General features: G+C 45.7%; 4 protein-coding genes across 5 annotated transcripts; all 4 read left to right on the top strand.

Moving 5' to 3' along the window:
- Positions 1 to 7,313: 7,313 nt before the first annotated feature.
- PPP1R16B (protein phosphatase 1 regulatory subunit 16B) lies at positions 7,314 to 71,944 on the top strand. Its single transcript, XM_058036396.1, has 11 exons — positions 7,314 to 7,391; positions 26,026 to 26,428; positions 57,863 to 57,933; positions 59,832 to 59,977; positions 61,475 to 61,578; positions 61,832 to 61,956; positions 63,683 to 63,808; positions 64,153 to 64,228; positions 64,598 to 64,727; positions 65,463 to 65,631; positions 66,190 to 71,944. The coding sequence occupies exons 2-11, from the start codon at positions 26,182 to 26,184 to the stop codon at positions 66,703 to 66,705; spliced, it is 1,710 nt and encodes a 569-aa protein (XP_057892379.1). The 5' UTR covers positions 7,314 to 7,391; positions 26,026 to 26,181; the 3' UTR covers positions 66,706 to 71,944.
- Positions 71,945 to 72,985: 1,041 nt separating this feature from the next.
- LOC131090816 (protein FAM83D-B-like) lies at positions 72,986 to 78,512 on the top strand. Its single transcript, XM_058036419.1, has 4 exons — positions 72,986 to 73,438; positions 76,068 to 76,235; positions 76,695 to 76,819; positions 77,558 to 78,512. The coding sequence occupies exons 1-4, from the start codon at positions 72,989 to 72,991 to the stop codon at positions 78,510 to 78,512; spliced, it is 1,698 nt and encodes a 565-aa protein (XP_057892402.1). The 5' UTR covers positions 72,986 to 72,988.
- A 1,989-nt stretch (positions 78,513 to 80,501) lies between these two features.
- On the top strand, positions 80,502 to 84,901 carry LOC131090769 (protein FAM83D-B-like). The gene is made up of 4 exons (XM_058036347.1): positions 80,502 to 80,951; positions 81,882 to 82,049; positions 82,616 to 82,740; positions 82,963 to 84,901. The coding sequence occupies exons 1-4, from the start codon at positions 80,502 to 80,504 to the stop codon at positions 83,351 to 83,353; spliced, it is 1,134 nt and encodes a 377-aa protein (XP_057892330.1). The 3' UTR covers positions 83,354 to 84,901.
- A 1,730-nt stretch (positions 84,902 to 86,631) lies between these two features.
- DHX35 (DEAH-box helicase 35) lies at positions 86,632 to 117,607 on the top strand. Of its 2 annotated transcripts, none has more exons than XM_058036346.1 (22): positions 86,632 to 86,690; positions 88,066 to 88,199; positions 88,610 to 88,702; positions 88,848 to 88,925; positions 90,484 to 90,588; positions 91,498 to 91,559; positions 92,194 to 92,263; positions 92,851 to 92,910; positions 94,782 to 94,894; positions 95,061 to 95,157; positions 96,231 to 96,389; positions 98,216 to 98,426; positions 101,757 to 101,881; positions 102,352 to 102,406; positions 107,637 to 107,732; positions 108,079 to 108,173; positions 108,735 to 108,812; positions 109,924 to 110,053; positions 110,726 to 110,807; positions 111,366 to 111,437; positions 113,383 to 113,494; positions 115,864 to 117,607. In XM_058036346.1, exons 1-22 carry the CDS (start codon positions 86,651 to 86,653, stop codon positions 115,906 to 115,908), a joined length of 2,112 nt encoding a protein of 703 aa, XP_057892329.1. In that variant the 5' UTR covers positions 86,632 to 86,650; the 3' UTR covers positions 115,909 to 117,607. The 2 variants fall into 2 exon arrangements, with proteins under 2 accessions (XP_057892329.1, XP_057892328.1); XM_058036345.1 differs by having other exon boundaries at positions 113,383 to 113,521.
- The last annotated feature ends 6,833 nt before the right edge of the window (positions 117,608 to 124,440 follow it).

Genomic DNA, 124,440 nt, shown 5'->3' with positions numbered 1-124,440 from the left:
GCTGTGTGCTGGGCTTGCTCACAGTCAGGGTGGCACTGCCAAACTCCACAGCAGCTCTGGGTGACAAAGGGTGTGCTCACTCCTGGGAGAGGAGCAGGACCTGGGTGAGGGCACCAGAGCCATGGGAATGGCTGAAAAGCAGTTCCTGTATTTGTTTCTCTGGGTCTGGATTGAAGGCACTTGAGATGGTAGTTTCATGTTCAGACTCAGGTGTTTATTATTTCTTACATTTATATTTTCTCACAACCATGAGTTCTGCAGCTTTTCATTAGCAAAGCACAAAATGGCCAACAATCTCCTGTTACAAGGTCTTTTAAGACTAAACTATCTAATTAAGAAAGGACACTTAGATTATTTCCTGTGGCATTCACATTCTCTGGAAAATCCCTTCACCCAGGACTTTTCTCCTGGGAAACTGAGGAGCCTCAGAGAAAAGGAAAACAATTCTTCTCTTATTTGCTTCTCCTGTGTTGTGCTCACATGTGCAATGTGTTTGGAGATTGTTTACCCACAGGTGATTGTTCCATTGCATTCTGCTGGGAGTTGTTTTCACTCTTTGGCCAATCAGGGCCAAGCTGTGTCAGGACTCTGGAGAGAGTCACCAGTTTTCATTATTATCTTTTTAGCCTTCTGTAAGAATCCTTTCTGTATTCTTTAGTATAGTATAGTTTAGTGTCCTTTAATATAATATAGTATCATAAAGTAATAAATTAACCTTCTGAGAACATGGAGTCAGATTCATCATTCCTGCCTTTGTCAGGACATTTCCCAGCAAATAAAATAATTTTCCCTTTTAACCCAATATCTGATCCCACAGAGTCCCCAGTGGGACTTTTCTGCCCAATTACAAAATGCCACCCAAACCCATGAAGAAGAAGGAAGAAGAAGCATGAATAAGAAACTGGGGATGACACCCTGTGCCCTCCACCTTGCTTCCATCCACAACATACTAAAAATCCCAAAACCTCAATTTCTCACCAAGTGATACACCTACACTGCTCTCTATGATCTATTTCACACTTTTGTAGATTCCAGTCTATCTTGAAGTCCAGGAAACTTTCTCCATGGATGAGGGTCAAAGTCAGTGCTGCCCTGGGGGTCAGGGCACCCCAGAGCAGACAGAGCAATATTCTCAGTACACTGGGTTTCCACATTCCTGAGAATAAACCCACCTGGAAACAGGAAAGTGAAGCTCCTCAGCCAGCAGAAGCAGGTGAATGAGCAGGCTGCAAGGACAGCAAGGCTGGTCCATCTCAAGGGTTAAGTGCCAGAACAAGCCAAGGGCCTGAGGTTATGGCTCCAGAAACGTGTTTGCTGTTTTTCTGTTCCAAAGGGTTCTGAGGCCAAGTTTCTGTGTGAGCTTGGATTAAAAAATACATTGCACAGTTGTATATCTAAACAGAAATGCCAGGCACACCCTTAAACCCTCCAGCTTGTCAAATACCTGAATGCCACAGGGTATTTTGTGGCAAAATGTTCTGTACACTTACTGCAAACCAGATTATTGGACAATATTTGCTTTAACTGGGGAGAAAGCTCACAGATAATGACAAAGCACTGATGAGTTTCAAGTCCAGTGCACAGGAGATATTTTAATTAATTCCAATCAATGGTTGCCTAATAGTAGGTGGAAGGGCCTTTAATGGGACCAGTGTGTGAGGGTTGTGTAGAAAATGTCATGGTTTTCCTCTGGTGGTGCCCTGACTTTCCCTCTAAACCACAGCCCTCTGCAAAAGTGACATTTGCTTTCAAAACCAGTATTGCTGTTGTTTACTTTTGCCATTACACTTAGCACTGTTGTGTTCCTGTGGTCAAGGGCTTTATTCTCAGACTTTTTTAACAGATTAAAGAAACCAGAATTTAGAGAAATGAGTGGTGCTGCAGGTCTTTGGGGATGGTGCAGACCCCATTTTGCAGGGGTACCAAACCTGGTGGCACAGCTCTGCTCTGGGTTTTGTGTAAGGCTCTGCTTTCTCTGGGTATGGTTCCCAGGCTGGAGAACAGGAGCATGGCCATTGTTATCCAAATTTCCATCAGCTTTGTGAACTACAGGTGAAGGCCCACCCTGTTCCACAAGTGAATTATGGGCTGGGTGATTTCCTCAAGGCCAGAAACTGAGAGATTTAAGGATGCTATCAGGAGGGAGAGTTGCAAATAAAATAGCATTTTCTCATCTAAATGCTAAAACATCTTTCAGTAGCCCTTTGCTGAGATGTTTTAGAAGCATCCTGCTATGTCTGGTGTGATATTTTCTTCCTAAAACCCTTCATTACTAACACCAGAACTGTCCAGCATGGCCTGGTTTCAGGTAGCCAGAGGGTCTTGTTCTGATTCAGTTTTTTTGGAGACTGTATTTTGAGGTTCCCCTCCTCATGAGCAGCTGTGACCTTTAAAATCCCTGATATCAGTCTATTGCCAGTGTGTCAGTGCACCAGCAGCCTTGTGCTTTCATGTTCTGGTCTGTAATAAACATAAACCAGCTTACTGCTGAACTTCAAAGTTTCCATCCAGGTACAAAGTTTGCACCTTGAGATGACCTTTGTGAATAATTTCCCCAAAATGCAGTGAAGAAGGTAAATAACAGGTATTAAAGTGCCCTGTGAGGGTGAGAGGAAGGAAACAAGCTGTAGCAGTATAAAAGGTTTTCATCTACCAAACTATGGACAGAGAGAAATGCTTGGAGCTGTCTGGGCGGTCTCTCCAGAAAGTTCTGGATGAGATGGCACTCACCCCACATGCTGCAGCAGGAGGGAGGCCCCAGCAGGGCTTGGAGGCACTGGGGAAGAGGTAGGGGTTAAATGTGGGATAAAATCAGGGCTGCTGCAGGGCTGTGCTGTGCTGCAGTGCAATCCCTGCTTTCACTGCAGCTCCTGTGCACAGTGCGGGGAGGAAACCACCTCCAGAGCAAATCCCCTCAAAGCCAACCCCAGAGGGTTCCATGCCAGGCACTCAGGTGACCCCACAGGTGAGCTCACCTGGCACCAGGGCGCTGCTCTGGCTGCAGGCATCCCTGGCAAGGTGGGGCAGGCAGTGCCCATTGCTTCAGCCCGAGGATGAGGAGGAGTAAATAACAAATTACTGCTGATAACTGGGACAGAGCTTCACCCTGTGTGAGCTCAGGCAGCTCCTGAGCACAGGGATTTTGGCTTGTGACCTTGCAAGCTGTGGATCTTTGCCCACTAGCCTGTAACATTTCCTTCCTGCCAAGGCTTCACAGGCTCTTTGTGGGTTTAGAGAGGTTTTTCTCTCCAGACCTGCTCCTGGCTCTTATGCCAGCAGGTGACCATGCTGGGAAGGTCCTGGTGTGACAGTGCAGCTTTCAGTGCCTTGCTGAGTGCTGGGGCTGGCACTGAATGCTCTGCCTGCTGCGAGTTGGCCTTTGTGCCTGCAGAAGAGGAGGAGTGAGTGGCAGCCTCTGATAAGGGTGTGCTGTACAAATATTGGGGATTGATCAATTAATCCTTTTTTCTTCTTTTGGTCTATTTACAAGGTACAAACTGCCACTGGCACCATCCCATGTCTCAGTTTTCCTGCAGTGGTGAGGATACCCTTGGAGAGTTTCCTGGTGTGCTGGGAATTCCTGGTGCCAGTCACTGCCCAGTTTGGTGTGGACTTTCCTGGTGCAGATGTGGACTTTCCTGGTGCCGGTGTGGACTTTCCTGGTGCAGGTGATGTCCCCAAGGTCACAGCCCCTCCCACCAACCTTTGCAATGTTTTTTACTAATCTGAAGCTGGAGCATGAAATATCAGTTACCTTTGACTTTTCTTGCTGCAGCACTTTTTAATTCAGCTGTACCAGTTGAATGCACCTTGGTTTTGCATCCTGGTTTATTCTCAGCTAATCTCTTATATCCTCTCCTGACCTTCTACTGAAATCAGCGTGAATATCCCAGATCTACCCCTCTGTCTCTTTTAGTCCCTCAATTCTGCTGCTACTTTCACCTTCCCCTTGGTGCCCTCCTGTGTCCTCTCTTCTCTTACTGATTTCCTTCATCTAATTTCCCTTTTTAAGCCAGACTCTGGTTTTTATTCCACGTGTGAGACATTTGAGAGATTTCCCATGACATCAGCACTTTTCAGGCCCTTGAATTCATTGTTTGTTTGTTTGTTTAACAGAGAATAATCAATTTCAGTGTTCTTACTCATGAATCTTTCCTTATTATATTTTTTCACCACTGGCAACAGTCTGGCCTGAACATCATTTCCTTTTCTTGCTGTTGCCTCCTGGAGAACCCACACCCCACAGCTGGATCGCTCCTCCCCTCCCACCACCCCGCAGTTCCCCTTGTGCTGCACCACTGATTTCCTCCCACTCTCTGTGCTCAAAACCTGCCCTCATCTGCAAGTTTGCCCATTTCCTTTTGTTTCCCCATCCCTGTTTTACCCACCTTTATTCCCAGCACCCTCCCAGTGCTTTCTGTGCCTCCCTTGGCTTCACCTCCTGCCCTGGGTGAGCCCCAGTGCTCGGAGCAGCCGTGGCCAACTTCTGCCTTCATTTGTTGTCTCACGCCTTGTTCCTCCTCCCCAGCCCTCAGGGTGCTGCCAGGGTGCCCATGGGCATTCCCAGGGGTGTTTGGATGAGCAGGCAGGGAGAGGACACGTTCCTCTGCTCTGCAGAGCCTCTTCACAGCAGGTTTAAGTGAGGACACGGGCTGCTCGCTCTCCATCTGACAGCAGCTCTGAGCTGGAGTCAAACAAACACACCAGGAGACCTTGAAAGACCACGAAAGGAGAACTTTGCCAGGGCACAAAAACTGCAGAGATTGGGAGCACAAGTTGAGGAGGAGAAAGGAAAACACAGCAGCACCCTGAGCCCTGTGTGGGGCTGCAGCCCAGCTGTGCCCAGCTGTGTGTTTGACAGGCTGACAGCAGCCCTGCATGCTGGAGCAGAGAGCACAGCCACACGTGTCCTGCATGCCTGCAGTTCTGCTGTCACCTCATTTCTTCACTTTAAACTCCCAGCACAGCCCCTGGCAGCTCCTTCTGCGCATCCAAGGCACTGGGACTGCTCAGTGTCCTTCAGCCTCTGCAGCTTTCCACCTGCTTGTTTAATCCAGGAGGCTCCTCTGGCCACTGAGCAACTTATGAGCTATGAAAGCACAAGAGAAAAATCCCCTTCTTAGGCCTGGGTGAAATCTTTCCAGCAAATAGGGAGCTCCCTGAAGAAAGGAGTTTGAGCGACCAAAGCTACCTGTGAAATTGGATTGAATGCTGCATGAGGAAACTAGGAACTGAGTCTTTGAAATTGCTGGTTGCTTTAGTGGTGCTTTTTGTGCAAGTTCACCTTTGAAATGTCTTTTTTTTTCTTAACTTAGGTCTCTGCAAAATTTTATTTGTACTGGAAAAAAAAAAAAAGAAAACTTAATGCCATGAATTTTGACTATATTAGTAAACAAACATTGTATTTCTCTTCTAGCTCCAAATCTTTGCATTGGCAACTGAAGCAAAGGCTTTGATTTGCCAGAAGGAATGAGGATGATGCAGATGCCTGCAGGCTCTCAGATGAGATCAGCCCTCCCTCTGCCCTGAAGGTCTCCACCTTCTCCCATCCCAGGCCCTGGGCACTGCAAGATCCTGCTGAGGCTGTAGCTGTCCTTATCCTCCCAATAACAACGCTGATACCCAAATTTGAACAGAAAGGGGGGGGGGGGTGGGGGATGTGAGAGCAATTTTGAGGATATTTTAGGGGTTTTTTAATCTTGTAGCTGTTAAGCTGCGTTTCAGCTCTCTGCGCTGACTCACCGGTCTGGCGCAGGGCCAGGGCGTTTATGAGACTCCCCCTTCATTTCCATACGTGCCTCAGAAAGCAGCTGTGCTTACAACACAATTTCAATAAACAGACAACTGAATTATGGACTTCAGAGGCTGATGCAAAGTTGCTGAGCTCTCCAGCGCCCTGGGCTAAGGCTCCTGCTGCCAGGCTCAGCTTTGGAGAGCCGCCTCCACCCTGCGCAGCCCAGGGCTGCCAAGGTCCTGGCTGCTGAGCTAAGTCTGTAATTAACCTCTAACGTGGCCAAAGCTCTTCCCATTCCATCCATCCTGCACCTATAGCTCTGTGGATACAGAGAGGAGGGGAACACAGATGCACTTTCTTCTCATCACCTTTGTTTTTGGATTTTTGCACACACAGAGGCAGCAATAAGACAAGTTTTGCAGTTAAGCCATGTCTCTGTGGGTCGCTTGCTGACTCCTAAACTGGGGTTCTGCCATGCTGCAGTAGTAATAAGTGAATTCTGGACAGAGCTCTCAATCTCATGTCAGAAAAAGCTCCCACCTTAGCCAGACCTTCACCATGTGGTGTCTCACACTCCTGTACTATTGCAAAGATTCAGGTTTGTTACCCGTGACCACTTACCTACACCTAGTCCTGTTTCAGGGAGTGACTCACATTTCGAACCTAAAGGCCTCTCTTGGGCTAGTAGGGTTTCAGTGAAACCCCACAGCTCAGTGTCAGAGCTGCTCCCCAAGGATCTGCTCATCCTGGGAGGAGACTCTTTCCCAAGGAGAAATGGAGTCCATGGTGAGTAATCCTCCAAACCTTCTGAAACCCACTTCACCCTGGAAAACGCAACTGGTCCCAGACACAATATCTGACAGCAGCATGAGGAATCTGCTCTGCTCCCAGTGGGTGAGTGTGGGCTCCCCAGTGCCACTCCCTGCCCCAGGAGGCTTCTTGGCTTCTCTCCCAGCTCCAGTGACTGGTTTGACTCCTGGCAATGGCTCTTATCTGCCTATAAAATTGGCATAAGGCACACTTCAGGAACAGCCTTTGATTTTGGTATCAGTCACTCTGTTTAAAGCAATGTTACCCTGCATTGGGGGGAGGTTGTTCCTCCTAAAAAATTCTCTGTGACCCCATCATATAGGAACATATCCCAGCAAATATGAACCTGCTGCCAGGCTCAGATATTAATGCCAAAAACCGTGGCAAAACAGTTTCTAAACCACATATACATTTTCCAGCCTCAGTGGGGGCAGCAGCATCCTTGTGCTAAGCCAAAAGTCAGGGTAAACCTTATCCATATGCAGCTGGAGGGCAGGCAGGCAGGGGCGCGACCTTCCAACGAAATTCAAAGAGGTTTTTTAAAAAATATATTTATTTATCTATCATCATTACCCCTCCCGGCGACAGAAGCCGCCCCACGCGGCCTTTCCCCGTGCGCCCGGAGCCCGCAGCAGCCGCTCCCGCAGCATCCCCGGGGATGCTCCGCGCCTCCACCTGCGGGGCGGGCGCCGCTCCCCGCCCGCCTCCGGCCCCGGCCCCTCCTCGGGGCGGAGCTGCGGCCGCAACCGGGGCCGGAGGCGGGCGGGGAGCGGCTCTGCGCGGCGCCGCTGCCTCCCTGCGCTCCCCTCCGCGCTGCGGGGCCGGGCTGGCTGCGCGCAGCTCCGCGGTGAGTGCGGGGCCGGGGCCGGGCGGGGAGCGGGGCTGGCTCGGTTCGCTCCGGCCGGGGATGCTGCGGGGGTGCTGCGAGCACGGGCGGGCGCGGTCCCTGCTGCAGGCACGGCGGAGTTTGGGGAACTCCAGCCCGGAGCGGGCTCAGCCGGGCACGGCTCAGCCCGGCACGGCTCATCCCAGCTGGGCTTACCCCAGCACGGCTCAGCCCGGCACGGCTCAGTCCTGCCCGGCTCGGCTCACCCCGGCACGGCTCAGTCCTGCCCGGCACGGCTCAGTCCTGCCCGGCACGGCTCACCCCGGCTGGGCTCACCCCGGCTGGGCTCATCCCGGCACGGCTCAGCCCGGCACGGCTCAGCCCGGCACGGCTCAGCCTGGCACGGCTCAGCCCGGCACGGCTCATCCCGGCCCGGCTCATCCCGGCCCGGCTCATCCCGGCCCGGCTCACCCTGACTCGGCTCATCCCGGCCCGGCTCATCCCGGCCCGGCTCATCCCGGCCCGGCTCATCCCGGCCCGGCTCATCCCGGCCCGGCTCATCCCGGCCCGGCTCATCCCGGCCCGGCTCAGCCCGGCACGGCTCAGCCCGGCCCCTGCCCTGGCACACGGATGATGAGGATGTTCCTTCCCCCCGCTCTCTCCGCGCAGCTCTGTGTTTCGGGTTGTAGCGGTGTTTGCAGCGCGGCTCGCTGGGGATGTTCTGGGCTGTTCGTGGGTGGGTTTTGCTCGCTGCGTGTGGAATTCCGAGCCCTCCTGGCACGAAAGGGGTGTGGAAGAAACGGACTCGAGGTAGTGTAAATACAAGCGACCGGAATTGCTGAAATTGGCGTTGCAAGTGCTAATTTCAGGTGGGGTGAAGGGCTTTTGGGGACAGTCTCCTTCAGGCTCTGGCAGACCCGGGGAACTTCAGTCTGAACTTCAGCCCCTTCTCCAGCTCCAGGGCCTGAGGTGGCACTGCTGGCAGAGATGCTTTTGGTGGACTGACAAGCCGCCAAATTCTGGTTTATCTCTATTTGCTTATTGTGAAAAGATCTGTTCTGCACGGTGAAAAGCGCTCGGGGAGGAGGAGGAAGATGCTTCAAGCTGCAGTAGGGTAATAGCTGGAAAAGTGGCTTTTCACAAATTGTCAGAGAAAGGACCGGGTTCACAAACCTGGAAAAAAAACCCCCAAAACCCCAAACCCGTCTCTGAGCCCTCCTGTTCCCTAGCAAACCCTCGGGGAAGCTCGGGAGCAGCGGCTGCCCGGGCTGCCCTCGCTGTCACCTTGACCCAGCCTCCCCTGACCTGCTGTCCTGAGCCCTGCCATTACTGCTAAGTGGTTTTTCACAGATGGAAGCGCCAAGTGCTGCTATGGCAGAAAGCAGAAGGGTTTTTTCTGGCTGGAACAGAACTTAGTCTGGAGGTGGGTTGTGTTTGTTGTGAGAGATGTAATTTATTAAACCCTGATAGCGAATACTTTTTTCATTCATGTTTTTTCCTTCCTTTCCTTCTCAATGCTATGGGTTGGATAAAAACTGTGGATGATATTATAATACTCTTGTTACAGTATTTTCATGGGTTTTGCTTTATGTCCTGAGATCTCTCATGAGGCTGGAATTAAAAAAAAATAGCTAATTTTTCCTCTGACTGAAAAACATAAGTGACTATTTAATAAGAAAAATAAGGTTTAAAGTGTTGAACTCCAGATATGTGTGATGGATGTGATGAAATGCTGAGATATCACATCTTCTTTTTGCCATCAAGACCACGTGTCCAGGATGTGCATTTCTAACAATGTCTTGTTGTTGAGTCAGTTGTTGCAGGAAAAATGACTCTGTGTAAGTGTTCTGGTACCAATTGTACCAACTCCTCAGTGCTTCTGCAGTCACTTTGTTGGAACCCTATTTTCACTTGGTTTAATAATTTATAAAATGCCTGTTGCCTCTAGGCACATTTCATCCAGCAAGAAGAAAAACATCAACCAGTGTTTACTGGTTACGAAGCCTGAGGTTGACAAATAATGAAGCTTTTGTGGATGAGGGGGTGTCTCATTTTTATCTTATATAAACTCACAAAAATGCAGGATTTGTGCTGAAAGTCTTGTTGGTTATTACTTGGTTCTTTTCCCCATCCTTTAAAAGGTCTCTTGCCTGCTGGTGACAAAGTGGGTTTTAACTGTGATCTTCCTTACCCTGATTTTGGGTCTTCTTCTCCTTTTTCTTTTTGTGTCTGACTTCAGTTTAGCAGCTCTTGAGTATTTAACAAACGTCAAGCAAGGTGGCAAAATCACATCCTACAAAATCACATCCTACATCTTCACCAGCTGAGCTGCTTTGGCTGAAAGAGATCAAGCTCTTTTTGGGCAATAAATTGCTCTCTCAAATCCTCTGCCAGATACTTATGAGCCACTATCATTAACTGCATTTTGAATCACTCATTGAGCTGGAGGGGGGAAATTGGCCTGCAGTTCATCTCACCTCTTTTGAAACTGCTAAATGATGATTCAGTGACCTCGGTGGGCAAATTATATCAGCAGCTAATTGGCCTAAGAAGAAAAACTTGCCTGATACCAAATAAACTGGCTGCTGCTGTTCATTATCCTGAGGAGGATGCTCCAGGTGAGAGCTCCAGTTTCAGGCAGTGACAGGGTTTTGTTGTGGCACTGGCAAGGGGACAGAGTGAGCTCCTTCTTTTGGCCATACCTGGGTGTGGTGTCCACTGCACCTCCAGCAGGTTTGGAAGGTATTGTCCTTTGAAGGGTAAAAATCTTAGCTCTTCAAGCTTACCTTCGCCTGTGGTTGCCCTCTCCTCTTCCTCCTCAGAGGTTAAACCTGTTCACTGGGGTGTAGTGTTTTTGGAGGTCTTGGCTCTGGGGGGATCCCAGCAGAGCTGAATTTAGGAAGGAAAGCAAAGCATAACGCAGGGGTCCTGCTCATCACCTTGTCATTCCCATCCCTGCTTTGGCAAAGCCCTTTCCAGGAGCCGTGTGCCACTTGCCAGAGATCCCTGGCAGCTTCCTGGCCCTACACTGGGGACAGGGGTTGGGGTTAACCCCTTGTGGGCAGTGAAATGTGCTGGGTGCCAGCAGAGCAGGGCAGTGAGCTGTGCCGTGCTGCGGTCAGCCCGACCTCGCTGCTTGTTCTGAGCAGTTCAGGGCCAGTGGCTTCTCTGCAAGGAACTGCAGGTGGGTGCCAGGGTAGAACATCCAGGTGTGGCCTGCTCAGCTTTCTGTGCTTAAGCAGCTGCAGGAGCGAGCAGGGATGTGTGAAAGGGGTCAGCTGGTGGCTTTTGCAGGGCTGTTAGTCGACTTACACCACCTCCGAGGATGGGCTTGCCAGCTAGCTCATCCTTTAGGGAAGTTTCAAGAGGCTTATCACAATCTTACTAGAAATCTGTCGTCTTCTATTAATCTGCTTGTCTCTCCTTGTCTCCTTCCCGAGCGCTCCCCTGCACATTCCCCTCCACTGCCCCTCACCAGCTCTGCTGCTTGCCAGAGCCTTGTTTAGGGCTTGCACAGTTTTGAACTGCCACTTTTTACCATCCAGCATGTTTTTTCTTTATATATCAAAAGATTTATATTTTTAAAGGATTTCTCTGCAGGTGCTGCTCCTGAAAGGACGGTGGAGCCCAGGTGCTTTGCTGGCTGGGTGGAGGTGCAGGGTGGTACCAGCAGCAAGCTGGGTCCAGCTCTGATTAAAGCCCACTCCTAGGTCAGGTCCTGCTCAGCTGCAGGCTCAGAATAGAGCATGGGGTGCTTGGCCACAGCAGCAGCACTAGGGGCAGCTGATGGTGGGTGGGAATCGCCTGCACCTCACCCCTGAAATCAGGATGGCTCCCAGGGATGAAATCAGGACAGTGTGCTGGGCTTGGCTCGAGCTAAGAGCAGCAGCAAAGCTGTCAGACTTGGGGAGGGGAGAGGAATGAATGCAGCACCGTGGGTCTCACAGCAGTGGGCAAGGGTTTGTCAGTGGGGCTCTGACGGGACTGAGTCAGGACTCCGTGCTGCTGTCTGGGACAAACGACACCTGCAGGGTGATGTGGCTCCTCCTGGCAGAGCTGTTCCTGGCAGCTCTCAGAAGCATGTCAGCATTGGGGTTAACAGCCACGTAGGCACTGAGGAAAAGGAATGAATAGCTTGAGGAAGGCTAAGCCTTAATACCCAAACAAAGCAAAAAAAAAAATAAAAATGGTGTATCGTTTGACGGGGATTAAGTGAGCTGTGAGATCCCTGGCTCTAGAGGCCCAGCTAGGAAATAAATGCACAGCCTGTGACAAAGGTGGCTTGGCTGTCCCTGCTCCCAGAGACAGCATCCATGTGCTGCTGCAGGTGCTGAGCTGCTGGAGCCGCCCGTCTGCCTCTCCCCTTGACTTTCACAGGGATGCTCTTTCTCCTGCACAACACATTGTTTGCTCTCCTTGAATGTTGCTAGCTGGCAGGGAAAGAGATCAGTCTGTTTTTTTTCCAGAATAGTCAGCTGATTTCATCCCATGGGAAGTGGTTGAAAAGCATGAGACAGGTGGGTTGGCATTCCTGCTTTGTAGCCCTCCATAATTCCAGCAGGAGAAGGATAAACGGGAGAAGTGCAGTTGCTGGGTACATTTCCATGTTTGCATTTGAAAGAGCTTGATAGGCTGTGATTAACGGGGCTAAATGGAAGCTTGATAAATGGTGAATTCAAAGGAACCTCAAACGAAAATGGCATTACCAGGAGGCCTTGGGGTGCTATAAAGGGCAGGTGTGGGTCTGCTGTGGTGCTGTTTGGTTATGGTGGGCAGAGAGCACTGCAGGAAGGTGTGGTGGTGTTCACAGGGGTCCCAGGATGAGGGAAGAGACGAGGATCTGACTCCACGTTTCAGAAGGCTGATTTATTACTTTATGATAAATATTATATTAAAACTATACTAAAAGAATAGAAGAAAGGATTTCATCAGAAGGCTAGCAAGGAAAGGAAAAGAATGCAATGATAACTGCCTTGTGTGTCCTGTGCACCTGCTGAGGGACAGCCCTGTGGCTGTGCAGACACTCCTGCAGGTGGTTGTTTTTCTCCTGGTTTGAGTGAATGTGATGTTCCCAAATTGAGAGTGCCACACCTGCACCCAGAGCCCCCGTGTCCCCATAGCCAGGCTCCAATTAAGGATGCTCTAAAAGCAGCAGGCCAGCTACCATGGCCTTGCACATGAGAACCATTGGCCTAATCTATTTTTACAGTGAGTTAAACTAGAAAAAGGTACTGCCACTCTAGAATAAGAAGCCACCTGGGGAGTTAACCCAGAATAGTTGTTCTGCTTTGAATTCGCGCCCTATCTCACTTCAAGATAACTTTCCTTCCATCTTTGCAGGCCCTGTAAATGCAAAATACAGGGCATGGCTTAAGCAGGATCCCTACCAGAGCCAGGAAAACACCTTCTTTTTCCTGAATTCTTCTCTGCATCCACACACACTCCTTAATTCAAGCATCCTTCTCTGTCATGAATCTGCCCTGTTTCATTCTCAATCCCTGACAGAGATCTGTGCTCCTTTCCCACCCCAGCTCTGTGCTTTGCTCCAGCACCCTGACTGCAGCTCCCACAGCCACCTCTGCTGTCCTCCCCGTCCCCATCCAGCTCCTGAGCAGGTGACACTCAGTGAAATGAGCATCCTGAGTGCTCAGGATTGTGCAAAGAGCTTTTCTCAGGCTCGCCACCTTTCTCAGCGAGTCAGTGTGAGCAGCAGCTGAGAGGCAGCATCAGGTGGGTTTTCAGAGCTGGGGCTGATAATTTGGGCTGGCCAGGGGTGGCAGGTGTCAATTATTTGCAGTGGCCAAAGGCTTTGCTCTGGTGCTGCTGTGGTCTGGTATCCATCAGGAGGAGCAGTGAGGATGTTGGCGTGATGGTTTGAGTTGTACTGCTGGGACAGTGCTCCTCTGGATTTGTCAAGCTCAAGTTAAATGTATGTAATTTTAACATCTCCTGATTCTTGGGGAGCTGACTCATGCTTTCTTGGCCTGAATGATTCATTGCTCTTGAACTCCATTGCTAAATTCATTATGCAACAATTACAGGGTTGGGAATGCCACCCTAAGTGCACACAAACAAGCTGGCAGCAACTCCCCCCTCCTTTTCTCTCACCCCGAGCTGCCAAGAGATCTTCCTTGGGAGTTTGCTCTTGTCCTGCTTTGTAGGTGTGAGGGTCTGCCATGTCTTGCTGCTCTGCCCTTGAGCTGGGAGGGGCAGGAGTTGCAGGTTGGGTATTTCTGGAAGAGGGGACAGCTCAGGAGGGAAGGATGGGGATGCACAGCTTCATTCATGTGGACCGGTTGCCTTAATTTTATCCCAGCTGCTCCATATGATGATATGGCATCCTTAATGATCCATAAGGGAAAATCCCAAGTGTCAGACCTTGCTCTGAGGTGCTCCATGTGGTGATGTTGGAGTTTGGCAGCATTTCATGGGCACAGATTCTGCTTGGTAACTGGCACAGCAACTCAAAGGTCAGATACTCCAAGGGGAAAGGTGAAGGAAGGCAGGAGGAGAACCCTGTGCTGGCTGTGAGGCGTCCAGTAACACCTTCCTTTTCTCTCCTTGGTGGGGCTAAGCTGAGATTTAGGGACTTGGCTTTTTACTAGTGAGGTCTCGAGCAAGAGTTCATCTGCCATGTGAAGTTAAGTGGGTTTTGTACAGGGTGGGTTTTGCTGCCCCCAAAGCAGTGGAGATGAGCAGTGCTGTCAGTGGGATGCAGAAGGGTCATCCCCACCATCTGCTGGAGCAGGTCAGATTTCAGGCTTTAAGGTGCCCCTCTTACCTGAATTTGACTCCTGCACTGGTTTTTCTGCCGTCCAAAGAACATTTCTTCTCAGAACAAACATTCAAGTCAGGTACCTGCTGAATGGCAGGGTTGGCACCTCTGACCAGAAAGCCCTGCAGAAAGTCTTCCCTAAGTGTCACAGCCGCCTTTTATGAAAAATCCTTTCCTTAGGATTTTTTCTCCCAAGAAGCTGAGAGGCCTCAGGAACAAAATGTAAACATTGATTATCTGCTGCTGTGGAATGCAACAGGGGCATCTGTGATTGGTCTCATGGGGTTCTTTCTAATTAATGACCAATCACAGTCAGGTGTCTTGGACTCTCTGAGAGTCTCAAGCTTTTGTTATCATTGCATTCTTTTTCTTTCCTTGCAAGCCTTCTTGATGAAATCCTTTCTTCTATTCTTTTAGTATGGTTTTGATATAATACATATAATAAAATAATAAATCAAGCCTTCTGAAACATGGAGTCAGATCCTCGTCTCTTCACTCTTCCCGGGACCCCTGTGAACACCACCACACCTAAGAGCAGCCATTCTTCCCAGCTGAGGCCCTTAAATCTTGGTATCTTTGGGAAGAGTCTCTCCTGGGCAGCTCTGACTGTTTGAACATTGGGACAGCAGAGAATGGCTGAATGTTGGGCTCATCAATGGCTGAGGTTCTCAAAGGTTTTCCGAGGTTTCCCTTGGTCCTCCTTGGCCTGTGGCAGCGGAGTCCTTGTGCTGGTAATCTCAGAAATGGCAGAAGCAAAGTGAGGACTGGACTGGTGAATTGCTGTACCAGTAATTCTGGTTCCATGCTCGCAAGTCAAGTTAATCTAAAGTATCAGAAATCCTATTTTCAAACGAGTAAGTGGTAAATATTTGATTAAGCTAGATGTCAGAGCAATTGTATTGTCAGAGCAGCGAGTCAAGCCAACAACCACCCTGACTGTGGCCAAGAGGAGATGCAGAAAGCACAGAAAGTAGGGCACGTATGGTGACGCGCGGGTTGATAAAAATAAAGGTTCTTCAGCAACAGAAAATCTGCCTCTCAAGCAAGGCAGTGGCAAGCTGCTCCCAGAGTCTGATTTCAGAGTGAAACTGGCGATGTTGGCGCCGCAGAGAGCCGTGCTAAGGTTTTGTTAGCATTCTGCTAGCTAAACATTCGTTTCCATCTCCTGGCTCGCATGTGAGATAAGGCGAGTTCCTCCGGAGAGGCGGTGCTGCTTTCCCGTGCAGCTTTCTGCTCATCTGCATCTTAAGGAGCCTTTGTCCTCTTCAAGTATTGTGCTTCCACTTTCTAGAAGATGCCCTTGTAATATTCCTGCAGGCTCCCAGGGAAAGCATCCTGGGTTGTGCTGGTGCTGGTGGTGGGCGCTGCTGTGAGTGGGCTGGCCCTGGTACCCTGTAGCAGCTGTAGGGTGCTGCAGGGGGGTCTGTAAGTGTTGGATCAGCAGCCTTAGGTCCCCTTCTTGCATGCTGGGGGCCAAACTTGACCTGCAGAATCGGGATGAACTGGAGGATGAATTATTTGGTGAACCATGCGTGGCTTTGGTCAATAAGTCACCGTGGAGTTCACCAAGGTATAAGGGCTAAACCCTAGACAGCAAATCCAGATGTTTGAGCTGTCTGGAACAAAGCATCCCACGCTGTCACATGGATAATTAATTTTGCCCACAGTCTCACCTCTTTACTCTCCTGTGGACACCCTGCTGTCCCTGCTCAGCGGAGGCAGGAGGATAACACCATCCTGAGCAGCTGTACAGGCTCCCTGATGGATGCAGGATGGGTCACAGGGTGTCTTTGTATCTTATTTTGTTCAGGCCTTTTGAGGATTATTGGAATTGTTATAATGTCAATAATGCCCATAAGCTTTAGGGTTGAGTGCATTTTGTTAGTGGTAATTAAATGCAACCGCTGGTTAAAATGGATGGATCAGATGGTTGGGAAGAGAATCCTCCCATAAATCTCCCACAAAATCAATATTCCCGCTGTCAGGTGTGTAGCAAATGCTTTTAAATTCTGCCGATCACCGGCTTTGTCACCGTGGTGCTATAAAGGTGACAGAATCTCACCTTTCCTTGGAAAGGGACCAGCAAGGCAGGGCTTTCTTCTGGTGGCAAAACCCCCCAAAAATCAATAAAAATTGTGGAATGCAGTCCTGCTGGATGGTAACTCTCTGTAAGCAGGCCCAGCCCTGGGGCTGCACATCTGCACGGGGGATGTCTGCAGTGGGAATTCCCAGGGAAAGGCACATCCCTGTGCACAGCTGGGACCCTGCAGGAGCCCTCCCTGCTGCTGGCACATCCCCCTGGCACGGCCTGAGGTGCCCAGGAGCTGCAAATGGAAAATCCAGGCACTTATCTAGCTTGTTGCTGTGCCACAATAGGGCTGTTCCTAGGATTATTTTTTTTATTCCGTGGGCCAAAATATGTGTAAATGGCTTTAAACAATGGAAGGATTTCTGTTAAAAAGAGTGGGGTGAGGGTGTGAATAGGGTTGTAATTTATATCTTGAGGGAAGGGTGTGGGCTTTTCCAGTGGTGTTTTTGAGATTCTGTTGGAAATTAGCTCGGAGCTTGCTTTTTTTTTTTTTTTTTTTTTTTTTTTTAATTTTCCCTATGTCTTATTTTCAAGCCTGTTTTGAGGGAAAATTGTTGTTTTGCAAATTACAGATCTCTCAATGTGTAGCTGAAAATGTCAGGAAGAGGGATGCAGTTTTGGAAGCCTCCACACATCTGTCTGTGGCAGGGTTGATAAAAAATGGAAGCTCTAACCAGAAAAACAAATAAAAAGAGGTAATATCACTGTCACAGATGGGGTCGGGCTGCTTTCCCTGCAGGTGTCTGCACTGCAATCCCCACTCCCATATAATGTGCTGTGGAAAAAAAATAAATTGAGAGCCCAATCGGAGACTTATGCCCTCAATTAATTTTTGTTCCACATAATTGGAGCTGCTGCATGCCTTTCCTTCAATATTTAACTGCCTGGCTCAGAGGATGGGGCTGCTCTCGTGCGAGGGAAGTTGGGATTCTCTTCGTGTTTGCACAGAAATCCCATTCTGATCCTCTTCTCTTTGCCTGAGGGCAGGGATCCTGCTGCTCCTCTGATGCTGCAGATAAATTTTGTTAGCAGAGGGGAGCAAAGGGGAGAGGGGAGTGGTGTGTGCTGGATTCTTGGAGGAATAAAATTTCCTTGTCTTCAAGCATCTTCTTCCCTGGAGCTGTCTGGGGCACGGTCAGAGGGGAGAGCTCTGCTCTGGTTCCATGTGCTGAGACCCAGCTCAGGGAGAAAAGCAATCAGGACAATTAGTGAGTGCTGCTGAGTGGGGTTTCTCTGTGCACTGGCTGAAAGGGGAGTGCCTTGTTTGCACATTGGGACAGCAGAGAAGAATGGCTGAATATCGGTCTCATCAGTGGCTGAGGTTTTCCAAGGTTTTCCTTGGTCCTTCTTGGCCTGTGGCGGCAGAGCCCTTGTGCTGGTGATCCCAGAAATGGCAGAAGCAAAGAACTGGACTGGTGAATTGTTGTTCTGCTGTAGTTAGAAATTGAGCCCTGAACTTTCTGATTTTTAACTCAACTCGAAATCTCTGTTAAGATTTTCAAGTTCAAGCTGGCAGAAATGCCCCCCTGCCTTCTCCTTGTGGAATTTCATGGCCAAGAGCCCAGGGTGTCTGTTTTTACTGATCCACTGATAGACCTGAGAGCAGAGGGGAGCCCAAGGTGTCCCCCTTGGGGAGTACAAGGGGGCTGAGCAGTTCTTACAGCTCCAGAGCATCCTTCAAGTTGCTCCCAGTGCCTGGAGTAGAGCTAGACCTCAGTGGGGCTGGAAAAACCCATTCTGCCCATGGATGTGGAGGAAGAGCCAGTGAGAGTGGAGCTTGGCTGGTAAGGAAGATGATAGGGAATAAAAATAGAGAGGGGAGAAGAACCCCCAACTATTAGTGAGTGGGAAAACCACATGGAACTTCTAGATTTGAAAATATCTCCAGGCAAGGGCAGCTTAATGTAGAAAGGTGTGTGAGAGATGGCACTCGCTTTCAAAAAAATTTAGAATGTATTAAAACCTTATCAAAAATACAACAGAAAACTGAGCAGAGGAAATATTACAGCGCTGGGAGCCAAGGATGATGTTCCACCTTTTAACCCTTTAGTCCCTCCCAAAGTTCTGCCCATCAACTCCTTCTTGACTGTCCAGTGGTGGACATCTCCTACACCTTGATTGGAGGTCAAGTGTTGCCATAATAATGATCCAACCCTCCCAAATGTCCCAGGCCAGCCCTGATAACAATGCAAGGGAGGGTGAAACATAAATATAAATCTATAAAACTTCCTTTAACATATTAAAAAATATTTATATTATATATATTAAAACATATAATATATAATATATGATATATAATATGATATATGATATATATTATATTATATTATATTATATATAATATATTATATATAGCATATAATATTTGCCCTTTAATTGTGAGAGTCGGCCATTGCTCATCTGTCACAGGTGGCAGCTCTGAAGGGCTGTGTTGGAGCAGGAACAGAAAGGTGCATTTGCTCTGCAGAGCTTTTATAGGAAGGTTTTTTAAACACCTCCAGGTGCTGCTGCCTTGTGCTGGGCTGCTCTGCACAGGAGCCACGTGGAGGGAAGTGAGATCTGAGCTGGTTTAGCTTTAATGCTCTGGTGTGCTCCTAAATCCTGGGTGAGAGCTGTGCTCAGAGCCTGCCCTGCTGTGCCTGCTGAGCCCCCAGATGGAATTCTTCTCCTCCATCCCCTCTGTGTCTGGGCACCACCACCAGGTTTGGGTCACTCCTCACTGCACACTGGTCTGGGGCAGGACTACCTGGCACAGAAGAGGTTTTTAAATTTTTAAAATTTCTTTAAGGAAGCGCGCGTTGACGTATTGATAGGAAAAAGAATGTATATTGTGCTGTGTTGGGTGTTTACAGGAAATATATAGTGAAAATACTGAGGGGCTTTCCTCAAACAACTGCCAGTATTGTTAGGAGTGGAACAGATGGGAGGAGAAGAGAAAGAGGCACTTAAAATTTTGTATTACCAGTGTTGGCTCCAAAGAGATATTTTTGACTTTCTTCTCCACTTTTTTTCTTCGTGCTTGTATTTTATTCCCTCTGCTGGGAAGGAGCTCATTGAAGACAGAGAGATTATCTGGAATTAGAAATAAAGCAGCCAAACCAAAATCTTTTTAATTCTCTGGAGCAGAATTTAGCTTGAAATTTCGAGCTTTCCATGAAGCTAGAAAAATATTTTACAATGATGCACCCGTGCAGCAGGCAGCAATGAAAGTTCCTTTGCTGCAGATGGTAAAACAGTATCTTCCCTTTAAGGAGGTAATTGGGGCACAGATTAAGTTACTTATTTGCATACAAGAAACCTGTGGGAAAGCCAAGAATCTCTCCCAATTTCTGATGAGATCTGAGATCTCTCACCCAGAATATTTCTGTACCTGCTCTTCCCCACCAACACTCCAGGGCAGATGTAGGAGTTGTGTTCCCTAAGGGGTCCTGGCTGAAATTCATATATATTTATATATATATATATATATATATGTATTTTTATATATCTCTCTATATATTTTAATATATATTTATATGTAAAATATATAAATATCTATTTATGTATGGTTATATATTTATATATTTACATATTTTATTTATTTATATGAATATATAATTATTTATATGTGTATATTTATATATATATTTTAAATTATGTTTCCTGTCACTTTGCCTGTCATTCCCTCAGGAGGAACCATTCTTCTGGTAGTGCTGAGCATCTGCTGCTTAAAGTGCAGCTGAAGCCCTGAGTGAGGAAAGGAGCTGTTTACTTCTAGGACACCAGTGAAATTAAATCAGGCAGCAACAATTTTCATCGTTTTCACTCCTCCATGTGGTTAACCTGTGGCTGCTGTGGGGCTCACAGAGAATCACACGGTGTGCGAGAAGAATTTGCCACCAGAAGCAACAGGCAGAGCTCTCAGAGTGGCATTGAGGGGCTTGTAGGTTCCACCAGCACCTTGTGGCAGGAGCTCAGGACTGGAAATAACAATCCTGAGGTGGTGATGGACTAGAAATGACAGTCCTGAGGTGGTGATGGACTAGAAATGACAGTCCTGAGGTGGTGATGTGGCTCTTGCAGTGGCTTTGATCTGTGTTCATCTGCTCCCCTGTGGATGCTCTGCAGAAGGGTTTGGTGCAGGTGACTGTGAGGTGCTGGCTGAGGCGTGTGTCCAGCTGTGGTTTGATGTGCCCATGGGCTGTGGGCAGGTTTCTGCCTTGCCACAGCCCTGATGGTCAGAGGAGAGGGTGTCAGTGCCCGTCTGTGTCACACTCCATGCACAGAGACCCAGACAAGGGGGATGGTGCAACCTTCCTGGCAGGGTGGTACTCGAGAAATAAACATTTAGGCTTCAGGAGGCTGGAAACATGGCTCTGTAGGAAATGGGGCTGTGTCCTGTGGCATTGCAGGTGAAAATGAGTGGTTTGGGGCTGTGATGCTGTGGAGGAATTGCTCTTGTGATTTGAAACCCTTCCCAGTTTGCCATGTGGTCGCTGTTGGTGTCACTCCTCTGTGTGTCTGTGTGAAAACCCAGTGGCCAAGTCCCCATTTGTGGATATGTGAGGCTGTGCCAGGTGGGGTTCAGGACAGTGTCCTTATTGATGGTGCTCTAATGAAATGTTTTCCCAAAAGGCAGGAAGTGACAGAGGCAGTTTTATAAAAAAACCCCACAAAAACAGTTTTAGGCTGTGGTGGTCTAAGCATGAAGGACCCCCTTGATTTGATGCTCTCTCTCTGAATTAAACAAATAAACCACCCAGACCCCAAGAGCTCCTGTCCAGCACAGGGCTCCTGCTCCCATCACCCTTGGGCTGTCTCCTCATCCTCTCTGTGCCTTTCTGGCTGGCTCTGTTTGGCTCTTTCTTGTGCCTCATTGGGGACCAAGGGGTGAAGAGCTGCTCTGCTGCTTCCTCCAGACCGGGGGAGATGCTGGCCAGCAGTTCTGCACCCATGCAGAACACACATCTCTGGCTGGCCTGTGTCCCTCAGCAGGGACAGTGCCACAGGAAAATCCTGTGAATTCTTCATTGGTGCCTGCTCCAGAGGATGGGCTGCAGTGGGCTGGACACCTTGCATTTTGAACACACAGATTGGCCTTGGTCCTCACAGGGAGCAGAAAAGGTGAGTTTGGCAGCTGCTCACCTTCCATGGTGCAGGAATTGATGTCAATGAAATAAATAAATCAGGCACCACCTCCTCTGCTGGCTGCTCATGCGCTCAGATCCCTGCTGGAGGCTTTGGTGCTGGGTTTCCAGTTCCAGAGGAGAGATTAGCCTGGTGTGGGGAGGAGAGGGCTATTTCTGTCTGCTCATGCCCCTGGCTGGACTTTGTGCTGCAGACACCTCACCTGATCGTCCAGCCCAGTCCTGCAGGTGCCTTACCACGAGCAATCCAGTGGCTGGAAACAATCTCCTTAGGCCCAGAGCAGCCACTTCTGAAGTTTTCTGCTCTCCCTTTCTTTGAAAACTTTAAAAAATCTGCAGTCTTTCACTTCAAAGTGTACCATTCAAAGGTTGCTCTTCCATGGTTTGTGGGTGTTTTTTGTGTTTTTAAAGTGGAATAAAACTGAAATCAGTTGATGACACTTAAGTGAAGGGCTTCTGTGAGTGTTTGTGTTCTGCATCAGTGTCATGCTGTGCTCTAAGTGCTGCCTTGGGAAGATGTGACAGAGCATTTGCAGGTCTCAGCTCCAGCTCCATCAGCAGATGGGGAGTTGAGGAGCCTCTCCAGCCTCGTGGCTGCTTTACCAGACCCAGCTCCAGCCTCAGCAGTGTTGGGGCAAACTGTCTTGCAAATTGAATGCTTAATGGGAAGGTCAGGGGGCAGCTCTGAGTGTGTGCTGGTGAAGAAAATGAGTACCTTTGGTTCTGACCTTTGAGGGAGGCAGGTTCCAGCCTCAAAGAGTGAAATGGGAAGGAGTTTGTGTGTTGGTGGCACAGTCTGCAGCCCTGACTCAGTGAACCCCCACTTCACAGAACTGCTGTCTCTTCCTGCACTGGCGGTGAGTAACCTTGCCTTGAGAATCCTTTTGGGCTGAGTCAGGTGATACAAAGAGCACAGGAAATGCAAATTTACCAAAAAACCCCCACGGTGGTGTTGGCCAACACTTGTTTTGGAGCCAAGCTTTGGTCAGAGGAGCCTTTCCCTGGTGCAGTGCTGGCAGGAGGGGGATGGCAGCAGTGCCTTGCCTTCCTTTGGGCCCCTGCCATAGCCCCATTGTCCCACAGGGCCAGGGGCTCTGTGTGTGTGTGTGTGTGGGGCAGGATGTGCTCACAGTGGTGGCACCACTTGTGCTGAGCTCATGGAAACTGCTCAGCTCGGTCCCACACGAGGAAAGTGCTTTTCTTCCTGCCCCCTCTGCTTCTTTAAATAAAACGGAGCCCAAAGTGTGATGCCTTGCAAGCCACAGACACCCACACAGCCACTTCTGTGTCACTTTGCAGGTAAACAAGTGCTGGGGCCTCAACCTGAGCTATAGTTAGCCTGACCTGTTTGTGCCACAAGCCAATGTGCCATTTCTTTAGGAGCAGGGAAGGAACCAGGGCACTGGAAAACAGGCAGATATGGGGACAGAGTCTTTTTTTTGGGGCTCTGGGGTCTGTGAGAGTGATAGGGAATTATGTCTGGGAGAAATTGAGCTGTGTCCACTTCAGGAAGAGCTCTCAGGGTGACCTTTTAGCTCCTTTAGAGGTTCATTTTCTGGTTGCATTGAGGACATGCTGGGATTCTAGACATGTCTTGCTGTCCATGGATCTCTCCTCTCCATTCCACTCCCCTTTGCAGACCCCCTGAATCTCCCATTTCTGCTGTTGTGAGAGCTGCTGGAGGATGCTGCATGCAGGAAAGCTGAAGCATGGCACACTTGTCCTTTACTTATAAATTGCGCTTTCCAAGGTGCAGTCCTAAACCCACAGGAAGACTTCTAGCCTCTCTTGTGAAACGCTGAAATAAAGTTTCCTGCTTTAGCAATCCTGCAGCACGAGGTCCCCATTTCTACTCCAGGTATGTTTTGGAAAATATTTGTTCATCTCTGAGCAAACAATGGCAGAAGTGGCCTGGAAAAGGCGCGAGGTGGGAGTGCCTGTGCAGTATCCTGAGAGGCATTTCCTGCCCTTATCTCCCCTCCTTCGAGGTATTGTGGCTGGGCCTTCAGATCTGCAGGCTGTGCTGCTGCTGCGGCAGAGGCTGAGATTGCCAGCAGAGATACTGCCCCGGAATGCTTGCCAGGGGCAGCAGCTGAGTTCACCAGAGGTGCTGAAGAGCTTTCCAGCTGAGTGCCTGCGTGGGGAAATGTCTGTCCCAAAGGAAAAGCTGCTTGGCAAGTGCAGTCATGCATTTTCTGCGGGGTTTTTGGGGGCTGTGGTGAGTCCCAGCCCGTGGGGGCTGTGGGCAGGGGTCAGGGAGAGCTGTGAGTGCTTTTCCCATGGCTCCGTGGCACCCCTCCCTTGCTTTCCAGTGCCATGCTAAAGCCACAAGTTGGTATTTTACGTCTCAAACAAGTGAATTGAATTTGAATTTTGAGTTAGTAGCTCCCTTATGAAACACTTTGCAAAGATTTGTGTTTGTTCCTGTGTGGAACTAAAGCATTTTTTTTTTGCATTCTTAAATTCTTGTGGGATTAAGCAGTGTTGTTTTTTTTTTTTTTCTGTTCAAGTCTATCCTGAAGTTTTCAGAATAAGGTTTGCAGGTGCTGCTGAAGCTGTCCTTGACCGTTTTGCTGGGTAAAGCAGCTGCCTGGACCCGCCTGTGTGCTCTGGCTGAGTTTGTTTGTTTTCAGTTCCCAAACCAATTATCTGTCGGAGGAAACGGCCTGTCTCGCTCTCAGTCTGCCCAGATATTTATAGGGAAGGTCAAAGCCCTGTGGAAGGTCTGGAGCAGTGTTTAGTAGGTGTGGATGCCTCAGCCAGGCTTCCCTGGGATGTGGTGGGTGTGCTGTGTGCTGGGGACACTGCCCTGCAGCCCCTGAGTCTGCTTGATGGGCTGCTTCACCCTCTGGCAGGGATGAGCTGGGGCTTTTCCTGCCTCGCCTGCATGGGTGAGGTTTGGTGTCCTCACCATGGCTTTTGGGTAAGGTTTGGTGTCCTCACCATGGCAGCTGGGTGAGGTTTGGTGTCCTCACCGTGGCTCTCAGCTGGGTGAGGTTTGGTGTCCTCACCATGGCAGCTGGGTGAGGTTTGGTGGCCTCACCATGGCAGCTGGGTGAGGTTTGGTGGCCTCACCTGGATGGGTGAGGTTTGGTGTCCTCACTGTGGCTCTCAGCTGGGTGAGGTTTGGTGTCCTCACCGTGGCTCTCAGCTGCCTCTCCTCTGCTCCTTTTCCCACAGAATCTCTGCATCGAGTGCTTACAAAGCTGTTGCTTCCTCTTTTGAGCTTCAGCTGTCTTATTGAGGCTTTCTCAGGTGCTTGTCAGTACTTCAGTCCTTCAGTCACTCTTTCCCATCAACACTTTATATTTCTTTTTTCTTTGTCCTCTCCAAGCTGGTTGAACCACACAAGCTCTCATCTCATACCTGGTTATTTGCTGCTTATCTGGATTTTGCATGAGCCATTCAATGGGCTTTGCACAGGTCTGATTGGAAAGGATAAATTCAATTTGCTTGTGATTTCAGCTTTATTTCAAATGCACATCTCCTGAAATGAGGGCTGTGTTTCCTCCTCCTGTGCAGCAGGTGGCTGCTTGGTCACTGCGGGTGGCCCTGCTCAGAGGTTTCTGTTGTGGTCACACTGAGGGTCAGGAGCTGTGAACTTGTCTGCTCTCATTGCTTGTGGACCCTGAACAGCAAAACCAGAGTGATTTAGTGTGTGGTGAGGAGAAAACCTGAGGGAAGAGAGAAATGAACACCATCCCCATGTTTTTAAGATCTGAGGTGTGGTTTAAGTGTTAGTAACACCTGAGAGCCAGGTCTGTCCATCTGTCCTCAGCTGGGGCTGGGTGGATGAGGCAGAGCAGCACAGATGATGCTCCTGGTGGGGAGAGTTCCTCTGGGCAAACCTGTCTGGCCTCATGGCATCTGTCGTGTTCCTCTGGGGGCTCACCAACTGTGGAGGTGTTCACAGGGGTCCCAGGATGAGGGAAGAGATGAGAATCTTGACTCCATGTTTCAGAAGGCTGATTTATTATTTTATGATATATATTATAGTAAAAGAAAATTATATATTAAAACTATACTAAAATAATAGAAGAAAGGATTTCATCAGAAGGTTAGCAAGGAAAAAGAAGGAATGATAATAAAATCTTGTGACTGACCAGAGAGTCCAAGACAGCTGGGCTGTGATTGGCCATTAATTAAAAGCAACTGCATGAGACCAATCCCAGATGCACCTGTTGCATTCCACAGCAGCAGACAATCATTGTTTACATTTCGTTTCTGAGGCCTCTCAGCTTCTCAGGAGGAAAAATCCTAAGGAAAGGATTTTCCATAAAATATGTCCATGACAGAGGACCAGCCCAGGGAAGGATGGGAGTCTCCGTGCTCAAACTGCTCCCAAGTCTCTGACAAATGGTATCCAACATGTGGAAGGTCTTTGCTCATTAAGACTTTATTCTGGTCATAGGAGAGGGTTAATGTGAGCAATAGACATGACCGACCTGCACAGTGGAACCTCTGCTTAATCAAGAGGGTTTTGCTGGGATGTTTGGAGTGAGGGAAGAGGGAAATCACCAATGCTGGTAAGAACAATTAAGGCAATTAGAGCAATTAAAGCCCAATTAGCTGCATTTTGAGGTGGTAGGTGTTTTGCCTGTTGTGTTTTCCAGCAGTGTGCTTGCTGACACCTGATCTCTCTGCTTTTCTCCTCATTCATTTCAGGTTCCCACCACCTTCCCACCGGACCCTGCCATGGGCCCTCCCCATCTCAGCCTCAGCATGCTGGCATAGCAGCAGGAGGCTGCCATCCAGAGGAGCTGTGCTGGGACATCCCTTCCCGCTGGGCCATCCTCCCCGTCCCCTGCCTGGGCAGGAGCCATGGATGCCCACGTGGACCTGCTGACCGAGCTGCAGCTGCTGGACAAGGTGCCCACGCTGGAGAGGCTGAGGGCAGCCCAGAAACGCAGGGCCCAGCAGCTGAAAAAATGGGCCCAGTACGAGAAGGAGATGCAGCACAAGAAGAGGAAGCACGAGAAGAAGAGAAATGCTGTGAACAGAAAGAAAGTGTCTTTTGAGGCCAGCGTTGCTCTGCTGGAGGCTTCCCTGAGGAATGACGTGGAGGAAGGTATGGCACTGGTGGGTTCTGTCTGGCTGCCCGTGAGCTCCAGGTGGTGTGAAGGCATCTGTGCTGTCATCCATGGTCTGCCCTTGCTGTGGTGTTGGGCTCTAAAGCATTGCCATCCCCGACACAGCTCTGAGGTGCCCAAAGCCCTGTGTGACACCAGTGTTACCTTGGATGGCATCAGGAGTGGGTGTGTAGGTGCCAGGATAGAAGTTGTGCCTGAGGTTTGGGTGAAGGAAGGCAGTTTTCCTCTCTTTCCTTCTCACACTTCCTACTTGCAGGAGGTGTGAAACACTTCCTTGCCTTCTGGGTGTGGTGGATTTAGAGGAGTCTGTCACAGGGATTTTCATGTCCGTGTGAATCTCTTCACTTTCCCTGCTTGAGGGCATGCATTCAGAGCTACAGGAGTGTATGAATCTTTTCCCAAAATGCTGGGAAGCACAGCTTTGCTTAGTGCTTCCTGCAGAACAGACCTGCAAATCGTTCCCAAATTGGTTTAATTGCACCATTTCCAAGTGGATGAAAGTGCTGCTGCTACAAAATCTGAAGGGAGGAGGAAAAAATATGTCTAAAAGTCAATAACCATTAGCCTCAGCACAGCATGGGCGAGAACCTGTGAGCTCTGGGGAGCCAGAGAGTGCTTCTCTGCAGAGGAGTGAAAATATCTCTTGCAGGAGAGCTGGAGCTGCCTCTGGGGTTGGTGCTTTGCGAGTTGCACAACTGGTGTGATCTCCCTGATCCCTTGGTGTGGCAGAGGAGGGTGTTTAGGAATCCTGGCCAGCTGAGCATCTCTGCCACAGAATGCTGCTCCGGTTTCCAGCACCCTCTACAAGAGACAATGAATCCTTGCCTGGTTTGTGGGTGGAAGGCAAGGACTTCGTCTTGTCTGGTGGAGAATCTCCCCAAAGTCACGTCCCTGTTTCTGAGCAAGCCCTTTCTGTCCTTGTGTGGGTGTTTTGCTCCTGTTTGCAAACAGAGCATGGACAGTGGTGGCCCTGCCTGGGCATTGTCACTGCATTTGCCCAGCCCTGCTGTGGCTTTGGTTCTTTGTGCCTTTGTGACCTCCCTGGGACAGCACACCTGTGATAATGCCCTGGAAATGCTGGCTTTTATTTGTTCTTTCCTTGCTGTAGAGGTTTCATAGCTCTCTCCAGCTCTCTGCCTCAGTGGCCCCATGTTATGTTTTGTGGAGGGATAGAATGTAAGAAAATAAAGATAGTGCAAAAGGTAGTCTCACACCTGAGGAGCTGCAGCTGTACTGATCCCCAAAGATTAGGAACAGGCCACAGCTGTGTCCAGTAAGAAGACAAGTGCTACAAAAGAGTGGGTTAGCTGGGTCAGGAGAGAGCTGGAGTTTTTGGCTGAGAAGAGAGATGGAGTTTGTTGGCTGTGCTGTGAAGAAGGAGTCAGTGCTGTGAGGAGCTGCCCATGAGACATCACTGAGAAGGTATGGAAGCTTTGCAATATGGTGACAACAATGTTCCTCGCTCTGAGCTGCTGTGGTTTTCTAGGAGGGCTCCAGCAGTGAAGCCAGCTGGCCTTGCCTGAGGGACAGGTCTGGGTCTTGCATCACCTCTGCCTGTGCTGGCAGGCTGTAGTTTGGGTTTCATACCCAGCTGTTCAGCTGCCAGTGACAGGTCACAGTACTGGGACAGATGATGAGAGTTTCATTTTATTCCTTTTGGTGCTGTGCCTCTGCTCAGCACTATGGCTGGGGGTGTGATGGCTCTGCAAGAGGCCCAGCCCTGCAGTTTTGCTTTCACTGTCCCTGGTTTTGGATCTGGGCTGTTTGGAAGGAGGAAAGCTCCTCGCTGTCTGATGCTTTGTCAGTTTGTGAGGGAGACAGGAATGGTGGAGGTGTTTGTGGTCAGGGCCTGGGGAAGGATGGATTTGCTCTCTGAGGGTCACGAGCAGGCAGTGCTGGCCTGTGTCCAGGCTGTAACACCAGTGTTCTGCTGGCAGGGCCCCATGGAAGTGCTCTTACACCACACGTGGACATGGATCCTTCACTGCCGAAGCTGCAGAGTTGATCTTTCAGCTCCCAGCTTTACTCTTTTCCTCCTGTGAGGGAAAATCCATCACTGCAGGTCTCTTTTGGCACCATAATCCTCCTGTGCACCTCTTCCTGTGGGCAAGCCCAGGTTGTGGGCTTGAACCAGCAGCTGCTCTTTCCAAGGTGATGCTGGTGATAAAACCCAAATGTTACACAGCCACTTCCCTCTGACAGAAAATCAATTTCCTCACCCTATGAGAGGACAAGGGACAGTATTGCCAGGGCACAGGTGCTTCCCAAGTAGCTGCATTTTTCAGATGCCTCAAGTTTTTACAGTGAATTAGTTTTGTTCTCAATTAATTTATATCCTAAAGGTAGTGTGTGGGCAGGTTCTGTGCCCCCTCTGTGGTGTGGGACCAGTATAAAGGGAGGAGGGGACAGAGTCAAACCCAGGTGCCAAACTGGCAAAATTCTTTGTCAAGAAAGTGTGGAAACTCGTGGGCTTTTGGAGGTCCCAGGTGATTATTTTGATATATGAATCATCTTTTGTTTCCATGTGGGATGTGGAGGGGGAGGTGAAATGTAAATGATGAGGGAGTTGATCAGTCAGAGTGAGGAGGGTTGGAGCTGGGGGCGCAGCTGGCACGTGGCACCTCTGGATTGCTGTGCCATTCCCATCCCTTGTGACTTCTCTGCTCATTTTTGTCATTCTCACCCCCAAAGTGGGAGAGGGGATGGTGGGGGGTGCTGTGCGATGGAATCAGGGAGCAGAAAGTGGAGTTGGGTGCTGGGTTGGCTCTTTGTCCACATGGTGTCTGAGGCTGTGGTGTGTATGACACCTCCTGGGGTGGCAGCTGAGTGCTGCAGGATGGAGCTGGTGGGTGCAGAACCCAGCCCTGCCCTTCAGGGGTCCCAAGGTCCTGGACCTGCTGCTTTCACTGTCCTTTGCCTGCCTCTGGCCCAGGGGTAATTGAGAGAGCTACTGTATGCCAGGTGTCATGGGAAAGACAGGAGGAAATGGCCTCAAGCTGCACCCCAGGGTAGGTTTAGATTGATTATTAGGAAAGATTTCTTCACCCAAAGGGCTGTCCAGCCCTGGCACAGGCTGCCCAGTGCAGTAACCATCCCTGGAGGGATGTCAAAGATGCATCCACGTGGCCATGGTTTAGTGGTGGTCTTGGCAGTGCTGGGAGAATGGCTGGACTCTGGTCCTGGAGGGCTTTTCCAGCCTCAGCTGGAATGTGGCTCCATGCTCTCAGTGTGGTGGCCAGGCAGGACTGAAGGCAGGGGCTCCTGCAGACCATCAGCGTGGGCAGGAGCTGGGAAAGGGTGGTGGCTCCTGCCTGCCTGCTCCTCTGATCCTCCGCAACAGATCTGTCAAAACATCCCAGCTTTACAAACAAGCTGCTGTTAAAAGCTCCCTTGGATGTCTGCTGGCAGAAGAGGGGCAGGGAGCACGCTGCAGACACGCTGGTGGCAGATGTGAGCAGGCAGCCAGGCTGGGGACAGCGGGGTGACAGTGGGTGACCCCTGGGGGCTGCCTGGACCTTCAGTTTGGGATAGCTCCAGACACCTCCTGGGTGAGCCTGAGGTGGGAGCCCAGAGCACTCCCAGCTGCCAGGCCAGGCCTGGTCTGTGCCCCTCTGTGTCCCACACCATCTCCAGTTCACAGGGAATATAATATGCTCCATCCTCACCAGCTCTGGGCTCAATCCCAGCTGGTTTCAAAGGCATGGTGCAAAGGGAGGACCCCCAGCCCACACAGAGCTTCCAGGGGGTGTGGTGCTGGATGCAGCCTCTGGGCTGTTCCAGTGGCTGCAGAGTTGCTTTATAATGCAATAAAGGAATGCTTTATGAGTGATGGCAAAAGGATTTGAGAAGATAAGGAATTGCTGAGGGCTGTGGCCCTTTGAGGCTGCTGTGTGAGGTGATGGACTGAAACCATGGAGAGGAGGCTGGTCCTGCCATTCCCAGGGCAGCACCTCGGCCCCAAAAGCAGCCGGGGCTGTCACGTCCGGGTCTTTCTACATCACTGAGCTTTTCTAAAATAGCCCCAGAGCATGGGGAGATGAGCTGGTGTTCTATAAACTGAAAAAACCCACAGATCCCAGAGGTGGGTAAAGTGGCTGGTTGTACAAACATGAGGCATTTGCTGTCTGGAGCTCTCTTTGCACACCTGGGCTGTTGGTGGTGGGAGCTCCTGCTTCAGTGACACAAACTGCAGGTGTTGGCATTGGCTTCAGGGTGAGCTGGGCTCCTTCAAGGAGCCATCAACCCAAGGATTGATTCACCTTCCAGCAGCACCAGAGATGCCCTGGTTTCTCCTGCTCTTGGGTAAGAGCTGCCTCCCACGGGCACCCGCTGCAGAGTCCTTCAGCTCCCACCTCCTGGCACTCCATCCTGCAAGCAGAACCTTATCAGAGCCAGAGTGTTGCATAAAGCAGCAGATCCATGAGGATCTGCACAGTTAACCTCCTTCTGCAGGAGTTTAACTGTGCAGATCCTCATGGCTGGTGAGCCTGAAGGTGAAGGAAAGCTCAGCTTTGGTGACCTTGGACTTGGCATTTAGCAAAACAGTGACAGAGCAGAGGGCATGAGCTTGGAGCTCATGTGTGGGGAAGATTTCCCCGAGGAGAAAACAACTTATTCCTATCAACAAATCCCTTCTCCTTCCCTTTGTGCCATCCCAAACCTCCTGTTCCTGTGCCATGGTGCCCAGCATGGTTCATGCACCTTCTGGGAGCATCCCCAATGCTCCCTTTGCACCTCTGGAATAAACCCAACCTTGTCATTTGCAAAGGCACTTTTAAAAGAGGCCCTAATTAGTGTCTATAAATTGCTTTCTTTAACCTTTCCAAGCTGATGTGATCTGTTCCCTTGTTACTTCAAACCCTTTATGAGGTGCCTTAATTTTCCACCCACGTTATTAATCTCCTGAAGCTTTTTTTCTTGGGGTTCCTGTGTCCAGGTCTGTGAGTAAGTGCATTTATCTGTCTGAGAAGGTTTTCCCCCTGGGTTTTGTGCTCTTTGAAGGGCTCTGAAAAGAAAAGATCTCTTATCACCATCAGTCTGAGTGTCTATCTGGGTATTTGGGAATGGTTTGAGTCAGAAATGAAAACATTTCTTTTTAATAACAAAGGCATTTCTTGAGTTTTAATCTCACTGGGTGTGGAAATGGGAGCTGTCCTCTTTAGGAAGCTGCATGTGGGAGCCCTTGGCAATGATGAATTTTGTTAATTTTGTTAATGGGGGTTGGTATGTCTTCCAAAAGCAGATTCACGTATTTGGCCACATTTTAACTTGGCTTTTTCATGCAGTTTGGATGTGATGCCAATGTGGGGTGATTTGCATATGGCAGCTAACGAGAGGCATCTGGGAGTGTAAGCAATATTGAATCAGCAACTTTCTCTGTTGGCATAACAAGTAAATATTTTTAATTTTTTTCCCTCTACTCTCTGAAATTCAATCAAGTGGAGAAATTATATCTATAAGAGATTCAAATGCCAACTTTCCTCTCTACAGATTAACACTGAAAAGTCCACCTAAGGTTTTCCTGGGATGAGACCCTCTCCCTCCCCAAATCTGGAGTCAACTTCACCAATTCTTTTAACAATTTTTCTTTAAACAAAAAAGTTTGATCAGAAATACTTCTTTTATTTCCCAAAAGTTGATCACTTCCACATAATTTTTTTTTTCTGGCTTTTACACGTGTGCTCCCTTCCACCATTTCTGATACCACTGAAAATATTTCTGGTGTACTTTGTAATAGGATTACAGGGTAATGAATAAACGTTGGATTCAAGCTGCAGTAAGAATTCTGTTTGGTTTTTAATCAAAGAGGAATTGGCCAATTGCTGTTGTCAAGATTTTGTTTCTTTTAAGAGGTAGTTTAAACCACATAATCAACTTCCAGCATTTGGTGCAGTGTGTTTTGGAGGAGAAACTCAGTGTCTCCTTGGTTGCATGTGCACCCAAATACAGCCTGGACATTTCCTTGGTTTATTGGTGTTGTTAGTGGTGTTAATGTGGCTGTGTGTGAGGAGTGTTCTTCCTCCCAAGGAGACCTGGGCAATAGGGAGGTGTTTTTTCAATTTTTTACGTTTTTTTTAAGTCTTTTGATGTTTATATTTCTGTAACAAGCTTTCTCACACAGTTTATGTAAATAACTTAATGTTTTGCATTCTTTTATAAAAAAAGAAAAAAATTAATAAACTCTTATTAGAGTTTGTCCAGTGCCGTTGGAGAGGTGACACTATCACCCTCCAATCCACTGTCACTTTTAAAAATCTATAAATATTAAAGTCAAAATTAAACTTCCCCCTTTTTTACCTTAAAAAATCCAATATCCACATCTTTCTGTTTCACATCCTAAAATAACAGGGAGGAGAGGCTGGACCTGCTCAGGTGGTGCTGCAAGGTGCAGCAGGTAGGATATGTCAGGTCACCATCTGCTCTCCAACCCTGCCTGGCCAAACCACAGCAGGGAGGGTGTCACATTCACGTTTTCTGAAAAATCCCCTTGCCCAGGATTCTTCTCCTTGGAAGCTGTGAAGCCTCAGAGAAAAAGGAAACAATATTATCTCATTTGCTTCTCTTGTGTTTTGCTGCTTTGGAATGTGGTTTGGAGATTGTTTATCCAACAAGTGGTGGTTTGATTGGATTGTTTATCCAACAGGTGGTTGTTTGATTGGTTTCATGTGAATTGTTTTAACTTAATGACCAGTCAGGGTCAGGCTGTGTCGGACTCTGGAGAGAGAGTCACAAGTTTTCATTATCATTGTTTGTAGCCTTTTGTAAGTATTCTTTCTGTATTCTTTAGTATAGTTCAGTATAGCATTCTATATCATATCATATCCTCTCATGTCTCATCTCATATATAATATATGTCATATCAGCCTTCTAAGAACATGGAGTCAGATTCTCAATCATTTCCTTCCTGCCATGGGGGACCCCAAAAATACCACAGGAGGGCTCCGAACAGGAATATCAGACTTTAAGTAAGCCCAAGGCAGATTATCAATGGGACCTTAATTCAACCAGGTGCATGGAGATGTCCCTGCCCACAGGTGCTAAATCAGTGCCATTTAACCCTTCCCTTCCCTGTCCTGGCTGCTCCGCTTCCTGTGACATGGAGGCAGCCCTGCAGGCCTGCTTGATTCCTGGTGTTTACAGAGCTGCCAAATATCCAAGCCAGGATTTCCAAGTCTGCTACCACTTGCTGATGTGTCAGTGTCGGGGGTAGGATGGTTGGGACAGATGGACACGAGAGATCTCTGCAGCCAGGGCTGGAACTTGGGGTTTATTGCAAAGGGCCTGGGGGCAGGGCCCTGCTGGGAGCTGCCACACACAGCTCAGAGCAGGCCCCAAAGAGGGAGAGGTAAATAAAGTGGTAAAGAGAGAGAAGGCAAGAGCGTGGTAAAGAGAAAATGAGAGCGCGAGGAAGAGTAAAAGAGGATACGAGCGTAAGAGCGCGAGGTTCCGACTACAATACCATAAATCTTCTTCTGTGTTGAATATTCTGATTCTCACTAACCAATCTAGTACAAGATACCAGTCCTATAGCATTTACATACAGCCTATAAGAATCATTACATTACCATACTGTGCTACATTTTGAACCCTAAAAACTCCTCTTTGGAGTTCTGCATTCTGCCTTCTGCCAAGCTGGCAGGGTCTGCTCTGACCCAGCTGAGTGTTGTTTCCCGTGCTCTGATTTATGGTGTGTTTTGTTGTTGCAGTCAGGTAGAAAAATTATCAAAGAAAGGCTTCATAAAATCAGGCCTGCTCTGTTGGATTGATGGCTGGCCTGTCATTTCTTCTAAGCAGCTAGTACTTTGCAAGTTCCCATGTGAAAACAATCTTGGTGTGAAGAGTTTGTTAACAGTCTATTCCTAGCTGAAAAACAGCTAGCACCTACATAAACATTAAATCTGTCTCCCGAAAATCAGTGAAGGGAATATGTAAACAATTTAAGAATAGAGAGATTTGATGGACAAGTAAAATACCTTTTACTAACTAATAGAGTAACTGGCAAAACTATTAACCAATTACAGTTGAACACCAGTTCTGTAAAAAGAGCATAAAAGGAGTTGTGTGAATAAAGAATAGGCTTTTCCACATGAAGACAATGGAGTCTCACATGATTTATCCTGATAGTTTGTCCCACCCCAGTAGTGAGGAACCAGAGAGTGTATTTTGTACAGCAGCCCACAACCAAAACCACAGGTCTGCAGCCACCTATCTGATTGTTCTTTGCAAATGAGTGTTGGTGGGGAAATGAATACTTTTGGGGGTGAATCTTTCTAGCAAGGTGAAAACTGATGTTGCTGCTGTACCCCTGCTACAGCTGAAAATGCATTTCCTTGCCTCTAAACTGTGGTTGCAGGCTCTGCTCTCTGCCCCTTTCTCCTGGTCAAGGAGAACTTGAAAAGTGGATTAAATCTATTTTTTTTCCAGATTTAAATTCCTGCCTTTCTGGAGCAGGGCCAGCTCAGCTCAGCTGGTGTAGATTTCTCCCTCCTAGAATCATGGAAAATAGAGGTTGAGAGGGCCTCAGGAGGTCATGTAATCCACCTCCTGCCTCCAGGCAGGATCAACTGTATCTAAAATGCTTGCTAATGAGGGTGGAGTTAGGTATCTTAGTGTATTTATAGGCATCTCCACATCACCAGAGCACATCTACCTGTGCAAGGAGCCCTGCTCCTCATTCAGTTGTGCATATTTTTCCTACTTGCTTATATTTATCCTCCTTTTTTTCTTTTTTTTCTTTTTTTTTTTTTTTTGCTTTGCATCTCATCCTTACCCTTACTGACTGGGAGTTTTCCTACTTCCGTGAAGAATGCTCTAATTCTTTCTTTAATAGCAGTTGCTATGGCAGCTGGTTCAGGCAGTGCCTTATAGCCTAGTGCAGAGCTGCTTCTACAGACACTTCCACTGCTTGTTTTTTCCTCTGGAGCTTGGCCAGATCTTTGGGAAACGTTACCATTCACTGAGAGTGTCTTGAGAAAAAAAAAAAATTAAAAAAAATCAGATGCTGGTGTATAAAAACACCCCCTAAGCCTTGCCCACCCTCTAACCCAGCACTAAAGGATGCTAAATAGGCCAGGAAGCCAACTGTTTAATTCTGGCTGCTGGTGCATTTGTAATCAAGAGCCAAGATGCAATCAAGCACCTTGCACTCCCTTTTAATTCGGGGAACAAGAGCCCATGTGCAGCTCTGAGCCAGTGGATGCAGTTTCCACTGAGCTCCCTGCAATTTGCAACTGTTTTATTTGCTGGATTTGGATTCCCTGGATAGCGTGAGGCACGCTGGCTGCAAGTGCCACTCATGGGGGAAATGGGCTTCAGTTGCTCTGGGGTGTTTCTCCTGCTCTGAATTCCTTTTTATAGCAGTTCACAGCATTTCTCAGTTTGGCCAAGGTTTTCAAGCCAGGCCTTAATTCACATTTCCCTGGTGGTTTGGGCTGCTGTGCTGGGCTTTGCTTTCCAAGCAGCAGAAAGGTCCCTGCCTTGAGTGTAAGAGCATCAAGCTCTGAATTGTAGCAGGAAACGTCCAAAGCCTCATTTATCTTTGTCTGCCTTTACCTGGGCTGACAAGAGAAATTCCATTAGTAAAAATAAATGTTACCCACAATCCTCCTCCATAATAAAACCCCAAGCAACCCACCCACCAAACTAAACAATACTCACATTTTTCTGTCCTAAGGGCTACTGCTGTGGAGTTCAGCTCTAAAAAAGGGTGAGATTAGAGCAGGAATTAACCTCTAAGGCACTGTCACACCTTCTCCTTGCTTGCACCAGCCCTGTTCTGGCCTGGCTGGCAGCTGATGGTGTCCATGGCACAGTTACCTGCACACAGCTGCTGTTCTGTCCTTTGTGGCACCTCCAAAGCATTTCCATGTGAGCAGCAAGGGTTGGAGGTGAGCTGCTGCCACTGCCATGGTTCTGGTTGCAGTGATGAGGGCTGAGACACCATGGCTTGGTCTATTCATGGTCTTATGAATTATCTGAGCTGAAGGATTCTCTGTGTCAAACCCATTCTTATCAATAGCAGCAAAGTTTTACCCTCTTCAATAATGTTGAATGAAAAGTAAAGTCCTTGCACAGGAAGGTGCACCAAGGTTTCATTGCTGCAGGGTGTTTGTGCTTTGCTCAATCACTTGGGTCAAGGAATTCAGCTGGAACTCCATCCCAGCTCAGCCTTTTGGGGCTGGAGAGGAGCAGGGACCCTGCAGTAAAGAACATTCCACTGGTGTTAGGGACATGGAGAGAACTTCCCCCATCTGTCTGAAGCCACCATTGGCTCCAGATCCTGTGTGCTGTCAGGGAAGACAGGTGAGGTCTGACCTGGGGTGCTGTGATTCACCCTCTGCAGAGCCCATCAGCTCCTCAGAGACCAGGAGTTCCCTCAGGAGCCTGGGGCTGGGCAGCACACAGCGCTCCCACAGAGAGCCAGCTTCAACCTACTTAGAGCTCACGCTCGTCCTGTGCCCCTCAAACTTTTCAGACCTGGTTTATTTTATCATTTCAGACCCTGTCAGTTTGTCTTTAATTAGCAAGGCTAGAGCAGGGCTCCATGGAACTTAAATGGGCCTCTTGTTTTAATTAAAATGTTGGTGTAACAGCCTGAAATAGCAGGAGTTAGAAAGAGCCAGAGCTCCAGAGAAGGAGGACAGTCCCTGTGGATCTGCAGTGACATCCTGCTGCCTGTCAGGGCTGTTAGCACAGGGGTTCCTTTCCTCCTAAAGCTGATGCTGTCACAACACTGATGCCTGAGTGTGATGTGGAGTTCCAGTCTAGGCTGTAACCAGCCAGCTACCAACCTGTGCCAAAACCACAGCACCTCTGCTTTGGGAGGTGGCAGTGGGTCATGGAGAGGTGCCGGAAGTCCATTTTGCTTTTGTTAGGAGGGCAAATGGGTTTAAAATTTCATCTGAAAAGGCATCTAAGGAGGATTCCTTGTGCTTTCATAGGAAATTTATTTCTTGTAACTCCAATCATGCAGTTGTGAAATAGCTATGAAAAAGCTGCTGCTCTGTCCCCTGACCCAAATTACTCTCATTTGTGGCAATTTTCTAGCACTCTTCACAGCCAGGAAAGGTTCATCTGAGCACAGGTCAGCACTGGATCTGTAGCATTAATTCAAGGCTTGGCTCATCACTGCACTGCCTCAATCAGTGCTGCAGGATTTGCCATGTGCTCAGTAATGGGAATGTTTGCAGCGCTGATCTCTCAGTTACCCTGTGGGGAACAAGTGAACAGGAAATATTCCTTGCTTTGCTTACATCCAGAGACTTGTCTTGTAGCTCAAGGGCAATATCTGTTGGCTGATTTGTCTCCTGTGGGGTGGGATTGACAGCCTGGATTGCAGGTGGAGGTGGAAGGAGCTGTGCCCAGAGGTTGGCCACCTTGTGTCATTCTGGTGGGGTTCAAAGCTCCCACAAACACCTTCCTCAGCTGTCCTGGGTGCTCTCATAGGAGCACCTGCAGCTGCCTCTGACTGAGAGCTTCCTGGGGATCCCTGAGCATTTTGGCACAGACCTCTGAAGATGTTTGGATATTATGCCTTTATTGCAGTCAGCTTGGTTGGGTCAGTTGACACAGGATCCTTCAGTTCAGACAGTTTAATAGACCATGAATAGACCAAGCCATGGTGTCTCAGCCCTCATCATTGCAACCAGAACCATGGCAGTGGCAGCACCTCACCTCCAACCCTTGCTGCTCATGTGGAAATGCTTTGGAGGTGCCACAATCTTCCCCAGCCACTCCAAACGTGGATGTGTCCAGAGAGATGGAGGTGAATCACAGCACCCCAGGTAAGATCTCACCTGTCTTCCCTGACAGCACACAGGATCTGAAGCCAATGGTGGCTTCAGACAGATGGGGGAAGTTCTCTCCATGTCCCTAACACCAGTGGAATGTTCTTTACTGCAGGGTCCCTGCTCCTCTCCAGCCCCAAAAGGCTGAGCTGGGATGGAGTTCCAGCTGAATTCCTTGACCCAAGTGATTGGGCAGAGCACAAACACCCTGCAGCAATGAAACCTTGGTGCACCTTCCTGTGCAAGGACTTTACTTTTCATTCAACATTATTGAATAGGGTAAAACTTTGCTGCTATTGCTAAGGATGAGTTTGACACAGAGAACCCTTCAGATCAGATAATTCAAAAGACCATGAATAGACCAAGCCATGGTGTCTCAGCCCTCATCATTGCAACCAGAACCATGGCAGTGGCAGCAGCTCACCTCCAACCCTTGCTGCTCTACATGGAAATGCTTTGGAGGTGCCTCAAAGGACAGAAGAGCAGCTGTGTGCAGGTAACTGTGCCATGGACAGCATCAGCTGCCAGCCAGGCCAGAACAGGGCTGGCATGCATCCTAAAGCTCCTTAGGATCCAGAGTCCACTCAGCTCCTTCTGCTGGATGCTGCTCTACACACCACCCCATTAATCACTGCCCCGTGGTATTAAAATATATTGACATGGCATTTTGAGCCCTCAGGGATCACCCTGACCAGAGCCAGGAGCTCCCAGCAGCAGTGGAAGCATCCTGTGTGTACCATGGGCAGGGGAGGTTCCCTGGGGCAGCCAGTTCCCAGTTTTGGAAGCTGACCCCAGTGCTGTGGGCTCCCCACCCTCCTCCTTCCCTTCCTGCAGGAAGGGCCCGTGGGTTTTCCAGCTGTGGAACAGGAAGGAAGTGGGGATCCTGTTTGCCTGCCCCCTGAGCTGCTCACATCTGTTTGAAGCTGCTCCTTGTCCCATGGCTGTGGCCTCCTGTTTGTCACCTGTCCTGGAGCTCTGCATGGAGCATCATCCTGAGGTGCCACAGCCAGAGAGGCTCTCCAAACCCAGCCCTGGTTCCTGTGTGACCGGGACATGGCAAGAGCAGCCTGGTCACCCAAGATCCTGGGACTGGAGGGCGCAAGAAGAGCGTTTGCTGGCACTGCAGTGGGCAAAGTTGTTTCTGCCATGTCCCAAAGAAGCTTCTGTGTTAGATCCTAATGACATCCAATCAGTGTCAGCTCCTTGGAGGTGCCAGGTGGCATCTGGCACATGCAGGAGGGTGGAGGAAGGTGGGCTAAGACTGTGCATGGGCTAAGGGTAGACCCTTTTAAACCAGGACAGCTTCTCTTCTCCAGTTTATTTTCCCATTTAGGCAACTGTCCAAAAAAGAGGAAAAATTAAAATAGGCCATAAAAAAAAGCCTCACAAATTCAAGGATTCTCTGTGTCAACTGACCCAACCAAGCTGATTGCAATAAAGGAAAAATACTCAAATATCTTCAGAGGTCTGTGCCAAAATGCTCAGGGATCCCCAGGAAGTCATGCAAAGTCTCGGCTGTGTTTATCTCTTGTCACTGTCACATCTTCTGAAAAATCCTTTCTCCAGGATTTCTTCTCCTGGGAAGCTGAGAAGCCTCAGAGAGAAATGAAAACAATAATTATCTGATTGCTTCTCCTGTATTTTGCTGCTTTGGAATGTGGTTGGAGATTATTTACCAACTGGTCATTCATTGACATTGGTTTCATGTGAATTGTTTTAACTTCATGACCAATCACCATCAGCCGTGTCAGGACTCGGGGAGTCAGTCACGGGCTTTCATTATCATTCTTTGTAGCCTTCTGTCTGCATCCTTTCTCTTTCTTTAGTAAAGTTTTAGTGTAGCATAATGTAATATAATGTAATATAATGTAATATAATGTAATATAATGTAATATAATATAATATAATATAATATAATATAATATAATATAATATAATATAATATAATATAATATAATATAATATAATATAATATATAATGTAATAATATAAACCTCCTAAGAACATGGAGTCAGATTCTCAATTCTTGCTTCATCCTGGTGACCCAGCAAATACCACAATCTCTTAGTAAACTATGAGAGGGCTTTGGGCTCTTATTTTGGGTATCCCTTTGCTCCTGTTGGGGTGTGTGAATTCTGCACACCTCCCGCAGGATGAGGCACTGATCTGTGAGAGGGTTTGCTGGGGAAGTGCTTATGGAGGAGGTGAGAGGGAGCTGAAGGTGTCCTGTCAGAGCAGGGGCAGTGCTGCAGCCTGCCCTGGCTCTGGCACAGCCTCAGCAACAAAAACCTCTTTAGACTGGGCACATTTGTGGTGTAGAGCTGTAAAACACTGCCTCGGGGGCACGGCTGTTTAACCTGAACCACAGTGTCACAGGCTTGGCAGTGTGCTTGCTTTGGAACAACGCTGTGTACCTGTGCTCACACATCCCCTGGGACACTCCCAGCCCTGGAAAGCAGCAGGGCCGCCAGGAGCACGTGGGGACACTGCCAGGGTGGCCTTCTCTGAGCCTGCTGGTGGCAGGGAGCTTTGGTGCTGTCGTTATCTCTGGGCTGTGAGTCCTTCCTGTGGGCTTTGGGGACAACAAGAATGGCTTTGGGGACAGCAGGAGTGGCTTTGGGGACAGCAGGAGTGGCTCCATGGAGCTTTTTACCCTGTGTTGCTGCAAGGGCACCTGCCCTGGGGCTGAGGAGGAGGCTGTGGCTGTGCTGGGCATGGCTCGGGGTGATGAGATGCCCCCAAAGTCACTGAGCAGCTGCACTCAGCTGGGATTAGCCCTGGCAGCAGTGGTGGCAGCTCTGGGCAGCAGAGGGTTTGCTGCAGGAGGTGATGGCTGGAGCAGGGTCCGTGTCAGTTTTTCCTTGGGAGGGCAGCACAGTGCTCCTGGGGGATTGTGTGTGTTATATTCTGCAATATTCAATGCTGCAGCGTCCCACCAGCAGCACTGATTGCCCTGCCTGGTGTCAGGGACCACAGAGGCACACTGGCATCCTCAGGGAGCTGTGCCTGTGCTGGCACCAGAGCTGGGCTGTCAGGAATGGGCTGTGCCCAAAGCTGGGCTCTGGCAGTGCATCCCTGCCCTGCTGCAAGCAGGACAAGGTGCCCTGAGCAGGGAGAATGGCACTGCCAGCAGGCACTGACTGTCACTGTCACCCACTCTATTTAATTGAATTTGGGAGGCTTTTTTTTTTTTTTTATGGCCTATTTTAATTTTTTCTCTTTTTTTTTTTGGACAGTTGCTTAACTGGGAAAGTAAACTGGAGAAGAGAAGCTGTCCTGGTTTAGAAGGGTCTACCCTTAGCCCATAAATCTGGGCCAGATCTACTGGTACATGCTGATGCTTTATGCAGCCCTAGAAAGGAAAACAGGCATAAATATCACTTTATAGCTGTTCTGCTTTGCTCCATGAATCTGGATCTGTGTCTCTCTCCCTCCTAATCGGGTTAGTTTCCTTTTGATCTCCCTCTGTTAAGGAAATCTGAACTGATTTAGCTATTCCCATCCATTTTCCATTTGCCTGATGGCTCTTTCCACAAGGCTGTCTCAGCTCTACCCTAATTACTGATGAGTTGTCTGATGCTGTAGCAGGTGACACTCTGCTGTGGAACTTTGTAAATCTTAACCAATATTCACTGGGAATTTTTTTGGCAGATGTTTTGTTTCATTTTTGGACAGATTAGTTTTAAATTGGCAAATGCACTAGGCTTAAGGAGAAGACAATTGCTACTAGCTGCCAAAAAGCAAACACTAATTATCAATCATGTTTTATTGAGCCTCTCTTGAACTGATTTGCTGCAGAAAACATAATTTTCTTGTTCTGTAGCTTCAGGAAATCTGATTTTTGAGAGTTCTGCTCTCTTGATGGCGGTGATGTATGATACAGCATAGAAGAGAGGAAAGAATTAGCTGAGGATTAAAATCTGTGACATCTTGGAATTTTAATCACCTTCTTTTATGTCCTTAAAACCATTTTCTGTGCTGATGTGCCATAAGACCATTGCAGACACATCTTCCTTGTCGCTCCTGCGTGAAGAGCCTGTCCCTGCAGTGATTTACAGCAGAGTTCAGTGAGTGCCATGCCTTGTTTGTTTGCTCTCAGTAGGCCCCAGTTTCCAACGCTGTGAGACAAGATAAGAGCAGCTGGGGGAAATCTCAGTGTCCCTGCCTTGCTCTGGGGCTTGGCTGCAAATGGGAGCAGCAGCAGCAAAGCCCTGAGTGCTTCTGCAATCACCCACAGCTTGTGAAGCTGCTGCTACAGTCATTAAGTAAATTATGTGTTCAGCGAGTTGTTATCCACTGGGGTTACGTGTGATGGCTCAGACCTCTCTGACTGTGCTCCTGGTGTCTGTGACACACTCAAACTGCCCACTGGGGATGAAGCAGCATCTTCCCAACTCATCTTCCTCACTGGCTCATGTAGCCCCTTCCTGACTGCAGATTGGGCTGGTTTTTGCCTTGGGATGGGTCCAAGAGGGCTTTTATCCAGCTGTGAGGGGCAGTGTCCCCTGTGAGGGGGGGTGCTGTACCCTGTTGTCAGAACTCAGCACATCCCTCCGGGTGTCCAGAGTTGCTGACAACCCCATCAGGGGGGCTCAGGGACCCTGGCACACAGCCCAGAGCACCTGGGGATTTGATATTGACCCTTGGAGCAAGTTACCAGCTTTGTATGAGGAGCTGAAAGTCACACAGGTTTGAATGGTGTAATAACAAAATGATCACAGGGTGAAAATGTAGATTTTAGGGTTTTTGGTATGGGGGTTATGGGGACAAGATGGAGGAATCTGGGTGTGTCCAGCCTTTCTTCTTCTTCTTCTTGTTCCCCATTTTCTGCAGTGATGTTGGCACTTTGGGATTGGTGCACTGTCTAACATAGGTGATAGGTATTGGGTGTATATTCTACACTTATATTAAGTGTAAATATGATATCTGTAGTTTGTAGTATAAAAGGACAACACTGCCTCAGGGGTGGTCAGAGTGCCTGTGGCTGCCCTGCTGAGCAGATCTTGGCTAGGCAGAAAGAAAATTTTATGGATAAGAATTGATAAATAACCTCAAGACAGAAAAGTGAAGAGTCCACACTCGTTCTGCAGTTGCGCAGGCTGAAACAGAGACATCCTGCACATCTTGGGGCAGCAATTATCAACTGCAACGCCAGACCCTGTGTCCCTGGACACGTGGGGCTGGCCCAGGAGTGTGGCCAAGCAGGACTGGTCAGTGGGTCAGCACAGCCTGGCCCCTGCCCACCGCTGCTGGGAATGGGCAAATTTCTCCTTATTTTCAGCAAGACTGTAGGAAAAGAAGAGATTTCCAGCCAGGGAGCTGAGAAACCTTGTCATTCAAATCTAGCCCACTCTCTGAAGAAACTCCTTGATTTAAATGTTAAATGTGCTGCATGGGGAAGGAGGGATCAGATGGTTGCAAAGCATCTCAAAACTGCTGACAGTGTAAGGACCTCCTTGTGAGGGCTCCTGCTCCTTCCACAGTCCTTTTAATGCTTTTTGGAATTTTACTGCAGAACAGAAACCCAAGGAAGGTTTGTAGGAAGGTTTGTGCATCTTGCAGAGCTGCTCTGGGGCTCAGGGCTGTCCATATTCCCACATGACCTGGCTGGTACAGGGGTGGAGGAGGAGATGGCTTTGTCTCTTGTCCCCTTCCCAGGGTGACTCTGCAGTTCCCAGCTGCTGTGATTTGCCTGCATGTGCTGAGCTTTCATCTCTGCTTTTATGGGTGTGTTATTTGTTAGACTCTCTGGTGCAATATATTCTTCTTCTTAATGCCTTTGATGCTGCATCAGAGGCACAAAACACCTCAAGCCAATCTGGAACTGGGTCTGTGAAGAGAAAGAGCCCTCCTGAGGAGCTGGGGTTGCACTGGTGAGCAAGGCTCCAGCAGCTAAGAGGTTAATGCTGTCTGTCCCAAAATCTCTCAGTGTCACCTGGTTGTCACCTTGATCACCACACAGGTGTTGTGTCCCCAGCAGGCTGTGGGCTCCATCAGGGGTGTGTGTGCTGGGCAATGTCCCTTGCTCCAGGGCTCACCAGCTGCTCCTCTGTGTGTCCTTCAGCCCAGGGGTGGGTTTGTGTGTGGAGAGCTTGGCCACCAAACCACGTCCATCCCTGAGTTGTAGGTGCCACAGATGATGCAATTTGTGCAACCAGGGCCCATTTTTAACTCACTTTTTGCTGCTGGTCCTCTCTCAGGGTTTAGCTGCTCACAGTGATGTGTTAGAAAGTCTCTTTTCCCAGCCTGGCTGTTGAAGAAGGAGTCAGAACTTTTCAGTTCTCGTTCTCAAGGTTGTTTATTGTTTCTCACCTATAAAATTCTTTCTCTGGCCTGCTGAGGCCCATTCAGCAGGTCAGACAGAGGCACTCTGGTGTTATCTTTTTATACTAAAAACTACGTGTACATTATTTACCATAACTTCCCAATATCCATCACCTATGTTAGACAGTGAGCTCCTACTCTAAACCAACCCAAAAGTGCCAGCAGCCAAGAAGAAGAAGAAGGAGAAAGGCTGGACATGCCCAGATTCCTCCATCTTGCCCCCTGAACCCTCATACTAAAAACTCCCAAAATCTATTTTTCCACCCCATGACAAACTAATTATTATTCTACTTAGACTTTTGTGGCTTGCAGATCTTCATATAAGGTTGGTAACTTGCTCCATGGGTCATAATCAAAGTCATAGGCGTCTTGGGCTCTGTGCCAGTGTCTCTGAGCCCCCTGGCAGGGGTTTGGGCAATCCAGGACAGCCAGAGGGGTGTCCTGAATTCCAGCAGTCCTCTCCCTGCCAGCTGTGCTGGATGGAGGAGAGGCAGCAGCCCTGTTGGGATGTGGAGCCAAGCTGGGATCACAGCTGTGGGAGGTGGCAGCAGCCAGGGCAGAAGATGTGTGCAGCCTTCACGTGCTCACTTCTCAAAGGGGGACAGGCACAATTTGGTTCAGGGTTTGTAGGTCAGGTTTCCATTACACAACTGTACTGGTTGCAGCTGCCTGTGTGAGACCCAGCCTCGTTGGATGCTCCTGGTGGGGTGGGCTCCTTTCCCTGGGAATGATTCTGTGTGATCAGATGAACAGAAGGAAACAGGATTCCTCTGTTGTAGCACTAATTGGGTGCTGATGGAGGCTTGGAGTGGGATTGCCTCAGCCTGTGAAATGTGGGAAACATATCAAAAGCATTTCTTACGAACAACCGACTGGGAAAATAATCATTTTCTTCAAGCCTGTGTTTTTCCCAGGCAAAGGTGAACCCAAAACAGCTGGGGAGGGATCTTGTGCTTGATCACAGGTCCAGCAATGAGGATGGGATCTCCTGCATCTCCCAAAGCAGACACAGGTGCTGCTGGCACAAGTCACATTGAGCATGTGGGGGTCTCTGCCCATGCCTTCTTGTGTGAGGAATGTTCTACCCCTGGTTTAGTGAGGGAGAGTACAACCCTCCTGTGACCGTGCTCACAGGGGTCTCAGGCTGAGGGAAGAGATGAGGATCTGACTCCATGTTTCAGAAGGCTGATTTATTATTTTATGATATATATTACATTAAAACTATACTAAAAGAATAGAAGAAAGGATTTCATCAGAAGGCTGGCTAAGAATAGAATAGGAAGGAATGATAACAAAAGCTTGTGGCTCAGACAGAGAGTCTGAGCCAGCTGACTGTGATTGGCCATTAATTAGAAACAACCATATGAGACCAATCACAGACGCACCTTCTGCATTCCACAGCAGCAGATAATCATTGTTTACATTTTGTTCCTGAGGCTTCTCAGCTTCCCAGGAGTAAAACTCCTAAGGAAAGGATTTTTCATAAAAAATGTCTGTGACACCCTCCCACTTCATTTCACAGGAGGTTAAATGGTCCATGGTGTCTCCAGGAACAAGAACACTTGGATTGCTCTCCTCTGCAAGGGCCCTGTCCCCTTGGCTAGCCAGCCCTATTTCTGTTCATGAAGGGCTTGCTGTCATAAAGGTGTTTAGGAGGATGCTCCAGGTCTCTTCTGCTGGGTGCTGGTCTGCAGGAAAACAGCAGAAGCTGCAGGAGTTGCTCAGTTACACTCAGTGCTGGGGATGCTGAATTTTGGGGTTAGGAGCAGGAGGAGCCTGGGTGCAGCCCAGGGATGGCACAGGGCTGCACATCTGCCCATCCCCATGCCAGCTCCTGTGCTGTCACTGGGATCCACCTCTGCAGCCTGTAATTAGTGCTGTCAGCAGAGCTGTAAGCAGCCACTTCAGCATTAATTACTTTAATGAACTTACCCAGGTGGGTTGAGCTACTAAAGCATCTTGTTGTTCCTGTAAATGTTCAAGTCAAAATATTAAACTGCAGAATTGATGGGGGATTGTGCAAAGCTGGAGCCTGGATTTCCTCTTGCCTTAATGTTCAAAAATTTGGGTTATTTTAGTTAATTTGATCATTTAGTCTGTTCTCCTCAAGCAGCATGGCAGGAGAGAGTAAGGAGGCTCTTTTACTCCCCCTTTACTCCTCGGTGTAAGGGGAGCAGTGAGCTCAGAGCACTCTGCCATTCATGCCCAGAAGATGGATGTCACCATTCCTGCTCTGTGACAGCTCAAAGGTGGTCCCTGGCACTCAGGATCTTGTAGTGTTAAATATGTAATGAAAACCTCCCTGATAAGAGGGATCTGCTGGTGAGGGAGCTTTCAGAAGCAAACAGGGTGGGATGAAATGGCTCATTAACAGCACTGGCTTTACTACAGAAATAAGCAGAGTTTTCACTCTGCTCCTGCTGTTGCTAGTGGCAAAACTTAATGGGGAATTTTAATGGCTGTTAATTATTTTGCAAACTGCCATTTTATTGGGAAATGTGATACACTTTTGCAAACTGAAGCTGTTCTCCAGTGGTGCAGAAAGGAAAACTGGAACTCCTCTGAGCTGCCTCTTGCTGCAGAGGCTGGGGGAGGTATTCCACTTGCAATTCTGACCTGGAGATTTGTCTTTTATCCCAGGATAAGAGTCCTCTCGCAGGGATGAAGTGAGAGAAGTCAACAGATGGTTGGACTTGATGATCTTAAAAGTCTTTTCCAACCTTAGCAATTCTATGATCCTAAGTGGGGTATATTGTGCTGTCTCTGCTCCCTGCTGTTGCCTGTAACTCCTTGTTCCCAGCATCAAGGAGCTGTGCCTTCAGTGTTCAGAGATACTGCTCTGATGAGTGGGGTGCCTTAAACCTGTGTGGGAGCTGCAGGAATGACGTATTTTTTAATTTGGTGGTTTGGGCTATGTGTTTTGTTAATATACATTACAACAATAGATTCAGATAATGCATAATACATATAATTATAATAAGCTCAGCGTGTAAACACAAAGCAATGAATTAAAAATAAATAAATCAGTGTATGCGTAGAGACTGAAGTGCTCATCTCACATCAGTGACCTGGCCTGAAGCACTAAGGCAAAGCACTTTCTGGAGGAAACTTTCAGTTCTTTTCCTCTTTGAGTAAAAGGCTCTCAGGCTGCCCCAAAGGCTGGTCCTGAGCTCAGAGCTCCAGGTTTAGGTTTGGACCCCAAACCTCTCCTTGCTCCAGGGAGCATCCTTGTTGCCCTGCCAGGAAATGGAGAGCTTTTCTCTCTCTGCCCACCACGGATCTGAAGGGGTTTGCTGAGTTCAGGCTGCATTGTGCAGATGAAAGATGGGAGCTGATGGAGATGGCTTTTGAAAGGGAGGTGAAAAAGCAAAGTGCTGCCAGCCCCGTGCTCAGTTCCTTTCTTCTCTGCATCAAAGTGCTGCAAGCTCAGCAGAGGAGAGCTGGCAGCAAAAGCTGTCCTGGGCTCACAGGAGGCTCCCTTTGGTGTCTGTGCACAGGGCAGGGCTGGGTGAACACAGCCTGTCGGGCGTTTCTGTGCCTTTCTGAGGTCTGAATGACCTGTCAAGCTCTGGAGCTGCCTCCCGTGGGCCTCCCAGCAGTCACAGAGCTGCATCACCCCGCCTGGGAATGCTCATCTTCTCTGAGTGGTGGCAAGCAGAAATAACCTGGAGCTTGTGGCAGAAGTTGTTTGAGAGAGTTTTCAACTTTGTGTGATGGAACAGATGAGATAACTTTTAAAAGAAGGTGTGCACAGCACTCACAGGCAGGTTATAAACCAGGCCAGGCTGTGTGCCTGCTTGTTTTGACCAAATTGAAGGTTTTTTTGCAGTTTCTGCCTCATTTATTGCAAGCACCACTGTAGCTGTGAAAAACCTGCATTTCTGCCAAGCTCTGGTGCTAACTTTTGATTCCACTCTCACATGTATGAGCTGGGTTCCCTGCAGTGCTGAATGCCTCTGGTGATGATGTTCACAGATAAAGTTGGCTTCTCTGACCAGAATTTGTTGGTCACCAAGGGACGCTGGACTTTGGGATTGCTTTGGGATTGGAGGTGTTTGACCTGGAGGGCAAATTTGAAAGCACTGCTTTGTTAACACAAAGAATAAATTGTGGGCTGTGTGATTTGTCTGGGTGACAGGTGCTGAAGTGAAGATTCAGGGAGAAGTGGTTGGAAGGTCTGGGGGAACAGTGAGATTTGATCAGCCCTTAAAAATTGCAAACTTGGACTTGGGCATGTGAGAGTAGGGATAAAAAATTGCTGTTAGCACTGAGTTTTCAGCTGCTTTGTCCAGTTTTGAACACCAGAAAGGATGGGGGAGAGCGGAGTTTTTTGTGCTTAAAGGGCAGAGCTGGGACCTGGGCTCAAGGGCAGTGTCACAGCTGTGCCACGGACTGTCACTGTCACCTTGGCAAGGAAAGGTCCCTGAGCCTCCAGAGCCTCGGTCTAACTTGGGCTGAGATGTCACAGCTGTGAAACGAGGCAAAAACCGATTGTAAAATCCAGGAGACAGCCTGGAGCTCACTCCACTAACAGCAGCTGCACTTGGGAGATCTCTGGATGGAAGGTGCTGTTGAAATTTAAATCTCTGAAATGTGTAAGATTTCCTGCTGAATAATTGCAGGTTGCAAAAGCATTGCTAAGGATTGCCAGTGCTTCTCTGGTAAACTTCAGGTTGCTGCTTAACTTGCATGCAAGTTTTTTTCCTGTAATGTTTGATTTTGAAAATGAAACCATATTCTATCTTTATCTGATGTTAGAAAAGGGGATGTGGGGAGGTGATTTTCTGCTTTCAGAGATATTTCCCTTCCCACAGTGCACAGCAGCATGGCATTTCCAGTTAGAAACAGAGCCAAGGAGCTGAGGTTTTAGCAGATTACTCTTTGACTGCTGGCATGTCCCTTGTGGTCTCCCAGGTGGGTAATGGTGTGAGACACATCTGGGCTGGCAGCAGCTCCTGCTGTGGCACTGTCACACAGAGCTGGGCACCTGTCCTGGTGTGAAAAACCCCAATCACTTGTTTTTAAAATTTTAAAAAGTTTAATGATAATAAAATGGTCATAAAATAGCAATATAATTACAGTAATAATAATTTGGACAATTTGGATTTGACATGAGACAGAAGAAACAATTACGGATGTCCGGGTACCTTTTTCTAGGCAACATAAGCCCAAAAAAGGACCCACGTTAACAGAGGATTAACCCTTAAAAGCAACAGCCTGTTGCATATTCATACACCACATACATGATGCATAAATTCCATTCAAACACAGGATTCTGTCTGGTCAGTGTCAGCTTCTTCCTCTGCATCCTGACAGTGTCTTCAGGGCTGAGCGAGGCAGGAAGAAGTTCATTTCTTCTGATAATGGGGCAATAAATTCTCTTTCTCTGAAAGATTCAGGTGTCCTGTGGCTGCTAGCTGGTGGGAGTACCTCATTCCTTTCTTAAAAAGATATCTCACATAGATAGTTTCTATTTTAACATTTTGTTATAACCTAAACTATATTTAACACACTACTTAAAAAAATCAATACAGCATAACTTTCTAACACAGCACATATAATATTCATTTTAATGTTTGTGAAAAGCCAGTCATAAAATACTCATTTTTCACACTGGCACACCAGGCCCTTGCAGGCATTCACAGCACAGCCTGAGGCAGGAGTGCAGCCATGCATGGGAGCAGATGTGAAGGTGTGATGTGGGTCTGTAGCTCTGAAACATCTCCATCCCCATTGTACTCATCTCCATCCCCACTGTACTCATCCTGTACCAAAAAGAGACAGCTTTGGAGGTGGGGAGGGAAAAAATCCCTTGTTTTGATTGAGGTCAGAGAGTGGAGCAGGTACTGAAACAGCCAGAGCAGATGGAGAGAGCAGAGCAGGGCTCTCTGAAGATCAGAGTGTGGTGAGAGAAACAGAGAAACACAGAACAAGAGTCCTGGGCAGAGGAGGAGAGCCCAGGCTGCCAGGAGCTCTGGGATGTGGTCAGCAGGCTGTCCCTGCAGGGAATTGTTCAGCATGAACTCAGCTTGAGAAGCAGATCTGGATTTCCCCACCCTCCAGCACAACCTCTCTTCCGCTACTCTGAGTAGAAAGTTTCCTGTTTTATAATTGAAACCCTTAAAAACGTTCCTGTGGTTCAGGTCAGCATTCAGCTGCTTAGCTGAGGCCAGGGGATGCCTGAAACACGAGCTGGGGGCAGAGGCTGTTGGCTCTGGAACCTAAGAGCACTTTCAAGTGGCAATAGGAGCTATTTCCTGCTCCACAGAGCACATCAGAGTATCCTCTTGCAAATCCTGGCAGTCTGGAGGTTGGAGGGGGCCTTTGCAATCCTGCTCCTCTGATCACCTGTTGGGTTATTGTGTTCATGTGGCTGGGGAGGCTCTTCACAGACAGCTGCAGAAGTTTCCCTCCTGACACCACTGCTCCCTTTTATCTAAACACTTCCCAGGCTGTCATTTCTATTAAAGCCAATTAATTTTTATGATGCATTTCCTTTTTAGTACCTTGACAGACTTAATTTCTAATAAGATTAGTACAGACAGGTGCTGAGTGCTCCATGTCTCAGTAGATGGATTTCGGTCCAACACATCAAAAGTTGTTTCTGAACTCGTGTACAAGTGAGATCCTTTGTGCTGCACAGATAAAAGACACGTGTAGTGTTGATTCTGTGTTGCCTGAATGCATTTGCTTCCAAGAAGTGCTTTTTGTAGGGAGAAAGCTGGAAGCAGTGAGGAGTAGGAGAACAGGAGGTGCTGGTTGAGTTTCTGGCTCTTTAGGTGCCCTTTGTCTCACTCTGCCTGAAGCTCAAATTAAAATGAGATGTGTTGCTCACCTGCTTGGGCCTACCAAACCCAAAATTCCAGGTGTGAACTGAGGAGATGGGGGGTGAAGATGCCCCTTGGAGCTGCTGCTGGAGGATGTGGCTGTCCATCATCCCTCTCTTTGTGTTGTTGTTCCCTGCTCAGGCCACTGACTTGTGTGGTTCCATTCCCTTTATGAGCTCTGACACCCTAAAAGCCAGCGCTGCTCTGCTGGTGCCAAGCTCCTGAGTCATCCTTGGGAAACTTGGCCTTGGGTTGTTTGGTCCATGCCTCCCAAAGTCTGAGTTAATATCTTTTTTAGTACTCTTTAAATCAGGACTGTTCAAATAACTGCTCTGAAATGGCTCTAAAGAGAGAGGAGGCTGTGCTGCAGCCCAGGTGTTTCTGTCACGGTGATATTGGGGACTCTGCTTTCCTGGCTCCCTGCCCACAGCAATCCTGCTGAAGGCAGCTGAGCCCAAGGGTTATATAAAACACTCATCCCTTTCAAATCCCATCATCTGTTTAAAAACCATCCCAAAATGATTTATTTATTCTTCCAATACCAGATGACAAATGGGAAGCCAGGGAAGTAACCTTTGACTTTAATTTTGCTTTATGTATTTAACATTTCCAGTGTGGACCAATTTCACTGCTGGCCTGACACGAGAAGAGGATCAGGATACTTTTGAACATGACACTACATCCTTAGAAAGCTGTGTCAGAGGGCAGCATCCTCTAATTTTTATTTTCCCTACTGAAATAAATTTGGCTTTGCTTCTGCTACGCCCTTCAAGCACGGTGGCTGCAGATGGGTAACTTGCACATTTCCTTATCCCAGTAATCCCAGGTGGATGGCAGCCATTGAGGAAAGATGCTTTATCATCACTAGCACTAAGTGGATTATCAGAACTTGAAGTCCTGCATGCAGAACAAGAAAAATGTGAGTGCAGAAGGGGGGGGAAGCCAGGCTGTCCCCATCCATCTGAGAAGCTGCTGTAGGAGGTTGTCCCTTTGTAGCATTGCTCTTGTTACTGTGGTGCTGCAGTGATGGGTGAGGGTTGAAAGCATAAAGCAAAAGTGGATTGGAATATGCACAAACAGGGGGAGAAAGAATTGGACTCTGTGCATTAAATAAATGTACAACTTGTTGACTTGCTGTCAGAATAAAACTTGTATAAACCAGGCCCCCCAACCATGCAGGAGGAGCCTGCTGTGAAAAACAGGCTCCTGGGGGCTGAGGTGGGCTGTGCCCTCTTAACTCAGAAGCATCAAAGTCAGGAATAGATTTTCCTTGAGAGGAGCAGCCCCTGGGCTGAGCGTGGCTGCATGCAGAGCGCCTGCCCTGAGCGTGGCACCAAGCAGATGGGGCTCTGCTGGCCTCTCTCCAGAATTGCCAGGTTTTGTGGGGATATTATGTGTGTGCCTGGCTATCAACTGGGTGGGAAGTGTTTAACAGGCTTTGAACCTTCCTGAGAAAGCTCAGTGATCGATCAGGATGGGATGTCTCAGCCGCTGGCTCAGCAGGCAAACTGGGCCATATTTATTTTTAGGTGTACTCTGCGTTTGAAGCTGTGTGTGGCATTTTGCTTTCTGAGGGGTTTTTCTGTCTTTCAGAAAGCTTTAGGGAGCTGTGGAGTTTATCAATGGGCCAGCATGGGCTATCAGTTGTACATTGCAGGGAGGGGAGGATAAGGCTGAGTGAGTTCATCCTGTTATTGCTCAGAGTTTAGACACGCTGTAAAATGTGAGTGTCATTGTATGCTGGGCTGGGGAGCTGGCAGAGCACTCACAGCTTCAGTGCTGTTTTCCTGGCATTGTTTCTCCTGTGTAATAAATATCCCTGCACAACCACAGCAGTAAACATGCAGCTTTGAAGTGGCTGAGCTCCTCCACAGCCCCATGCCTGGCAGGCTGGGATCAGTCTTTGCAGACATTTGCCAACACCCCTGCGTGAATGTCACTACAAATAATGCTGCAAGGAGCTGCTTCTGCTACACTGGGTCTCTGAAAAAAGCTGCATTTGGGTGAAAGGGACTTGCAGCAATATGTAAAAATGGTTTATTAACCTGAGTGAAGCTTCATTTTATGCAGTGAAGTCATTTATGAACATACAGAAATTGTGCTGTCATATACACCTCACCTTTTAAAGGTCGCTTAAAAGTGCCTGGTTCACCAAAAGGTGAACTTGAAGAGCTTGGATGATTTCAAACAGAAATTGTTGAGTAAAAAAGATTGAGACAAACCTGGATTTTTGCTAAGTAATGGCCTGTGTGTGTATGTAAACTTGGAGCACACAGGTAAGCCTGCTTGCCAGGAGAGGCAGTTTGCCATTATATATTTTTGGGAGGAATCAGGACCTCCTATCAGGAAGGTGTCTGTTGGATTTTTTTTTTTTTAATCCCTCCATGATATCCATATCAGTTCCAGCTGGCTTTTTCTCTTATGAGTTATTAATGCTTGAGGTATGCAAGTGCTTGGTATAGATGGGAGTGTAACAGGACCCAGGATTTTATGGTGTAGCTTATTGACTTAGAGGAAACTGCACTAACAGAGGCTTTTTTTCCCTTCATCTGGTTTAAGAACTTTTCTGGAAAAGCTGTTTCTAGAGTAAACTCAGTGGGAAGTGACACCAATAAAAAAATGATAGCACTGCAACATCTCTTCAGAGATTGCCCTGTGAGAGAGAGAGTCGATTGCCCTGTGTTGAGCTTTCCTTTGCAGTGTTGTTTTTGCCTTTCCCCTGCTTTTTAGTTTTTGGGGAGAATAAGTGAGGCTGTGGGAGGAAAAGGAGCTCCTGAGAAGTGGTTTGCTAGGTTTGGGGAGGAGAATCTTTCTAAGGCTGCCCCAGGACAGTGTTTGAGCCTCCCTCCTCCCTGATGGAGGGAGGTTTAAAACCGAGGCTGTATTTTTACAGCTGTTGTGGGAGCTTTTTCCATTTAACACAGCGCAGATGTGAATGATAAAATAGAAATTGAAGATTAATGTACACCATCTTGCTGTGTGAGAGTTTCAATTATAGGCAGAGCAAGGAGAATAATGGAAAATACATTTGAGTGATCGCTCAGTTAATACAATTTGCAATGAATTATTCACAACAATTTGTTCACCCAGCTCTTATTGCCATCATTTTCGTTCCTTCATTTGCCATGCTTTTGGAACTGCTTCCCACAACTTGTGCTGGATGTGTAATGAAGAATCTCCAGGCACCCAGCCCTTGCTCCCCACCTGCCTCCACCCACGTGCAGCTCTGACAGGGCTCAGCAGTTTTGGCCCTGAGCTCTCTAAGAAGTTAATCAGGTGTTAGTGTGCAGCCTGATGCTGCTCAACACGCTGATGTGACCCCAAAGAGCCCCTCTGTGGGGCTCAGGGGCTCTCAGAGGGCTCATTTCTGTGCTGTTCCATGAGCGTGGGGGATTGTCCTTCCACCTGCAGGCTGAGGCTTGAGCTGACAGACGGTGATCAGCTGGTGCTGGGTGATTATTCTGTGTCCTTGGCAGTGAAGGGTTTGCTTCCTACCTGGACAGCATCAGTCATACCTGGAGGAGGGGTGGAAGGTGTGGGGCTCTGCAGAGAAGCGTGGGACACCAGCAGGGCTTGGAGAGAGAAGCATTTTGCACGCTCAGGTGGCTGTGACTGATGCTGTGTGTGAAGCAGCAGAGCAGGTCTGTACTGCCACAGGTGAGGGTCCAGCTCCCAGCACTGCACAGCAGCACAAATGAGCCCACTCTTCCTATTCTTTGGGCACTGGATAACCCACAAATGCACATTTTCTCCTGAAGCTTATCAGAAAGGAGGACTTGTTCTTCCTGGATGTTTGGGAAGGGCTGTTCTGGGTGGTGGGCATGGAGAAGGTGTCCATGTCCTCCTTCCATGTGCCTCTGCAGCTCACAGGGAGAGGGGGTGATGGAGCTGCTCTTTGCCACCCCATGCCCTGCTGCTGGGCAGGAATGGGGCTGAGTTCTGCTGTGAGCTTGGGCAGGAATGGGGCTGAGTTCTGCTCTGAACTTGGGCAGGAATGGGGCTGTGTTCTGCTGGGAACTTGGGCAGGAATGGGGCTGAGTTCTGCTGGGAACTTGGGCAGGAATGGAGCTGAGTTCTGCTGTGAGCTTGGGCAGGAATGGGGCTGAGTTCTGCTCTGAACTTAGGCTGCTGGGCAGGAATGGAGCTGTGTTCTGCTGTGAGCTTGGGCAGGAATGGAGCTGTGTTCTGCTCTGAACTTGGGCTGCTGGGCAGGAATAAGGGTTTGTTGCTGCCTGACCTGTGCTCCCCTGAGCCCTGAAATGCAATCTTCAGTTTGGGACTGGACAGAAAGCAGTCTGATCTCTTCTTCATGCCTCGTTTGCCTGGACTCAGTGGTACCACATCCATGCCTGGCTGCATTATGTGACTTTTCTGAGCCCTTTTCTGGTGTCCTGTGGCTGTCAGTCCTCAGTGTTTTGGGAGGTTCTGGGCAATAAGGTGAGCCTGTCCTGAGGGCAGAAGGGAGCCAAGGGGAGGTGCACTGGGAGCACAAGGGCTGCTGCAGGGGTTAGGGGAAAATTCAAAGCTTCTGTAGGGTAAGATTAAAACTTCTCTGAATCTTAACCCTTCAGGGCCTCTTACAAGCTCTGTCAAGCTATGATCACAGTGACACAAACCCTGTAACAAGCTGGGATTTATGCTGCTGCTTCTTCCCATGGAGAGACAGCACTTACAAGGTTAATTTGCCAGCATCTACTTGTCCAAATCTCCATAATCAGGCAAAACATGATTATGGAGCTGTGTGTCATTAGTACACAATGGCACTTAACTGACTGAGATTGAATTAAAACCCTAATGGCAGAGCATCCAAGGTAAATAAGAGACAAGCAGACTCACTGGTGGATGACTTGTCTATCACTCAGCTTGGATTAGGAGAGCAGGAGCTCGGGGCTGGCCAGAAACAGTAGAAGCAGAGTCATTAAATTGGATATACTGGCTGAGGTTCAGTGCTCCTATTACTGTTCAGCATGCAAGTGTTGGGGCTGTGAGTGCAGTGTAGGCGTGGGCTTCCTGCACTGGCCTTTGAGCTGGGGAAAAAAAAAAAAGGCTTTGGATTCACTGTGGTGCTGGATGAGTTTTGTCTTTGCTGTATTCTGATTTTTTTGCAGCAGTTTCATCAAGCAGGTGTCAATGCCTTGAAATTATTTTCAGCAAAAGTAAATGCAAGCATTCATTTTGAGTTGGGTGAAACAACTCTGTGATGTGAAGTGTTTTATTTCACTTCTGTCTGGTTTTGCCTTCCTTTGTGATAACGTCAGAGCAGTGGCTTCCAATCAAAATTTCACTTTGCTTTCCATTTGCCTTTCTTGTAAGTGCCTTTTCCAGATCTTTTAAACAAAGCCTCATAAATCATCCCTGATGTCGTGGTGGGTGTGTTTTCCATGTTGTGTTTTGCGTGCCAGAAGTGTCCCCAGGGACAGCCCTGCAGATGGTTCTCCCTGTGGATGTGCTGGGGAAAGAGCTCCCTCTGACAGCAGGGATCAGAGGCTGCAGGATGCTCTGGAGTGAGCAGCCTTGCAGTATTTTTGATTGCCAGCTCTGAGGAAAGTTATTGCCCTTTTAGCTCTGTCAGTGATCCTGGCTGTGCAGCTCTGGTTGCACTCAGTGCCTGCACGCCTGCCATCAAATCAGATGTGATGTATCTGCTGCTGCTCTGGCCCTGGGGAGATGATTATGAACCTCTGGCTTGTGCTGCCAGTGACATTTGAGGTAGGAAAAGCATTAGGTAGTGACATCTCTGGGGAAAAAACAGGGAACGAGCAAGGCAACAACAGAAAATGGCATGGATCATCAAGATCTGTCAGCAGTGTTGAATTTTAAGAGTTTCTGGTGTTGCTATTAATTTATGTCCTCTGCCAACCTTGTTGCTGTTGCCCTCTGCAAGTTTTTCACCCAGGGGCTAATGACTTTTCATGTGTTTCAGAAATTTGCATTTTAATGGAATAAATGTTACCCTTTCCCCCCAAAGCAGTGATTAGAAATGAAAGTCTCTGGGAAGCTTTCTCCAAACACGCAGCAGCTCAAGTGAAGTGTCCAGAGCAACCCTGGTGTATTCAATGTGCCAGGGCCCTGAATGCATGGATTACTTCTTGAGGCCAAGCCTCATCCCTCTCATGGTGGGAGGAATCTCTTCCATGGTTGTAATTCAGGACCCCAAAATCCCCTTTGGGCTCTCCTGGGCCACAGAGTGCAGAGGTTGAAGCACACAAAAAATGGAGACTGTGCCAGCACAACTGAAGGAAAATTGTAACTGTGAAAAGTCTCCTTTGGAAGGAAGTTGGGGGAAAATTGTGTGCTGGTGCTCTCTGCTGGATACAGCCAGGAAAGCTCTGCTCTCACTGCGGTGACAAGCCAGCACTGATGATTTCACACTGATGGTGTGAAATGCATTGCCTTGAACCTGTCCAGGGCTGGCTGGGAGCATGAGCTGTGGCAGGGGTGGCTGCTCTGACTCTCCTCTGTGCTTGCCTTGCAGTGTGTTACCTGCTGAAGAGCAACATCAGCCCCGACCTGTGCAATGAGGATGGGTTAACTGCGCTGCATCAGGTGAGCTCACACCTCCCTGCTGCCCCCTCAGCCAGCCTGGCCAGGAGTAACAGGGACACCTCTTAGATTTATTTTTTTCCCCCTCTGTTAAAGCAGTGAAACCTCACCATGTTGTGCTGGTGATCTGGTTTCTTGGGGAGCAAACTGAGATCAAATAATTTTCTTGTTATCCCAGAATTTATGCAGTGATAAGAATTCAGGGTCAGGGCTGGATTTCACATGTGAACAGCATTTCCCCCACTCTAATTTTTGTAGGACTGGGCTCTAAATTCTCATAAGAGATAAACACAAATTTAGAGGCCTTGGCAATCCATGAGTTTTGAAAGTGATTTAAATAAATGATGCACAAGATGCTTGAAGGACCCGCTGCTGCTCGCTGTAGGGACTTCCAAAGTCAGCATGAGATGGGAGTAGCTGGTCACCAGTGAAATACAGAGTTGCTATAGTGGTGTGTAGGTCTGTGGCCTTCCTTGGAGCCCCTGTGCTGTTTCCATAAGGGTTTTTCTATTCTTTCTCAGGCACGTGGGACTGGCTGTGCCTGGCAGCTGCCGCCCCCACTGCCTGTAACAACAGTGGCGTGGTTGTCACACCAGCACTCAGGGCTTTCTGGCCAGAGCTCCCTGCTCTGAATGCCCCCATTGACTTGGGATTTTGGATTATTGTGCCAGTTGCCTGCTCTCTTCAAAGCTGCATGAATGTTTGTTTAAAAATGCAAACCGGCTCCTGGAAGAACAAAAGGTGCCACCACCATCACCTCTCCTGAGAGATGTTGTCCTGCACTCAGAGAGACACTGACAGCCTCCTTGCTTTCCCAGCCAGGCTCTGAAGCCTGGAGAATCCCACCCTGCCCACTGAGAGGTTGTAAAGGTGCATTTGGGGGCTCTGATGGGAGCTTTGTATGCGCTGGAATTAACTGAATCCCTGAGCACAGAGAAGCCCCTCAGTGGGCACATTAGCATTCCTTCCAGTGAATGTGACTTCCTTCCACTTCTGTGATAACTTGGCTGTGTGACAGGCATGACTGTAACCCCACTTCCATGTACAAACAGTGAACAAAATAGAAATACCTGAAAGGTCCTTGTCACTCAGCTGCTGAAATGTTTGTTGTGTGTTGGAATTCAGCCCCGTTAGCAGCCTGTACTGTGTGCTGAGCTGTGTGTGTCTGCAGCAATGCACAGACCACAAACAGCCTTCTTGCACAAGAAAAAAATATTATTTTAATGTCTTTATCACATGCACATTCATGTCTAAAGGTGAACAAGAGGTGGATCAAAGAGCAAATTCCACCTTCACCAAAGGAAAGAGGTTGAGGCCCTTCTGGCCTGCTAGGCTATATTCTAAATGCAGGAAGGAAACTGCTTTTTTTCAGGAAGTGAAAAGTGCCCTGCAAAGTGCCCCATAATTCTGGGAATCCAATTTGTGCCTCTCAGATAACTGTGGCAGGTAGCGTGAGCTCCTGACAAGACTTTTGCTCATCACATGCCAGTGTGTAGGATTCTCCCTGAGAAAAGGGAATGTCAGCTTGTCAGCTCATCCCTTGGTATGTGGTTCTACTGGTTACATTGAATTTCTGCTGTGTTTGCTCTTGAATATGGAAGACTCAGTGGAATAGAAGCTGTGCACATGTTTGCTGTTATTCCCTGCTGGTTCTGCCAGAATAGGCCCTGGAAAATACCAGTGACCTTTTGGTCTGTCCAGTGTAGGTGTTTTGCCTTTTTGACCTGCTGGTGCTCAATTTGGTGTTTAACCCTGCTGGAGATGCTCCTTGCCAAGCAGTGCAGGATAAAATAGATCTCCATGTCCAGATGCCCTTTATTATTTTACAGCTGAGCAGAGGTGAACCCTCATGTTCCCAAAGTTTAAAAAACCCCAATGTTTCTGCATTTCTTCCTGCCCAGTGCTGCATAGACAACTATGAGGACATAGTGAAGCTCCTCCTCAGCCATGGGGCCAATGTCAATGCCAAGGACAACGAGCTGTGGACTCCACTGCATGCAGCAGCCACCTGTGGCCACATCAACCTGGTGAAGATCCTCATCCAGCAGTAGGTGGCTTTTGGTGTCTGTCCTTTCTGTGGGTCTCATTCTACCCACAGCCTCTGTGGATGGAAAATGAGGCTGTTTAGGACCTTGGGAGGTTGCAGCAGTGGTGGTGGTTCCCTGCTTTCAGGCTGCTCACGGGGGTCCTTCCTGCCTAGGGGAGAAGGGAGTGAAGGAGTGTCACAGACATCTTTTATGGAAAATCCTTTCCTTAGGATTTTTCCTCCTGAGAAGCTGAGAGGCCTCAGGAACAAAATGTAAACAATGGTTATCTGCTGCTGTGGAATGCAAGAGGTGCATCTGTGATTGGTCTCATGTGGTTGTTTCTAATTAATGGCCAATCACAGTCAGCTGGCTCTGACTGTCCGAGCCACAAACCTTTGTTATCATTCCTTCTCTTTCTATTCTTAGCCAGCCTTCTGATGAAACCCTTTCTTCTATTCTTTTAGTATAGTTTTAATATAATAAGTATCATAAAATAATAAATCAGCCTTCTGAATCATGGAGTCAGATCCTCGTCTCTTCTCTCATCCTAAGACCCTTGTGAACACCATCACAAAGGAGGAAGAGCAGAAAGGCCCAGGAGACAACAAAATCCTGGATGACTAGGCTCAGTTTTGTGAAGCTTCTGGAGGCTGGGCCAAAATGTGCCCCTTTTTGCCTGTATTCTAGTGTGTCTGTGGAACTGTGGTCACTGGGTGGGGTAGAAACAGGAGCAGCCAGCAGGATCTACTCTCAAGCTCCTAAACAGCACTTTCAGATCTTGCAGCCCCAGTCAAGCAGCCACTGGTGTAGGAGGGCAGCAGTGTGCCTGTGTCACTCAGACACCTGGGTGAACCTTGTGACCTCTCTCACTGGGTTTTAGTGATCATTAAACTTCCTGCAAGATTTGACCCCAGTGGTGACACAGGGTGCTTGACCAAGTCCCTAAAGCTCAAGTCTTGCCAGCAAGGAGGAGGAAACCAGGTGTGTTTTGAGCTGTTTCATGAGCACCTGTGGTTGTGCCTGTGTGTGGAGGCCTCTCCTCCCTTTCCCAGTGTTGGTGCTTTGGGAGTGTTAGCCTGCTGCTTCTTCCTCAGGGAGGGAGACTTCTCCCTGTGGTGCTGTCATCTGGGACATAAGCATTGAAAATTTGGCTCTTCTTTGGCTGTATAATGAAGGAGAGAAGAGGATGCAGTCAAGCATCCCTTGGAGGATGTTCCCACTTGGCTTAGGAAATTTTTGGAGGTTATAAAAATGGAGCAGATGTGGAACACAGGGTAGTACTGACTCAGGAAGGACGTGTAGTGTGCTGCCTTTCATCCAGTTCTGGAATTAATCTTCTCCACTCACAGCTCCCCAGCCTTGCTTCAAATCTTTCTTATCTCATACATACATTGGTGGCATTTGGGCAACTATCAAATCCCAGTTAGTTTTCCCTAAGCATTTATCCCAGAGTTTGGCACTGTCTGCTGCAGAATGTCTGAGGTCCTTGCTGGTGTAACTCAGTTTTCCCCTTGCAGTGGAGCAGACCTGTTGGCAGTCAATGCAGATGGCAACATGCCATATGACCTCTGTGAAGATGAGCCAACCCTGGATGTCATTGAGACTTGCATGGCCTATCAAGGTAAGGAGGCTGAGTTTATGTAAAATACAGAAATGGGTCAATGGGGTACTAAAAATTACCCTGTTTCTCAGCTCTGATTGGCCTCTGGAGAAAAGCAGAGAGCTGCTCCTGGCATAATTTCTTGGGGCCTGACTTTGGTTATTCTGATTCCTAAAAATCATGAGGGTGAAGGATGTGGGGGTCATATCAAGGATCCTAAATCTTATTTTACTCAACCTTTCCAACTGTCCTCTTTTAAATGGAATTTGAACAGGAATTACCCAGGAAAGGATCAATGAGATGCGAGCTGCTCCAGAGCAGGTCATGATCTGTGACATTCATGACATTCTTGCCACTGGCCAAGACCTGAACAGGACTGATGCCCAAGGTGCTACGCTGGTGAGTGAAACTGCAGAGGCTTCAGTTTTGCTTTCCTTCAGCCCAGGGGTTGTGAAACCTGCCCTGGAGCCGGAGCTGCACAAAATCAGCAGGTGCAAGTCACTGAGAGGAGAAGTCCCACAGAACATAACACATCTGCTGACCTGCAGGGAACTGGGCCTGGAAGGCCTCCCAGTAACCTCTTGCTTCTCATGGGCTGACTGGAATCCTGTGGGGGGGATGTGAGAGCCCTCTGGTTTTACCAGGAGCTGCTGGAGATTTCCTGCCTCCTTTCTGCTTTGTGTGGCTCTGGTTCTCACAGAGTTTCACTGTTTGTTCCCCCTGGTGGCACCTGGCCCTGGGCAGAGGTGGGCACCCAGGACAAGAGTGCAGCACAAAGCAAGCTGGCATCTCATTTGTCTGCACAGGGACTGGGAATTCTGAACTGTCCTAGTTCTTTTCACCCCAGAAATGTGTCTCTTAAATCATGTCTTACAGCAGTCCCAGATTAGGGAAAGTTCAGTAAGGTGGTTAAATGTACTGGGAATTTCATACAACCAGGGTCATTTAATGTTTGGGTCCAGACCTTACTGATTACAGGCACTTGGTTTGTGTGTTTGAGGGCCAGGCCATGGCAGTGCATTCCAGTTTCTTAATCTAAATGTCACCTTCACCACATACCAGAAGTGTAAGGGAAGGGCAGGCTCCCCTGAAGGTAAGCTTGGATGATTGAAGTCTTTATTGCAGCTTATTTTTTAACACACTTTTCCCTTTTACAAGGATTATAAACATGCATTTAAGCAGACCTCTGGGCTCCCCCTTTTGTTTCACCCCCAACTGATTCCTTATTAATTCATGTGGCCTCTAGAAAGTGGCATAACATTTATGTAGGAATTAATTGAGTTGCCAGAAAGCATCAGGATTTATTTCCAGATGAAGTTTTAACCCCGTGTGGTGGCATACTCATGAATTTTTTTTGAAAAGAAGCTTTGATTCTCTCATTTAGCACAACTGAAGTAGGAGGAGCTCTGAGTGGAGTTAATCCCTTCAGAGCAGTGCATGGGTCAATGTTTTGCTCAGAGATGCAACAGCAGACTGCAATTAAGAAAATCTTCAGACACATGAAGCTGGGGAACTGAAAGACACCATTATTGATTGTCTCCAAAGTGGTGGCTGTAGTTGGAAGCCAATATCTGAAAAATCATCCTCCCTTAAGTTAAAGTAGCCAAGGTTTAAAATGTTTTTGACTTTCAAATGGTGAAAATGATTACAGCGTGATTGGAAGTGCAATTGCACAGAGAGTCCTGACTAAAGTAGGCTGTAAATTTGATTCAAAAAAATTACATCCACAGCACTTCAGTGGGCAAGAGGAGATGTTCTTCTGGCATAGAGTGGATGATGTTCTGCATTGCAGGCTCGTGTTTTGATGGTGCTTTCCCTACAGATTGGAAAGCACTTAAAAGCCCCTGATTTAAAATGTGAATACATTATTTTTCTCATCCCTATATCTAAGTTATTCTAAGAACTGTTTAGCAATTTCCTCTCCAAACAGAATTACATGCAGGCAATACTGAGCTTTAATAACAGGAACAACCTGCTTTTGACCTGGTGCCATCTGCTCAGTGTGAAATGTGCTGCCTGTCCAGCTCTAGGCTCAAACATTATCCAAGAAAATCCCCTGAAACTCGATGTATAAAACCATTTGTGGTCCTTGCAGGCAGCTCACGCTCTGTCCCTTATCTCCTAGCTGCATATAGCTGCAGCCAATGGTTATCTGCATGCAGCTGAAGTGCTGCTTGACCAGGGGGCAAGCCTGGATGTGAAGGACTGGGATGGCTGGGAGCCTCTGCATGCTGCTGCTTTCTGGGGACAGGTAAGGATTTTGCTGTGTCACGTGTGAGGGTGGCATTTCTTCCTGCCTGGACAAACAGCGGAGTACTCTGCAAATGGAATAAATCTGAACTGGGGCTGGGCTCTCTGGACAGCATCAGAGGAGATCCCAAGGGCTCCAGAAAGAAGTGGTTGCTGAGAAATTTCAGGCAGAGCATGCCAGTGCAAGTGGATGGTGGGAACAGTGTTTAACATCACACACATACCAGAGTTATTTGAGGCAAGCTGAACCTGCCTCTCATCTTATTCCAACCTTTCACCTTTAGGGAGGAAAGGCTAAATTGCCTAAAATGACTCTATCAGCGTGGCTTTCTTTCCATTCTTTAGATGCAGATGGCTGAGTTGCTCGTGTCCCATGGGGCTAGTTTGAGTGCCAGGACATCTTTGGATGAGATGCCAATAGGTGAGTTTATGAAGCTTAAAGAAAGAAATGTTTAAGAAATGGCTGGAATCCTCACGTGGTGCTTTCAGAAGCATCAACATAAATTTTTAGGTATCCTCTTAGAAGCAAAGTTAAAGTTTCTTTAACTGGGACTGAAGTTTTGAAGCACCGCTTCACTACAGAAAATGCTTCTTCCTGCTCATAAAAAGAAGGAAGAAGGCATACCCAAGCACCAAGTCTTCCTGCTGTGTGTTTCCTCTCTTATCCCTTGTGCTTGGGAGCTGTTGTGTGCAGCCCTAAGACCTGGGTGTCTAACTAGGAAGGCACAATTAGTAACATGGCGTTAATGAGAGTATCTGACAAAGGGCTTGCTCTGTGTGTGTGCCATAGATCTGTGCGAAGAGGAGGAATTCAAAGTTCTGCTTCTGGAGCTGAAGCACAAGCACGATGTGATCATGAAGTCCCAGATGAGGCACAAATCCTCCCTGAGCCGCAGGACCTCCAGCACGGGCAGCCGGGGGTGAGTTCTGCTCTGCCCCGAGGGCACCTGGGCCCCTGGCCTGGCCACCCAGGGGTGTTCCCACCCTGGGGTCAGTGACCACAGCCCCTCTGTCCTTTCTGAGTGAAGGGCACTAGCTCACTTTGGTTGCTGAGAGCAGAGCTCCTTTGAAGAGTGGTTTTTTCACTAGGAAGAGGTGCTAATTCTTGCAGGGGGAAATGGTTTTGTGCTGGTGCGGTTTAAGAACTGCCCAGAGCACAGGACCAAATGGTGAGAATTTACCCTGTTAAACCACTGAAACTGGTTTTGGAAATCAGTGCTTCAAGTGGATTAACTTGAGCTTTTCAGTAGTATGTCACATGGCCAAGATGCAGTGCTGAGACACAGTTTGCAGAGGTCTTTGTGAGATGATTCTGGACACCAAAGCAGTCCTGCACACCACAAAGTTCCCTAAACAGCTCATGGGCCATTTCCTTCTACATTTACTCCACTGCTTGCAGAACAGATCCATAAGGTGACCTGTATGAACTCTAAAACAAATTTGCAGTGCCAGTTTAGAGCTCCTTAAAATTCCTCCCACCTTCATTATCCACCCCAGTGCTTTCACTTTGTGTGGGTGCCAGGAAGCTGAATCCACGTTCCATTCCAGAGGGAGAGGCTGTGAGGAGGAGGAGGAGGAGGTGAGAAGAGCTACAGGCTAAGAGGAAATGTCATGTCCTGCTCACAGCTTTGATGGCCCTTGTCCCTGTCCCGCAGGAAGGTGGTGAGGAGGGCCAGCCTCTCGGACAGGACAAACCTTTACAGGAAGGAGTGTGAGAAGGAGGCCATGGTGTGGCAGCAGCTGGGGGCAGCAGAAGAAGGAAGAAACTCGGCTCTCATTGGAGAAATTGGGGAGACTCGGTCTGACCAGGAGAATACAGACCCTGTAAGGAATCTCTTCTCTTTCATGGGAGCCACTGAGGAGGGCTGTGGTGCAGCTTCAGTCACTGTGGGTGGAAGGTGGCTGAAAAATTTGTAGACCTCATCCACGAGGTGTAAGCAAAAGACCAAATTCTCATTTGGTACAAACTGGGATGTCCCACTCAAGTGGAAAGCCTGTTTTGGATGTGCAGCTGCATCCATAGTTTTGAGATAAAAATGAACCAGGATGCTCCAAAAAAAAATAGTGTCTGCCATTCATTCTAAAGCCCACAAGCTGGTAAGCACAAAAGAATTGCAAACTTGCTTTGCACTGACTTGTTTTAAATGAAATTATTGTCATTTTATGTAGATAAGCATATTATTTTTGTGTGTGTGTGAGGCCTTCAGAGTTAAGCTTCCTGTTTGGGAAACAGTTCCTGGTTGGGGCTGCCAGCGTTAGTGGGGGAATTCAATGTTTGTCTGGTAGAAAGGCTGAGTGTGAGCAGACTTAGGAGGTTTTCACAGGGATGAACCCTGCTATGAGGAATGGTAGAAAATGCTCTTCCATGTCCCGTTGTTACAGAACTCAGTGCTGGAGAACTCCTCCCTCCTCCCGGAGCTGGCGAACAAAAGCACCCAGTGTGACACCGAGATCCCTCTGCAGAATGGACTGATGGCATCTGCCAGCCCTTACCAGTACACCTTTTCCAACGGGGACATTTGGAGCATGCACCCTGAGCCTGACAGCAACCCTGGGCACGTGCTGCCCTACAGCAGCCCCGGGCTGCCCGAGGCACCGCAGCTCTGGGGCACCTACAAGGAGCACAACCACCAAACGCTGTCGGAGCTGAAGAGGCAGCGAGCTGCAGCCAAGCTGCTCCAGCACCCCTTCCTCAGCACCCACTTCAGCACTGGCATGGCAGGAGTTGCTGAGAACGAGGCCAAGTCGCACTTAATGGAGTCCAGGACTTCCCCCTACAGCTCCAATGGGACCTCGGTGTATTACACAGTGTCCAGTGGGGATCCGCCCCTCCTGAAATTCAAAGCTCCCATGGAGGAAATGGAAGAGAAGGTGCATGGGTGCTGCAGGATTTCCTAGTCTGGTCTGTGTCTCACCCCAGAGGACAGGAGATGTGGGTTGGATCTATCACAGTTTGCATTTCAAAGGGAGAATTTGGTTATGGACATCCTGACTGTGGCAGCCTTGTTCATCTCAAATTGTACTTTGCCCTGCCAATTACTTCCATTGCAGCTGGATGAGTAATGCAGGTGGAGCAAGGCTCTTTAGGAGAGATGCACATCAATCTGATGTCAAAAGAGTCTCCTGAGTCTTGCTCCGTGAGGAAGAAGGTATGGAGTGCTGCCTCCCCATCCTTGGGAAGCCATGAGATGCCTTGGAACAAAGAAAGGATCTGAATTCAAATCTTTGTGTCTGAGCCTCTTGCTGTACGTCACTGAGCAGCTGGAAGGTGACAGTTCAGACCTGTGTTGTCACTCTTGGGGGATGCACATACCCAGCCCCCACATGAGGTTTGCAAGAGTGGACAGAACTGTTTTCCACACAGCTGGATCCAGCACTTCCTGGGCTGGAGCAACAAGCAAGCACAGATGCTGCACTTAGGAAGTTTGCAAGGTGTTACCTCCTTGCAGTGACAGCTCACCATCACAAACTGTGCTCTGGCTGGGTCCTGTTCTGCCCTGTCAGCTCGTCACTGCAGACTGCCATCAGGTTTGAAGCAGAACTTTTCCTGGAACAGGCTTCACTCAATAGGCTTTAAAACTGATGTTGCAATAAAGGGGCCCTGGCAATAGAATTTTACTGCAATAAAATACTGACAAAGGTCTATATTGGGATAAGTAATTTAAAAAACTTATTTGTACTATTTAGACTCTTAATTTGTTAAAACTGAAAAGACTTTTGTTGATCTCACTTTCCTATTGATTCTGTTTGTTTACTCTGTATGCTCAACACAGGTAGTAGGGGCAATATGCTTTGTGTTCTGATTTTTTTCTGGATTTCCAGAACCACAGGGCTCAGGAGGGATGGGAAGAAAAGGCTTGCCAACACTAACCCAGGAAGGCCATGAGAGCATTTCTAATCTCATAGATGTGAACAGCACTTGCATGAACCTGCAGTCTTTGGCTGAGAAATAACTGTGACCATTGCTGTGGTAGCTGAACGCTGCAGCAGGACAGGAGATGCTTTGTTCTGAAGCTGTCAGCAGTGGGTAGCAGCTGGCAGAGGAAGGTTTAAATGCCTCTGTGTCTGGGGGAGTTGCCTGACACTTAACAAAGCCTCTGTGCTGCGGAGCAGCTGCAGTGCCAGCACTGTCTTGGTGGAGTTCATGTGAGCTCTGACCAACACTGGCACGGGGTCACCTGGGGGTTTGGCACTGGCTTTACAGCAGGTTCAGGCTTTGTGTACCTGGGGGAGGTACCTGGGAGAGAAGAGTGTGGGCAGCTCTGAGGAACTGGCCACACTTCACTTGTGTCTCAGAAATAACTGTAAATCTCTAATTCCTCTGCACAGAGGGGCTGTCACACACCTAACTGTTTGCCTGCATGAATATGTGTCTTCTTGGGCAGCTTAAATTCCAAACTCTGAAGACATGAACCTGTTTGGGTCTCTGTAAGCCTCAGTGGATTAAATCCAGCTCACTTAGTTGTGCTTCAGCCAAGCAACAGCAAATGCACCTTCCATCCATTTTCCTTTTATCTGGCACCAGTTGGACACCAATATTCCCTTTCACGTGTACTCTCCCTCTGTGGGGATCCTCACAGCCTTAACTTTTTCTAGGCTATAAAAAGTTGACTGAGGCTTCCAATGACTGTTAAGTGCTACCCTCTGCCCCCCATCAAATCCCCCATTGTTGGGGCTGGATACATTCCCATGCAGGGCTCTGGGCTCCTCGAGGCAGCAGAGGTGGCTCTTGTGTGTCACCACTGTGCAAGTGACACCTTTGGACCATGAGGTACCAGGCTGACAATTCAGTGGTTTGAATTGTAAGATGGAATTCTCTTTCCTCTCCAGTTTCAGGTGCAAACTATAAAGGGGTAGCAGTTGATGTGGTTCACTCAAAACCCCAGTTCTGCTAAAGGCAGAGCTTGAAGCATTCAGAGAAGTTGGGCTCCCTCCATTGTTGAAACATAAGCTAATTATAGAACTAGGAAATGCTTCTTGTGCTTGACCTTAAGGGATTTTTGAAGTCATTCTCAAGTAGTAAGAGGATAATTTGGTAACTGGAAAGACTTTACTGTATCTGTATGTGGTTAACAGTGGATCTTCTGATTACCTTGAGTAAATTATTCTGGGATAACACCAAGTGTGGCCTGGCTATTATAGAGCAGGGGAGATGATTCTTTCAGGTGCCTCTCTTCTCCCATGGTGGTGAGATTTGTCTCCTCGCATCCATCCCGATGAGATTTCTGAACTCACTCTAACAAATTTTGGTGCCGCTATCTACTAGGTTGTATATGGTGCAAAATCTGGGCCCAGATGTTGCCTTCCCTCCCAGCAAAGGAGGAGTAGGGCCCTTTTCCTTCTTTCTCAGAGCAACTTTGTGCTAGCAAATCTATTGAACCCTGCCTAATTCCAAGGAAATGAAAAGGAGATTACTGAATGCAATAGTGTAAAGTAGTTTGAGGCTTCTTTTCACTGAGAGCTATTAATACATTAAAACTGCAGGAAACCAGTCCATTGTAGACAAACAGCTTTTTGGCTTCCATGGTATTTCACGTAAGTAAAACTCTGGGAACTCATCATCCTAGCTGTGAATCCAGTGGTGTCTGATCAAATGTAATCCATTCTTAACAAGACAGGAGAGTTATTAATGGCAAGAGGCAGTAATGGATAAATCTTGCAGGATGTATTTCACAGCCCTGCCAAGTATTTACCTGCCACTGGCTTTGGGCTGAAGCTGCACCAGGGTGTGAGCTGGAAGGCTGTTGAAGAATGGCCTGGGATTCATGCCTCTTGTGGTGACATTTGGGATATAATGGTCACTGCCTGTGCAGCACTGGCAGGGCTGTTGGTTGTAGGTCTGGGATGAGGGATTCTGTAAGGTGGATAATTAACTTGCTTCTGGTGGATTATTTTGTGGAGAAAAACAGACTTTTGGGGGAATAAAAAACACAGATTGTGTACATGGGCATTGTAGCAGCCTACCTCTAGGAATATCACTTTTCACTGTAAAATTTAGCAGTGTTACAACAATAGGGGGTTTGGTATCTGTGTGTTTTAAAGGCCGTCCCAGAGGAAAGCTCCGAGGTATAGAGCAGAGAGCACTTGGCTGTTTCATTGGATCTTAATATGGCTGAAAATCTGTAAAACCTAGAAATCATGTTGTGACTGGCATATCTTAGTTTATTAGAGGAGCATTTGAGGTTTTTATGATTTACTGAATGGTTTTAAGATCAATAAATATCTAATTACAGATTCAAGGCCAGATTAGAGTCCCAGTTCAGTTACCAGTGAGCCAAAGGTTGTAGTTGTTCATAGAGACTGTGCAAAGATCTGAGGATGTGAATGTACTGACAGGTCAGTTGCAGGCAGAGCTGCATGAGAATAACCCTTCCTTCTCCTCACATTTTCCTGTGGGCTGAATTTGTACTGTTTCCAGTGGTTGATGAGAGCAGCTTTACATTCCATGTAGAAAGAAATTTGTTGGTTGGAGAAAAAGGTGTCTTTCAAAACAATGTCTCTACTTTAGTGAGCTCAGCACTGAAATGTTAGATAAGGGCTTAAGTCCCATGGCTGGGATCTGTTTGAAATCAGACCTGGATCTGTGTTTCACGTACCACATGATGCGATTTCAGCCCACCTAATTTCACTTCTTTGGTGCTCCTGAATCTTAAAACCCTCCCAATTTTGGGAAGAACTGAGTCTAGCTGATGTGATTCTGTGCCATCCTGGAGGTGTGGTTGAAGAACCACCTGGATGAGGAACTCCTGGTAGGGAAGGAGAAGAGCATGGCAGGGCAATAGCAATAATGACTCAGTGCAATACTCAGTGGAGGCACTGAATTCTTGAGTTTATTGAGCAGGATCTTATTTCATGGGGTGAAATGACATTACAACTCCTGTCTAGTGTCTTTTTTTTTCAGTCTTGGAGCTCTGATTATCCCCATCATCCCTGCTGGAACTAAATCAGTTACCATAGAAAAGGGAATATCCTGAGAAAGCAATAGCACTGGTCTCCAGTGAGCCAGGGGTGAACTGTCTGTCTGTCTGCTGGAAGGTTTCTCCCTACACCTGGGTTATTTCTGTGCCTTATACTTGCTAAAGGTGACTTGTCTCTGGAAGGTTTGTGGTGACCATACAGTTCTTGCTGATCTTTAACTTGGAGACTTTTGCCAGGGAATAACAGTCCAGAGCATGCCAGATTGTGACATTATTATTTTTCTCTTTCAATTTCTCTCCTGAGTACCACTTCTCCCTTCCTAAATACACAGAAAGGAAATGCACAGGGGCTTCATTGTATCTTAACAAATCACATTGACTGCTTTGGTGTGTCAGTTCTCTACAGGAAGAATCCAGAACATGCTTGCAGCAGCAAGGTCTCACCTCTTACACCAGAACACATTTACATTTTTTGGTTTGTTTTGCTGTGCAACAGAACAGTTCTCCCTGGTTGTTCTTCACCTTTATTCTGTTTTCATGTTGGCCAAACTGCCAATGGACTTCTCAGTTCCCTCACACAATTCAAGTACCACTGGGCTCTCTGGGCAACATCTGCCATGGCACAGTTGTGACCTAGAACATTTTGCTGTATTTCAACCACGGAAGCTGTAGCAGAGGAGACTCTGCTCGAGATACCTGTTCCCAAAGCTACACCAATGCAATGATCTCCACCACAGCTGGAGGGGACACACGGGTTTTTAAACAGTGCAGATGCAGCCTTAGCATTGCCACCACCATGTCTTCAGCCTTTAGATTGCAGTGAGAGGTTGCAGGAGTGTGGATAAGCCTGGTACAGGACAGTAAGAGATGATGGCAAGCCTTCTGCAATAACTCGTAATTCCATTGATCAGTAGTAAAACATGTACAGATAAAACTTGATGAAATGTATTTTATGTGAAAAAAAAATAATGTAAGAACTGTATATTGTATTAGCAGCTTTGTGTATAAAATGGCATTTTGGCAATCAGAGTCTAATATATTTAAAACTTTTTTTAAAAAAGGATATTTGATATTGTATGGAATTGACTTTATTGCTACTGTAAGTATGAAGATGGTTTCTTAACATGTTGAAGCAATGCATAAAATCTTAAACTTTATGTAAAACTCATGCCAAAAGCGTATGTTTGACAGTATTAGCACCTGACTCAGTGTCTTTAATAGAGAGATTGAATTTTTTAATTTAAAAATTATATTAAATTTCTTTTAATAATACAAACATGCCACTGAGGGGTTTTTTGTTTGTTTGGTTGGTTGGTTGGTTAGTTGGTTGGTTGGTTTGTTGGTTTATATTGGTTTGAGTTTTGGCACTCTGTTAAATATCTCTGCCTCTCAGCTGTCTACAGCTAGGGGAGATCCAGAAGAGGAGATCTAGTCAGTGGGTGGGTGTAACTTTATTTCAGACGCAGAGCTCAGGAAGCATTTGGACAATGCTCTCAGTGCCATGGTGGCATTCTTGATGCTACCCTGTGCATGGCCGAAAATTGGACTTTGATGAGGCTTGGGGAGCCCTTCCAGCACAGAATATTCTGTGATTCTGCGAAGTGGCAGCAGTTGGAGCTGGAGACAAGCTGGACAGACAGCCAAACCTGTGCCTGCCTTCCATGGGAGCGTTCAAGGATTCAGGTTCAGCATTTGTTAGCACGCATCTGCACAGAGGGGCTTGATGCTGTTCAGGGCAAAAACTCCGCGATCTCTGCCGGTCCCCTGAAGGGCAGCAGGGCTCGGGCAGGGCTGTCCCCGGCCGGGAGCTCCATTGAAGGGCAGCGGGGCTCGGGTAGGTCTGTCCTGGCTCCATTGAATGGCAGCCAGGCGGTCCCCAACCGGGATCTCCACTGAAGGGCAGGTGGGCCGTCCCCAGCCGGCATCTCCATGGAGGGCAGCAGGGCCGTCCCAGCCGGGATCTCCATGGAAGGGCAGCAGGGCCGTCCCCAACCGGGATCTCCATGGAAGGGCAGCAGGGCCGTCCCCGCCCGGGAGCTCCTTTAAAGGGCAGGAGGGCTCTGGCAGAGCAGTCCCGATTCAATCGCAGGGCAGCAGGGCTGTCCCAGCCGGGATCCCGTCCCGGTCCCGCCCGGCGGAGGCGGTGCCCTCCTGTCGGAGCCAACGGCGGCGCGGGGCGGGGAAGGCTCCTGCAGCGGCGGCCGCGCTGTTTGGATTCAAACTCTGCACAGAGCGATCCCGGCGGGCTCGGAGCCGCTCCGGCCATGGCCAACGCGTCGCAGTGCCTGGAGGAGGGCTCGGGGCGCTGGCCGCCGCCGGCCGGGCCGTACAGCGAGGCGCAGCGGCTGGCGCTGGAGGAGCTGGTGGCGGGCGGCCCCGAGGCGCTGCGCGCTTTCCTGCGGCGGGAGCAGCTGCCGCCCTTCCTGTCGGAGCCCGAGGTGCAGGACATCGCTCGGGCCGCGCTGCCGCCCGCCGCGGGCCCGGAGCCGGCGGCCGAGCCGTCGGCCGGAGCCTCGCTGGACGCCTCGTCGCTCACCTACTTCCCCGAGCGCTCGGAGCTGGAGCCGCCCGCGCTGGAGCTGGGCTGGCCGGGCTTCGCCAGCGGCGCCTTCCGCGGGCTCACGCGGGTGGAGGCGCATTTCCAGCCCGGCTGCGGGGACAGCATCTACGGCTGCAAGGAGGCGGTGCGGCGCCAGATCCGCTCCGCCCGGCAGGTCAGTGAGCGAGTGCCCGAGGAGCTCCCTTCCTTGCCCTGCCCTGTCCGGGGTCCCTCTCCCCTGGTCTGCGAGCGCATCAAGAATCGGCACCGCTGCGCGTCGCCATGGGACACCCGACAAAACCAAGTGGCTTTAAAGCCCTTGTCGAGCAGACAGTGCCGCTAAGGAGGACAAGCTCGAAAATACAGAAAAAGTGCCCAACTCTGTTTGCTGCATCTGCGAGCCCTCCCTTTTCCCGGTGTTCTGGATGATGCGCCAGAGCTCCCCGTCCCGCAGCGCTGCTGCCCTGGCCAGCACAGCCGCTGGATCCAGCTGACCCTGCTTTCACTGGGAGCAGAAGTTATCCTGTTCAGGGTTCCCCACTGATGTTTTCTGCCAGGCAGGTGCGCTTGCAGAAACATCCTACTGCCGTTTAAAGGGTGTGACACAGAATAAGCCTCTTCTATAAGAGAAGGTTACCTATAGACATAACACCTATGATTGTAACACCTATAGATATAACACCTGTGATTGTATTTTCCTTCCTTAGCTCACTAAGTGACCTACAGAACTGCTTTTGACAGGACTTTCTCCCCACAGGAGTGAACGCTTTTGTTCTGATGCACAGTATGGCTTGAAAACCACGTGGCGTAGGAATTTGTAGCTGTTCCCCGTAGCTCATTGCATTCCCGGAGTTTATAGCCTCCAACAGTAATCCCAGCTGGGAACCACCCTTCTCCTTAGCAGCCATTCCATTGGCTCAGCTAGAATTTAAATGTGTAGCTTCCTTTTTGGGTGGCCAGATGAAGCAACCCCTGTCTCTTTGTGTAACGTGCACGGCACACCCTGAATCAACAACCGAGCTCAGTCTCTACTCCCCTGCGAGGGCAGGAGCTTAGGGCGTGTGAGGATGACATGAACGACGGGCTCCGTGCCAGAAACGGTCCCCGAGGAAGCTGTGTTCTCAAACAATCCCTACAGGTACATGAGACCAGTCTGGCAACTCGAGTAAACACCATAAAGGCATTTATTCCCCTCAAAAGCTGTACTTGTTTGTAATATTGCTCTTGCAGCATCCTGTCAAACACCTTCCCTCACTCTGAGCCAAGAGCAAGGCAAGCTGCTCCTGCCCTGTTTGTGGCTGTGCCTGATCCAGGGAGAGTTTTTGTGGACATAAATGGGCATTTTTGACACACTAAGATTTACTGAATGTCAGATTCTGTGTGATACTTCTCAATAATTTCTGAGTTCCTCAAGTTAATGTGAAGACTGGGAAAACTTCAGATGCTGCATAATTTCTTCCTTAATTAATGCACTCAAATGCAGTTAGTTCAAGTGAGTGCTGTGATCTCGTCCTTGTTATCCTGAATGGATGACTAGAGAAAAGGGTTTTCTCTCTTTCCTCTAAACGTTTTGGGCAAAACTGTGTTTCTTTTTCAGCTGCTAATTCTGGGACTAGAACTCATACATGCTAGGAATTGAAGTGTGCTGTCATATGAAGGCATCAGTGTTCCCAAGGGTTTTGTGTGAATTGTTGTGGGTTCAGGGGTGGTTTTCTCACTTGTCTGGTCTTGTCAAAAGCATCTTATTGGTTTTTAATCTTCTTCAACACTTCGACAAGTGATTGGGTGGCAAGAAACTCAGGACACACACAAGAAGCACCAACATAAAGTAACTTTATCTAGAAATACCCATGTGCTTGTGCATGTTACATGTCAGAACTCAGCCAAACAGAACCAGTCCCTTAGGGAGCAGGACAGAGGTGGGAATGCAGAGCTCAGCCTGTTCCTGTGGGAAAGGTTTCCTGTGAGTACAGGCTGTGCCACACACAGAGCAGCTCTGTTGCGTGCTTATACACCTTGGGTGTGCTGCAGCAGCCTCCATCTGATAAGGGCAGGTGCCAGGTACCCACAGTGGTTGTATTGTCATTGGTCTTTATGCTGGTTTAATATAAAAATAGAAAATTCAGTCATAAAGTGGAATTTTTTATGCCTTTGTGTCCCTACATAGAAGTGGTTTGGAAGGGTGAGAGCTCAAGCACCGAATCAGTGTAGTGCGTGAGGTGGCTCTGAATTAGCTGGAGAGATGGTTCATACATGTGATATTCCCATCTTAGGATTTGCCTTTTTGAAAGAACTGTTGGGTCAGTGGAGGGATTTCCTGTGAAGGTAAGGGACAGAAACTCAGCAAGAATATAGAAACCAGGAAGAGTCTGGAAATCAGCTGGGGTTTGTGAGCTCTGACAGCAGGGAGGCCATTCGAGCTAATTCTCCTGGAGCTGCTTGAAACACGGGGAGAACAGGTGTGGAGATGGTTTGTCTGGAGATTTGTCAGATTCTGCTGTGACAGCTTCCCCAGTCTGGCCACACTACAGGGGGTTGTGTAGCAAAGGAGAATGTGAAAGTGTACAAAAGCAGCAGACAGAGGAAAAACCTCTTCAGTCCTATGCTTTGCATGCTGGGGCACAATGAATTTACAGGAGTGTTGTGGGAATATAGAAATCTTTTAGAGCTTGCTAGAGCCTGTGTAAATGGACAAGGAAATGTGCATGAGGCTCTGATGATAACAGCAGGAGAAAATGGCTGGGGGAGGCAGTGGTCTTGTGTAAAATAAATCCCTTGAGTGAGTGGTGTGGCTTTCCTTGCAGGTGATTGCCCTTGTGATGGATTCCTTCACAGACATTGAGATCTTCAGTGACCTTCAGGATGCCTACAACAACCGCCAAGTTCCTGTCTACATCCTTCTTGACCAGGACTTTGTACCCCATTTCTTAGAAATGTGCAACAATTTGGGAGTTAGTCCTGAGCAGGAAAGTGTAAGTACTGAATTGGGATTGGTGTGGTTTGTTTTTATTTTTGTGGTACAGTTCATGCATGTCAAAGAAACTTTTCTATAAAGCATCAGACTGCCTTGAAAGGCTAAATCAACCTGTCTTATGTAGGAGGTACAACCATGATGTGCACCAGTCCCATGAGCTGTGTGCACTGGGATCCCTGTCCTGAGGATGCAGCAATTTTCAGGGATTGAATTTTGCAATGTTTAAATAGCTTTATTCTTTGGCTCAAAGAACTGCTTGCTAAGCAAAACAGAAACGTGGGAAGCTGAAGGGTGGCACAGCTCTGGTACCATCTGCTTTCTTTCCTAATACTTTCTTTTAAAAGGGTTTGGATCTTCCATACTGTGCTCAGCTGCTTTTAAGTAGAATTGCTAATCAAAAGTTTTTGGAAGTTAACTTAAATTTGATGTCACTTTTTTCCTTTCTTTTCTGAACCAGATGATGAGAGTTCGAAGTCTCACAGGGAGCACGTACTACATGAGGTCAGGTGCCAAAATTGTTGGGAAAGCCAAGGAGAAGTTCATGTTAATTGATGGCATTAGAGTGGCAACAGGCTCCTACAGGCAAGTATTGGGGCCTGCTGGTGCCCAGTGAAGCTGTAGAAATGGGGATTTGCTGCAAAAAGATATATTAACTTTGCTGTTTGCCCTGTGTTAATGAGTGCCAATGGCACATGGACTAGCTGAGTCCAAGTGGGGCTGACACAAATCTGAAAACACCTTTGGAAAACTGATTTACTCAACTTGTTGCTAGCAGAGAGCTTGGCCATGGCTAAATAAGAGTTATTCCTGCATAAATGAATAGTCTGTTGACTTCATACCTTATAGTCACTGACATATTTTATGAAAAATCATTTCCTTAGGATCTTTCCTCCTGAGAAGCTGAGAGGCTTCAGGAACAAAATGTAAACAATGGTTATCTGCTGCTGTGGAATGCAACAGGTGCATCTGTGATTGGTCTCATGTAATTGTTTCTAATTAATGGCCAGTCACAGTCAGCTCTCTCAGATTCTCTGTCCAAGCCACAAACCTTTGTTATCATTCTTTCTTTTTCTATTCTTAGCCAGCCTCCTGATGAAATCCTTCTATTCTTTTAGTATAGTTTTAATGTAATATATATCATAAAATAATAAATCAGCCTTCTGAAACACGGAGTCAAATCCTCATCTCTTCCCTCATCCTCGGACCCCTGTGAACACCGTCACACCTTATCTTCATTTTTTAAGCTGAGTCTTGCTGTCCGTAGCTGCACTGTTGAAATGCACTGGAGATTAACTGTGAATCTTGGTTTGTTTTCAACAGTTTCACATGGTCTGATGGAAGGCTGAACAGCAGCAACTTGCTGGTGCTGTCAGGTCAAGTGGTGGAACACTTTGACCTCCAGTTCAGGATTCTTTATGCCCAGTCGCTGCCCATCAGCCCAAAGCGACCGTCCAGCTGCAGGAACAGTGGCATGTTTGATCACCTGCCGACCAGAACAGAATCCTCCAAAGAATATACTGTGGAAGGCAACTTGAGAGCAGCATTTGCCAGACTGTCTAGCACACCAAAGAAATTGCTGGAAAAAGCAGATCAAACTGAATATACTCCTGCAGGAAAGCTTTGCAACCTGCAGCTTTCTTGCCTGTGTGAAGAGGAGTCTTTCAGCAATCAAGTGGGCACAGTGGAACAGAGAAGTGCATCAACTCAAACTGGTCCTTGGGAAGAGGTGGCAGCTGTGACCAAATGCAATGCAGCCACTCAGGCCAGCACTGCCACAGCAGACACTAGCACTCAGGCTTCTGTCACAGCCAGAGTGACAGGCACTCAGACATCCATTTTGCTGAAGACTGCAGTGACACAGACAAAGGAAGAGGAGAGCACAGAAACACCTCTCCTTCCCAGAAAGTTTTCAAGAGAAGAGTATTTTCTGCCTGCAAAGGCCGTATCTGGTTCTAGTCTGCAATCCTTGTCTTCATCATCATCCCAGTGCTCTCTTGCAAGCTCTACAGGCTCAATATCCTCTCTCCGCTCCTTTGACTATTCCAGTAGTCACAGGGCACAATATTTCCAAAAACTGCACAAAGAGAGGCAGTTCCACTACTCGACCATCAGGTCGAAGCTGAGCCACATGGTGGCCATCCTGTCCCGGCGGGGCCGTGTCCCTGCCACCTACCTGAGCCAGGTCCCTGCCGGGGCCAGCCTGAAGCAGAGGCGCGACATCAGCGCCAGCCTGCACAGCCTGCGCCACGCCTCGCTCTACTCCCTCAATAAATGATCCTGCCCTGACCACACACCACACAAACCCCAGGCTCAAGTTGCTGTCACTTTGTACCTAAGCTTCTTCCACTTCCGTCCAGCACTTTTATTTCTATGATACTTTTTTAATGCACCACTCTCCAGCACTTTGTTTTTATCCTATGCAATGGAAGTGATGAAAAAGAGACATTATGTAGTAACAACTTGGAGGTTCCTCTTGTATGCATTAGTGGTGAAGATCATTTTTATTCTGGGTATTTAACCTCAAAACTGACCTTACTACTACTTTCCAGGATTGCTAATGCCTTAGTTTTAATTTATGTAAACTTGGAAAAATCTGAGTCACACTGACCTTGTTCAGAGTAGCTATGGAGATCTATCTTATATCAAGGAATTATATTGTATCAAGGAATTCTCAATCTTTTTTTCCAATACTGACTTTTATTTCTACTTTATCTTTGACAGGAGAGGAATCAGCTTTTACAAAGAGCCATAAAGCTGATTTTATTCTAACTCCTGTGATATATATGTTACTCTTCCACTAAAGTTGCAAAGAGTGTTGAAACAGTTGCAGGTTATCTTCAACTGTATTATATTTGTTTATGCCGTCTGAAACAGAATGAGCTAACTAGCCCTTTAGTGTCATCATGCTCTGGTGCCTTTGTTTAGAGATATATAAATATATATGTGTGTGTGTGTGTGCTTCCTGCTTTGCAGTGTGCTCCAAGGTGAGACAATCTCTGAGGGCAAGTGACAAATCCTCTGTTCAAAAGTCAACTGACAAATACACTACAGAATGTTATGGATTATGTTGGGTAATGTTAATTTACAAATAACTGTAGGAGTTAAATAAACATTTTTCTCTATTTAACTTTGCTATCTGAAATACTCTTTCCTGCTCTATTATTTTTCTACTACTAACTCAGTTTGAGGAGCTAAAGTGCCACTGTAGTTTTTGAAGATACTTCCAATATTGGGTGACCTGAGGTTTGGTTGCTTTGCAAAGCCTTTATCTGTTTGCAGATTTCTGTGCATGTCTGTGCTTGCTGGGTCTCTTACCTGAGCAATGTGTGCAGTCTCTCCTTGAGATCTGGCCTGTTTTTCTTTAAACCTGCCTCTCAGTACTTCAGTGACCAACCACACTGAATTCTGTCGAATCAAACTAGAGTCTGAGTTATGTATCTTTTTATTCAGGGCATGTATGTCCAGTAGATGGCACATTTCAGCTGTTGGCTTGAATACTGAATGAATGAATGAATAGAAATATCCATAACTCAAAAAGGCTGCAAGTGTTGAGAGTAACTAACTTTGGCATTTCTGTCTGAAATCTCTAAGGTCAACGAGGCTTAGCTACTTTTATTGCTTCGATTTCTAAGCAGCCACTCCACTAAAGCTGGAGGTAGGGAAAAAAGTTCTGTCTGCACTTGTTCAAAATGATAAGGTACTTTATTGCTTGATTTGTGGATCTGGAACACTGGCACCAAACCAAGCTGCAGAGAGAGAGCCAAGATTACACCTTCAAAGCCAATATCGAGTTGTATTTTTAAGAGCCCAAGTCCTGCAGTTCTTGAATGTATGTAAAATTACCTTGTTTGTTCTATGTGCTTTTAAACTTTATTATACCGTGCTGCTGTTAAGGTACTCTAACAGGAACAAGAAACAGTTTACAAATAAACTCCTTTTTGCCTTGGGGGCTTTCACCTGATCATCGCTGAGCTTTGCTTTCTGTTTATTTGGCATTTTAAATCGGGGTCACTAAGTCACTTCGTCGCCGCTTGGTCCTTTCCGGCTGGGGCCATTTGCCCTCTCCAACTTTTGGAGCAGCCTTTTGATGCGGGCTGGGCAGCAGCACCAGGGCAGGGCTGATCCTTCCTCCTTCGAGGCTGGCGCTTCCCTGGGCGTGGGGAAGGCTGCGGGCTGTGCCACCCGTGACTGTGCCGTGGGCGAGCGGAGCCGGGCGGGGAAGGAGCGCTATAAAGAGCCGGGGCAGCGGCGGGGCGCTCCGGCCATGGCCAACGCGTCGCAGTGCCTGGAGGAGGGCTCGGGGCGCTGGCCGCCGCCGGCCGGGCCGTACAGCGAGGCGCAGCGGCTGGCGCTGGAGGAGCTGGTGGCGGGCGGCCCCGAGGCGCTGCGCGCTTTCCTGCGGCGGGAGCAGCTGCCGCCCTTCCTGTCGGAGCCCGAGGTGCAGGACATCGCTCGGGCCGCGCTGCCGCCCGCCGCGGGCCCGGAGCCGGCGGCCGAGCCGGCGGCCGGAGCCTCGCTGGACGCCTCGTCGCTCACCTACTTCCCCGAGCGCTCGGAGCTGGAGCCGCCCGCGCTGGAGCTGGGCTGGCCGGGCTTCGCCAGCGGCGCCTTCCGCGGGCTCACGCGGGTGGAGGCGCATTTCCAGCCCGGCTGCGGGGACAGCATCTACGGCTGCAAGGAGGCGGTGCGGCGCCAGATCCGCTCCGCCCGGCAGGTCAGTGAGCGAGCGAGCGAGCGAGTGAATGACTGACTGACGACTGACTGACTGACTGAGTGCCCGCGGAGCGCCCGCTCCCGCTGTGCGGCTTCCCGGGGCCGCCACGTCCTTCTCCGCTTTCTCTTACTTACATACCCTTCCGTTTTAAAATACTCTCCTGTTTCGTATTGCTTTATGTCTTTTCCATCATCTTTTGTAGTTATTTTTAAATCAGGTTCATCATTTGCCGGCTTTCTCTCCCCCCCCATTCTGCTGAATGGGCTCTCTGGGTGCCGCTGAGTTCTCTCGGAGTTGGCACCCGTGAGCGATAAATCCGGAGTGCCCATTCCCGGCTCGCTTCCCCATCCTGCAGAGGACCCACGGCAAATCCTGGGGTTCAGTCCATGGGGGAGATCTGCGGGGGTAGGAGCTGGCTCTCAAAGGATGTTTTATTCAGATCTTGACTTGAAATATGAGAATCTGAATAGTGAGGTGAAGATGAACCTGACGTTTATCTCAAACAGAGAGCTGGGATATAAACAGCAGTCAGACGCTGGTGGTTTTGGGTTTTCTTGCTGTTTCTTTTTATACTTGAAAAGTTGGAAGATGGGAAAACTGTAGTATTGGAAGTAAGCTCAACTTTTTCTTCTGGCAATGCTTTTGAGGAAAAGACATTTGTTCTTTTGAAAAAAGGAAAGAAAAAAAGAAAAAGACCTCTCCTGCTTAGGAAGAGATCAAATTTGCCTAACATAGGGCAAAACCAAGCTTCTAGCTCTATCTCAGGGTGAGGAAGAATACTCTTTATCACAGAAGACTATGCCATGTTCCAATACCACATGAAAAAAAGGCAGGGGGGAGCATTTAATTTGAAACTCAAATTTCTCATGTGCTATCTCCTTTACAATGCTGTGGACACAGCCTAATGGTTTCTTCTGAAACTCTTTTCAGATGATTGCCCTGGTTATGGATTCCTTCACAGACACTGATATCTTCACAGACATCTTGGAAGCCTGTAGCCAACGGCAAGTTAAAGTGTATATCCTTCTAGATCAGTCTTCATTTTCCCACTTTCTAAAAATGTGCAAGGATCTGGGAGTTGACCTTGAGCAGGAAAAGGTGAGCTTTGTCATATTTATAGGGGTAGGGAACTGATCATCTTATGCCTGTAATCTTTAAGATGTGAAGAAATTATTATACTTGCTGCCACAACTTAAAATGGGTGTTATGTAGCTCCAGCTTGATCTTGGAAGATTTAACTATTCCTACATAAGATAGTAATTAATAGAAAATCTGAAACCTTAGTAATTGGATGTTACAGCTGCTTTCTGAGTACAAATACTAATTGAAAGTTCAAGGAAATGCTGGAGGAATGTCCAGTTCCTAAAGCATGACTGGAGTTGCTTGGGCTTGTTGAGACTTTGAAGGCTGAGGGAGAAGCAGGTTCTCAGGAGTCTGTGGAATTTGGATCCTGATGATTTGGTGACAGGAATTTTCACAGTCCCATTCTGCACAGTCAGTTTATGGGTTTGCCCCTTAATGTCACCTCTGCCTACAAAATCCTCACTTTGTTCCCTGTGGGTGACTCTTGTGCCAGTTCATCAGGGATGGTTGTTGCTGTGTTACTCCTTTAATGCAATAGTTGAAATTTGCAGTGCACCTGACTCTTGCTGTGTCATTAACAGTTGATGAGGGTTCGGATTATCACGGGGAGCACGTACTGCACCAGGTCAGGCACCAAAATCATTGGAAAAGTCCGTGAAAAGTTCATGTTGATTGATGGCATTAGAGTGACCACAGGCTCCTACAGGCAAGTGCCAATCTCTTTCTCTTGCTTTACATGATTTCTCTGCATAGAAAGGAAAACTGATCAGATTTTATGACCAACATTTATCCTTAAAAGAGCCCACTGCTCATCAGTTGGGTTGTAAAAACAACATAACTAAATGTGGTGAAGGGGAATTTCCAGTGAATACTTTCTTTATTGATTATTTTGAATTAACTCATCATTTTCTCACTCTTCCTTTGCTAGTTTTACGTGGACAGATGGGAAGCTGAACAGCAGTAACATTTTGATCCTGTCAGGCCCAGCAGTTGCACACTTTGACCTGGAATTTCGGATTCTTCATTCAAGGTCAAAGCCTATCAACCTCCAAGAGTTTTCCAGCTGCAAGAAGAACAGGGTGTGGGACCAGCTGTTCAGGATAACAGTGGCTTCCAGAGACATGACCAGGGAACACTTGCTGAGAATGGAATTTTTGTATCTGAGAGCATTTGTAGGAGAGCTGAAGAGGAAGAGGAGCTGGCTGCACGCCTCCAGGGAGGCAGTGTACAGCCCAAATAACACACTGCACACCTCTCCCCCGCTGACTAAGAGGAATGGCTCCCTGGTTATGAGGCCACACTGGATCATAGAGAGATGAACTGCATGTCCATGCAGAGCAAGCAGCACCACCTCAGGAACCACGTCTGTCCATCCCTGCCCAGCACTGTCCTGCAGTGTGTTTGTGAGGGCAGCTGGGAAAGAAACCTCAGACTGACAGAAAGTGAAACTGGAATTGTGGCTTTGTTTGAAGAATATTATACAGCCATTATTGACTTCTACTATTCTGTTAAATTTTCATTTCTCAACCTGTTCGTGCATGTTTTAAGCTGATGGGTTGGCAGTGTCATAGCTCAGTAGCTCAACCCTTTTTTGTTTTTTGTTAAGAAATCTAGGTATTGAAATTCATATTGCTTGAAAGTCAGTTCCAAGATGAAAGCAGGCTCTGAAATCAGCCTTGGTCTTGTAGAAACTCTCCACCAACTGGTTCATGATACAAACCAGGAGTAATCCTAATCTAGAAGCCAGTAGGTCTGTACCACACTATTACTTGTCAAATGTTACATTTTCTTCATACAAAGCTATGCTGGCAGGCAAAATGAGCTAATGTGTCAGCAAACAAGGCTTTAGTGTGACTGAATTTCAAATGGCCTTTGTATTAGACCGGTTGGATTGCTGGGCATCATGCAATAAATGTGTGAGGGATAATATTCTAAAGGACCCCCCATGTTTGTAGGAGAGCCAAATGAGAACAACTCCTTGGCATTATCAGACAGACTTTTTGTTATCTTTGTGGCTGCTGCTGCTGCCTGGTTTAGTGGAAAAAGCTGAGTAGATCTGAAATCTGTGAAGCTGCTGCCTCTTCACAGAAGTCCTTATTTCACCAGAAATGCAAAGACACAGAAGTCAGTGTCAGAACCATTTTTAAGGTGTCTTGGAAGCTCAATTTTTTATTATTATTTTTTAATCCATTCATTTCTGGAGGGAAAAAATCACCCTCAAATGAATAAGCTATCCTCCCAAACAGCTGCACATTGAGGCACTGAAGTTCCAGCAGCCTGCCAGTGCAGATACTCATTAGCCAAAACAATGTTTATCATTTCTCAATTGTTCTTGTGGCTCTTCTACTGCAAAATACTCAGATATGTGCTTGTGTGAGTGTCTTGTGGGTTCTGGGCTTCAGAGGGGAAGGTTAAAACCTGGCAGAGGAATTTCAGCTAAACAGCAGCAAGGTGACATTAAACGGGACAGATGGAGCTTACAAAAATGTACATTGCAAAAATGTACATTGCAGAAATGTACTGATTAGTATGCAGCTAATCTGGGCCCTCTTTCTTCTGCTCTGACAATCATGGAAATGTAATCATTCAGGCTCTCCTAATCTGTAAATATTCAATAGCTCATAGCTTTGTACTATTAACTTCCATCCAGATGTAAAGAAACTTGAAATATGTATTTTTATTCTTAGCTATATTTTCCATAAAGGCAAACCCCATACAATGTTGAACTCTATGCAAAATACTCTTTGTGCAGTCTTATTTTCATAATAATTATCTGTATATATTTTCTCAAGCATAACTTCTCCACTTTGTTATTCATCTCATTACTTTAATAGGCAGCTCTTTCCACGTGGGATTTTTTCTCAACGATTACTAATATATTGATGATACAAAATACTGTGAGTTGTGTTTATTTTTGATAGTGTGGACTTAATATCAAAAGTGCATTGAAACATACTTAGAACCTTAAAGAACATCATAATTATAACTTAATAACCTCTTTTACGTGTGGTTACTCAGCATAACAAGTGACCAGGGAGGCACAGTTTGTGTTAATCACCATAACTGCACTGCTAGCGTGGGAAGTTATAAGAATATAAGATGTGATTAGATTTTTTTTTCCCCATAAGCATGAATATATAACAGTATTACTAAACTTACTAGAAACAGTTTGGGCTTTCAATTTTTTATATTTCCTTTAGCTTCTACTTAATTAACTGAAAGCCTACATTAAGTTTGATTCAATATTAACTTCCATGGGCTTTCATGGGTGTGTTTGTGGTTTAAACAGGCTGTAAGCCTGTGGTGGGGCACAGCTGTATCTATTCATTATTAGTGTGATAATTTTCTTTGTTGTCCTTCAGCTGCCTGGTGTAAAGTTCAGCAGCTGTGGAGGCATCCTTCATTGGAGAAGGAATCAGCTCTAATTAATTACTTAATGAGCAGGGACTTTAGGGCAGTGATCTTTCGACCCTGTTAAATGCTCCCCCAGGTGACCACTGACAGGGATGGGTTGGAAAAGACATTAAAGCTGATCTCATCCCAACCCTTGCCATGAGCAGGGACACATTTCACTCTCCTAGATTGCTCCAAGCTCTGTCCAACCTGGCCTTGGACACTTCCAGGGATCCAGGGGCAGCCCCAGCTTCTGTGCCAGGGAATAAGGTGCAAACCTGATCCCAGTTTGCACCTTATTCCCTTATAGTCCACTGTTCCTTGGCCAGGCACTGCCAAGCCACCCACCTGCACTGCAGTTTGCTGGGCAGTAGCTGTTACTCAGTGCTGACAGGAACTCTGGCGTCTCTTGGTTTCAGATTTTTGCCTTGTGAGGGAAGAAAGGCACAGGGAATGTGAAAAACGCCAATCCCTTGTTTTTAAAATTTTAAAAGTTTCATAGTAATAAAATGATAAAAATAGCGATACAATTCAAGTAATAATAATTTGGACAATTTAAATTAGTACAATATGAGGCGATAGAAACAAAGAGCTATGGATGTCCAGGTACCTTTTTCTGGGCAGCACAAGCCTGAAAAAGGAACGTTTACAGAGGATTAACCCTTAAAAGCAACAGCCTGTTGCATGTTCATACACCTCATACATGATGCAGAAATTTCATTCAAATACAGGATTCTGTCTGGTCAGTGTCAGCTGCTTCCTCTGAATCCTGATGGTGTCTTCAGGGCTGAGTGAGGCAGGAAGAAGTTTGTTTCTCCTGATAACGGAGCAACAAATTCTCTTCCTCTGAAAGATTTAGGTGTCCTGTGGCTACTATCTCAGTGCGAGTCCCTTCTTTAGGAAAAAAAAAGTATCCTACATAGCATAGTTTCTATTTTAACATTGTTATAACCTAAAACTATATTTAGCACACTACTTAAGGGAATTAACACAGCATTACTTTCTAACACAACACACATAATATTCATTTTAATATTTGCGAAAAGCCAATCATAAAATACACATTTGTCACAGAAAGAAGGTTTTCACAGATCTGCCATGGGCCGAAACCTTCGGGCCCTACGCGTGAGGGGAGGGCCGGGGGGGGGGGGGTAGGCACGGTCTCCATGGCAACGTGGGCCGCATCACGTGGGCGCCGCTTCCGGCCGCCCTCTCACCCCAAGATGGCGGCGCCCGTGGGGCCGGTGAAGTTTTGGAAGCCGGGTGAGGGATGTGGGGGTGCGGGATGTGGGGGTGCGAGGCACGGAGTCCCGCCGCGGGCTGCCCGCGGTGAGGGGTGCGGGGAATGGAGCTCTGCTGGCCGTGCTGAGGGGTGTGGTGTGGGGGACAGAGCTCCGAGCTCCTGGCCGTGATGAGGGGTGCGGCGCTGCCCCCCTTGGCTGTTGGGGTCGCTGGCGCGTTTACAGCGAAGGGCGGCAAGGCTCTGAAAGGATTCGAGAACGTGTCTTATGGAGAGCGGCAGCTGGGTTTGCTTTGTGTCCAGAAGAGGAGGATTAGGGGTGACCTCATCGCTCCCTAAACTCCCTGACGGGAGCTGTGCTGAGCCGGTCCCTTCTGCTGTGTCTGCCGTCAGAGAACCGGGTTAATTGCCTTAAACCGAGACACAGCATTAGCTATTATAATTTTTCCATTAGCTATTATAATTTCTATTTCACTGTTCGGGTTGTCGGGCATTGCAATAATTTCCCGGGGAAGTGATGGAGTCACCATCCCTGAGGGTTTTTAAGAGGAGTCAGAGTCCGGTGCTGGGTGTTGTGGTTTAGGGATTACAGTGGTGGTGATGGTTGGGCTGGATGATGGTGAAGGTCTTTTCCAGCCTTGATGATTCCATGAGGGCAGTGGGGAAATGGCTGTCCCCTCCTTGCCACAGCACAGGGGGTGTTTGTGGCTCTGGCTGGGTGCTCCCCAGAATGGGGTGGCAGGGGAGGGGATGGAGGGGGTGCTTTGTGGGGTGGGTGTGCTGCCCTTTGCCGGGGTCTCCAGGGGATGTGAAGTGTGCAGGGGGATCCCAAGGAGTTCTGAGGGAGGAGCAAAATCCTGGCCATGGTTTGGAATAACCGTGGTTAACACCAGGGAGAGCAGCTCTGAGAGAAGCACCTTGGAAATAATGTTGATAATTGTTGATTTGTGGTAGAACTGCTTGGCAGCTCTGGAAAGGACTAACCTTTTAACAGTGGGAGAATTGCAAACAAGGAAATCCTACAAAACAAGGGAATCCTCCTCTTTGCTCTCAGACTTTCCTGGTTGAATCTGCAGCTGGAGATGACCCATTCTGTTACTGAGATGAGTTTTTGTCTCTGGTTCCCTTGTGTGATTCCACAGTTTCAGTTGTTAGTAGCTTTGTGATCACTTGCAGCAGGAATAAATCAAGTTTCAGTTCCTGAGGTAAATTCAGAGCTGAAGTGAGGGGTCATATCCCTTGTTTATTGTTAGGTAATATTTCAATTGCTTTCACAGAAAACTTTTTTGTTTTCTTTTTATATTCCTACTTGTATGAAACATATTTTTTTTTTAGCTGTATTGTGATACAGCAGGCAGATATGTGTTGCTCCAGTTAAAATTCACTCCTGTTGTGTAGGCTCAGAGGGTCCTGGTGTCAGTGTCTCGGAGGAGAGGCAGAGCCCTGCTGAGAGCAGCGCTGTCACTGTCATCTACAACCCCTATGCTTCTCTCTCCATTGAACAGCAAAGGCAGAAGCTGCCTGTTTTTAAGGTACAGGAGTTCTTTTTTTCTTTTTCATGTATTAAATGTGTTGTATGATGCCTGGTTCTTGGTTTTTTTTTTTTTTTTTTTTTTGTTTTTTTTTTTTTTTTTTAAAGAGCAATATAAAATCCCTTTGCAACATAAATAATAATTTTATGGCTTTGCTCTCTATTTATTGGAATTTATTGTCCTGTTTGGCAAGTGTAAGTGACAGTTCTAAGGGTTTTGTTGATGGATGTTATTTACTATATGCTGTACATGTAATTTATAGATTTTAAAGGACTGTTTAGCTTTTGGCAGTGAACTCCATGTAACAAGAAGTTACTGTGTCTGCCAGATATGTAAATATTATAGTTTTAATTGTTTTCTTATTTTTGTACAATCTGCTTTTTATGTTTAAATGTCATCTTCTCTTTCAGCTCAGAAATCACATACTTTACCTAGTGGAGAACTACCAGACCCTGGTGATTATTGGGGAAACAGGATGTGGGAAATCAACACAGATTCCACAGGTAAGTGTCTGTGTGGCTTGGTGAAATCAGGGGATTTTCCATGGAATATTGAGCAGAACCAGGTAAAAACACAAAGTGTGAGGAGCCAAAACCTTGGTGTAAGCACAGCATGACAGTGTCTCTCTCTCCCCTCTGTTGTTTGCAGTACCTGGCAGAAGCTGGCTGGACAGCTGAAGGCAGAGTTGTTGGGGTGACACAGCCTCGTCGGGTCGCTGCAGTTTCAGTGAGTGTCCCCCTCTCTCAGTCTGCTGGCATTAGAACCTCCAGTGCATCAGCAGGTTTTGCTGAACAGCAGCAATCTGCATGAGCTCCTGAAGGAAAAGATGTTTCTGCTTGTGTTTCTCTAAGAGCTGCTGGTGTCACACACTGAATTCTACCTGATTAGTGGGTCTGGCCAAACATTCCAGCATTCCAGGACTGCAGATGTAGAAGCTTTGAAGTAAAACTGACTGATGTCAGCAGAACTGTGTGCAGAACTTAGGGCTGAGCTGTGATTGACTCAGGACTAGAACTGTGCTTGTGTGACCCTCAACTTCTTTCACAAGGTGAAACAGTGATGTAAATCTGCATTTAGTTGTGCAGCCAGTGGAAGAAACAAGAGGTTGTGTGCCTCTTTCTAGGTTTTTGATATTTTTTTGTGTTTAGTTTTTGTTGTTTTTAAGGGGTGTAGTTTTTTGTTTCTCCCTGTAAAAATGTCAGGCAGAAGGAGAAACAGTTTTATTATGAGAAATTTTTGCATATACATATTTTGTCTTGAAGAGCATAACATCATTTGTGAGGGGGAAAAGGAGATGCTGAGGGCAATGACTTCTCTCTGGTAGCAGCATGCACAGAAACATCCACTGCTTCTTTGTCTTCACAACTGCTGCCAGGCTTTGATGTGGGTGAAGTTTCTGCTGCAGCACTCTTTTTATACAGAGAGCTGAGGTGCCATTTTATAACCCTCATTTTGCCTGTTCTCTGTAATATAATAAATGGTATCTACAACACACCAGCATTTTCCTCAGTAAATACTATAGATCCAGGACTCCCTGACCAGTGCCAGCCTGGTTAAGGGGACAGTCTCTAGCAGAGCTCTGCATCCTGTGCTTTGGGCAGTCTGCCTGCAGTGTCCTCCCTTTTCTCCTTCATAGGGCATCCAGCTGACAGAGCACAAGTTTTACAGGAGATGTTGTGAGTGCTGCAATGATTTCTCACAGCAAACTCTCTTCTCTTCTCCCTTTCATGTCTCAATGCGTCATTTTTAAGCCTAAAATAGAAAGATTATTCCATTCAGGCTTAGTACATGGACACAGCAGGGTTTTTCTTTGAGGCTGTTGTTGCAGCCTGCCTGGACTGTGGCTGTTACAGGAGATGAGAAATATAACTGATGATTTATTGCTTTGTCCTGAAGTGAAAATGACATTTTATTTTAATAGGTGATATATTTGCTCTCCCATCTAGAGCATGGGAGTTGCTAGAAATAAAGATAGGTAGCTGCAAAGATGTAAAGCATAGTTTAGAAATTCTTGCACTTCTCTTTGCATTATCCAGATTGACAATTATTCTGAATTCTTGGGCTCAAAGTGATAAGATTCCAACTGAAATCATGAACTCACTGCCTGTAGGCATGGGCTGGAGTGTCACTCAAACTCTGACACTAACTTGTGGCTGGAATTCTACAGGGACTAATTCATGTCTTGTGGAGTTTTATGGTGTCTTTAGATGTCTTTGTAGCTTGTCATGACACAAGCCTGAAGGGTGCTGGGCTGTCTGTTGCTCATGAGGATCTCTTTTCTCAGGTTGCAGGCCGTGTTGCTGATGAAAGAGGGGCAGTGCTGGGACATGAGGTTGGATATTGCATCCGCTTTGATGACTGCACAGACCCACAGGCCACAAGAATTAAGGTGAAACACCAACAGTGTGGGGTTACTCTGAAGAGATTAGTTGAAACTCTTCAAGTTCTTTTGCAAAATTAATTGATAACCTTGTAATTCTTTTGCAAAATTAATGAGAACCTTGTGATGCCCACTCAAGAGAATAGGTGACATTTCAGTTTCCCAAGTGGGTACCCCAAAATTGTGCTTGAAATGGCAGTGGCAATCCAAACCTTAATAAAATGAGTACCTGTTTTATTCTGATAGTCTGACAAGCATAATTTTAAATCTAGAGGACAATTTCAGGATATGGCCAGCTGTTGGTGCAGCACTGGTGTGACCTGGGTGTCACTCAAAGTCATAGGGAAAGGCTGCAGTGAATCACAGAGTAAAAGTATCCTCCCCTAACAAGAGATTTTGATTAAAAGCACAGATAAAACCCAAGATGAGTAGGCTGAGAGATAATTTGGTGGATTAAATAGCAACTTTGCAGCTGTTTTTCAGTGCTATGAGCAATGTGAGTGTTGCTAGTGTTCTGCAGAAGAGAATTTGCTTTAGTTGTGCTGGAGTAGCAGTGATGATAAATGAGACAATTTGCTTTGTGGTTTTTTTTTTTTTTTTTCAGAGGTTGGTTCCTTTTACAGTGAAAGAAATGGAGATATTTGTTCATTAAATAGAGCTGAATTTAATTTTTTAAAGCATGATTATTCATTTAAAGTTGGAAATTTGGAGGGTTTGACCATCAATTCTTACTTAGTTCAAGACCACAGTTGCAATCACAGTCTAATTTGATAGATCATTAGAAAGTTAAAGGCCAGGAAACATTCAGGCAAAAGCCTACAATACAAAAGCATCTATAAAAATCACAGTTAGTGGAGACTATATGATAAAGATTTTTTTTTGCCTTTTCTTTTTTTTTTTTTTTGCATTCACTTCTAGTTTCTAACTGATGGTATGCTGGTGAGGGAAATGATGGCTGATCCTTTGTTAACAAGATACAGGTAAGAAAACATGGAAAGTTTGGTAAAAACCTGCTTTTTTCAAGCTACTATGATAGCAGTTTTTATAGATTATTAGTGGTTATTAAAAATTAAATACCAAAAAGTGAAAATTATTGTAGAACTCTGACTTCTTTATGTTGTAAAAATGATAGTGGTTTGCAGCAACAACATACTGTTGTTAGTTGATCATTGCAACACCAAAACCAACAGGATTTGATGCTGTAGTTTTGAGACAAAAGCTAAGGGGGGCCTTATGGAGTCTGAATTGTTTCATTTCCTAATTTTAGATTATTTTTTCTTCCTTATACTAATAAAACAAACCAACAACAAACAGGCTTTTCTGATATCCAGAAAACCTATGCAGTACAGTAAACACAGACTTGTTTTCTTCTCCTCCTTTCCTAAAACTATCCTGATTAGAGAACAGTGTGTATGTCCCATGTGATGTCAGGTACATTTTTCTCCCTGATTCACTGCTGCAAGCTTTTTGAACTTCCCCAGTTCTGTGAGTGGCTGTGAACAGTAACAGTCCCAGCAGCAGATTTCAAATAATGGTGTTTCTAGAGGATAGGGAGACACTGATTCTAGTGTCAGTCAAGTAATTTCTGAAACTTTACCTTTCTCCTTTTTTCAGTGTCCTCATGCTGGATGAAGCTCATGAAAGGACTCTTTATACAGACATTGCCATTGGCTTACTAAAAAAGGTAATTCTTTTTTAATTCACTGTAATTTTAGTTTGGTAATTTTAATACAGCTCTCTGTAACTGTTTTAATTTCCATCCTTTTCATTCAACCTCTGATCCTGATGGCTGATAATTGAGGGAGTGTGATTGCTGCTTCCTCATTTAGGGAGTGTGATTGCTGCTTCCTCATTTATCCTGCAGCCTATTGTACATACCCAGCTATTTAATTTGGTCATCTGACATTGAGGATCCTCTGTTTCTTCCCCCTGATGCTGAAATGTCTCCTTAGCTGATAGTTCCAAAAATACACTGTTGATTCTGCTGCTGCTGATCATGTGAAGGGATCTGATTGGGGCTTGTTGCTGACTTTCAGCCTCCTAAAGATCTGACTCCCACCAGAAATCAAGAGTAAATGAAAATAACTGACTGAATGCCCTTAAAATAAATACATAAACCTCCAGACTTGTGGGGTGATATGGCTGCTTCATTCATCACCTGTCTTGTAGTTTTACAGAGAGGTTTCTAGTAATCTGGATTCTTTAAATCCTGGTTCTAGTCTTGCATTTCAGAAAGCATTTTTAACTCTGGCTGTTGTTGGTCTCTCCCAGGTCCAGAAGAAGCGTGGGGATCTTCGCCTGATTGTGGCTTCAGCCACCTTGGATGCAGAGGTACAGCTCAGAGATTTGGGGTGAAATGAGGTGACATTAGGTGACAGCTCCACTGCTATTCATGTACAGCTTATCCTCTGTGCTGCTTGGGTGGTTGCAGGAAAAAATCTGCTGTAGTTCAGTTGCTCTGTTTGGTTTTCATGTTCTATCAGCAAACTGTTTTGGCTGTGAATTTAAATATGAATCTGCTTTTTATGTATTGATGTATTTTTTCTCCATATTTGTATTCTTTATAAAAATATGTTCTCTTGGCTTAATTTATTAAGGGACATTTAGCCCAGTTTTGCTGATAGAAATAACCAAGTAAAAATAAGTGATGAACTAATAGATTTAATATCAGTGAGATCTTACTACATCCCTAATTGACTCATAGCCTGTGGACACTTATGTAAACTTAGGTAAAACATCCTGAATTTAATTTTGAGTAGGAAGAGCAGAGGAACTCTTAGAGCTGAGCAGTTTCACCCAGCCCTGTGTCCTGCTTGTAGCAGCAGCAACAGGAGATGCTGTTTAGGGGGAGCACGTGAGGCTGTGCCCCTGCTGTGGGTCTGTTCAGTGTGAGCTGCCTCAGCAGCTGCAGTAGTTGTAGTACAGATATTACTCAGCACCTTCCTGCTGTTTCCCTCCACTCTGTGTTTATGGACCTGCTGTTTGTTCATTTGTCTTTGATTCTGCAAGTCTCCAGGACACCATGAGTAATTTTCAGGAGTTTGCCACCTGCTGTATAATGAAGTACTTGGTCTAATCCTTTCAAACCTGTTAGTTTCATCAAGGATCTCCCAGTTCTTGTACTGGGGATTTGTGTTTTAAAAAACACCCCCAAAACCAGTTTTACATTTACTTTGTCACCTTTGATTCTATAAACCTCAGCTGTGTCTTTTCAACTTAGTGCTCCCCAAGCAGAGCCTTTTCAGTCTCCCCTTTTGACAGCTACTCCATCTCCTATATCATGTTCATTCCTTTTCTCCACTTTTCCAAACTGCTCTTAATAAGATGTGAGAGCTTACACATGGCACTGAAGGTGTGGGCACACAGATATTTCCTTTAATGGCAAATACCATATGCCATGAATGTTGGTAGTGTGCTGTGCTCTGGTAGTGTTTGCACTGCTGTATATTCTGTACATTACAATGCAGAATTTTAACTGCCAGAAACCACATTTCAAATAGATGACAGTTAATCTAAAATGAGTTAACACAAGCAAAGTGATTGGTGGGACTTTATAAATATTTTTTTTAATACAGAGAGTTGATGGTTATCTCTACAATGCTCATAAAAGTTGAGATGAATTATATGGGTCCTTAAGTTCCATCTTTTGCTGTTATTTATTGAAAATACTTCATGACAATAGATCTAAATTTATGAAGGTGTCACAATACATAAATCAAAAACTTTCATAATCATGCCTAACTCTGCTTTTACAAAATGACATCTTGGTGTTCAGTAAAGGCTGTAAAATTTACTCACCCAAAAATGGATAAGAATATGCAGGCTCTGCCCAAACCTTTTTGCACCAATTATTTCTAAGTTCTTCATAGCTTTGACTTTGCTAATTTGATAGATTTAGCTTCCAGTTAAAAGTTTATTTATCTTCTTTTTCCAACTGTAGCAGCTGATATAATTAATTTTATTTCCCTTTCCAGTTTTTACTTCTCAAAATAATAAGCATGCAATGCTATTTGTGCTAAATGCCTGAACCCTGGACAGAATAGAAGGCAACAAAATCAAACTTTGACATTTTTTATTTGGCAGTACCAAATTGATGAAGTAAACATCCAAGCAGTAGTAATTTAACTTCTTTGTCTCTTTAGGTTTTTCTCTCCGTTCTTTGAAATGTCAAACTGAAAGTGTTTGCTTTTATTTTAATGTAGAAATTCAGGGATTTCTTCAATCAAAATGATACGGGTGACCCCAGCAAAGACACCAGTGTGATCCTGACTGTTGAGGGGAGGACATTTCCAGTGGACATCTTTTACCTGCAGAGGTGTGTTGCTGTCTGCTCTTGGCAGTAGTGACACTGTGCTGCTGTGCTATCCTTTTGTCTAGGTCAGAGCTCTGGTGTCCCAAAGCTGCTCTGTTTGTCCCTGCTGGAGGGGAGCAGTCTGTGCCTATTTTTCTGCTCATGTCTCTGCTGTTTTCTCTCCCCATAGCCCTGTTCCTGACTACATAAAATCAACTGTGGAAACTACAATGAAAATTCACCAGATGGAGAATGATGGTGATATACTGGCATTTCTAACTGGCCAGGTATAGACATAAGCAATTTTTTTTTTTTGCTTTACAGTGCTGTATTGTGAACTTTGCAAAGCTGCCTCAGTCTCCTGAGGCTTTCCTTAGTTGTGCTTACTTTATTCTCAGTAAAGAATGACAAACATTTCTCTATTGATGGGAGCAAAACTAGGCCAGTCCCAAAGATGTGAAGGCAATATATGGCCTGAATTTATCAAAGCTAGTGATGAATGACAGTTTTTGTCATTTAATGTTGTATTTCTCAGCCTTATTAGTGAGTGGAATTCTGTGTGGTTTGCTGGTGCAAGTCACACATACCCAGTTGTTAAATTGACAGTGAGTCATCATTAATAGTTAAAGCAAATGGAATTTCCATTTGTTAGGCTTAACATCTGAAGTGTTTGACAGAAAAACAAATTGCCATGAGATCAAAATGTACTGGTCTCTTCTGCTCTATTTGTGCTTGTTAGCTCACTTTGCAGCTGGGAAGAGCAAATGGGAGGCAGCTCATTTTTGCAGTGAGGAGCTACCTTGAAGAACTTCAGTAACATCTTGCATATTTTCAAAAGCAATTCCTCATCCCCTTTATTGATTTCACTTTGGAATAATGAATTTGCATTTTCATGAGGCAGTGTTTGAACATTTTGTTTTCTGTCTTTAAGAGTGAGATGCCACAGCTGAGATCAAACATGAAGCTGAGCAGGAGGTGTCAGTGCTGTTCCTGTGCCATTCCTGATCCAGGCCCCAAAATATTTTGGCTTCCCATTTTGCTCTCACCAGTTGAGATAGACAGGAAAATTAACTTGCTCACTCCTAAGCTTGGTTCAGTCCTTCCCCATGATTTTGCTCATGTGTTTGTGATATGACATTGACTCAAATAACAGTGAACACAAACATGTATATAAAACTTTATTTATTCCTGATAGCAATTTATCTTAAGAATATTACAGCATGGAGCGAGCTGGTCAAAATCCCGGAGTTTGGACAATTACAGTGGTATTATTTGGTGCAGTTTCTGTATCTAGGTGACAGGAATGTGCTGTTACAGTGCAGCCTGTCTCACTGTGTGCCCTGTGCTGCTGTGGCTGCAGGAGGAAGTGGAGACTGTTGTTTCCATGCTCATAGAGCAGGCTCGGGCCCTCGCTCGCACCGGGATGAAGAAGCACCTCCGTGTTCTGCCCATGTATGCTGGGCTGCCTTCTCCTGAGCAGCTGAAAGTCTTTGAGAGGGTCCCTCACACTGTCAGGAAGGTGAGCTCTTGTGTCTCTCTCAATTTCCACCCCACAGAATGATGTCTGCAGCACACAGGTTGCATTTATCAGGTTCATATCATGGGTTCTGTCAGCTTTCAGACTGGGAACCAAGAACGTGTTCCCTGGCTTCCCTTTGCATCTTTGATCACTCCTAGACATGTCAGTTCCAGCTCTCTGTGCCTCATCAACTCTGCAATTTTTCAGCGTCTCCATACAACTTTGTCTTCTTAGCCTCTGAACTCCTCTGCTTTTACCTTTTTCTTTCTTTTTGTGATCTAAATGTCCATGGCTGTTTTCAACCAGTAGTAGAAAAATTGGTGACAGAGTGGGTAAGTGCTCTATTTTCATCTAAGGAACAAGTTCAAGCTTATTTGATTTTAGTGGAAAAAAAAGCTTTGTTTGACTTCTGTAAGTCTTGTTTAGACATTTAATGTCACAGAAGTATATAATTGGATGTGATTAGTGCTTTCTGCTTATGCAGAGCCTGTGTTGGGGCTGAAATAAGCTGACAAAACTACACCAAGGTGATTTGCAATTCTTGTACCTGCTGTAGTTTGAGAGATGAAATTGTTCATCTGCCATTGAAGAACATTTCATATAAATACTTCTCTCTGGGATATGACATTAGTCAACTTTCAAAATTTACTCTTTAATTTCAGGTGAAATAAGCATTAGATTTCCCACTGTTGTCTGGGAACAATTATTTTATTATTTTAGGGCATACATACATAAGTGAGTCCCTACAGGAATGCTGAATGTGGAACTCTTAATCAGCTCTGTTCCCCTCCTATCTCCCACCTCATTCCTTACATAGCTTTGCATCTTCCCACCTCACCTTACATAGCTTTGTGAGTGTACAAAGAATAGCTCAATGTAACTGAGAAGCAGAAAGAAAACATTCTTAGTTTTGTGAAAAACGCCAATCACTTGTTTTTAAAATTTTAAAAGTTTCATAGTAATACAATGGTTATAAAAATACTAATACAATTAGAGTAATAATAATTTGGACAATTTGAATTAGGACAATATGAGACAATGGAGACACAGAGTTATGGATGTCTGGGTACCTTTTTCTGGGCAGCACAAGCCTGAAAAAGGAACCACGTTAACAGAGGATTAACCCTTAAAAGCAACAGCCTGTTGTATATTCATACACCTCATATATGATGCATAAATTCCATTCAAACACAGGATTCTGTCTGGTCAGTGTCAGCTTCTTCCTCTGAATCCTGACTGTGTCTTCATGGCAGAGTGAGGCAGGAAGAAGTTCATTTCTCCTGATAATGCAGCAATAAATTCTTTTTCTCTGAAAGATTCAGGTGTCCTGTGGCTATCTCAGAGTCCTTTCTTTAGGAAAAAAGTATTCCTACATAGCATAGTTTCTATTTTAACATTTTGTTATAACCTAAAACTATATTTAACCCACTAGTTAAGAGAATTAATACAGCATTACTTTCTAACACAACACGTATAATATTAATTTTAATATTTGCGAAAAGCCAATCATAAAATACACATTTTTCACAGTTTGCCATACAAGAACACTTGATTTACAGTCAGTTAATCTTTTTCTCTGCAAACACTGCCAAAGATTTTCTCTGCAAACACTGCCAGGCTCTTCTTTTATGAAGAGAGAATAAATTTGAATAAGGAAGTGGTTATGAAGCTGTGAGAAACTGGGCTTATTTCAAGGTGACAGCTCTTTCTGCTGCTTTTACTGTATCTTTATGTGCTCCTGTGTGTGTTCTGGACCTGTCCCTGGCTGTATTGGCTGTTGGGCTCACTGAGAGCTCACAGGATCCTCTCTGTGCCCATCCCTGCAGGTGATCGTTGCCACCAACATTGCCGAGACCTCCATCACAGTGCATGGCATCGCCTTTGTCATCGACTGTGGCTTCGTGAAGCTGCGTGCCTACAACCCCAAGACGGCCATCGAGTGCCTGGTGGTGGTGCCCGTGTCCAAAGCCTCGGCCAACCAGCGGGCGGGGCGGGCCGGCCGCAGCCGCTCCGGGAAGTGCTACCGGCTGTACACAGGTGAGGGCTCCGGGCTCCTGCTCTGCACGGGCTGCTCCTGCACTGGGGGTAGGGAGAGAGGGCTGTGCTTGTTCATTCAGTGTCCTGGTTTAGGGCAAATTTGTAAAGAATCTGCAAAGGAGGGCCCCTCTAGAAAGCAAAACCCACACGGCCCCTCCCCGCAACCAGTTCGGGGAAAAATTCTTTGGAGAGAGGTGGGAAGGACCTGTTTATTTACCAGACACAGCACCCCCCAGCACACAAAATGAACAATACCCGATGACACCGCTCTGAGAAAGATGACAAAATCAGAAAGTCTCTTTCGGGGGTGGTTGCTCTGTTCTCAGTCCCTCTGGTGCTGGGGCAGCTGCTGCAGCCACAAGATGCAAACTCTCGGTGTTCCCAGGCCCCAGTCCGGAGCAGGTTCGAGATGGTCACAGAAACAGGAGAGGAGAAACAGTCCAGGAAGGAATTTGGACTGTTTAGCTAAACTAGCTAATAAGCAGAGGCCAAAGCAGAGCAGAAGCGAAAGCAGAAAAGAGAGCAAGCAAAGCAGCAAGCTGAAAGCAAGAAGTGAAAAACAGCCCTATGTACTGCCCATCTCTGTGTCCCTGATAAGAGAAACCCAAACAAAACTTCCACTCCTCAGAGTCGGTCTTGAAGGCACAGAACAGATGAATGGGAATACAAGCATCATAACGTCACCCCAGGACATTCAGCAAAGGAACAATAGTTCAATTTATTATGTGTCATGGTTGCTGTTACTAAAGAAGGAGTGGGATTACTTCTGGGTTAAGAACCATTTATTATTTAGATAAATGTTAGTTTTAGAGGTTTTGAGATTTATGAGATTAAGTAGCTGGTTATAGTTCAAGACTAGTCACAAGTTTCTTCATTACAGAGTAATATAGAACTTTCTAGTTATATATTTACAGAATATATATAAATTCTATATAATATCCCTATTATATAACTATAATATTTATATATTAATAATATATAATTTTATATACATTATAATATTACATTATACATTATAATATTACATTATATATTTATATATATAGCAATAATAAAATATATAAAAACATAATACTATCTTATTTAAATTATATAAATATAATATATTATATCAGTATAAATATCAATCTATAATATAATTAATACAATATATTCATAAGCACAATACTTTATACTAATATATCAATTTCATATTAATATATAAGATTAATATATTAATATATCAATTTTATATTCTAATATTTTTATTATCTTAATATATTAATATTTTATATATTATATAGAATTAAATTACATAAATAATATAATTTATATAATGTAATACTATTCTATTCTATTCTATATTTTTATATAATATATAACTTTCTAGTTATATATTTATAACTATTTATATACTTTCTAGTTTAATGGTTATAAGATGTTATAAGCTTTATTTTGTTTTTTTTTTAACTTGTCACTTTTACTTCTACTGCACTGTGGATACTTTTATCTAATAGGCTGCTGTTGTACATATGCACGTTTCTATTATACCTTCTAAACTCTTATTCTTATATAGCTTATTCTGTATAACCTCTATACTACATATATATATAACCTATATTATCTATATAACCTCAGCCCTGCATTATAAACCCTTCACTATCTTATCAATACAGTTTCTCACTTACTTAAGGTATATTGTTGCTTACAACTATAGGAACATAAATTTATGATTTTTCTGTGTAATGTCTGTGTATTGTATTTTTACATCAGTTTAAGCTTCTTCTGAGGTTGTAAATCAAATTCTTTAGTATCTGTGAAAGTTTCTATTTTTCTGATTCCACAGTTGTTCCTCTGGCTTGTTTAGAAATACCTCGTTTTTATGTGCTAGGTGTTAGAAACTGTATCTTTTTGTGACTCAGAAGCACAAATGGGGCATTCAGCAGTTGCAGACATGAAATGTTGATGCAGCTCTTAAAAGTGGTGAGCTTATTAGGAAGTTTGTTCTTTAAGGATTTTGGTTTCTGAGCAGTTTCAGCTTTTTTACACTTACCGGTATTATAATCTCTCTTCTCTGACTGAAGTCTTTATAGACCTTGCATTTAACAAAAGGGCTCTGGAAATCCTTTATGTAATTCAGAGAAAACTTTGTGTCTCTTTTTTTCCTAGGAATAGCTGCCAACCCCAAATTCTTCCCTTGAATCAATGACCCTGGCAGTGCACAAAAATTGCTGTTATAAATAAATCTCTTGGCTACCTCACACTGTCCAGAGAGCTGCAATCAAAGTGTCTGTTCTCAGCTGCTTAATGAGAAGAGGCTTTGCAGCTGAACACTCCCATTGCTGATGGGCTTCAGGTCCCCTCTAGTTTTACTGGATCTCTGAGATGTTGGAGATGAAGCATTTTCCTTTAAAATGTGTTTGTGCTTGCCAGCAGTTGCCACATTAAACCAAGCCATGATTTATGCCCTGAATTTATATGGATCCAGTAAGAATCAGGAGAAAATATGTGCTACAGAGTATCCCAAGCTTACAAAGCTTTGTGAGTGTTTTATTAGAGAAACCATGACTACACTGAAGACATTTTTGTGTGCTCAAGAGCTCAAGGTCTAGGGAATGCTTTAAGAAGTGGTTTAAAGGAGGAAAAAATAAAAAAGAAAAGAAGAAATTGCACAGAGTGAACTACAGCAGAGAAACAGCACTGTCTTTGTCCTAGGGAAGGTTTCAGAAAGAAAAGGGTTCTGTAGAAATGAAAATAGTATGGGTGAAAATAATGTAGAAATTGCCTTTTTTTTTTTTTTTTTTTTTTTTTTGCTGCAGAACAGTTAGTTAGTGGAAGGTTTTATTCGTACATGGAGTATTTTTCCAGACTTGGACTTTATAGTGAGTGTGATTTTAAAAAGGCATTGTTAAATAAATTGTTTTTCCATCCTTAATCTTTATTTAAAATATATATTTGAGTAGTGACAAAAATAGTGTTCTTGTACTGAAAGTATGCTGTTTTGAAGCTTTTCCATGTCTCTTTAAAAAAAATGCTTTTTTTGTAGTATTGCACCCTGCCTTTTATTTTCCGACAAAACCATGAAACAGAAGAGAAACAAAACATTTCCAGATTTCTGTGAAGCATTTATAACACTTCAAATTGAAATGTGGGTGGATGAACGACAAAATCAAAACTGTCGCCAAAACCATTGAATTTCCACTTAAATAAAAGTAATGTAAAATAAAGTAATTGGAGAAAGTATCATCTTTAGGATAGAGATTATCTTTTAACAGCTGTAAATTATCCATATGTGATAATTTAAGTGTGAATTGCAGTTCAGTGCCCAGCTGTGTTTTTCTCCCCCCACAGAGGAGGACTTTGAGAAGCTGCCCAAGTCCACGGTGCCGGAGATGCAGCGCAGCAACCTGGCCCCTGTCATCCTGCAGCTCAAGGCTCTGGGCATTGACAATGTGCTCAGGTTCCCCTTCCTTTCGGTGAGTCCAGGCTCTGAAGGCTTTCCTTGGGCTGAAGAGGGATCAGGGAATGATGTGGGGATGGCCACAGAACCATTCACCATTGCCCTGCTTGTTTGGGAAGTGTAGCTCATTGTCCACTGTCAGGCAGCACTGTGTTCCTGGGAATCAATAGTGTAAATATTTGTGTGACCACTTAGAAACAACCATTTGTACTCCAGAGTTTGATGTTTCAATTGTTGAGGAGTTAGGAAAGTTTTAAAAATACAAACTGTGAGGAAAGTCTTAAAAAGACAAAAGACAAACTTCTACAATTCTATACAATTGTAACTGCAGTTCCTTTGCACTGAGTTCATGAAGGAGGAAGACTGTGAGAGCTCAGTGCATTTTTCAGCAGAGATTAGTTGGTTAAGGATTTTGCAAAAGAGGAAGATCTGTGAATTCTTGTTCTGTGCTGATAATTTAAATCAATGCTCATTTTCTCTTCACAGCCACCCCCTGCACAGTCGATGGTGCAAGCTTTAGAGTTGCTGTATGCTTTGGGAGGTGAGATTTTCATGCTTTGCTTTATTTGGGGCTGTATTGCAGGAGTTGTGAAAAAAAACCTGTAATTTGTATTTGGTGTTAGAGGGACATTAATAAAATTTGCATTTCAGAACTGTGTTTTAAGAAAGGAGAAACACAGGTGTGACTGGTGGAAACTTTTGTTGGTGGGTTTTTAGAGTGTACCTCAATCTCTTCTGGATTAACTGTCTTTTCTTTTGGTTATTTCAGATGGTTAAGCAAACAAACAGCAGCAATGGAGATTAAACTATTTAAATTGAATAAATGAGTATTTTATAGCTATCTTATCTGTATTTCCTTGCAATGTCATGAGAGGAAACCACCTATTTATCCTTGCTAGGAACAGGGTTCTGAGCTGATGAGGGTGTTTTTTCCCTGGCAGATCCTCTTTGTGTTCCTTCAGTCCTTACAGTGTGGTATGAAGATAGAAATGGAGTTTGGACACTAATTAGAGCAGTAGAGGAGTCAGACACTAACTTTACCTGCACCCAGTTAGGTAAATTGTTACATACCTAAGACTTGGTGTGGTGGTCTTTTATTTCATGTTACTGTGCCAGCAATGGAAACATGTAACACTTGCAGGTATAAAGAGGAAAAGTTGTAAGCAAAGGTTTGACTGTAATAACCCAGACTTTATCAAGGCTGATAGAATTGCAACTTTGTTCCTTAGTGGGACTTTGAGAAGCACAGTCTGTCTATTAAAAATTTTCCTGTTAACACATTGCAGTCATTATCTGATCTTGCCGTGTGTGTGCTGGAACTCTGTCTAAGCATTGTGAGTCAAATGTGATGCCTGAATTTGGGAGAGCTCAGTCCCTGGAGGCTGTGCATGAAACCCCACAGAGTGTGTGATAGTTTTCAAATTGCCTCCTTGCTATGATTTTGAAGGTTTTACTGACAGAAGTTATTAAGAGCTAATTTAATTATCATTTTTTAAATGAATTCCAGTCTGTTCTCTGCTCTGGATTCAGGATGGGCTGTGGCTGAAAGGCTACACCTGCTGTAGTGTAATGCTCTTCATGGTTGTGCTGCTGGTCCTGCAGCTGGGGAAAAGTTCAAACCCACAACAAATCAAACTGTTCTGATTCTATTAGCTGTGATTACAGGATACAACCACTAACAAAAACCCCTGATCATCCCTAAAACCAGCACATTTTCTCCTGGATGAACTGGAACTGTGTTTCTCAAGGCAGGGTGTGTGTTTCAGTGAACAGCTTTCTGGCTTTTCATGCTTTTAGATGCTTGCCACTTGCAAAGACTCTGCTCTAGTTTTAGTATTGAACTTGCCAGTTATGGACAAGTCAACAGATACACACAAACTTGTCATGAGAAGAAAAGATTAGTCTGATAGATCTTGAGAGCATAGTTCAAAGTACTTTTCTACTATTTAGCTACCTAAAAGAGTATCTTTTTTAAAATTCTGTTCTCTGTATTACTAATCACAGCTTGTTCTCCAATTCACTGGAGTCTGAACAACAATGTTGGCATATGATTTGGTTTTAGGTGCTTCTGTGAGGAGCAGGGACTTGGACTTGAGCCTTATGGGTGGGTCCTTTCCAATTTGAGATATTCTTTGATTCTGTGTGTTCATTCTGCTTTTATTCATTATGCTGCTGTTGGATACTTTTAACACTCAGATCACACTGCAGTAATATGTTTTTGTACACAGTTTTCAACTCCTTTTTGTGTGGTGAGTGGGATGCCTGCTGCCTAATTTTGTTTATAGGAAGAACTGTTATATTGTTGAGTTTTTTTGACAGCTGTGTAATCTTTTTGAATGCAACAAACTAAACAAAACAGAAACTTGATGTGAGGCCAAGTAGTCAAAACTAAGCTGTGTTTGACTTCAGCTCCTTGTTTGTAGCTAATTCAGAGTTGACAATGTTTGCTCCATAATGTAAACATGAGGCAGCATAAAGGAGATTGTGTAAGTTTTGGAAGCTTCCAGAGGTTTGTGGCTGTTTTTAGACCACTCACAGATGCTGTGCTGTAACTTGTGGCAGTCTGCTCTCTTTTTATTCTCATGGAGCTGTAACTCTGCCTGGCCAGGATTTTTTGCCCTGTGCTGGTTCAGTTTCATCTCGCAAAGGAGGGTTTCACTTAAGACACTTGGTTCTTGGCAGCCTCTGCCAGCTTGGAACAAGGACCTTCACAGTGGTTCAGGAATGTGTTGCAAGGATGAATTCACAGCCAAAACCACCTTAGGGAAATGGAGAGGAAAGTTCAATAAACTCACTGATTAGCTGGGTGATGTTTTGGCAGAAGTGTTCTTGCTCATGTAGCTTCAAAGAGCTCTTATTCTCTTGGCTGTACAGCTTTGTAGCAAAGCAGAGAAGTGCTGATCTTGGTGTTTCAGATGGAAGGAAATATGTGTGCATGTATGTGATACACTCCAGTTTTTGCTGAAGTTTAAGGTGAAGTTTTAGTGGTTTATGATGAAGATGTTATATAAAGTGCAGAGGTGAAGCTGCCCAAGCATTTGCAGGTGCAGTGAGGATTAAATTTCTGTTGTGCAAGTTGGAACATGAATTTCATCATTGGCATTGCAGCCACATCCAAAAAGGCAGTTTGGGGTCAGGCCCCTGTTGTGCCAGCGTGGTGCCAGCTTGTGCAGGGCAGATGCTCCCAAGGTGAGATAGCTGTGTTGAATAAACACATCACTGTTTGTAGAAGGATTATTTTTACAGTGGTGCAAACTGATTACATCAGGAATATACTCAGCCTTCTCCTTTGATGCCTTTTTGAGAGTCTGAGTTGTCAGTTGGAGTTTATTGGTTTTAAGCATCATTTAAGAGGTAAATAAGCAGGCAAAAAGTGGCCTTATTTTTAGGGTTATTTCAGGTCTTTGTGAAGATTTGTTTGAGAGTTGTCACCTATCAGTTTATAAAGGAGAGTTTTAATCCCTCAGCCTGTCACACACTAGTGATTGTTACTTGAAATATTTTAGTGCCATGGTGCTTGAATAATCTCTCCTGAGCACATTTAATTAAAATCTTTCTAATATCTTTTCCTCAGATCTTTCATTTCCTGTATATATGTGGATTCAGTGATTGCTTCCAGGATTATTTGAAGGAAACTTTCACCTATTCCAAACTAATATCCATTGCAGGCTATATTCAAGCTTATTACTACAAATAGATCTGTGCACAACCCATATATAGATCATGCAAAATTGTATTGACATTTATAGGATGCAGCAGAAGCCAAAGGATTTTGGCTTGATACACCTGTAGAAAGTGGTGCATAAATATATGGAAATTTCTCCTTTTTCCTACTTAGGAATGCAGCTGCCTTTCTGTAGATGAAAACATATCTAAGCTCTTAGTTGTGGGAGAACTTAAACTTCTCATATGGCACCAGTCAAATGAAAGCTGTCATGCCTTAATTTTTGCAGGTGCTGTGACTTTGTGTTTAAAAATGTTAATTCACCATTGCACAAAAGCTGCCTTTGGTACCTGTTTCTGGGGAAAATCTGTGACATTATGTGAAAATTCTGGTAGGTTTTGTTGGACAGTGTAGGGGTGTGTGAGTGAATCACTACATTGTCATCAGTTGGTAGCATATCAAATAATAAAATAAACACTGGCTGGAGGGATCTGTGGGTTCAGATGTGCTGACATGAGTTATAGGAGATCTCATTCCTTGACCTGATTTGTGGTTTTGCTTTTCTCTGTGAAACAGAGCTGCAGTGCAGCTGTGGCTTTGTTACACCACACAGGCTGACAAATACTGTGTTTATATAAAGTGAGAGCTGTGGTTGTGTTTCCTCAGGTCTCTTTGCTGTGGTTGGTTATGCAACCTGCAGTGCCCCAAAGTCCTGCTATGGGCTCTCACTCACCCCTGCTTGTGTAGCCTTTCTCTTGTGCTTACCTCTTTGTCATGCCTGATACTACTGAAGTTTTCTCTTTCAGTTTTTACTCTTTGCTGCCTCTGTTAGCAAGTTTTTTTCCTTATTATTGTTCCTTGTGTATTGTATTTTTTTTATCCTACATCCTCTTGCAAAGGAAAGGCTTTTCCATTTACATCTTTCGCTGAAATCTCAGCACAAAGCTCAGAGTTAGACTGTGACCTGTGCTTTGCTTGAGTCACCCTTGCTGCAGGGGTTTGACTGGAGGGAGCCAAACCTCTAAAATGCTAAATGTGCAGGGTTGCTTTGGCCATCACAGATCAAGCTGTCAGGCCTCCCTCCTGTGCCATCTCCAGGGAAAAGGCCACAGCTGGGGCATGACTGGCAGTTGAGTGGATGGTACTTGAGGCAGACTAAACTGTAGGAAAGCTTCATCAGTTGTGCATCTCTTGTTTACATAATAATACATTATTTTTCTACATGATCTAAGTAGATGTGTGTGGTGGTGTTCACAGGAGTCCCAGGATGAGGGAGGAGATGAGAATCTTAACTCCATGTTTCAGAAGGCTGATTTATTATTTTATTATATATATTCTATTAACAGAAAATTATATATTAAAACTATACTAAAGAAAGAGAAAGGATTTCATCAGAAAGCTAGCAAAGCAAGGAAAGCAATGGAATCATAATAAAATCTTGTGACTGACCAGAGTCCCAACACAGCTGGACCTGTGATTGGTCATCAAGTAGAAACAACTCACATGGACCAATCCCAGATGCACCTGTTGCATTCCACAGCAGCAGATAATTATTGTTTTTCTTTTCCTCTGAGGCTTCCCAGCTTCTCAGGAGAAAAAATCCTGGCCAAAGGATTTTTCAGAAAATATGTCTGTGACAGATGTGCTTAGAAAAATGACACCCTACCATCAGCAGTGCCTCCTGTTCCTGCAATAATGCCTGTTCCATGTTTTTCCCCATTTTCATTCTCATCTGCTTTACATCACCACAAACAAAGATATTACTAAATATTTAAAAGGAGGATCAGAGGTCTAACAGCTAATATCCCCTCTGGCCATGGCATTGACTTGGACTGCAGGTTTTTAAACTTATTGACAGTAAGAGTGAAACTTGGTCAAAATTAAAAAAATTATGTGTTAAGTTTTTTTGAAATATAAACCTGATGACCCCTGGGAGAGTAAATAGATATCATGGATTGCCTTTAAGCAAAGTGTAATATACACTTAGCAACTCTGAGGTGCATTTTCTGTATTTTAGCTTGTAATTTTGCTCTTTAATACAGTTTAAGTGTAAAAGAAGCCTTGCTGTTTTGTCTGTCTCCCACCTGCATTTCTGAATGTGCTGCAGGTTTGGACATGCACTGCCGGTTAACAGAGCCTCTTGGGATGAGAATAGCAGAGTTTCCTTTGAATCCCATGTTTGCAAAGATGCTTCTGGAGTCAGGTAGGAGGAAAAAGATCAGTTTCTTCACAGTCATGTAGTTGTAATGCATTGCTAGACATTTGCTAAACTCAAACTATACTTCATCTTTGTCTGGTCTGCAATGAAAAAAATGGTTAAAATCTCTATTAAATAATTTGTCTATGACATTTCACAGTCTAATAAGCCTAACATTTTCCTCATAAGTTTTCCACTGAAAACATTCACTCATACAAAAAATATCTAGGAATGTATGTATTTTTGTTTTAAATACTATAAAAACATATTCTGCTTCTTTGTAATTTTATTCTCTATGGTGGTAAATTGAATGGAAGATTTCCTTTACTGAATTTCTTCATTTATTTTTCAGGCAATTTTGGCTGCTCCCAAGAGATCTTGACAATTGCTGCCATGATGCAGATTCAAAACATCTTTGTGATCCCTCCAAATCAAAAAAACCAGGCTGTAAGTTCAGTTGTGTCTCCTTTTCTGTTTGTTGTTTCCACATTTCTGGACTTCTGGCAAGTGTTTTACTGGTGCCTATTACAAACTGCAAGTTTGTTTGAAAATAAAATAAGCTCTGGAATTGTATCTGTTGTAGGTAAAAAAAGAAACCAAATAAGAGGGTAACCCTGGAGTAGTACTAAAAATCTTATGAGGGCCAGAAACATGAAAGGTTATAAACTAGTATTGGTCAGTGCAAGGGTTTGCAAAAAAAATTCCCCAAACCTTCCCACACACCATTTCCTTTTGAAATGAACAAAACAGGAAGGATGTAGCAAATTCTTAATAGCCTAGTTTTAATGAATGGAGATTCTTTATCTGCTCATTTTTCCAGTTTCAGTTTTAGAAGTGTTCCTGAGTTTAGGGGGGTTAATAAAGTATTGCTGTTGCCCAGAGGAGCTGCCCTAGATGGGAAGAATTTAACAGTCCCCAGGAAATACAGAGCTGAAGGGAACTGGGCATGTCAGACATGATTTCAACAAAAATCAATCTGCCTAGTAAATGGTATTTCTTGTTCTGCAGGCCAGGCAACACAGAAAGTTTGCTGTGGAGGAAGGAGATCATCTGACCATGCTGAATGTTTATGAAGCCTTTGTCAAAGTAAGTCAGCTCGAGTGGATGTGGATTTGCAGGAGTGGGAGGAACTTGAAGTTCTCATTTCTGAATCTGGAAGTTCTGGGTACAAAAACTCCTCAAAGCTAAGGACTTCCCAAGCCTATCAAGTGATAGTTCTACATTAAAAGACTTTCTGGTCACCATTTGCCACAGATCTTCCACAGTTCTCTGAACAGGGAGTAAAAGAGAATTTTGTTGGGGTACAGCATAGAAATCTTATGGGTAGAGAGCTGTGTTTTCAAGGAGGTAGGGATTTATTTGGTCTTGGGGAAAACAAATGTCCAAATTTCCAATGAAATTAATATTTTCTCATGTTTTACTGATGATAATCTGCATTTAAACCTAGCACTCTTTTTTCTGGTGTTAAATGAACTCATTGATCATCATACTCTGAGGTCTAACACCAACCTTAGTACTGCTCTGTAAGCTGAGGTTTATTTATTAGTTTTGAAGTTGCTATACCTATTTGGGAGAAGTATATTTTGCTGATGTAAACCACTTCTGTAATAAAATACTTGCAGCAGTGCTGAGTTGAAGCAGTATAACCACCCAAATGTTCAAACATGACTTTTTTCCCCAGCCACAAAGCAGCCAGGTAGGCACCAAGTGAAATGTTGCCCTTCACACTTTCTATCTATGTAATTCTCTTAGAAGCAGTCAGATGCAAAAGCTCTTGGAGGGAGTGTTGGATTCTGGAGAAACAGCCCTTTGCAGAGAGAAGACCAATGAAAACACCACTGAAAATGTTGTTTACTCTTTGAGGTTGAAAACAGATGAGTTTATGATCTGAGAGAATTAAATGGAATGAGTGATGCTCTTCTCTTTCACCACATATGAAGAAATGAAGCACATCTGTTTGAAAACACCCCATAGCATTTGATCTGCTGCTATTTACAAGTTGCTTGAGACATGTTTTTAGTTACTAGTGCTCCATACCCTTGTTAGTTGCTCTGTAAATAGGTAATTTTCAGGGAAAACCACAAGAAATGTGTTGCAGGAGACCAGAATTAAAACAGAACAAGGCTATCCAAAAGAGATTGGGTTTGCTTTGCTGATGGTATCTCATTAAGATTTTTTTTCTCTTCTCACTGTACAGCACAGCAAGAGCTCCCAGTGGTGTCAGGAACACTTTCTGAACTACAAAGGGCTTGTGAGAGCTTCTGTTGTAAGAGAGCAGCTGAAAAAACTTCTCGTCCGCTTTAAAGTGCCAAAGAAGTCCAGTGAAGGTGATTTTTTTAAGCACTTATCCAATACACAGAGAAGCTAGTTTCCAAACTGTCAGTCTGCTCCCTGCTTTTCTTGTAACCTTTGGGGTATTTTTACCCTGGCCTCAAAATAATGTTAATTTAGACCAGATTTTTTTCCTAAAAGTGGCTGCAAATGAGCACTTTAACCTATTTGCACAATTAAATTTTAGTCCAGTCTTCATTAGTTGAGATTTCCAGCAGAAGTTTTAACCACTGATTATCTATTTAATAGACAGATTTTCCAAAACACTCATAAATAGGTCACCCTGTTCCCTCTTTTGTCTTTTCAAAAAAGCCATTTTTGTTCAAAGTGCTGTTCAGCCTTTGGGATGTGATTTCCAGCTGTGCTGTGTGTGCCTGGGTACTGGGACTGGTTCTTAGCATTTATCTCTACCTGCTCTGAAAAATCAGTCTTCAGTGCTCAGCTGTCACACTCTTCATGGAGACACAGGTGGCAACATTCCTTTTTAGGCAGCAATTTTTGCTTTGCTATGAAATTGAAGTCAAAAGGAATTGCAGGATTTGTCTGCTCTCCTGCCTTTGCTGTCAAAGCCTGATACACTCTGAAAAGTTGTTTGAGATGATTAAGTGGTATTTTAGGGATTTTTGCCTTTCCATTGACTCATCTTACAGAAAAATTCTTCTTTCCAGGTGATCCAGATCCTGTTTTGAGGTGCATAGTTTCTGGATTCTTTGCTAATGCAGCTAAATTCCACTCCACAGGAGCTTACAGGTGACTATATACAGTTTCACTATAACTGGTGCTTGGTTGGAAAGCTCCCCTGATGAATAAATCTAAGTTTAATCAACAAGCAGATGTTTCTCCTAATTTGCAATTAGGAACATGTGCCAATAAGTGCACTAAATATTTGAAGTTCTGTATTTGGAAACTGCCTCAGTGTTTATCTCTTCTCTTTGGCAAATATAACAAAAAATATTAATAGTGGGAAGCTGCTGCTGGTAGTCATTAGATTGCTTTAAGTTAAGCAAGTACAGTTGTAGTGCAGTAGTGTTGTAGCACTCCCAGAGCACTGAGTAAAAGCCTGAAATGCTGCTTTTTCTTTTAATGTAGATAAAATCTTTTAGGACATCAAATTATTGATTCTTCCTTTCACCAGCATTTAAGCCTGGTTTCATCTCTTCATTAAATGCAAATGTTGTTAATTTACTCCACCCCTTTCATTCTTGCTTTTATTAAACTGAGGAGCTATTTTGTCATACTGGGGCAGAAAGGAACCAAATGTTAAGCAATAAAGAGAGGCACAGTCTGAAATAGAATCTTGTTTTCAAGGACTATCCGTGATGACCACGAGCTCCATATCCACCCCAGCTCAGTGCTGTATGCAGAGAAGCCTCCACGCTGGTAAGTTAGAGCTGCTTCCTCTTCTTTGGGGATTTTTAAAGGGATTTGCAGCATCCAAATTGAATTGTTTCTCTCCATCAGTGGGGGAATAGGTGTAGAAGGTCAGTTCTCACAGGCAGAATCCAAGTAGTGTTTCCTTTGCAACATTTTTTTGGGAGTATCCAAATAAATAAGGGGAATAGAGTGATGTTTGACTATGAAAGAAACCTGCAGAGGGTGGAAAGCAGGGCCAGGTGACCCTGTTTAGTGGGCATCACATCTTACACTACAGATTGTTCTCCAAGTGGTCTCTGTACCTAAACAGAGCTAGGGTTAATTTATTAAGCCTATTAAGGAAATATCCTATCAAACAGGTGTCACTGACATCTTTTCTGAAAATATTGTTGCCAGGATTTCTCCTGGGAAGTTTCACCTTCTCCATGTTTTTCTCCTCTGGAATGTGATTTGGAGAATTGTTTACCCAGCATGTGAATTGTTTTTAATTAATGGCCAATCACAGCCAGCTGTGTTGAGTCTGTCAGGAGATTTTATTATTCATTCCTTTCTAGCCTTCTGATGAAATCCTTTCTTCTATTCTTTTAGTATAGTTTTAGTATATAATTTTCTTTTGATATAATATATATCATAAAATAATAAATCAGCCTTCTGAAACATGGAGTCAAGATTCTCATCTCTTCCCTCATCCTGGGGACCCTCAAACACCACCACAAACAGGTGCTGCAGAAATGGTAAATGGATTTCAGGGAAAGGGCTTACACATAAAATCATGATGTGAAAAGTTATGGCTGTCCAGTTGATTGAGCAAAGAACTGACTGTGCTTCCCATTAGCTGGGATATGATCATTCCATCTGCAGGTCAAAGATCCTCTGATAACAAACAGAAATGTGTGTGGAGCTCTCAGGTCAGCATGATTAGCCTGAAGTGTTTGGACTTCCATCCTGCACTGCCTGCTGCTGAGACTGAGAAGGATAAGCTTGACCTGGTGTCATCCTGTCACACAGGAATTAATTTAGTCAGCAAACTAAATTTCAGTGCTGCTGCAGCCTGGGCAGCCATCCTTCATTGAGGGCTTCAGTTCTCTCCCTGCTACAAGTGTATAGGAAATGTGTTTTTGTTCTGGTTTGTTTTCTCTGATGTATTTTTAGCTGTGTTAGTTGCCATGTCTCAGGATGCATTTGGCAGAGAATTTTGGACTCTTTCCTCTTTGCTTTTGAGAGCTAAATACCAATTAATGAGAAACCACAAACCTCAGGTGTTTGCAGCTCTGCTGTGTGCAGAAGGCAGATGGTGACTAAAGGATTTGGTAGCTGCCCCTTCAGTGCAAGGGTTTGCACTTCTTGGGGAAAATGCCCTTACCTACTGAAGGTGACCTCAGAAATAGATTGTCCATGCTGGCAACCTGACTGTGCTGGCAGTGGGGATGAGTCCCATGGTTGGATGTGCCTAAATCTCTTCCCAGGAGATGTTCTGGCAGGAGTTAAAGCTGATTTCTTCCTCTGATGCTTATCTCACCTGGCTGCAGACTGGCGCCAGGCATAGTCACACTGGGCTTTGTGCCCTCCTTGTTGTGGGTGCAGGGTTTTGGTGCTTTGGACGTTTTCCCTTATGATAGCACAGAGTAATTCATATTCTGTCTTCCACAGCATCAGTTGTGAGTCCCCCTTGACCCTATTGTAAGAAATCTTTCATGTATACCTTGCACCCATATGGTCTGGTAGTATGTGAGGTTGTTTTCATGGCAATCTGAAGATTTTTTAATGTGGACAGCTCTGACTAACTAGAGAGAAAGAGGCAAGAGGTTGAATTACAGCTTAAGGACTCTCTTGTCACTCTGTAAATGCCACCTCTGGCAGCATGTATGTGAAACTGTCTAAATATGTGTTAATCATCTCTCCCTCATTGCTTGACAGCAAACACTATCCATTTTTGTCTCCTTTCTCCCAGGGTAGTGTACAATGAAGTCATACAGACTGCTAAATACTACATGAGAGATGTGACAGCTGTGGAATCCTCGTGGCTCTTGGAGCTGGCCCCTCACTTTTACCAGCAAGGAACGGTACGGAATCGCCATAGAGGCCAAACGGTACCATTGCTGCTCAGCAGCTCTTGTGTCTGACCTTTCTGAGGGGTTATGTTCTGCTTGGTCTAATGGGACAGAAATCAAGTTGGCTCTGGTCATTGTAGTGGTTTTAATGTAAAGGAAGAGGTTAATAAGTTGATGCATGAAATGTTTTTCCCTGTGATCCAGCCAATGGATCTCAGAGTTACAAAATGAGATCCATTTGCTGGTGAAGTTACATTTCCCATGGTATCACTTTGGGAAATGAAACCTTCAGCCATTCCACACTTCAATATAGGCCTTGGTAGCATTTCCCTGAGCAGCACTGTAGGTAGGCAGTGGTCACACTTTGCATAATAATTTTAGGAGAACCTTTGCATGCTTTGCAAAATTTGTGAAAATCCTGAGCATTAATTATGTTTACTGCAGAAGAATCAGTTCTGATCTATTCAAATGTGAAATGGCAAAGAACAGCTGCTGTTTGTGCAGAGCTTTATTGCAAATTGCTGTGTGTGATACAGATACCTTTTATTTATAAGTATCTTTTATAGTTGTCACCAACCTGAATTGACTGTCCCATGTGAATTTGTCAATCCTGACATATTCACTGGTCATTCTGAGAACTGAATTGGTATTAAATATTATCTAAATGTTAGTTCAGCTGGATCTGTTGGTACCACATAACCTGTAAATACTGTACAATTACCAAATTGATCTTGTATTCGATTGAATTTCTCATGGGACATTAATATCTACTGAGCTTTATATTTAAAATTAATGAAACATTTCCAAAATCTGAGTGAAAAAATGCATTTGCATATCAGACCTATGAAAAAGTGGTGTGTTTCTAATTTATACATCTGCTTCACTATTTGGCTTCTCGGAGAATCTGATGTTTGTTTTCTTCACTTCCTTGGAGTTTTGTCAAAATGGAGACTCCTGTGGTGCAGGGAGCACCTTAGGACACCTCTGTGGTTACAATTCCCAACAGTTTGGCATCTGCTTGTGATTGACTCAAGAGAGGGGTTTTTTATGCTCATCTTGGATAATTCATCTCAATTATCCAGACAATTCCCACCTATAAATGGACTTACTAAGTAGCTGAATATTTTCTGCCTTTTTCCTATAAGAATTTGACAAAGGCAGTGATGCCCCTATAGGGCAGAGCCTTGAGCCTTCAGCTGCTGGGAGATGATCTGCAGAAAAAGAGCTGAGCCAATGTTGTATCAAATCTGTTCCTGCAGTAATTAGTCCTTTGACTCACATGTTTACAGTTGTCCCATAATTTACATTTAGCAGCCCACACCCACACAAAATCCTCTTGTGACCTCTCCATGGGCTGAAGTTTGGGGTGAGGTTTTCCTTTAGGTAGGTGGTAGCAAAGAGGACTTGTCTTGAATGAGGGAATGTGCTCTCTAGTGCTACTACTGCTGTAGATATTCTAGGAAATTACATCAAAACCCAATTTTTACCAAGTTTTTTACCTTTTGATCAAGTGAAGTCAGTTTGCAGTATGATCTAATCATTGCTTTCATCCTAAAATAAAAGATAGCTCTCAAGGATGATGCTGGTTTTGGGGAACATTGTCTCTTCCAGCCTGGTCAGTTATCCATATCAGCCAAAAATCTAGGGTGTCCTTATAAAATGTTTGAAAATTAGAAATATTTCTTTTGTGTAAAACTTTGAGTCATCCATGTGAAATTTGAATAAGTGAACTGTTATAAATCACACAGGTTCGTGTTAGTTTACAGATATTCAGACCCTTTTTCTACTGAAGAATACATCTTTGTGCTAGGAGGGAAAGGTTTTATTCCTTTGTCAAGTTAAAAATAAATTACCACTGAATTGGACTCTGTTAAAAAATGTTCTTCTACAGCTTGATCTTGGTCAGTTATTTCTCATTCTAAGTTTTGCAGAACTCTTCATATTTCCTTGCACATTTGTAGATCTTTAAGGGCACAGAGGTTGCAAAGATCCAGTGCAACTTCAGGATTAACACAGTTGTTAAAATCTTGTCCTTCATTCTCCTGGTGCTTTTTGCAGATGTATTGTTGGGAACACATCTTTCTGTGCATTTTTACACCTGGAAAATTGCTTCCAGTGGGAAATTGCTTCTAAGCTTGCAGCTAGTACAGTAGAACTAGGAGTTATTACAAGCCAGAATATCACTTTGGGATACATATGGGCTTTTATTTAATGGGTTTATTTTAGTTGTGTCAGTAACAAGCAGAGGTTGGATGGGTGGGGCTATTTGTGTTAGAATTTATTTAAATTGTGATTAAGGATAAGAAAGCATTGTAGTTGATTTTCTCCTAATTTTTGGTATATTTGCTAAGCAGTTTTTTTGTTGTTTTCTTTTCTTGCAGCATCTTTCCTTGAAAGCAAAAAGGGCTAAAGTAGATGACCACTGACATAACTTCAGTTATTGTGACATCAGAAGCAGAACCTACCAGTGATTTCAAGCTGGCTACAGTCCATTCAGCAGTCAGTTCATTAGCAATTTGATCTTCCATCAACCTAAATGTTTAAATGCCTGCCAGGATCTGTAGGGGTTTATGCATGACCAGTACATTGTAAACCTAGAGCTTGCATTGTGGACATTTTAATCTTTGCCTACTCGATCTCTCTTGTTAATCTGGGCATGTTGCTCCTTTTAAATAGCTAGAAAAAAAAACAACTTAAAAAGTAAGAGGACATACAGGACCACAAAAAAAACCTGAAACCTTCAAGAAAGAAACAGATTTCCTGGAGTGGTACTGCCTTATGAGTGTGGGGAGTAGGGTACCCTGCCTCCTGTCACCCAGAGCACTGTGACTTACACCGGCCAAACTGAGCCTGGCTCCTGCCAGCAGGAGCTCAGGGCAATCAACTACCCCTTGAAATGCAAGGTGCTGCCATGGAAACATGGATTTCCTGTTGGACCATCCCAAACTGGTGCAGCTTGTGCTCCCAAGCAGTAAAAGTGTTCTGCCCGAGGCTGAGCTGGCCCAGCCCGCTGTGCTGAGCAGGCCCTGGGGACTCAAATGTCTGGGTTCTGCTCATGGGAGTTGCTGTTTGGGGAGGGGGAGAAAGAGCAGCTCAGTATTTTTAAGATGGATTAATTTTCTGCTCAATCAGGGGACTAAAGATGTTCACAACCAATCAAGTTCACAGACAGGGCTTTACTTTTCTTTTTTATCCTATGAGGGAAAAAATGTTGACCTTCCACTGGCTGGAAATACCAGTAAATTTCATTGGGGAATATCATGGAACTCTGTTTTTAGCCTCTGTTGATCAGCAAAGAAGGAAATGTTCTGTACTTTCCTATAAGGAACACAGTCCTTTATGTTTCTTTTATTACAAATCTGTTCTTTGCTGCTTGGGACTCATTTTCCTCTGTTACTGAGGAGAAGGATGCTCTGAACAGTTGCTGCTTTAATTGGGATTCCATGGCTACTTTTCAGTAAGCAATTATGCTTGTTTGTGTTTTAACAAGACAGCTTGGATACACATATTTATTTATTTCCATTTTCCATTTTTACCTATTGCTATTTATTTTAGAAAGACATCGCTTGAAAATTTTATTTTTGTAATTCAACTGATTTGATGAATGTGTTTTTTGGCATATTAACTGTTTTATTTTCTTAAAAAAAACAAAGGATGTAAATAGGCAAAAATTTCTACATAGAAAAATGCCTTCCTCATCACAGGACTGCCTTGAAAACTTCCTTGAGAGCTTCTTTACCTTGTCCCTTCCAAATACCTGCAGAGAGAACACGTTGTGCACTGTGTGGTCTCCTCAGTGTGTCCATCCTGACTGCCAGCACAAACACATGTACCAGTCTCCAGGAATGGCACCAGCAGCATGAAAACTGTGTCACCTTCCTCCTTGTTGTCCCTGTGCCCCTCACCTTTGTATCAGTCACTCTCTTAGACTGGAAGCTCCTCGGGGCAGGGACTGTCTCCTAGCCAGAGCTGAGAGCAGTGTTGGACCTCACTGAAAAGATTTCATTTGCAGGTTTTTTTTCTCTTAAAGGATTGGAGAAAGAACTGAATGTGAAGACTTGTCAGTTGTCTGTGTTTCTCTGTCCTCTGGAAGTATTCTTAAGAAAAATAAAACTGTTGAATTGAGGAAGCTTGGGAATGCATCACTTGGGCCCGAGCAGGGGGTGATTTCTGGGGTGCTGGGTGGGTGTGTTGGGCTGGGCTGGCAGAGGGTGGCACTGCCTTTGCCAGCTCTGAGAATTGTGGGTGGCTCTGGAGACCTGACGTGTCCAGATGTTCTTTTACCTGGCTGCAGAATTTCCTCTAGGAGTGATTGTGAGTCCTGCTGAGGTCAGAACCCAGGGATGTGCCAGCTTTGTCACAAGCTGCAAACCATCATAGGTAAGAATGATTGCAGTAGATCTTCATAAACAAACAAACAATTGAGACTTTTTAACAGTTTCACAAACTATTGAGGTATCTCCACACCCAGAACAGGCAGAGATCCAGGCTAAGAATAAGTGTTAGGATCCAGACTGAGGTCCCCTTTAGGGAGAAAACACTGCTGGCATCAGAGATGTGGGCCCTTGGAAGGTGTTGGAAGACAGAAAACTTTTAAAAACCCTGCAAATCTCTTTATTTTGTAAAGCTTTGGCCTCCAGCTCCCTGCTAGGTTAGTACAGAGCATTCTGCTTTAAATAGCTTGGTGCAAGGAGTGGCTCAGTGCCCTGGTGTGGCTCTTTGCTGCAGTGACAGGCTGTTGTGGGCAAGGCTGGAGTCATTTGAAGATTGTTGTCAGGAGGTTAGGAAACATTTAAGGATTTGAACCCTGGCTTTTACAGAATGAGGTTAAAATATCAGCCTGTTGAATCAAAATACTGCTTGGAATAGAAATCATTCCATTGCTAGCCAAGGAGAAAGATTTTTTTAAAAAGTGAATTTACTACCCATTGACATCGAATGATCATAGGGTAAAAAAAGGAGCAACTCCTCAAGCCCCTCAGAAAGTGCTGTCAATGTTTCTACTCAGGACTTCAGTACTGTCAGTTCTAGAAGAAAATCAAATTAAACCGGAAAAAGATTCAGCCAAGAAAATAATAATTGAAATATGTTTCTCATCTTGCGGAGTAAAAGTAATTCTGATAAACTAATGGGAAAACAGTCACAGCCCTTTCTGGTTAATCTGAAGAGACAAGTAATTAAAAGTTGGGAGCCTTGGTTGCAGGGAAGGAGGGAGAGAAGAGAACAGGGAGCCTTTCAGAATTCCTTCTTTTGGGAGCATCACTTCATGGAAAACTGTGCTCATCCCAGGAATCTGGTGATTGTCTTGGAAACAGATTTATTACTCTAATTTCATAATGTTCATCTCTATCAAGTGATCACACAATCAACAACTGGCAAAGAAAGTCAACACCCCAGCTCAGCATTTAGAGTAAGTGACTTTGCTGGGGCTTGGAATAAAAAAGTTGCCAGATGAAGGTAAGTAGCTTGTGGAAAAACTGTTCTTATATCCAGGTTTTGGCTGCATTTTGAGAAAAGTGCCAGTAGATGGCAGGCACTGGTTTCAAAAAGTATCTTGAGCAAAAAAACTAATTTGCCAATTCTTCCAAAGTTTCCCTTATTCTTCAGTTTTAACATTTAATTAGTTTGATGGGAAGTGGGATGAGAAAGGGTAAAGGACAAAGCTGTCTGTGGATAAAGGCAGCATTTGAGGTGCAGAGATCAATGAAAAACCCAGAGGGCTGAATCTCCTGCTGGTTTAAAAGCAAACAAACAAAATGCTCTAAAAAAACCCCAAAATTCCCAAACAGGACGTTCTGTAGTGATTATTTCACTTACACCCTGAGTCATAGAAAATGGCAGTTTGTCCACACTTCGTATTCACTACAAAGGAATCTTTGAGCTCTGTTGGATTCTAGCCACTATTGTAATAAACAAAACTAACAGTTTAATGCAAATAAAAAAAAAAAAAACCCAAACAAACCAACCAAACAAAAAATCCCCAAAAAACCAAAATCAACCAAACAAAAAAACAATCCCAAAAAAAGCCCAAAACCTCAAACCAAACTAAGAAATTCCCCTGTTTTGTTTGTGGCAGCATGGCAGCCCTGTGATTTGTCTCAGAGGATGCAGGAGTATCTTCCTGCTCCATTCCAAAATTGGCTTTGCAGGGCTCTGGATGTACAAGGCTGTGAGATGCAGGGGTTGAATTTGGCTGTGTTGCCAATTAAAAATTTCCTACAAATAAAAAAAAATCCCTCTTTTCTCCTTTCTAGAATAATAGAATTTAAAATAACTAAATGCATTTAACTTGTCTTGCAGATTTATTTGAACTGTCCTTTACAGTTCCTGCAGTGCACAGAGCATCAGGAGCTCCACTCCAGGAAATCCTTGCTGGATAATTCACTGTGGAATCGGGATCTGCTGCAGCTGCTCATCCCACCCCTGCTGCTTCCCTCTCTCCCAGCTCCAAGGCTGCTCCCTGTGCTCTCCTCCCAGGCAGAGGCACAAGGGGGGCAAAGCTGAGGCAGAAGCACTCAGAGGAGGATGTTTGCTGTCCTTGGGGTGTTTCTGATGCCCTCCCACTGATGGAAGTGGGTGGTGGTCCGCGCAGTGAGTCCTGCTCTGCTTGTGCAGCCTCTGCCTTCAAGGCTCCCTTCAAGGTCTCCCACCTGAGCAGGGATCAGCCACCAGATCCTGGTACAGTTCCCATCCTGTACTGCTTGGAAAAGTCAAAATTTACAGGAGGGAGAGCAGGACAGGGAGCAGCAAATCACAAGAGCTTCTTGGCTCCCTTCAGCCAAGAAATAGATTGTTTATTGCAGATGCCTGCTGGCAGAGAGAGGATTCTCTTTTATGTCAGGAAACATCTTCCATGAGCCAGGTTTTATGGAAATCCTCCTGCTTCTCCCTTTGGTGTCTGGGGAGGTACCAGGGTTTCACAAGCTGTGCAAAGACCCTGCTGGGACCTGGAAGAGCCAGATCATGTTCATTCCTGCCCCAGGGAGCAGGATGTGCCTGGCCCTGCTGTGCTGGCACCGCCTGGGGCAGTGCTGGTGGGAGCATCCATCACAGAGGCAGCTCTGGGTGTAAATCCAGCCTGGGCAGTGTGAAATAGTGGTGGCCATTAGGAGCTGTCAGAGCAGCCAGGACACCAGGAAGGCTCTTTGCAGCTCCCTGGGGATGCTGGCCAGCCTGGCACATGGACGGGGGTTGTGTCAGAGCTGCAGCACTGCTGAACAAGTCTTGTCTTACTCAAAATCTGTCTTTTTGGAAATTGCAGCTGCTGCTGATTTAACCCTTTGCATTTTACAGGAGGGAAAGCAGCATGTTACAGTGGTGAGGGATCCATCAGAGAAGCCTTGAAGCCTCTTTGTTTAGCAGGAGAAGCAGAAAGTGATTCCTCCTGCAGCTGTGTGCAGGGGAGCATTTCCAGAGGAGGAAATTCCTGTTTCTGGTACAAACCCTGCCCTCAGAGCTTGCTTGCTGACCACCACTAAGGCCGGGAGTCAGTGCAGGGTTTGGAGACCTGATCTGCCTTGCTGAGCTCACTATGGAGAGAAGGAGACAGTTCTGGTGGTGTTTGTGTGCTTCTTATTGGCAGCAAGGCACATCTCCCTTGCTGTGCACAGAGGAACCAGGTGGGCACTGCCCCTTTGTCTGGCCAAGGGGCCCCACGTGGTGATGCTTGTAAGTGTCCACATCCCCAGCACTGATTTTCCAAGCAGCTCTAAAAACTCATGTTATGTTCTGTTCCTCATCCTGGAGGAATATATATCTATATTTATTATCTACATCTATATATCTATATCTACATCTATATCTATATCTATATCTGTATCTATATCTATATCTATATCTATATCTATATCTATATCTATATCTATATCTATAATCTATCTCCATATCTATAATCTATCTCCATATATATATATATATATATATATATGCATGTATAGATATCCATATATATATTTCTATATATATGGAAAAGGCTAATTTTCAGTAAATTCTGAATGGCAAATGGCCCCATTCCCACCTCATGACCCCTGCTCAGAATGTCCCCACTGGTGCCATTTTGGGGACAGGATTTGCAGCAGGGGAGCAGGGTCAAGCCCACTCTGTGCAGGTTACTCTGGGGGTATTTGTGCCCTTGGTGTGATTCATTGTCCCACCTCTCCATTTCAGCCCCATCTGGAGACCTCCTGAGGGTGTGCTGTGCCACAGGGAAGGTTTGTGAGGATGGGTGAGGAGCTCCAAGTGGGAAGCACTCACCATTGAACAGGGAATGAAGGCAGCAGGGGCTGGTGCACATTGGTAGGAGCAGCTGCTGCTCTGGACCTGCTCCACGTCCTCCTGCTGCTCTCCATCCCAAAGCTGTTCCCAGACACCTCCTAACTCTTGTCCCTTTGTCACAAAGTCCTCTTGAGTCTATTTAAGGGTTGTCTTGTGAGAGTGAGGAGTGGAACACAGAGGGAAGATGTATTGTAGCAGGAAATCTGAGGGACTGGGGAGGCTGAAATATGTGGGAACCTGCTACTCAGTCATCTGAGTGAAGCTCCCATTAGGGTTTGGAAACTTTCCAGGAGCCCTTGTACCTAAGCAAGCAATAACTTCTGGCAAGACAGGAGTTTTAGGCTTTGCCAGGATTCCTGCATCAGCTGCAGTGAGAGGAGAGTGGAGCTGACAGAGCTTTGCCCAGGCACAGCCACAGAGGGAGGCACAGTGCCTGCCACCATCACAGCTCCTCCCCAGGTGGGTTCTCCAGGGAAAAACACCTTCAAGGACTCCAGAGGCTCCATCCACCACTCTGGAGTGGTGTATTTTATATTTGCTTGGTGTGTTTTTACTGAAGCTGGTAGATAAACATTGGCTATTCTCCTCCTCCCTCCAGATTTTCATTTTGGAATCACTTTTTGGTTGGAAACGAGGAACTGAACATGTGAATGTTGATGTTGACTTTGTCTCTCTCTGGGTAAATCCACTTGTAGCTCATTTTACTGAAGTGTAAATATGGGTGAAAATTTATCTCCCACAGCAGTAGGAGCCTGCAGTGTCTGTCAGATTTATTGACACCCACCAACACGAAGCTTTCTGGAAGACAAAAATGGTTTTGGCAAGTGGCTTTGCATGTTTGGAGTTCTGTCGCCAAAAGTGGCAGAGATGGTTTGAGAGAAAACTCTTCTTTGTAAGGCTGGAAGGAGCAGATTGCTGACATCTGATATTTCTCAGTGCTGACTGATCTCTAAATGCTGTGCTTGATTTCAGCTGCACTTTTTTTCCTCACTCCACTCTCTCTGGCTGAGTGGCAGAAAGCATTTTGCCACATCCCTCTCCTCGCTGTGCTTTTCCACTGCAGAAAGATGCAGATCTGCAAAGGAAGCTTTTCCCCAAACCCCTTTCTTTTTAAAAAACTATGAGAGAAACAGGGTGAAACTTCAAAACATGGATAAAGGGTTAGGATCCTTCTTGGGGAAATAGATCAAAAATGTTTTAAATGAAAGTTTTCAGTGATAAAAAGACAAATTCAGATTATGGCACTGCCTGCCATTGCCCAGCTGTTGAGGTGTGGCTCCCCAAGCTGTGCTGTGCACACACACCCCCTCCACAAGAGTCCAACTCACTGGGCCTTTGCAGTGAGATGAAAATATCCTTCTAGAGACTTCCAGCACCTCCCATTTGCTCCTGCAGGCTGGTGCTGTTTTGGCTGGAGGGCTGGGAAGGTGGGAAGCAGTGCGAAAGCTGCAGTCAGCAGGATGCTGTTAACATCTTGCTGCTTCTGTGATGCTGGACAGATGATATGGAACTCCCCATGAGCAACACGGGGCAAACACAGCATGAAAAATGGCAAGGGAATCAAAATTAATGATCATGATGAGCAGCTTCTCCAGGCAGTGTCTTGTCTGTGCAGCCAGGATGGTTTGGTGGTTTGGAAGCTCTTTTAACATCTTCAAAGATTAAATCCCTCATCACTGTAGTGTAAACCTGCATGAGTTATTTGCAGTTCCCTCCATGAAAGGGCTCAGGTGTGAGTCAGGGAGCTGTGAGGGCTGAATTTGGGGTGTCTGGCTCCTGCAGGGGACACCACAGCCAAGTGTGGGTGTCTGATCCTCCATGCAGTGCAGAGGGACTGCTGATGCCAAAGGATAAGGTGCATGGCACCCAGTTTGAGACACCTGAGGTAGCCAGGGAAAAGTGAGTTTGAGGTGGTGGCAGAGCCAGCTCAGCTCTCTGAGCTGCTGTGAAACCTCCTGTGGAGATGAGTCTCTGAAAGCTCCATGATAAGGTGATGTAGAGAGAGGCATGGATAAAGGGTTAGGATTTTCCTTGGGAAAAAAGATCAAAAATGTTTTCAATGAAAGTTTTCAGTGAAAAAAACACAAATTAAGATTATGGCACTGCCTGCCATTGCCCAGCTGTTGAGCTGGTGCAGACCAGGGATGCCTGGCACAGGCACTGGTGTCAATGAGGAAAGCTGGGGAGCCCAGGATGCTGACAGCAGGGCCAGCCAGACCCAGAGGCACTCAAGTAACAAATTGAACAGTGAATATCTTAAGATGACTTTGGTTTATTGTCCAGATCAGGTCAGCGGAAAAAATATTGGGAGACTGAACAAAGAGACAGGCTGCTTTAGCAGATAAATGGACTGATCATTTTGTATTGAGGAACAATCTCTAAAACATAGTTTACTGCACAGCTGAGGGCTGAAGCATTTGCTGATGCCAAGAGCTCCTGCTCTGACCCTCGGAACGCGTGGAATTAAACGGCGCGCTGCTTTTTGATGGTTAAACTCCCCCAAGAAGACACTCCATTTGTTACCAGGGCTCTGATGAAGTAAAGTGTGCTTTATATGTACAAGGCCGGCCTTCAACTCATTTCAGAATGAATGGAGAGGTAAAATTGAATTTTACACTCCTGCTGCTATGATTAATGTGCGGTTCCAGGAGCCGGGTGCCGGCCGCAGGAGGGCAATGCAGGCT

Source organism: Melospiza georgiana, chromosome 17, assembly GCF_028018845.1.
Source record: "Melospiza georgiana isolate bMelGeo1 chromosome 17, bMelGeo1.pri, whole genome shotgun sequence".
Taxonomy (NCBI): domain Eukaryota; kingdom Metazoa; phylum Chordata; class Aves; order Passeriformes; family Passerellidae; genus Melospiza; species Melospiza georgiana.
This window is presented reverse-complemented; position numbering and strand designations above follow the sequence as displayed.

Coding starts and splice junctions, on each gene's coding strand:
- PPP1R16B (XM_058036396.1), top strand. CDS start 26,182: ATGGATGCCCACGTGGACCTGCTGACCGAGCTGCAGCTGCTGGACAAG. Junction 61,957..63,682: donor ATGCCCAAGGTGCTACGCTG/GTGAGTGAAACT, acceptor CTTATCTCCTAG/CTGCATATAGCTGCAGCCAA. Junction 64,728..65,462: donor TCCAGCACGGGCAGCCGGGG/GTGAGTTCTGCT, acceptor CCTGTCCCGCAG/GAAGGTGGTGAGGAGGGCCA.
- LOC131090816 (XM_058036419.1), top strand. CDS start 72,989: ATGGCCAACGCGTCGCAGTGCCTGGAGGAGGGCTCGGGGCGCTGGCCG. Junction 73,439..76,067: donor AGATCCGCTCCGCCCGGCAG/GTCAGTGAGCGA, acceptor CTTTCCTTGCAG/GTGATTGCCCTTGTGATGGA. Junction 76,820..77,557: donor GTGGCAACAGGCTCCTACAG/GCAAGTATTGGG, acceptor TGTTTTCAACAG/TTTCACATGGTCTGATGGAA.
- LOC131090769 (XM_058036347.1), top strand. CDS start 80,502: ATGGCCAACGCGTCGCAGTGCCTGGAGGAGGGCTCGGGGCGCTGGCCG. Junction 80,952..81,881: donor AGATCCGCTCCGCCCGGCAG/GTCAGTGAGCGA, acceptor AACTCTTTTCAG/ATGATTGCCCTGGTTATGGA. Junction 82,050..82,615: donor TTGACCTTGAGCAGGAAAAG/GTGAGCTTTGTC, acceptor TGTCATTAACAG/TTGATGAGGGTTCGGATTAT.
- DHX35 (XM_058036345.1), top strand. CDS start 86,651: ATGGCGGCGCCCGTGGGGCCGGTGAAGTTTTGGAAGCCGG. Junction 108,813..109,923: donor TTTATGAAGCCTTTGTCAAA/GTAAGTCAGCTC, acceptor CTCACTGTACAG/CACAGCAAGAGCTCCCAGTG. Junction 110,808..111,365: donor CACTCCACAGGAGCTTACAG/GTGACTATATAC, acceptor CTTGTTTTCAAG/GACTATCCGTGATGACCACG.